The sequence below is a fragment of the Saccoglossus kowalevskii genome, chromosome 4, assembly GCF_978046115.1.
Source record: "Saccoglossus kowalevskii chromosome 4, keSacKowa6.1, whole genome shotgun sequence".
Classification (NCBI taxonomy): Eukaryota; Metazoa; Hemichordata; class Enteropneusta; family Harrimaniidae; genus Saccoglossus; species Saccoglossus kowalevskii.
Genome location: NC_140644.1, coordinates 9,618,547 through 9,756,779, shown reverse-complemented (window position 1 = coordinate 9,756,779; position 138,233 = coordinate 9,618,547). Strand labels below are relative to the sequence as shown.

Sequence of the window (138,233 nt, the reverse complement as noted above, 5' to 3'; positions counted from 1 at the left end):
AAATACGATAAGAGATATGCTGTGTGTATTTGGACCTCGCCCGTATAAATTCGAAAAACGTACGTCACACTGTATAAGGAGGTAGTAACGAAGATTGATAACGTTTATAAGTGAACTTATGTATGACTCATTGTGGCGCTATGTTATGTCCCTGCGTTCACTGACAACGACTTCAGTGTATGATTTATAGCGCACAAGATTCGTATGAACATACATACAATTTATCCATTGAAAATGTGCATAATTTTATTTTATTTCTGTAATTATAAGAATATTATTATTATACACATCAATGCATTAAATTCTCGGCTAAGTACTTGTGTTATTAAAACACCCTCTACCGGTAATTGTTCGCCAGTCAGATACGTTTGAACTAACACAGTCACTGATTACATGTATACTATCCACCAACAGGTTATAGTCTCTAGAAATATTTACCGGGTTATTTATAAGATAAGGTAACTATCTGATAAACGTGACTGCCCGTCACTTACAGTATGTTATATAGTTCTATTATTGAACAAGGTGATAAAATGTCTGATCGTGTGATTCGTTATACTAGTATGTCTGAAAAAAAAATAGTATAAAACAACCTTTGATCTGGTATAAGTTGAAATATTCAGTCTAATTGTGTTTGTGTATAGGCTTTCTTGGTTAATAGTTCAGTAGCCTCATTGCTCGAGCTCTCTGCGTTAGACGAATATACTCCTTTTGATGACCATCGACGCACCAATGTCTTACCTATGAGTCGTCATAAACTACGGTTAAATTGTTTGTACGGTACATACTCTGTATTTGCCGATTCCCTGTATTCTCGGGGGCGGACATCCGGGCATTTTCTACCGCCTTGCAACCCTCGCGGTGAAAACAAAGACCAAAAACTCGCAGAAAACGGTACTTTGCGATGGTTGTTGAGAGTCCCCTGAACAGTGTAACAAGATTAGCCCTACGTGTGCAACATATATGAATTTGGTTGTTTCAGGATTACTTCAAAGTTGAGTTTGTGTTGATTTCTCGAGTTTTCACCGGCTCCACCGCCATTCCACAGCAGCGCGCACAAAGCCCATAGAAATACGTGGTACAGTGGTGCGCGTCTTAGCAACGTAGAACGTCCGTGACGTAGCTCCGACCCCGAGGATATTCTATTGTTATTATAACCTTGTGGTTTGGTCTTTGTACACACCGTGACCGCTGTACCCACATGTACACACGCCTACGTCATGATACCGCCACGTTCTGTCTAATTGCGTTCCGTCTAATTATACTATATAAAAATAACATGTTGTTCTTTATTTTCAGGAATAATAACTATTAGTATTATCACCAGTAGTAATGACACTGTGTATAGCATAATTTCAATTTTCTAAACTGGATTGCTGTTGCTAAATACGACGAATATGCCGATATTTCCCAGAAGAAGTAGCCATCTTGAAATTCCTTTAAGGCCATAATAGAATACATGCTCTGAAACGCAAAATTAAGATTCCCGCAATACAATAACAAAAATCAGTGAGGTAACTTTAGTCCATCTAACAGGATAACGAAATCACGATTCAAATATACTCCATCTATTCCGGCATGTCATACACTTCATCGTCTGTAACGCCCAGGACCATGTATTGTTCATCGCTTACAGCGCCCATGTATTGGGAGTCTCTTTCTCCGGACTCCATTTCTGTATATTCCTCCTCATCCTGACCTAGGTCCATCCCCGTGTACTCAGTGTCGGTACTGACTGGCACTTCATACACCTCGTCTTGTGTTGTCCCTACTGCAGTCGATATTATCGGTGCGTCGTGGTTGAATGACTTCGTCGTGCCTGCTTTATCTTTCTCAGACTGTTGAACATCTAGGTTGTCCTGACCTAGAGATTGTCTCCATTCTTCCAGCGATGATGTTGGTTCGTTTGGTTCCACGTACACTTCGTCATCTGTGGCACCCTCAACCGCGTCTTCTTTGCAATTCGTCGATGGATGTGTTTTTTGTTGAAATTCAACGTTTTCGTAGGCTTCACTGGGTCCGTTTGACTCATTAAATCCGCTACTGGGAATCCTTTCCTTTTTCGTATTTCCATCGGCCACATCCACTTTAGATTTTTCTTTCTCAACCTTTCTCTTTGACTTTGGTTTAAACAACTTTGGTCCACGTTTATTCCAACCTCCTCCGGACTTGTCGTTTGTGTTCTTATTATTGTTTTGTCCGACACCTACAACCACATCGTCTTGGGTTTGCGACTTTCTCCAGTCTTCAACTGACAACTCAGATTCATTCGGGTTAACGTACTCGAGTTCTTGTTCTGTGGTGACTTGACCATGATCGCGATCAGGTTTGCGATTTGGCTGTTCAACTTGAAATTCCACGTTCTCATAGGCCCCATTGTCATCAGCAACGGTCACCGTACTCCCTGTCTGCGGTTTCATGACAGGCTCATCTGTATACTGGTTTTTGTTTGCAGGACGGATCCACTTCCACCAAGAATTACCGTGCCTTCGCTGCACTGTTGGAGACTCGACATCGTCGCTCGGTCGCATTTTCTCACGCAAGTAAAAGTAATACAACAAGAAGAAAAACAGACAGGTCAACAACAGCGTCACAAAAAAGGTAACTGCGATGGCTGGACCAAAGTTGCAATTGCTGCTACAGTCACATAGATCGTCTTCAGACCAATCATAAGTAGTTACCTCCATTACCATTTGCGTGTGAGGTGTTCTTCGGTGTCATCCGCTCACCGTGAGATGGAGTGGTGGAACTGAAATGATAAACGATGTCATAATGAATCACATATATATATATATATATATATATATATATTTATATACATACGTGGACAGAGAAATTAAGACACGACTACATGAGTAAAGTTCACTCTACAGTACTGTTTCGTAAGGTTACCACATTACTGTAGTTTAAATAAAAGAAATGAGCTTTTTTCTTCCTGTAGACACAGAGCCAAATCGTTGCTATGCAACAACTAGTTTTAATATCGTAAACACACTCTATTGTTATGCAAATCTGTAGCGCTTATAACGTAGTCTGTTTTGGTGGTTTATTTAATAAAGTCTTAACTCCTGATGAGTGAGGTACTCCATGTACCTTACGAAACAGTACTGTAGAGTGAACTTTACTCATGTAGTCGTGTCTTAATTTCTCTGTCCACGTATGTAAATCTGGAATAATCGACTACCTTCCTATATATATATATATATATATATATATATATATATATATATATATATATATATACCCATACAGTAAATAACGTACATTTATAATATCCACACTTCAATTTATATAAGTTATATGCTATATATACTATTTGGTGATATACAATATTAATTCATAATACGGATATTCGTATTCGTGATATATCGATAAAGACGATGATATAGATGGTGTGACGTGTGTACTAGTATATACATATATCACATATGGCGTAAGTAAGTTGAACGATCAACGAAGCAATCAGCGGTGTTGTTTCCCTGTGAAATCGTATGTTCGACAGCAAAAAAAAAAAAAAAAAAAAAAAAACGTGGACACGCAGACTGGACAAATTCCAAACGATATCGTCGTTCCTGTTTAGTCGAAAGCATCAGTGAGACCGCTCAGGCTGTCCCTCTATTATGAGGATAGATGAACTGTGGTGAGACAGACGGTGTTAAATTTTGTAGCAACACATTCCGACTATAATCGATTATCTGTTAATTATTTGCCGGTGTTGCACTGAAAGCAGGGAACTGAAACTCTGTTTTAAGACAGTTTGAGCTGAAGTCATATTTTGCGCTACTGAGCATCGTACTGGCAATGCAATGCATTATGGGATATAATATCCCATTGTACATATGAACATTTGTGCTTACAACTTTTTCTAGGGGATTTGGATTATAACACGATCTAAATCCAACGTAAACGTTCCATTATTTTTAGTGACAAATATTTCGTTGGTGTTTGTGAGCTCTTGCGTGATTGGTCAATACATGGATAGCTCTTCCACTTCTGTGTTTTACTCCCTATCAATTTGGGCCCTGTTTAACTCCGGGGTTACGTCCAAACGCCACCCTCTTGACTGGAGATCTGTGTTGAAAAGTAATCCTTTGTTGTTGAGGTGTACGCAAGACGATGAACAACTTATGTTTTTTAACATCACTTCACCTATTAACAATTCACCCCTAGACGTGATAATTTAATTTCAATAATAAAAATCCGTTCTCAAAAATCCAAATAATCACAACCTCATCGAAATCCTTTTTCTATTCTTACCCACAAGCCACATCCAAACCATTCATCAATAAAAATGGTCTGGGGTATACTAGTACTCTGACCCATGCCGAGGACTTCCTGTTTTTAATGCTATATGATACTAGAAAATCAGATTAACTATCACGTGAAACCAAATGAAAATCATTCTAAAATAACGTACTTACACCCAATCTTCAGCAGAACGTAGCCGTTAAAACTTGCAAAACGAGTCTGTTTCGATCGATCATCGCTTAAGCAGCATACAATTTTTGGTTTGTTTTGGCAGATTTAAAAAATGCGAACGGTGTCAATTTTCAAAACTGCATTTTTGTCTGTCTCTGGCGTGCTTCAGAATGATAAATCTTGGCCGATCGTATTTTTTTTTACAAAGAACCTGAATGTACAGCACTAATTTCACCCAACCTCCTGCTCGCATCTGCTTTTCGATATTTTTTTTTCCTCGCTTTTGCAAACGCTTGTTGAAAAAATTACGCTTTATTTTTCGACCGCGCGAACCCAGAAATATCGCCCGTCTGCTCGCTCGAATTTTAAATACATGGCCGTGCCATCTTTTTTTTTTTTTTTTGGAAAACACATCAATATGTTCCTGGTTTCTCTGCTCTCGCCCAGGGCGATTTTTCGGCAGTTTTTAAAGTTTTTTTCTAAATATTTTGGCGTATTTTTTCGGACATTTTTCCTGGCGCCTAAAATAGTCTATTAAGTTTTTATTCAAGAGTATGGTTATTGTGACTAGCGTGAATAGATTAGCTTCGTTTCGACAATGCCCTGTTATCACTGTAAACAATGTTAAATTATTCTTCTAATGCTCAGTTTATCTTTTGAAAACAACTATTTTTTGATTTGAAAAAAAAATCATGCCATTTTCCCATCAAAATCCAAGCCAAAAGATCGTACTACAACATTGGCAAATCTCTTCCGGTAATTTGAACACGTTGGCATCATCCAGCATTTTAATTGGTTGATCAGCGATTTGACCTTTTAGGTCAACTATGCGAGAGAAAGGACATGGCGGATACTTTACAGCATCGAGCGTATATATGCGACCGGAATCATTTCCTTACAATGAAACTAAGTTGAATTTTATTTGCATTTCATAACAATTCAACGAATTTATTTTTTTGTGCGTTATTATAATCACTACTGAGTAATAATCAACAATTGTGAAACGCATGACGGGATTGCGCAACTGTGATCGTTTGCTACTACGCATTGCAGTTAGTTTGTTCATGGATCTTTTTTTAGCTCCATGGTTGGTTTTCGTTTATATTTGAAACTTCGTTTAGAATATACTTTCGTTACCAATAAAATAAAAACAAATGTATTTGAAAAATGGCACTGGGTGACATTGTAATGAAATTTCAGGCGGTCTACTTTTAAATTCAGTAAGAATTATTAGTTATTTTTAATTCTGCAATGATTTCTTTCGTCTTGGGTGGCTCAACTGCCGGCGTTTAAAGTCACGTGGGTGGATTTTTTTAATGAAAATAGAAGTACCCAACAAATATTTGATGATTATTTTTTGAAATTTTGAACCTCAAATAAGGGCGATTTTCGGATGGTTGAATTTACGGCAGAATCCTGTACTAGTATACGCGGGGAGGGAGTCAAGAGAGGGAACAGCCAGCATCCCTTTCACGGGGAAAACGTGAAATCTCGACGGATTTGTTTCGTTCTCACATGCAATATTAAGTTTTGGGGGCTTCTGAGTTCAAAAAAGATGACTAAATCAATCAAATAGCAGGACAACAGCGTTTGGAAACATACATATGCAAAAGTTGGTTTGCCAGTACTTAATATATTTTAACACTTTGGCTACTCTATTGACATTGGCTGTTCATAACTATATATATCATATCTACATGATGATAGTTCGATTTCAATATGCGGGCGAATGTCACAAACTCAATTGATAGTGTAAATGTATTTGACTAATGCAATTGCTGTGTCATTTTTTTTTGAAAATTCGACCGCAAAAGGTTGTATCAACGGGGCTTGCCAACTTGTTAGGTTTGTCGTTTTTGTCGTGAATGTCGTCCTGAAAGGCGAATAGCAAGTTAACCCCAAAATAACCCGTAACCAAATCCGGGTAATTGTTTTTCAAAACTGAATGACAGCGGACACAGTCGCATTCTATCAAGTTTCTGTTTCATTTCTGTTAACTTCTAATGCACTTACCCGATGGAAATAACAACTTTAGTACATTTAAGGAAAAACGATCGTGGAGAATTATAAAAGAGAATATAAGGAGGAAATCATACAATTCTAGCTTAAAAGTAAGTGCAGGAAAACAATAATCAGCGAATAATCCAACCTGTGCATCTCAAAACATCTGACACTGATACGTGTCGTATTCAGTTCCCTATTACGTTTGTTACGTTTCATTTACGACGCCCTATGCTATTATGTCAAGCTATAGTTTGCTTTCATCGAGAGCCGTAAAATAGTAACCAGAAAAGTTACAATCACAATCGGCGGTAGCTCAGCATTATGAATAACGAGCAAAACAAGTTTCAATACACGAACTTAAGCACATTTTAATTAAAATGAACTTTTCATATAAGTATCTAACTAATCTAACTACAAATGTATTCTATGTAACATGTAGTTTAAATAATTAATATATCACACAGTCAAGTATGAAATAGTTGTAGCTCATCTTTAGATGTTTATCTATCATCTAAAATGTACTGTACTGGATGTCAAAAACATCAGTCACAGAAGATTTCATGACCGTTTTAACAAATAATGCAGCAACTCCAAAATTATAATTATTGTTTTAATTATTAACGATTAATCAAATGAGTATAAACACTCATCAGATCTTATCACTTTTTTCAGAGATTGTAGATGTAAGTATATATGAATCATATAAATTCACAGTTTCATTATTTGAATGTAAACTTTCTGGTAAAAATATAAATTTAAAAGAAAAAAGAAAGTTATTCAAAAACGACTGTGACTGTTATGTTTTTCATGTTTTATTCTACATTTTTCAATCCCTTTCAATTTCTTTAATTTCAAATTAATCATTTGAATCTCTAATAATGGATTTATTTACTTAGCAGTCACATGACAACATCAACTTTGCATTTAACGTAACCTCGATTTTTAATTAGTGTATAATATGAGCTTTTGCAAATGTATAGTTTGATATTGTTTAAAACAATTCTATGGAAATAGTTAGTCTGAATTTCACTTCCTAAAAACCTCTACTACGTCCTACATATTTAAAAAAATTATAATAATTGATCATCATTATTTTTGCGCGTTTTCACTGAAAATAATATAATCGAAACTACTATATTTTATGTGACGTGTTTTCAATTGTTCCTGCTGTCCAAATTATCACTTATAATGTGTTGCTAGAGTTTCCATATATCACAACAGATTCCATATATCACAACAGGTTCCATATATCACGACATTTTCCACAACAATTTTCATATATGACTACAGATTCTGTATATCACAACAGTTTTTACATATATCACAACAGTTTTTACATATATTACAACAGTTTTTACATATATCACAACAGTTTTTACATATATCACAACAGTTTTTACATATATCACAACAGTTTTTACATATATCACAACAGTTTTTACATATACCACAACAGTTTTTACATATATCACAACAGTTTTTACATATATCACAACAGTTTTTACATATATCACAACAGTTTTTACATATACCACAACAGTTTTTACATATATCACAACAGTTTTTACATATATCACAACAGTTTTTACATATACCACAACAGTTTTTACATATATCACAACAGTTTTTACATATATCACAACAGTTTTTACATATATCACAACAGTTTTTACATATATCACAACAGTTTTTACATATATCACAACAGTTTTTACATATACCACAACAGTTTTTACATATATCACAACAGTTTTTACATATACCACAACAGTTTTTACATATATCACAACAGTTTTTACATATACCACAACAGTTTTTACATATATCACAACAGTTTTTACATATACCACAACAGTTTTTACATATATCACAACAGTTTTTACATATTATAACCGATACATATCACAAAAGTTTTCTCATATGACTTAAATGTCCATATAACATGTTTCCATATAATACAGCACATTTACATGTATCACCAATTTTTTTGAAATAATACAACAGGTTCGATATATTGGGGTCTCGTTGAGCGTGAGATTCACGAGACTTGTACTAGTTCCAAGTCTCGCTCGTCTTCGCGTTCTCGAGTAGTCATGCATGGGCTCACGCACGCCTTTCCTTTTTGTTGAGTATGTACACGGACTCATGTCCATATAATGAACCGAGGACTGATATATTGGCGACTAATATTTTGACAATCAATCATGCATATAGTCACGACTGTATAAAAGACCTAAGGTCAAATAATTTACCTTCAACCACGCATGCTAGTTGTAGGTGTGTTGACCTGTGATGACCCAAATGTATAGTTTGATATTGTTTAAAACAATTCTATGGAAATAGTTAGTCTGAATTTCACTTCCTAAAAACCTCTACTACGTCCTACATATTTAAAAAAATTATAATAATTGATCATCATTATTTTTTGCGCGTTTTCACTGAAAATAATATAATCGAAACTACTATATTTTATGTGACGTGTTTTCAATTGTTCCTGCTGTCCAAATTATCACTTATAATGTGTTGCTAGAGTTTCCATATATCACAACAGGTTCCATATATCACAACAGGTTCCATATATCACGACATTTTCCACAACAATTTTCATATATGACTACAGATTCTGTATATCACAACAGTTTTTACATATATCACAACAGTTTTTACATATATCACAACAGTTTTTACATATATCACAACAGTTTTTACATATATCACAACAGTTTTTACATATACCACAACAGTTTTTACATATACCACAACAGTTTTTACATATATCACAACAGTTTTTACATATACCACAACAGTTTTTACATATATCACAACAGTTTTTACATATACCACAACAGTTTTTACATATATCACAACAGTTTTTACATATACCACAACAGTTTTTACATATATCACAACAGTTTTTACATATATCACAACAGTTTTTACATATTATAACCGATACATATCACAAAAGTTTTCTCATATGACTTAAATGTCCATATAACATGTTTCCATATAATACAGCACATTTACATGTATCACCAATTTTTTTGAAATAATACAACAGGTTCGATATATTGGGGTCTCGTTGAGCGTGAGATTCACGAGACTTGTACTAGTTCCAAGTCTCGCTCGTCTTCGCGTTCTCGAGTAGTCATGCATGGGCTCACGCACGCCTTTCCTTTTTGTTGAGTATGTACACGGACTCATGTCCATATAATGAACCGAGGACTGATATATTGGCGACTAATATTTTGACAATCAATCATGCATATAGTCACGACTGTATAAAAGACCTAAGGTCAAATAATTTACCTTCAACCACGCATGCTAGTTGTAGGTGTGTTGACCTGTGATGACCCAACTAGTTTTCAAACAAAAGAACTCAAAATTAATTTGAATATTTGTTTGTTTGCGTGAAAACTCTCGACGCGTGAAGAAATCAAGGAATATAAAACAATTACAAGAAACGAGTTGGTTTATTATATATTATCCGTCCACATAAACAAAGACCCGTAACAAATTTGTATGGGAAGGATGAATTACTCATGAACTAACAGGAAGGTAATCAGGCTAGCGCGCCCACAATAAACCGTACTGGCAGGAAGCGATACCGAAAAGAGGTGGACATTCAACTCCTTGCAATGGATCCTTATTCTTTCACCATCGATCAAATTGCAATTGGTTTCAGTGTTTGTCGACTCTTTTGTAAATAACCGAATTGAGTTTAGTCATTTTAAAATGTATTAGACAGTATCGTTGCAGGTGCTGCTCAAGGCTGCTAGTAAAATGTATCCTGGCGGAACTATGACAAACACTACAAATATGATATACTAGTATTATATACATGCCCGCATTACCACGTGGCTGCGTTGAAAATAAGCCATTGAAGGTAAGTAACCACTTACACTTGTTTTCGTAAAGTATTACAAATAGAATGTGGCTGATGTTTTAAAGCGGCGGATAAGTGGAAATGGAAGTGGAAAAGTAACACAGACTGTTTGTAGTCATTGAAATTAATTATACCCACCCCAACGTTGATTACAATCTGCTGTAAATATATATGAAATAGGAAGTGAAACATTTTACGATGAAATATAAAATAGTTTATATCATGAACATACGAGTTTTGTTGGACATTTTATTTATATTCTTAGTTTTGCATTTTATTCCGCGTATATTTCTTTTTGTGAAAGACAATGGCTGTTAGCATTAAACGTCGTGGTGAATTTCAGACGTTAATGAATCATATTTACTTTGCTTAGTAAGCTTCATATGCATCCTAATAAAAACTGGTTTTACTTCCACAATTCCGGTGTTCTTTACACATTACGTGTGCACGATAACGACTTCCACACCGGTCATGATTGTTTTATTTGTTCATCTACTCTCAGCGCAAAAGAAGAATTTTTTCTTTAGATCTTTAAAAGTGTTTATAAATTTCACAATTAAAATTGAAACGAGTGTGTTCTATTCGCCGATCGATCAACATTGGAATGTTTTTCCAAATATCGTCGTTGCGCACCGTGCTCGTTGATTGACTAGTTGAATTCAACAGTCATTAAAATTTATAAATATTTATGAATTTATTAGGAGGAAGTGAACTCCTTTATTGCGCTAGGAGTAGAATCAATCACACCTTCCTTGTTATCGCCAGTCAAGTATTTGTTGTTGTTATTAGAAAAACAACGACAACCACAATAAATTGATGCACAAAAACACTAGGAATGTTGCCATACAAACAAAACATTTTCACCTTAATATCACAGCCCAATGTTTTGAGATACTAAGGTGAGTGTGCCAGAAATCAACATTCAACGTGTAAGTAATTGGTCAATTCCTTAGTGAATTGTTATATTCCACCTCCCGTATTATCCACGTATATTTTGAAATTATGGGTCCCGTGTTCCGGGGCACCATTCCTGGTCTCCTGGAAAGGGTGCGTATGGGGTATCTAGGTCACTTTGGGCAATACCCTACAGCACAGTATTGTGCATGCCTACAATGTCTGGCAGACAGGGAAACAATGCTGTTCAAATCGTGACCCAATTCACTATACTGAATAGCGATTTTTTGTGTTTTATAATAAGACAAACAACATGAACTAACATTTACAATGAGGAAGGTTCAATTGTCGTATCCAAGAAAGTGTACTAGTATTCTGTGTGGTACGTCGTTGCTAAGTACGCCTGTATTGTGAAGTCCCACCACCGCACACGCACACACAATAAGTCGAGCGTTACACGACGCTGGTGAAACACATTATTGACAAATCAAAATCACGTTGGAAAACACGGTGGGTACATACAGTGAACAGTCCGCTATTATGGTGAAGGGCGGTTTGCTATTGAACTCAAATCAGGTCGTATACTTACCTGCTTTCTTTGTGCAGACAATGGTGTCACGAGTACAGCACAGCGATGGAATTGATCGAGCTCAAACGAGGAAGAAGGAAGTATCAAAGGTTGATTTACAATGCAACGATCAACTCGTTTTAACCTATTGTTTCGTAAGTTTACGTATCGTGTCACTTAATTTACATATCATGTCACAGTACTGCGGTCCATATATTATGCACTTCGTGTCAATACAATAAGAATTTGTAATTTTTGAAATGCACAATTGGCAATTATTAAGAGTACACAATTTTGTCTTTGTGAAATGTATGAAAGTTTCAAAATTGCTAAACGTGTATAAAAGTTTTCAAAAAATGCCCAACTTGCCTCTGACTGAAATTCCAAACGTGCAATTCACAGTCTAGTTTCAAAAATGCAAACGTTGAGCTTTTGAGGAACGTTGGACATTTTGAAAAACGCGTTTTCAAATAATCACAATTGTCCAGTCCTCCTCATTTCAAAGTTGTTTTTGAAAAGCAGGTTTAAATATTTTAAACCCCAATTTTTTCTAAAATGTAAACATCTCAAAAATGTTTTAAAAAATGTCAAGTGTGCATTACATCAATTTGAAAATTTCTAAAATGATTTTTTTTATTTTGAGATGTAGAGTTTGAATTTTTGAGTTAAGCAAGACTTTTTCAAGAAGAGTTACAAAACTGTACATTTCGAGAAAAAATAAATAAAAAAATGCATTTTCAAAAACTTATTTTTGAAATGCTCATTTGGCGTTTTGAAGCCCGACTTTGAGCCGAGAAAGCTTGCACATTTCGCATTTTAAACACGTTAGTCATTTTTGAAACTTGTACATTTTCTAGACACCTTTCCTTCTAAGAGTTGAGTTCCAGAAATGCTCCAGAAATTTTGTTTGTTTAGGAAATGCTCCAGAAATTTTGTTTATTTAGGAAATGCACGCCTCATGAACAAGACTGAAGTGTGTAAAGAATATAAAATTTTCAGAAATGTTTAACGTGCCTAAAATTCAAAATGTGCAAGCCACCTCAGCTTAAAGTTGGGTTTTAACCAATGAACTGAATGTGCTCCCGTGTGTTTATTAATTGAAAATCAATTGAGCAGATTGATTCAAAACTAATATAAGGACACTCCCAATGAAAGATTTTCCAGATCCAGTAATATTTATTGATACTATGAATTACTTTTTTTTCTATTATAAACTATTATTCAACTACTATTATTGCCAATCTACAAAAACAGCGAGTAGGAGAATGATTTGTTATTATGCAAATCAGGTAATTAATATGCATATAATGTTTGTATATACAAGCAGCAAACATGTTCAACGTCTCGACCTATTTGAAAAAAGAAACATGCTAAAAGCAATTAATTATGTCATTGGCTCTGTGTTCATACGTGTATACAGACTGAACTGAGCCGGCCATGTTTCTTCAAAATACTTGCAATGAAGGGAACTAAATCGGTGTGAAGTTGGCTTATCTTGTTCACAGGTGTTTCAACGTCGGCTTCACTATAAAGTTGGCCTTCAAACTGGCTTTTTGAGCACACGTGCGAGCACGGTATAAGTTTCAATCCATTTGAAGAAACTGTTAGAATATACACAAAGAACGTTTATAATTTATATGCAAATTAGCTAATTAATATGTAAAGATTAACAACTAAATATACAGTATGTGGGTACCAAGTTTCAAGTCACTAAAATAAACTACTGCTACGCTACAAGCTATACATAGCTAACTAGTTAGCTAATTAATATGCACAGCTTAATTTTAAAATATTTTAATATATTTGATATTATTCTACACAAACATGTACTTAGTTGCAATGCACTTGGGCAAAATGTTACAATACAAAAAATATAAATACAGTTAATTAGTATGTAAATTAGCAAATTAAACTGAACAGTCTGAATAGAACTTATTATCAGACAATAAGCTTTACAAGTTGTATGTAATTACCAAAATTCAACTCATATTTACCAAAATTCAACCCATAGGAGTAAAACGTTGTTATGATACAGATAAAATAGCTGAACACATTTAATCAGCATGCAAATTAGATGATTCATACGCACATATCAATTAGAAGTTGTTATTAGATACTAATCTACATAAAAAGCAATCTTGTACCACTAAACATGCTAAATTGATTAATCATTATGCAAATTAGATAATCAACATGCACACATTTGTACGAAAATCTAAACAGGCCTGGTTAAAAACGCAAACGTGCATTTCAAGAATGTCAAATATGTAAAAGTTGTCACACATTTTGGCTGTCAGTTAACGGGCGATGGTCGTTGAGACGATGATGGTCGTCATATATGGGATGGCGACTGGTAGGCAGACCAACGATTACAAACTGGGACTAGAGACTTCCTGCAACATCTCATCCAAATATGCAGTTTTCCTACAATAGCCTTCTCTGTACTGCATATGTCATAAGCCTTTACAGCAATATTCCACATAACGATGGTCTTAAAGACTGCTTTGACGCACTTGAAACAGGGCAGCCCCATCAACTGTAATATTTGATGTTATCGAGTTTTTACCAACTTGGATTTGTACCTGCTTCAAGCCAGTTTTAACAAACTGAGAAGGATTTATCGTGTTATCCAAGCTACCTATTTCTTGTATTCGTGGTTAGACGTATTTGCTCCACCCATTATTTTTCACTCCATGTCACCAAACACAATTTGTAGACTGATATAAAGAATTAATCTCACCTTAGGAACTAGTGCAAAAATGACAATTTTTACTATTTTCCATTTTTTTAATTTTCATACCTGGATCGTCTTTGCAGTCGGAGAAGCTCGCAGAGGAGTACACTAATTTTAATCTTATACTCTTGCAGTTTATCAGATTTATTTGTCTGTCGTGCAAGCCTTCTCAGCTGAAAGTCGGGTTAAACAATGCTAAAAGCGTGACATATTTCTAATATACGGCATTTCTATGTTACATTTCTAGTTTACGAGGCATCTCTCAGGCTACTCAACTTTCCTGTGCAATATTATTACTTTTGTCTTTATTTTCTTAAGACCTAGATTTAATATTCAAATGTAAATATACATGCCTAAACATATTCCTACTTTCAGGCACCCCTCGTCGAGTAACGCCGCGAAAGTCCAACCAAAGTTCGTATACAGTACACAGGAAACACATACCGACACTAGACTTGTAGTTGTACATCTGATGTATTCACTCGAATAAATAACCACATTTAATACCACCACGTGTCCGTTAGCCTTGTTCACTATAACACGTGAATTTCAAAAATGTAAAATAAAAAATGTTCGAATTACAAAAATGTCAAATGTGCTTAAAATGTCAAATGTGCAAAACTTTCAGATACCAAAGTCGGGTTTCAAATATGACAAAGTGCATTTAAAAAATGTATAAGTTAACAAAATGTCATTGTGTATACGTTTTCATACATTTTAGCAGCGGTAGCAGCTAATATTTCTTTCAAACCATATTAATTGGTTTTGCAATCAATGTTGAAATAAACACAATTCATTTATCTAATATTAAAGAACTACTTTCATGTCAGCTGCCGACTCTGTTTAGAATATTTCTTTGTCTTGTGCTCCGTTTGATGTGCTCGCCTGAGAACTACAAGTGCTTTATTCAGACTTCTCCTCAACATGGCGTTCTCCTCGTTCACTTTTTCGTGTGTTCTCAGCCAGCTCCTTCTCTCTTCTTCTAATTGGTGTAGTCTCATCATGCACTCGTTCACGTAATTGGCTATGCTAGTTTCTTCCAAGTCTATATCTCCACTGGTACAGTCCCGCTGCGCGTTTCTCCCGGATACACGGCTCAGAGACAGTGTATCCTTTAGTTGTGCGATAGTCTCATCTTTCTCGTATCCCATGACAACCAGCTTTCTTTCCCACTCCTGTAGTTGACTTATCCGAAGCGTCATTTCCGTCAATTCTCTACGAAGCTCAATGTTCATGGTTTTATATTTGTTATTTTCTTCTTCATCGACGAACTTGGCTGTCTGTTTCATCTCGCCAATGCTAATATTCCCGGCCATGACGCCACAGTTTGTTTGTTTACCTCGGACAAGTTTCTCCAGGCTTTTAACTCGATCTCTAAGTTGCACATTCGCTGTGTTCATCTTTGTTATACATGCTTCTGTCTGACTTTCCCTCTCATGCTCATCCAATCTGATGGATTTCGAATTTTTCAATCGTCGTCGCAAGGCTGAATTTTCTAGACATGTCTCTTGAAATAGTTTCTTTAGCTCACTGAGTTCCCTCTCCAAACTCTCGGCTCTGATTTGTGACGTCACTCTCGACTCTTCTATGTCATAAAAGACAGTTTCAAGTCTCCTTATGTAGCTTTCTGCTTCATGCATTCTACTTGAAACCATTACTAGTTTCTGTTCTGTTTCTGCGCAACACGTAAGTCGTGCAGCATCGCGGTGATGTACGCTCGATTGTTTCTTTTTGGTAAATGGCAGTTGCTGTAGCAGCACGTCAGCGTCGATGCCGGTAATGTGTTCACCCGACTCGTAGTTTTCTATCGACCCGATAGACCTATGAATGTAAAGATATGACTCAAGTTAGTACGCTCTGACATAACTGCATACATGTTCAAACATGTGCATGCGAAATAAATGAACAAACAAACAAATAACAGTAAATAAATAAATTATTTAATAAATAAATAAATAAATAAATAAATAAATAAATAAATAAATAAATAAATAAATAAATAAATAAATAAATAAATAAATAAATAAATAAATAAATAAATAAATAAATAAATAAATAAATAACGCGTCTTGTCTTACATGATAAGATTGTTTGTGAAACGGTCTTGACGCAACTCACACTTTTCATCACCAAAGAGAGCAGCATTTTCTTCGGAAATTACGTCAAGTTCTGTTTCCCGGGATTCCATGGAAGCCCGTGACTGTGAAATATACATTACCGGCCGTTCATTGATCGCGTTTAGATATTTGTTTCGTTCGTCGACGGCAGCGCAATGAGTATTAGTGCTTCTGACGTAGTTCGTATCACAATAGTTTTCCGTGACTGGCGTCGCACTCTTCGCTTCTTTTGTTTTTATTTGAAACATACCTGTCTTCCAACCATGGCTCTGAATTTGTCGTCCAATGTACACTGTGTTTTTGCTTGCTACTCTCGAACCGGATGACCCCATTTTTCTTTGAATTATTTGAGTGTAGTACGGACGCCTAGTGCCTGACATGCCACAGACGGATTATAATAATCAGTTTACCCATGATTCAACGCGATATCGCGTCGGTTGCGCACGCAACAGAGGGCGCACTGAAATGGAACACATTGGAGTAAGTACAATCGCTTGTTGATCTGGATATTTTACACTCATAGTTGCTGCTAACTTGGGAAGTAAAGTACAAAAATAACACTGAATACACGGAAGGATAAACTATTTTAAATAAAAGTAAACACAGGAATCGAACCATTTTTCACGTACACAGGCGCTCGAACCGTTGGTCCTGAATGTATCCAAACAAAATATACTACTCAATAAATAGAGTGTATTTTTGACAATCAGACCCAGTGACTCAAGTGTGGTAGTGTACACTTTTCTGAAACAGAACTTCAGAACCATAGAAGGCAACGTTTCAGACCACCCAGAACCAAGTGCGCCCTCTATCGCCGACAGTTGTTAAATGAGTTACATTTGTTTCGTTATCCAATTTTCTTCATCATTTTCAATAATTGTACATAAGTAACACTAACATTGCTAAAATAAATACGTATATATTATTCTTTTGTCGGTATGTCTTTATTCAAATTGTATAATCCTGAAGTGAAACGCCGGAATAAGACGACGAAATGATCCAGCGACCGTGATGCACTGTGAGGTTGCCCAAGTCCGCCATAATGATGATAAATTCTGACCCTGAACTTAAGGGATTTGATTAACCAATTAAAGTAAGTACCGGTTACAGAATAACAGAATGAGAATTCTGTCAATTCTATGAATGGATTAAAATACAAACAATTATATTTGTTCCGCAGAATGAACGGTTTGATTTTTGTATGCGCTTACTCCGTCAAAACATCGTTTAGTGTGATTAAATTAAATAATTATTGTTGAAAAATGGGTTCAAAAGCGTACAGTAGGTATGATGATTTTCTGAACAGCTTGTTCATGCTGGGACTGCGGGATCTGTGCGTTGCCAGATATTGTGGGAATCGAAATTACAGGATAAAGGAGACGATCGATTAAGTCAAGGAAAGAGACTTTATTATACGATATAGACTACACGAATACTATACAGCTACTGCCGAATAAAGCGTGTGTTGAAAGTATACATACAGTGTGGCCGGAAGTTTGGGCTTACGTAACTTGTTACTGAATAGCCAATCAACTAACTCAATAATAATTAACTTAAGTACATAACGTATCTCTTTGTGGTTTCCGCAGTTCGATTGTGGTTCCGACATTACTCCCGGCCCGCAAGTGATTAAATTCGAAGTAAATATAAACAGAAATACTAAAGTAAGTGTAAAAAAAACACACTGGGGTAAAGAATCGATCATAAACAAAATACGACATTATACTAATACAACGATGTAGCTACAATCATGTCAAGTTCTACGTAAAATATCTTCAAATACTAGCATGTAACAAATTCAACTAAAGATAAATATCCATTTACATAGGCAAATTGTCACACACACACACACAAAAAAACTAACACAATTTCATTTCGTTTAAGTCTGTTATTCTGCAACGAGCAACGGCGGCCGCATTTCTACGGGGTCTGGTTATTTCAATGCCGTTAGTGTCTGGTACCGTGTTCATACCGTTAATGTTAGGTAATTCGATGTCATCTGCAGCGTTTAACTCCAACGGATAGAGTTTACTGATCGGTCGATTGGTTCGTCCGTGTGGTGTTTTAATATCCACAGATCGGACTAGTCCATCTCTTCCGTAGTTTAATCTCTCAACTTTTGCCATATTCCAATGCAGTCGCTTCTGGTTGTCATGATGGACGAGAACAATGTCACCGATTTTGACGGTATTTGTTGATTTACCAGTGAGCATATGGCGTTCGCGGAGAGCGGGTAGATATTCGGAGATCCATCTACGCCAAAACTGCTGAATCAACTCAGACAGACGTAAATATCTTCGTTGAATTTCGGTTTGGTTATCACCAAAGGTGGGGTCCTGTAATTCGTCAGGGTCGACTGGTTGACTTGGTAACATCGTGATCGGACGTCCATTTATTAAATGCGATGGTGTGAGTGCTATCAAGTCGTCCGCGTTTCCAGAAACATAAGTAATCGGCCTATTGTTCAGGACGGCTTCTATTTCCGCTACAATTGTGCTAAGTTCATCACAGGTTACGAATGAACGTTGAAGTACCTTCTTAATAGCGGTTTTCGTAATACCAACCAGACGCTCCCAAAAACCGCCATACCATGGAGCGCGTTTGAGAATGAATTTCCACTGCATTCGCTTGTTGGTTAAATATCTGGTGACTTCAGGAGAATTGAACAGATCTTGTAGTTTATCGGCGGCTGACAGATACGTAGACGCATTGTCGGAGATCAACACGGATGGCAACGAGCGTCGTGCGGAGAATCGTCGAAATGCGCGTAAAAAAGTTGCAGCAGATAAATCAGACACGACTTCCAAATGTATTGCTCTGGTAACAGCACAAGAAAATAAACAAATGTAAACTTTCTGGTCCTTTCCGTCGTGTTGTCCCTTTACGTATAATGCACCGGTAAAATCGACACCAGTAACCGTGAACGGTGGCGCATCATTTACACGACAGTGTTGTAGTGGGGCTTGTATGGGCTGTTGATATGGTTTCCCGGTGATTTTTCTACAAGTCACGCATTGTCGTATAATTCTTTTCACGAGTTGGCGGATCTTTGGTATCCAGTATGTTTGTCGTAGATCTGTGACCGTGGATAATAATCCTGAGTGGAGCATGCGCGAGTGGGATTCCAACACAACGAGGATCGTATATCGATGTCCATATGGTAGGAGTATTGGAAATTTCGTGTTGTAGTCGAGAGGGGCATTATGTAACCTCCCCCCACAGCGGAGTAATGTATCATTGTCGAAGAATAAACCAAGTTGTCTGGTGAGGGTTGGCTTTCGGCGATGAGTGGTGACGTCAGCGCTAAACGCTTCACGTTGAATATCTCTTATCCACTTGGTTTCGGCTTTGCGTAATTCCTCAGCGGATACTGTACTAGATGTATGTTTGTCATTTCGAAGATTAGATACAAATCTTAGCACAAGAGCTGTTGTACGTAATAGCTTGTTTAAACTGCTAAATCTGTCGGCGTCTATGATGTGCTGTATCCCGACGTTAGTTGTCTCGTTCACAGTGGTAGTATCTTGAGCGGTATCGGTTTCCACAAAGGTATGCAGGACTGTACTATCAAATACAGGACATATTGGCCAATCGCCTTGCTTTAGCCAAGTAGGACCGCACCACCATAGTTCTGAGTGTTGTAGCCGGTGTGACGAGATCCCGCGTGTAACCAGATCTGCCGGATTGTCCTTTGTTGGACAATACTTCATTGTCATGGGGAAAGTCTTTATTTCGTTAACGCGGTTAGTGACGAACAAAGGCAACTTCTTGTCACTCTTTAGCCAATGAAGAACGATCTGGCTGTCCGACCATATTATGTGTTTCGTAATGTTCACCGTATCTTTTAGTGCGTCGGATACAAATTGAATCAGTCTGGTGCCAATAACTGCTCCCATGAGCTCCAGGCGTGGTAATGTCTGTTTCTTTAATGGTGCTGCTCTGGTTTTCGACATAACAAGAGATGTTTGTTCTGTGTTGTTATTACGTAAATAAACAGCGGCACCATATGCCCTCGTACTTGCGTCTACAAAGACATGTAATTCGTGGTCGTCTTTACGGTCATAAACGTCCGAGAAATATTCTCTATTCATTGTAATGTTCGTAGCCGTTTTCAAATCCGTCAATATGGCGTTCCATTCATTTGTCAAATCGGAAGGTAAAGGTTCATCCCAGTCGAGCTTTCGTTTCCATAATTCTTGTGTAAATATCTTCGCTTTAATAACCACTGGTGCTAAATAACCGAAAGGATCGTATACGCTAGACGTTGCACTACTTACTTCACGTTTAGTTGGCAATATGGTTTCGTCATTTGAAATATTATTTGCGTAGGTAAGCTTATCCGACAATGTTTTCCAACGTAATCCGAGTATGTGTACCTCAGTGTTTAGATCAGCTACATTGTCAGCTTTAGCGAGATCACGTAATTGTTCGCAGTTAGAAGCCCATGACCGAAGATTAAACCCTCCAGTTTTAAAAGATCCTTCGAGAATTCATAGTATTCTATCACGTCCTTGATTTCAGATGTTCCACTTATGATATTGTCTACATAGATATTGCGTTTCAGATCAGATGTAATTGCATTTGTTGCGTTTTTCTCTGTGTGTGTTTTCAAGACGGCGTTCAATATGAAAGGCGAAGAGGCTGCTCCGAACGGTACTGACTTGAATCGATAAGTCTTAAATGCGCTATCAGGATTAGTTGGGTCAGTTAGCCACAGGAATTTTGTGTAGTCGCGATCACTTTCGTGGAGACGTACATTCAGAAAAGCTTTTTCGATGTCGCTGCTAAACGCGTAACGATGTACTCGAAATCTAAGTAGAATTCCTGTCAAGTCATTCAATAACGGTGGCCCAACTTCCAAGCAGTCGTTGAGGCTGGGTATTATGGGTGATTGTTTACTGCTACAATCATAAACTACACGGATGGGTGTGGTCGGTGAATCCTTCTCAATGGCATGATGTGGTAAGTAATGTCTCCGTTCGTTGTCGTCATTAAGAACTTCTTCTACGAAGTCCCGAGATATTTGATCGTGAATGGTCTTATTGTAGTACTCCAAAATATCAGATGGTAAGCGGTGCACCAAATTTCGTGTTCGTTTCTCGCTTAACTGATAGTTCGTTGGTAGGGGCGGATGTTCTGGTTTCCATGGGAACTTCGCGGTGTATTTCCCTTCTTCAAACTGTAAATTAGAGTCACAATATTCTTTGAAGAAATCCGCTTTTGGTTCGTGTATTTCGTCCCTTATTCCGATAGATTCCAAGTTCCAGAAATCTTGGAGTTTAATTTGCTCATTCTGGTTACTAGCAGCTATATGTAACATAGTTGTGTTAGTCGGGATTCTCATTCTGGTTCCAGTTGGTCCGGATAGAAGATATCCAAATTCCGACATTACAGCTGTTGGTCCCGGTCCTCGGATTATGTCGTCTCCCACAAAGTTCCAATAGTAGTCGGCGCCGATCAGTAGGGAAACTTCAAAGGAATCCGATGATGATGCAGGGTGTGCCAGGCGTAGGCCTCGTAAATGCGGGAGATTTAAAACAGATTTCGATATCAGATTCTTCATTGGTGTTGATATTGTTGGAACAATCAGTGCCGACACACTACGGGATCCGTTTAATGTCTTGAGATTAACTGTCCCTTTGTTGAAGGACCGGACGTTGCCGCTATTGTCACCAAATGTCGCCAACTGTATTAACTCTGATCCAGATGGTTTAACATTCAGTTTTTGTGCCAAATCTTCAGTGATGAATGATCTTGTTGCTCCTTCATCAAACAACAGAACAGCGGTCAATGATTGAGTGTCAGTAGAAATCTCTGTTACGGCAGTTTTTAATAAAACTGGTTGATTATCGTAGTTGTTTTTTCTTTGAGCAGCTGCAGCGAAGTTAACACATGCCGGAGTCGATTTGTTGAGTGATGTTGACGTTGTGTCACGACTAGATTGGTCTGAGGAGGCGCGCATTTGTGGTTCTAATGTACAGAGTGATGTGTGATGTTTTCTCCCACAGCGAAGGCATTTATTGGTCGATCTGCACTCCGAAACTTGGTGTCTTCCCAGACAATTAAAGCACAGCCTGTCACGCTTCACGATATCATGTCGTTTATTTCTATCCGTTACGATGACACAATTACTATGAAAATGCTGTCCTTTACAGTAAGCGCAGGTTTTTCTCGGTTTTGGTGCGTTACGGGGTCGAAAATTGCGTGTCGGTGTCGATGTACGTGTTGCCGATGTCTTCGTACCAGTATAGAAAGCCGCAGTCATTTGTTGTGTTTCTTGTTCGTATTCACCTTCACTATCGTTGATCAATGAACTTACTTCGAGTGCCTGTATTTCTTTGTAAAGTGATTCACGTAGTTCCGATAATTTCCACTCACAGTCGCCGTGATCACGTGTTATCTGTTTCCGTATGCCTCTTGGTAACTTCTCGAATACGATCGGAACTAACAGATCACCATACGACGTTTCCTTTTTACCGAGAGCCTCGAGTCCGCGTACATTAGTTTCTATAGTGTCATAGAAATTTCGTAAACTGTTCATATCGCTAGTTGGCTTGGGCAAATCCCACAAAGATTTCATATAAGCATTGACGATTTTATGTGTTTGGCCATATCGTTTTTCCAGCAGTTGAATAGCATGTCGATAGTTCGTATTCGTCAATGGTAGACCATCAATAGTTCTCGCTGCTTCTCCGGAAAGTTGACCTCGGAGGTATTGAAATTTCTGAACTTCGCTGAAGCTTGGATCGTTATCCACAGCAGAAATAAAAACATCATAAAATGCTTTCCATTTTAGGGAGTCGCCACTGAATGTCGGAAGCTGTAGCTTCGGTAAGTGGACGGTATTACTAGTGGAAGTTGTAGATTGTCTAGTAGAAGAGGTGTTTGTTCTTACCGTCGATCCCGTTATCTCCCTTGTCGCAGCGTGTTGATTGATAAATTTACAGATTGTGAACTTTCTGGTGAAAACTTCATCCATGTAATTGTCGGCTTCTAGAATAACGTCGTTTAACTGGTCTTCGTTAGTTGACTGAATAATTTCAGCGTCGAGTTTCTCTAACAACTTAAACTTATCTTCGATGCGTTCTTTTGTGATCAAGAGATTGTCCCAATCCACGTCGTCTTCACTGTTGAATTTTACAATCGTATCTTCGGCTTTCTTGAGTAGCTGGGTCATCTTTCCTCGGTAGGCTGGGCGAGTTCCTCTGGCAGACATGATCGTTTCCTTAAATCCTGGTCTCGGCACCAAAAAATGTGGGAATCGAAATTACAGGATAAAGGAGACGATCGATTAAGTCAAGGAAAGAGACTTTATTATACGATATAGACTACACGAATACTATACAGCTACTGCCGAATAAAGCGTGTGTTGAAAGTATACATACAGTGTGGCCGGAAGTTTGGGCTTACGTAACTTGTTACTGAATAGCCAATCAACTAACTCAATAATAATTAACTTAAGTACATAACGTATCTCTTTGTGGTTTCCGCAGTTCGATTGTGGTTCCGACAGATATCGTTTTGACTTCACACTTCCAATATGAGCCTTGAAATACCCCCATTAAAAGCTTTTAGTTAAAAACAAAAATTATAAGAACACACTTTCCTATGCTGTTATATTTCATCATTTAATGTAAAAATTAATATTTCTTTTCACTCTACTTTCTGAATTAACGATCATGACTTTAGTTTGCTTTATATTTACATCAACACCCCATTGGCGTGCAATAACTCAATTAACCTAGATGACACAGGACTTAATAATAACATTTATGTTGAAGATCATTCTGCTGTATGTATTCAGATGCATGTGAATTGAAATGAAGCTACAGTGTGATACTATATGTGTGTAGTTTTGGACTTTTCGTTTTATTTCCTCGTTCGTTGTAATTTGTGCTATGACTTTTTTTAACCGAAGTTCCCGTACCAGCCTGAGTTACTGCAATTCCAGTGCCAGTTCTTACGTACACAGAGTGAGAAACACGTTGTGACGTGTAGTTAGGTGATGTGCATCGTCGTAGAAGCAGTGGCATGAAACCATAATAATTTAGTTACATAGATGGTGGTCACCGAGTTTGTGATTAACTTTCACCCGGTTATACAATACACAATTGAGTGACTAGAAATAACGTTACTATTACATGATATAATTCCTTCTAGGGTCGACGGCGATCGTATTTCTATCTCCATTTACCGATACACTAAACCCACCGATTATCAGTTATTCACAGCATGAATAATCTCATCCAACACGAAGCACAGTTTTAGTTACATAGATGGTGATTCATCGAGTAATCGTGCCTGATTACTAAATTCCCCATTCTGCCTTGTACGTATGCTTCGACTGACAGCTACCCCCCCCGCATGATTTGGAATTTTTCATCACGTTTTTCGTGATTTTGTTGGCACAGTGACAAACTTGAAAAATCACGAAGAAGATGAGGGGAAAAGCTCTAAATATAGCAGAAAAATATCCACAAATAACGAGAATGGGCACAAGTAGACACAGTCAGCTGGCGCATGAGTGTTAATAAAATAAATGCGATATTTACTACCAGTGCTTGTATATGGGGGCCGCCATCTCGAATACGGCATGAAACTACCGGTAAATAAAGAGTCTGTGGCGGCCCCCATATACATATAGTAAATACCGAATTTATTTTATTATCACTTGTGCGCAAGCTGACTGCAAGTAAGCTATAGATTTACACCTACAAATACTGTAAAAGTATTAAATTTCAAAGATTTTACTATTTTTTTGCATATTCTCTTGCTTTAAAATAAAGTTTTTAGACATTGACATAGATTTTACGCAAAGAAATCAATGATACTACAATCGTTCACAAAGCTGGTTAGCCTTCGAGTTTAACTTTGTGCAAATTGTGGGGGGAAAATATGTACAAAATGCAACATTTTCAGTGATTTTTTCAAAATCGCCGACTGTTCTTGCCTAATTTCATTGTTTAAATTTATTTACATTTTTAAATATTGTTGCATCGTGCATGTTTCAAGTTACAACAAGCGAATTAAATACTCCCCACATCAGGGTGAAGGTGGAGTGGTGGTGGTGAATTGAATTCGAAGCGACAATGACTGTGCACGCTAACAATGCAAAGGCTCATGGCTTGTTGATAAACAATGACTGTCCATTGCATGCACAAGTGACGACTCCCCCGTTTTAACATAATAAAGCCACAAACAATAACTAGTGTTACATTTTATTCTGAACAGAAATCTTATCGCAAATTGTACAACATGTATTTCTCAAAAAAGTTTGCATATATTTATCAACAAGCATACTCTGCTTTTTTTTTTAATAATTCAAGCATAAAGTAATAGAAGTGGAACTAAAGTTTACACCAATGTACTATCAACAAATGCTGTCGTTAATAATACCATGAACCAACGAGTAGAAAAGTAAATACAAGACTGGTTCAATGAATTCAGTGTGATAACAGTATTTGTTCTATTAGAAGCATTGGTGTGTCTGTAGGCAAAATAAGTAGCATTTTATTATTCCAGCGCTTTTAATAGTTCCACCAGACATCAATACTTTCCAAGCATTGAGTGTCATGTCTAACAAGGTGTAGGCAATGAAATCACTAGTTGCAACCATATAGCGACTCCGAGTGATATCCGCATATCGGCCGTGAAGAGCACACATGTTAATTAAACACTGGGTTTTGATTTATAATAAATAAATCCAAATAAACACAATATTGTAAAATTCAGGAATTTATACAACCAGCGAATATGCTTAAAATATCCCAAAACTTGATTCTAAAAGAAAGCTGTTGACACAGTGTTGACACAAATTGTCAAGGGTTCTATGAAATTATCGCTATATAAACAAAAGTGGAAATATGTGTTTTGATGTGCAGTACAATAGGTGATTTTCCGTACAATTGCGAGATGCATGAAAGACGCACGTCGGACGTCTGCCGCAAAAATGAAATGATTTTATTTTGAACTTTATTTCGTAGCTCAAATTGACCGACCGATCTTCGACGGAGGAATATTGCTTTTGAATACCCTCACTTAATCGAAATCGTCTATCATCAAATGTGTACAGCACATTATTAAGCACGGAAATGTCCCCCAAAATACTTTCGAGTTTGTTCATATCCCACGCGATGTTTGACGCCACTATGACCTTTGTTTGACCTGTTTTTATTTTCGACTTCACGAATAACGCGCGATTCTCGCAGTGAACGGAAAATGGTCTATTGGATAACACATTCATCAGATTAATATAAATTAATCAAAGACAATAATCTCCTGTCTGCATGCAGGACATGTTATTCCACAGCTGTGTGCATGTATGTGCGATAGGGAGCTGGGTACATCACCACCTTAAATAATTACCAAAAACATCGTTGAGCGAAAATTACCTTTTTTTTATGAGCTGACAAATTTTCTCCACTTTCAATTGATGTAAATTTATTTTGAAACAAATTCTTCATTTTATTTTGCATAAAAAAAAAAAAATGGCAGAGATTTGAAATATAGCTTATCAGAAACAAGGGGAGTTCAATAAATGTCTCTGAAAATATTATTACAGCAAACTACAAAAAATGAGCAAAAACAAAAACTACTTTGTAATACAAAATGCATTTCCACTTTCACATACAACACACTGATTACTGTAAAGTGATTCAATGTTGCGCAAGACACATTTTTGTGAATCAGTGAAAAATGGAAAAACTTTGGAGAAGCGAGTTTCCCTTAGGCCTTGGCAACACAAATTTCTCGTCAGTGACTTTTGCAAAATTTTTTCTTTACGAATTCGATAAAATCCTTTAATAGTGAACATTCCTAACAGTGAAAATTAAACATTTTACAGTGTATAATAACTATTCCGTCAATGTTTTAGTGCATGTTGGTGAGGAAAATTTAAACGGGTATCAGTTCATAATTTTTTTCAGATTTTATTTTTAAACCAATGAGCCAAAATCATCTTATTGTATCAAATGAGTAAGCGACCGATACGTCATACAATTATAACAGCATGCAAATATTTATGATATTCACAGCGTAATCTTTCCTGACATTCCCACCCCCTCACCGACCAACCCTTGTGAAAATAAACCACTCCTATTTAGACTTCCGTTTCATCACAATCTGAACACCTGAAATGCATCACTCGACTTAATAAAATAAAAATGTACAAACTATTCAGCAAAACATCCCTGAATACAAAAAGTAAAAAATTCCTGCCCCCTCCCCCTTAACCTCTTGCTACAGCAATATTACCAACGGAAACAGTAAATAAAACAACACAGTTTCAATTCTATACATAGATTGGATGCCAAAGGCAATCAGGGAAGAGAATCAGTGAGCTGCGTGCGTGTACATAGAATGAATAAACAAAATAGTATTTATGACACTCAGGATTAAATCATTATTAAATGATCGTGTGAAATCCACCAAAATAAGCATTTTATTTTAAATATCATTCTGTCCTATTGCCTAAACCAAGGTTAAATTAGCATTACCGGTATTAGCAACTGGTACTTTAATTAAACTAGGCATATATTATTTAGTAGAAACTGGTACCTAAACTAGCATTATTAGCAACTAGTATCTACCGGTAATTACTGATGCAGTGACGTTAATGATTGTCATTAAGTTTCCATAGCAACTAGTGTCAAATCGCTAATGCAATGGAGTCAACGATTGTCATTGAGTTTACAGAATGATGATGTCATCAATCAACATTATTGTAAGTAAAAGTGTGTGTCTGTTTGTCTGTCATCCGTCTGTCTGTCTGTTTTCCAAAATTGAAATGTAAACATTTGTGACCTGCAATGCACTTTACTCCCTGAATGCTGGAGGTAATTACTCCTCCGTAACACATGTATAGATGGATTTGTCGCCAACTTTGAAACTATGTTTTTATAGACCTGTTTTCTGTTATATTGCTGGATTTAATTAATCTATTCATAGGTTAATCTTTTCTTGACCGCCGCTTTCTTGTAGATCTGGAAAAAACAAAACAGAATATACAATGAAGAAAAAAAAAAAAAAAAAGATTGCTAACTGTGTACACATGAAACCTGACATTACATTGTCATGTTGGGTTCAAGTCATACAGGATTAATTTCAATCATTACACGCAATTTGCATCACCAGTATATGGTGTTATTAAATACATATAGGCTGCCCATAGACCCCCAACCCACTCCAACCCTGTCACACACAGTATGTTCCTGAGAAAATGCATACAATACCGGTCACTAGCAACCAGCGTGGGCAGATCCCTGCTTAACATATTCCTAGCTAAGCTTTCCATTGCAATGTATTAGAATCATTCACTGTTACCTTGGTGATGGTTCTTCAGGTTCTTCTACTACTTCATCTGCCTCCTCCTCTTTCACTTCTTCTTCTTCCTCTTCTTCTTCCCCTTCTTCTTTATCATCATTATCACTTGCCTCATTGTTACCAGCATTTTCTTTTTCTTCTTCTTCATCATCATCATCACCATCTTCTTTTTCCTCCTGGAGGGAATAAAAACAAGGTTTGTTGAAGATGCACGAAATGAGAAATTAATATCAGATAACTTCCTACTAAACTTTCTTCAGAACTTCGAAGTAACTTCACATCTTCAAAGTATATACATTAACTGTAAGGATCAACTGTCAAAAGATAAATAATTGTTACTATCTGTTGCAGCACAAAGTGTTACCACAAACCCGTGTTGCAGCACAAAGTGTTACCACTAACCTGTGTTGCTTCTAAATCAGATTTACTTGCTTTCTTACTGGCCTTTTCTTCTTCTTCTTCTTCTTCCTGTGGTTCATCATCTGGGGATGGAGCATCGGTTTTCTTAGGATGCTTCTTCTGAAAATTTAAACCAAACCACATCAATGATGGACAACAGATACATCAAAGGAGTGACCATAGAATGTTTTGCCTTCCACCGTCACATTAGAAACTTGTGTGCTCTGATGTTAAAACGTTTTGTCTGCGTATGGGGGGTTGATTTTGTCTTGTAAACGGTTGATAGCTCATCAGAATGCTGGGAACCAGAGAAACCAGCGAAATAAATCGCACAAGCTAGAAATCACACCTATTCTCATACAGAAATTAACTGATGGCACCATAACTAGAAACTCGCCTACTAAACGCATTCACGGTGCCCTACTACAAACACAAGGCTCAAACATTCATAGGTGAAATCCTTTTTATTTGTTTAGTGAGAAGACACACCCACATAATCAATCATACACAACGTATCTCAACTTTAAACAGGCAAAACAAAAAATGGAATCACAACTTAAAAAATCTTAGACAAAATTGTTGAAATAAATAATAATAAACTGATGCTGAAATTGTCATGGCATTTATATGCGAGAATGACAGTGTAGCAGAGGTCACGTACCTTTGGTATACAAAAGCTGAGAAACATGGCCACTGGTATTAGTACAATTAAAGCATAGACAGCCCACAGCCATGGCCGACCTTCAGTTGCATTGTAGAGTCCGCCAACAACGCTCTCCTGCAAAATAAAACAGAGTTAGGCTCGAACATGTACGTTTCTGGTCCTAAGGTGTGATGCGTATACCTTTCAAACTGATGCATCCACTTAACAGCAGGGTTCTCCTCAGGGCTTTTTAGCGCCGAGGTCCGCGGCGCTATACCTGTGAATCTCGGCGCTTCACTTGGGACCTCGGCGCTATGTGTTCCCACCTCGGCGCTTGATTTCATATTTGACATGCCAATATCAGATGTGAAAAAGCTTTGTTCGCCACGCCGGTCGGCCCCGACCGTCACTCAAAATTAGTGACCACCACGGAAATGCTTCCGACTAGGACTATTGTCTGATTGTTGGTATAATTAAGTACCGACCGACACGCATCCTGCCAGTCGTGGATTATAATTTATAAACAATAGACCTAGTCGCACGATACGTAGCGGCTAGTCAAATTTGTGGAATTAGCACCTCTTTGTTTGTAAGTAAATACTTTCTGCGATAGACACAGTCTTTAGATTTAAAGCTCAAATTATTTCAAAATCAATTCCACCTCGATATAACATGGTCAAATCGGAGTTCACGATCAGTTCACGCTACTCGAGAAAAAAACAACGTGTTTATTGCGTGATTTGGTAAAATACATTTGAACTGTTATCATTGCGAATCATGTAAAAACTATTCTTTCAAGACCTAATTTACCTTTTAAAAATTGCAAATCACCTCTTTTGAAAGCCGTCATGCAGTTTTCAATTGAAATCGATGCCAACACATCGTGCTACGACATCGCTTTACTTCCGCAATGTAATTTTTATGCTCACTACCATTCGGAAAACTTCAGGTTCTACCGGCATTACCATGCGGCATTTTGATTGGTTAATGGAATTCTTGACCCATCGGGTCAAAGGACACATGCTAATGTTTCACAAACATCATGGCGGGTCTGTTTTTTTTTTACCGAAGCGATCAGGTGATCAAAAATAATCGCTCCCGATAAAAATAAGTCTGATTTTACTTACATTTCATATAAAAAAAAAAAGTAAAATTTGTTGAGGAATTATTGCTATAACTGGTGTATAACATGGCCAAGTAAGTTATGTCACGTCGTAACTTTGATGATCGTTTTGAAGCTTTATTTGTTCGCTCATTACTGTAATTGTAAACGTTTTAGAAGTTGATGGTACGAATAATAAATTACAACAATACGTCAATTAATTACGTGATCGATTTTTTGAAGGAAAATGTTTTTGGAGTGAATAAAATTATGAGATTCGTGAACATAAATCTGGCTTAACGTTTTGAATGCGTTTCCTTCAACGTTTTACAAAACAATTAAATTGCAACAATAATGTATTTGTGTTTGTTTTTAGTCTGCAGCATTTGTATTTCGAGAATGTTTCAAACTCTTCTAAATTGTGAAACATAATGTGTTGATTCCATTAAAAAAAATATTTGCCTTGTGACTGAGCTCACTAATATTCATAATTGTAAATAAGTTCTGTTAATCAATGAAGGAAATATATGTAAATGATATGCAAATTATTATGCAAATTAGCCCCGGCGCTATGCATTTTTTCTGGGGAGAACCCTGGAACAGAAACAATTTTTTTGTTGGGAGTTGACAATTCTTCGGGCAAACAGAAATTGTTACAATAAAATTGCATACAGGTAACTACAGTGTAACCTGCTTATGTTCCTGAAACACAATAGGCAGTCACAGTTACCACATCTTCAGATGATGAAAGTTACAATTTACAAGTGATATCACATCATCGTTATGTGCTGAAATCAACATACGTTGTCCTGGAGAAATTGCTATTACTCACGGCTGATTCTTTATTTTCTTCTTGGTAGTTCTTTGGTACCCAGGTTTGTTCAACCCAGTCATCGGCTATGGCTTTATCATTTGTTATTATAAAATTATCAAATATGATACCATCAGACATGGACCACAGTTCAAGACCAACAGCACTCTGAGAAAAAAAAAATAATGAAGCAGATTTTAACTTGTATTCATGTGATACCATACTTTCAAAAGACAATACAGTAGAACGTTGATTATCCGAACTGTTGGGGGGACATGCTTTTTGTTCGGTTATGCAAACAGTTCGGATATGCGATCTTGTGTGGGCGTGCTCAAGTTTACAGGCTCACGACACACAAATTCTAACGCACATGACTGTAATGAAATCAAACAATAATACATGTAGAGTACGTCATTAAAAACATTTTTATTTAATCAGTAATACATTGTAATAAAAATGTTGCATGCTGGAATGTTAAAAAGTGTTTCAAAATGTCCGTAAAATGTAGCGATAATAAAGTTCTTGGGGAAAACCAAGTCCCGGAACCAAGTGAAGACGGATTTCTCTGAACGATCGTCATAGGCTGTTTTCGTTATCTTTCGTTTCAGTCCTGCACTTGAATCCATTTTACTGAAAAAATCCAGCAGCTTTTGTTTTGCCTTGATATCGGATATCATCGATTTACCAACACCATACTCGGTAGATAGATTGCTTGCGGTTTCGCCATGTTCTAGTCGATTTATAATTGACAACTTTGCGTCCAAATCAAGCACACCGCGTTTGCATTTCACTGGGGGTAGCCACACCAACGCTAGATAAAAAATGCTGATAAAGTAAACAGGTGAAAGGTCGCTTCGTATTCGCTGTGTATAGATCGGCTAGCGGCTCGATGTTACCAGATTGCTTGGGGATTTTCGAATGGTAAACTGCTATAAGATGTCCCGATTTTATTGGATTCAGCAAAGTTTTTAACACCTAGAACGATTGACATAATAAATTGTTGTAAAAATCCAGGTTGGCTACTGTGATCATCGGACGTAAACACTTCGACGCTGTGAACCATCAAACGGCCCGCCGACTGTGGTCGTTGGTTGCCGTTGTCTGCTGATAAACCATCAAAGAGGCACACCAAGGGGTTGTGGTTTCGTCTCTCTTTTTCACTGCACTATTAAACTGGTGTCGCTTCTGTGGTAAGACATCCCAGAAGTTATTTTCTTTCTTTTTTATTCCGAAGAGGATGTGACTTCTCATACTGAACATTAAAATTAAAAATCGGAAAAAACATGGGATCGGCTCATGGCCGCGTTTCTTTGACGGCAGTGGAACCCCGTACAATTTTCCCGGGAAACGTATCCGAACTGCGGTGACTTACAACTTGGTAAAGTCATAGAGGGTCTATGGTCTAAGAATCTGACTGTAAACAGTGGAGAAGACATTTGATGAAGTTTGTGTTTTTAGGACATTTTTTATTTACAGTGGAACACTGGTGTGGCGTAATAGGCTTGTCTGAATTTAGGAAATTATTGGATACTGTAATTCGTTTCATTGTTTGCACAGACACTGTAAACAATGAACGTACACGTGAAAGACGTCGGATTACATGTTGATAATAGCTTTATTGAAAGTGTTGCACCAGGAAATCACACAGTTGACTTTTGTATTATACGGAACACAGCCAGACATGCAACCAAACTTTGGGGGACACACAGTAGGTTCGGATAACTGAACATTTCGGATAATCGACGTTCGGATAATCGACGTTCTACTGTACATCAAACTCTTGAATGCAAAGTGCAATGCAAATTTCTTCTAAGTCCTATATTAGCTCCAAAAGCAGTGAATACAATTAGAGAGGTATTTCTACTGTCAAATTAGTTGTATTCTAATGATTCAGTATACTGTAAAATACTAATATTTCACTTGGAATTAATTTTCGCTATTTTCGCAGAAAGAATGATTCAGTGAAAATAAATCCAGCAAATATATTTCTTGCTATATTTTACATTTAACTCGTCAAAAATCAGTGAAAATCCAAAAAGTCTTTTCAGCGAAAATTGGTTCCAGCTAAAATAAAGCATTACACAGTATAACCAATGTGAATGTGTGTGTGTATATGTACTTCTATTGAAGATGTGTTTCTAAGAAAGCAAATACTATAGCAGGTTTTTAATGCATAGATTGGGCACCACAAAATGTTCACATCCTTATAATTACGAAATTAAAAACAAATATTTAATTGTTCTACGATACTCACAAATGGCGTCATTTTAAATGGATTAAGATCTTCAAAGTAATCCGGATTCGCAATTCTCCTTGCCGACCACTCCCCTTGGTAATTTTCATTCTCTATAAATGGAGCTTTCCATTTGCCTTTGTAGTTTGGATTGTTGATCATCGGTGGTTCCCATACACCACAACCAGGAACACATGCAGGATTCTCTGTTGAGAAAAAACATAATGTAGTGTATTAACATGAAAGTTATTCCTTATTAACAAAAGTTATACCTTATTAACCTAGGTAAACCTAGTGTGTAGTTAACTTGACCAGGAAATGTATTAAAGGTCATGTTATTGTGTACATAGCAACCATTTTGATGTGTTCAGTCTATTCGTTGAATATTAATCTGTAATCTTGTGACATCTATGTCTGTTTGAAGACAGAACTGTTACAGAACAAAGTAGATACAATGCATGTACAAAATGTTTGCTCCAACAGAAATCTGATACTGTAAAATACTTTATTTTCACTTGGAATTAATTTTCGCTGAAGGAATGATTGAGTGAAAATAAAATCCAGCGAATATACCTTTTTTCCTAAATTTTACATTCAACTCATCAAAAATCAGCAAAAATTAATTCCAGCTAAAATAAAGTATTTTACAGTAATCTGAGATACATAAATCGGGTTTCATAAATACAATAACTTACCAATCTGTGGAGGTTCCCATTCTCCATCAATGTCATCATCCCTAAAAATAAAATGAAAACAGTCATAATTTTAGCCTTTTCACCACTAGTTCCCTTTTTTCATTACAAAATAGTCCTGTTTATTATCTGAAGATTTGGGACAAAAATAGCCACATTTTTTGGGTAACAACTGAAAATTGACTCAAATGTTGTCTGTTGCCTCCGAATTTAGGTTCATTTTCAAAAATATTGAAGAATATAAGAAATAAGTGCAGACAAATTTTGGCGAAAAAGACTAGAGGTGAAAAGGTTGATAGGGGTAAAAATATGATATTTTCTAAAAGTGACTAAGCATGAAGGTTAATTTTCTTATTTTGCAATTTTGACCACGTGAATCACACAATACACAACAAATTATTTGACAACCTAACCCAAGACCACTGTTGTTTGCCCCCTTACAACATAAATAATAGTTGCCATGGTAATCAATGGATATTGACTGGTAGTAAATGTTCATTCTTACCAGTCTTCTGGTTTCTCTGCATCTGGGTCATCAATCAACTCTTCTTCATCATCTAACCAACCGTCTGGTTTCACTGCATCCGGATCAGCAATCTGCTTTGGTTCATCTTCATCCCAATCTTCTGGCTTCACAGCATCTGGATCCGGAATCCTGGAATACAAAACATATGTTAGAAATTTCAAACGATACTTGTAATTTTTATAGTCTAATGTCTCATGCACTTATAGTAGTGATACAGTAATTACAAATTAACACACACATAAACGGGACACCGCACTAAATTATGTTTATACTTAGATAAGTAAACAACTTACTGTTTTCTGTCGTCCCAATCAGATGGTTTCTTATCATTAGGATCATCAATCTCAGCGGGTGGGTTCACTGGAGGACTGTAACAACAAACAAAGAAATCAGTGTCAAAATAATGCCCATGATTTCAGCAACCAATTGTAGACATGTACAGATAATAAACTGATCGTTGTTGATTTTATGATAAAAAATATTAGAACTTGAAATTTTTTTTCAATAAATTATGAACTCTCAAGTGGCAAAGTGTTACAGCATGGTGTATGGGTGAAAGAAGAGCATTTGCATCATGGAAGCTATTTTAAGGAGATTTAGGAATCCACTGCAACAAATTTCAAATTTACTGTCACTCATCACCATTTTCACACCATAATGAGATCATTGCGTGAGTACGCCCCTCATTCCCACTACGGTTAACAGTGACACTTAAGGTAGAGATGCAGTGTATTTGTGAATTTCAATCAAAAATAGTTTTTTTCGTTTTTTATACAGATTTTTATCTAAAGAACATTCTGTGAAAATTTGACCAATGAATTCTTATTGGAACACCGTTAAAATTGCTGTTTATTTTCTGGTTAAAAATAAAAAAACACTCACACGTGGCAATGTTTATGTCCAATTGCCTAATTTGCATGAGTAACCAAATAACAGGACCTTTGATTGACAATATGCAAATCGAGATTGTACGGGTCATAGTTCATTCAATTCACGTGCATATGCAATTATTGTCAAATCAGTTCTCCCTCGCTAGCAAACCAAACATTATATTTCCTCAGCGTTTTTTCCTAATTTTTATCATTACATTATGCGTGGTGTGAAAAGAAAGAAGATTCAGATGATTTCTATGTTGGAAGAGGCAAAAGCTACACTGAAGGCATCAGCCCACTGAACGAAAAACAAAATCGATGTGAGCGTCCAAACATAACTTTCCCTGAAGGCATGAATCCGAGTTTCTGATTGACTGAGAGATTTTATTTTCAAATAATTGTTCTCAAAAAATAAACTGAGCATGTGAAGAATAATTTAACATCGTTTACAGTGATAACTGCTCATATTCGAAACGAAGCTTACCCATTCACGCTAGTCACAATAAACATCATACTAATGAATAGGCGTCAATGACTACGGTAAAACTTAGACTCTATTTTAGGCATCAGGAATGATTGAAATGTCTGAAAATGACGCCAAAATACACCTTAAAAGTCCCATTTTATTTTTTTTCTAAATCCCATCCCGAATTTACGGCAGAGTCTGGTCCCTCAAATAAGGGACACGTGAGCTTTGATTCTAACCGGATATATTGCACTGGGTCGGGGAGATACAAACTTTTGTGTATCTTTTGTCCAATGGGTACCTGTACTTCGATCATTCGCAAGTTTTGCTAGGTGGTACGAGACAGCTTTGTTTGCAACCGGACGAACTCCGTTTAATTCAATGAAGCAAACAACTGACAATGCTAAATTAAATTGCAGAGGTACGCTAAAATTAATTGAAAACAAGCAAATAATTTCAATGAAAAATAAATCACAGAGAGAGGTAACTTGATACATTAACAACTCTTTTGACGCGCTGACAGTTTCTCCGCGTCTGATGTTTTTGTTTTCCTTGTCATAATACTTACTGATTGATGATTTTGTTTTGATTTTTGAGTTTTTTAGCCTGCAACTCGGCCACGACCTTTGCTTTTTCCGTGAAAAATGGGGAAGTTTACGTCAATTTGACGGACATTCCATTTTTTTTAAACTAACGAAGCACACTGTTTAGCACTCCTATTTTTTTCATTTGCCGATTTCTATTCAGAAAAATTCGACCGCTCGAAAATGCATCTTAATTTTGCACTCTTAAAACATGTCAGATTTCCAACACTAATTATTTAAAACCGGTCGAAAGTTTAAAACTGTTACGTTAGGAACTGGAGCTCTCTCCTTGCAGGCGACCGTCGCCGGTAGTACAACAGCATGTTTTGTACGTACATCCGTGCGCTGATTGTCTGCGACCGTCTTAGAAAATCCCTGAATAAGGCGTTACCAAAACGGAAAAAATAAAAAATTGCCTCCTTAAAAAACGAACAGAATTCAAATATTTCTTTTAACAAATATGTTGCAGTGGGAAAAATGGGATTGGAAACGCTGAACAAAACTTCTGTGCCTCGCGTTTCGATTCTAGGATTACGCGATTATTCATTATTGTGCGTTCGCTTCCTGGAGTTGGTTCTCAATACTACATAAAAATCATCGAGGATAAATAATTTAATATCCAACTTTGTATACTTCACGGTAAACCACAGGCTCTAGATTTTTTATTGAAAATACATCGAAGAGAAGCCATGATGTTTTGATCGTGATAAAAGGTCACCTTCCTAGGACCGCCCCCTGTTTAATAATTCATGAGATGACGTAATGTTTACTGGGCATTGACACGTGTTTTTACCGACCCCACCAAAACACTAGTATGAATGACGTGTTTCTGATTTATATATTCAAGAGCAGTTGTTCTGGTCCAACGATTTTACATAAAATGTCTATGTCTATACGTTAACTTTCAATTTCAATAGTCTAGAAAGTATGACAAAGCAGTAATTCCCGGTTTAACGCGCAAATATGCAAATTAGCCTTTTTCTCGTCTTCTATTTTTGGTGAATTCTTGGGTTTTAAATTAAAATAGCTGATAGACGCTTTGGCCATTTGCCTCGAAAATTTCACACATTATTGACAAGGTGTTCCCCCTTCAAAATGCGTCCGGACAGTTTATTACGGCGAGTGGAACAAAAATAACAAGTCCGCAATTAACATGGATATTAAATTATGCAAAAATAGAAAAGAGTGAACTTTGAGGTCATGCTGTGCGACTTTGAAAGCCGTTAGAGAGATGAGTGGACGCATTTGAATTAGTAGTATACCAAGGTATCCAGTGATGTAATTTTACCCACAAACGGACTTGAAGATTTTAAGCTAATTTTTTTTAAACCACTTTTGTCCAAAAAAGCATATTTTTGACCCAAAATCAAAAACGCATTCTGGATATTTAAAATAAAGACAAGTTTTACAAAGTTTGTATAATAAGCTTTCAGAAAATATATAACATGTTGGATACATAATACCATCTTCATTGTCTAATTACTCAATTAAAAAGCAAGCCAAATAAACTGCATCTCTACCTTAAATGACACATGGCTGATAGTGAATACATACCTGACATCTTGCAGTAAATTACCAGAGTTAACACTAGCTTGGTCTACGAATACTTCATAAGAATTGTCCGGTCTTACAACTATAAAATAAACATTTTGCATAAAACATACAAGATACACTTGTGGAACAGAGACATGCTAGTGTCTTATCTGTTTAAGCAAAAAACCAAAATCACCGGTAGTTGATGATAGATACAGACTCAGTGAAATCTACAGATGTGAGCTACAGAAAAAATACATGCTGATGCTAAGTTTGTTTGAAATAATCTAACAGTAATTGGAGAAATATTCAAACAAAATATTGAGACTATTAGAAGGGAAGAACTTTTTGAGTAAGCATGGTTTTCTGTGTGTGTGAGTTTTTTGAGGCAATCTAGTTGCCTTTTGTATTTATTTTTAATATTCCAAAAATATAAAAGGATTAAAAGAAAGGAAAAGTGTCTAAGAGCGTTTTGTGTTGTCATCATTTTTCAATATAGTAATGTTAAGATGTCCTTTCGGACATGTTCATTGATGAGCACAACCACTATCATGTGACCATGTTCTATCCAATTTGTACTACAATTGTAAATATTTTTGATTGATTAAACATTACCTGAATAAAGTGGTCAAGAATTATCTCCTCTATTGTATACCATTTTATAACCAGGGTACGTGATATACCCGATAGCATTTGTAAATCTTAAACAAAGTATCCCAAACACCACCAGCTGATATGGCATACAACAGCGCACCATCGTTTTAGAGAGTGAGTGATATAAACCAGCACACTCCATGTTGTTTCAATTTGTGTTTGAGACACATTGTATTTTCCCATGCAAATTTCACCTACTGTAAAATCTGTATTAGAAGGTACGACTTTTATATTAAAATGGTACAGTCAAACCTGTCTATAAAGGACAGTCAGTGGACTGAGCCAAACTGTCCTTTATAGACAGGTGGTCTTTATATGGAGGTGGCCTAATTTATTCATTTAATCATGAATATTAATTAGGACCGGAATTTTAAGGGAGATCATAAGCAATACATAAAAACAAACCTACACATTGTACAATGAATATATCTTTTACAATAAAAGTCACTCATTTTCATCTGGATAATTACAGCTTTACTTTTTTACTACAAATTATATCATGTAAATTCACTGGAACCAAGTGATTCTGCCCATGGATTCATTGGTCTATTTAATGCATAAGAACAATTGTCAACGATCGGCCGCATTGGCATTTCAGCTCGGACTTTCACACTCTCGCCAAGCAGTCTTATTCCCCAGTCTCTTACACATACTGTGGAATACTTTATTTTCGCTGGAATTAATTTTCGCTGAAAAAGCTTTTTGGGCATTTTGCTTGGAATTTATTTTCACTGATTTTTGATGAGATTAATGTAAAATATAGGAAAAAATATATATTCACTGGATTTTATTTTCACTAAATCATCCCTTCAGCGAAAATAGCAATAATAAATTCCAAGCGAAAATAAAGTATTCTACAGTATTCCATCACAGGCGGTAATCAGTCCCATCGTTAGTATTGTCGATTGTACACTGACAAAATGCACAGGCAAAGTTGCCGTGATTGAAAAAACAAACAAGCATTAAAAAAGAAGAAGCATTGGTAATAAACAAAATTGACCAAACTCATAACGATTGCTACAACTCTCAGTGTTGAATCAGAAAGTCAAACGAACCGGAAATGAAACACGGTGATCGTACACGCAATTTTACAGTTATTTGTTGCAAGCATCGACGTGTCAAAACTGCCCAAACGAATTTTCTCGATTGCGAAATATTGATATTACCGTTTATAAAAAAAGAGAATCAAAATAGAAAACATCTTTCGTTGAGAATAACCCCGAGATGACCCCTCAGTAACAATACGTTTTGCCCTTGCGCTAGCTTCATTAGCATAATTTATAACGATCAACAACAAACAACATGGCGGCCAAAATAGGTCGGATTTTGCAATCCCGCGATGAAAACGAAATAAACGAATGTTTTATTATTTTGTTTGGATATTTCATGTCGACAAGGTAAATAAAACATCTCATTTAATAAAACTGGTTCATTTTTATTTTTCGAGACGGGGAGAATTTGCTCTTCATGTGCGAGACAGTCCACAGAAGTGTCGCTGGCCGGCTGGGAATCGATAGTATACCGGGGGTAGTACCGATCGGAAACAAGCTAGTTTTTCATTTCAAACTTTGAATGAAACTGTTTTAATTTGTTGTTAAAATCTTTCCAGTCTCTAGACGTTACATTCAGATGATATTCAACTTTTTTTTTTTTACTTTTTCGCAACTTCACAAAGTTGCGATGGTACCCCTGTCTATTAGCCCTAAAGATTGCGTACTCGGTAATCTGAACGTAACATATGACCACTTTCCTGTTAGCGATTCGCAAGTAGCTATTGTCTTTTTGCTGAGACAGTCTGATGGAAATGTTGGTGGTCGTTATACAAAGGTTAAAGTGTGAATAGGTCTACAATAGGGTGGTCGCTGGTCGCGTTGGACAGGTGGTCGCTATATCCAGTGTCTTTAACGTGTAAATTGCGAAGGGACTGTACTAAGGTGGTCGCTATGAGCAGGTGGCCGCTCTGCACAGGTGGTCGTTAACACAGGTTTGACTGTACAATGCAACAGAAGGGATGCGGTTTCTATTAGAGCATATACACATATGAGAAATGGTGAATTTTTGATTCTAAATTGTTCAAAAAGATTGAGTTTGACTTCTATTAGAGATGCGGCTTCTAATACAGATTTTACAGTAATACACTGACTGTTATAACTGCCATACATACCTAATGTATACAGATGTGTCTGCTTATCATTGAACATATTACTGATGTCACCACTAGGTTTCTGAGCATGTTTCTCCTACAAAATAATGAATGAAAACAGATTGATATCATATACACAGAGAACGTTTTACAATGCAAAGTATTATGTTACTACTGAAGATAGTTACAAATATCTTTAATATTAAAGCACATGTAGAGTTGTATGCCATATAATGTGAACTAAGAGTAAGACTCACCTCATATTCTCCTGTGATTGGATTTTTGTGTCTAAAGATGAAATGAAGCTTAAAAAAAAACAAAAATCACATAATTTATTAGATTAACAAAATAAATATGAACAAAACTATAAGTATCCAAAGTTGGTTATCAATAAAAACAATAGACCCAATTAGGGCTGGACTAATTACATGTAGTCAAAATGCAAAAAAAAAAAAAAAAAAACACATTTAAAAACATTACAAATTCTAGATATTTCACCAAACATGATGTTCTATCAAATGAATGACAAAGAGCAAATAAAAAAAAAAGGCTGCCGCTACCTGAACTTATTTTTATTGAAATGATTTGTGAGATCCATTGAGCTTAAACTCCTACTACGGTCACCATTTTTGAGTTGAAAATTGATCAAATTACAAAAACTAATCCAGGTACTCCAACTTTTTTTTCCTCAGACCACTAATTCAGCAATAGCAGTGTGGTTATGAAGGAGGAATGATGTACATACCTTAGCATCCTGGCCGCACTTATCGGGTCCAAACATGATAGTATAAGGAGTCTTGTCATGAAATTCCGACTACAATACAAGAACAAAATCAAATGACACGAACAATTAATATATTAATTGAAATGTGACAACTGCAATTTTATTTACATACACTGTGATGAACAAACAGCTACAAATAATCTTTATGAGTTGTCTCTATGTTTGAATTTCCCAAGTAATAGAAAACCATTCACTGCATTAAATATTCTAGGACAAAATTAACCTGTAGATGCTCATCTAATGTAATTCACCTACAATCAGTAAACCATTATAATTGGAGACATTGCTTTAAAAGCCAGTTTCGGAATTTCCTTACTGTTTTCAACTTGTACATTCCACGCTAAGCATGGATGTCAAAACCATAGGGTGTTAGCCAGCCACCAGTCAAGCCACCAAACGAACTAACAACTTTGATTTGGGACTGGCAACTTTTTTTCCTGTTTTTTTCTATTGTTCTTTTTACCAAAATATTTTCAAAACCATCTACATTTTTCATGAAGTTGAATTGTTTTGGCAATTGCAAATTCCTGGCTAATAGCCTGGTCAACCACCACATGACATAACTCTTAGCTTTGAGGGCATCAATATTTCTTACACTGCATTGGCTTTTCTAAGCACCATCTTTGAAACAAAATGCCAGCACATGACATAAAATGAAACACTTTTCAGATACACTCTTGTAATGTACTGTCATGGTGGCCACCAAGTTTCTAGATTGCCCTACTCTCAGAAACTATTCTGAACTCTACTCACCAGCTTCAACTTCTTGTCTCCAGAAAGTAACTTGATGTAAGCACCACCGCATTCTTGACCATTCTGGAACTTTACCTCGTACTGTACAATGAGTGGATCGTCTTCAAAAACAAATGGCTTGCTGAGAGGTGCACTGATGGCATGATGTTTGGCCCGTGACTAGAACATAAACATTATAATGCATTTTGAATCACCACCTCGGCTTTCAAATTTTGAATTTGAATTTTTAAAATGAATTCAATCACAAGTCTATTCAGATCAAAGTATTTGTGACAATGGTGTATAAAATATGTTAGCACATCCACCAACATTTGTATGCACGACAACTATGGGATAGACATTGAAATTACATCACCTATGACCCACTGGTGCAATCCTATGGATTACTGTGAAAGACTTTACTTTAGCTGGAATATATTTTTGCTGAAAAGACTTTTTGCATGTTTTGTATGGAGTTTATTTTCACTGATTTTTGATGAGTTGAAGGTAAAACAGGAAAAAATGTATATTCGCTGGAATTTATTTTCACTGAATAATCCCTTCAGCAAAAAATAGGCATAATTAATTCCAAGTGAAAAAAAAGTCCATAACAGTACAAAGCCACGTTTTAGCCCAGAAATTGAGTCACTTATATAATGAATCAACAATGCAAACACAGACAAAATACACACAAGAAGAAGTGACTAGAGAATGAAGATGGAGAACTCAGAGCTGCATGTACATGTATTGTTTTTACATTGAATGAAATGCATGAAATATTACGTACCTTCAATACTAATCCCAAGTCACCAACTAGTGGCTGTTTCTCTGGCTCCTCTAAAGCCCATTTACCATCATACTTGGCAATGTCTTCATCTACGCCATCTTTCTTGGCCTGAGAAACCACCCAGCTGAAAAGAAAGCAGGCAAGCAGGATATTACAAACAGGGAGCACCATGGAGGATCTTCCTTGCTAGTGAAACAATACTAGGTAACAAATATACTTAGACATCAGAGACACACTATACATACAGTAAAACGGTAGGATTCTATGTTCTCTTGTGAAATTAAAGCAGCTATTAGTAGAGGTACAATGTACATCCAATGAACACAAGAATTAAACACTTACGTTTTTTTGAAATCATCAACACTCAAAAAAGCATCATAGAAATGGGGACTTCCGCTTGGTTTAGGGGGTACGTAGATGGATTCTGTAGTTTCTGTTTTCGTGTCCTCTGTATCTATATCATCTTGGGCACCAGCAAACGCTGAAAACAGCACCAGTGCTAGTAAAGCTAGCAATCCGGATTTTACCATTGTTGATTTGTTTTTATCTGCAATATAACATAAACAGAAACAGACATATTACATGTACTACAAATGTATTAATTTAGCTGAACATGCTTTCCAAATGTAGAGCAATAGGCATCATTAAATATATAACTGTTCTTATATCCTCTTGCTAAGTTTATGTTTGGTTTCCCCTTTGAACATGTACTTGGCTTGACATTTAGTGTGGTTGATATAGACAAGGTTACAGGTGTGGCATTATATTTGCCTGGTAATTTGCATTTTTTTTTTTAAATTAATTGTCTAACTCTTTAACATTAAGCAAAAAAAAAAAACACTTCCCTGTATGGTAAGCTAATTAATATTTCACAAATATATATCTGGAAGGTACTGGTCAAGAGATAGTTTAAATGAGTCAACAATAACTAGCTTTGTTACATGTAGATTTTTTTTCTTTGCTGAGGCGTCAATATATTACATGCAATCATATTAAACCTATTTTTTTTTTAAATTCTGAACGAATGAATAATGGTATGCAAATTAGCCACAACACTGATAGACATTCTATATATAGATTTAAACAATTTTGGTTCCAGTGGAATAAAATGGTAATCGTACAGCCAGAAGTTCATTTAAATCAAGAGGACCCACGATACTGTTTAGTGGGTAGCCAATGACAAAATGTAAATACAAAATTGTAGAAATAAATCTATTACGGAACAGAATTAATATTGTAAAACATGGCTTTTCAAATGTACAATCAGAGAGAATAGATTGGTTGAAATGTAAGCAGGTTATTTTAACTACATGTAGTAATCCAGTCACTTTGCATTTCCAATATTTCAGCACAAAATCTGTTCTCATATAATGAGATCAATTCATACACTGAACAAAATACAATGGAATAACGCATTTTCCTTTTAATTAAACCGGCATACCTAAGATGTTGGATTAACATGTACAATGAAGTCCTGCCGACGGTGAGTAGTCTTGCACAAGACGAAGTTCGTTTTCAAATGTGTGAATATTGGTCTGAGTATTATAATGTAGTAAATCTCGAAGAAAAAAAGCCAGATAATCTCGTTTAGTTAGAAGTATACGTGAGGATCTGATCAAGCCGAAGCTTTAATGACGCGGCGAGCGGCTGAACACTGAAGTACACTGATCTTAAAAAAAATGCACCACAATTCCCGATCAACGCTTTGTAGATATTGTATTAGTAATGATATAAATAACACCGATCAGCAACAATTATACACAGTATGTAACTCACCGTTCCCACGACGATAATACAATAAATTCGGTCAGAGATCCGATCAGATGTATGACCAGCAAGCCGGGGATAGCAAACAACGTGGACGCTCCTTACTGGTGAACGGGACAATGAACATATTCAAGAATTTACAGCACGTACTTTCGATGACCTACTTTGCTGTTCATGAATAAACACAGCCTAACATTGGATATTAACTGCAGCGAATAAGGGTAATTATTAAACTCTAATATTGTAATTACGCCGTTGCATAATATGACATTCGATAAACTTTTCATGTGCAGGTTTTTGTCGAAAATATAATCTGTAAACATATGGATTGGTATAAGTATGAGGGCGCTTTTCTCAATGCGATCAATACAGGCGAGTCATGGTTTTAAATGATCGTGACAAGTCAACACATGCACATACATACATACATACCACCGGCATACGACTGAATTGAAGTTTTAATTGCCTCAACGAAATTCCAAAATACTAGAGTTCTGTCGTGAACGATATTCTCTTTGTCCACATACTGTTGTGATACAGTTCGATTATTAAATTGGTTGTATGATTTAAATTGAATGAATGATTTTGGAATTTACAGTCCAAATATAATGGTACGACATGTTTGATAAACATATATACAGCACAACTTAGTACATGTAACAGTTACAAGCAAACTAAATACACACTCAGTAAAGAAATCACACATTTCGAACAAAATGCACGTAACACTCCTGCAATGAATACAGAATTAAACGAGAATAAGGAGTTAAGTAATAATCCTGGTTCAACTGAAAACGAAACTAAAGGGGACGTAATCAGGCTCCGGTACAAAATCCTGAATGAGAACGATTCGCCAATATTTCTTTCTTTCAATTTTATGGAAATATGTAAATTTGCAATGTAAATTGCTTTTAAGGTAGCGAGAGGGGAAAAACTAGAAAAAAAAAAAACTTTTATCTAAAAATCACGGATTATGCAACCTTATATTGTGTACTTTCTTTATTTTTGGTCCGAATTTACAGTGCGCGATGCATTTCTTGAGTAATTTCAATTTATTCCCGGAAACTTAGTTGTAGGTGAACATGTCCTTCCTGCATTTACATATCATGTTGAGTGACGGACTGAAGACAAAGGATTTAATTTGCATACTGATTTGTTGACCATCCAGCTTTATTATATCTTGTGTAATCTATAAGAAGTGTCTGTTACGCGATTGAAGCACAGATAAACATTACGCTATCATATTCAAGCTTTTCTCGGTGTTTTAATAACCTAATATATCATGGGAAGGAGTTCTAAGATGAAAAAAACCTGACCGCCGACAAATGTCCGACACCGTTAAAAGATATCTAAATAAAAGTGACCTGGGCTCATATTATAGTCAGCCCGCAAAGTGGAATCAAAAATGTAACTCCGTGACTGACATTTTTCCTGCGTCAAAAAAGAATGGACATTCTTTTGATGTGAATCGTAAGCTGGTGATCGCGGCTCGTGGCATTGGAAAGGGTTGTCGCGCAATGCGTAAATTTAGTAGCTATATGGGATTACCGCCTCCTCTATTATATCTGGAACCACATTCAGAGAAAACACTCGGAAAGTTTTAGACGTTGCTAAAAGACTATTAGAACAAGAATTTCAAGATGCCGCCGATGAAATAAGAAAACTCAAAACAGAATTGGCGGAGATAGACGAGAGTGGTGACACCGATAAAAAAACAGTGGATAACGCGGTTTCTGTCGACGGGTCAAGCTGGGTGGTCCGAAGTATTTAAACTATTTTCTTGACTTTCCGTAGACACCTGACTGTTATCCTTTTTAATGATTTAAATAAAAAAATAAAATAAAACAGAAATGTATGTATGTCTGTTCCACTATTATCTAAAGGGTTTTGGGTAAACATATGTGCTTAATTAATAAGCACATAAATCCACAAAAATATGACTATGCAAGTCATATTTTTTATGGATTTTTCATCAATATCTCAAGTTCTAATCACATTTCAATGAAACTTGGTACATATATGCTCTATGACATTGAGCAGTTTTACATTAGTCAGTTTTCAGCTTTTCGATCAATATCGCAAGTACTCATAATCTTATTTCAATGAATCTTGTTAAATAATTTCTCCAAGACAATGCAACGATCTAATTATTTTTGGGTTTATATACACCCGTAATGATTTACTTTTCGGCTTTCCACCGTTTTTTTTTTTTAAGAATTAATCATCACATTATAATGAAACTTGGAACATATGAGCCCGGAACAAAGTACATACCTATTTAGTATTGGGTTGCAATCTGCATAATAATTGCCCAATTTGCATAATAATTTCTCAAAACAAAAAGCATTTATTGCATTTCAATAAGATTTTGCATTGGCCTGGGAACAACAAGCAAAGACCTGATTAGTTTTGGATTGAAATTCGTACATACTAAATGCCTAATTTGCATATTATGCATATTCATCACATTTCATTCATTTTCACGTTGTGCATCTCGAATAGCTGACAAATATTAGTTAAATTTTGAATATTTTTTTAATATACCTCAAATGCTTACGGGAATTCTCCCTCAGATTTCTTTGATTATATATTGTACCTAATATATCACCATAGTGACAGATACGTTGACAACGCACGCAAAACACACAAAGGCTCATGGGTAGACACGTATTTGTTTGTTTTATAGTCACCCTTCACCTTTACCTGTGGTATTATGGTAGCACACACATCCAGACTGTTTGCTTTAGCTGTTATACAGTTAATACATGATGTATTACAGCATTCCCAATCCACTATAATAACTGTATAAATACTACAGTAGATACAGTTATAAACATCGTCCGCCTGCACGGTGTTGCTCCGTTCGAACATTCCTCCCTCCACAACACCGTGCGGTAATTCTATTCATAACCGTGTATGTCACGTGGTTGCGCGATAGAAAGTTTACCGACCAAGAGAAAGCTTTGTTACAATGACTACCAAAAAGCGCTTAGGGCTTTCCATTTCTGATGTCTTCATCTTCGGCTTCATTTCTGCCAATATATGTTGCAGTGACACCATGAGCTTTGAGGTATAACACCTACTCTTCTACAATACTCAACAGTGGCTCAACACTATTACCACGCTCGATGGTCGCAAGGCTGGTAAAGCATAATAACATAATGATTTACCATTTCCAGTGCGACTAAAAACGAACACATCAGACTCGGAACTGAACGGCTTTTGTCCGAATATTGTATTTCCTCGACATCCACTGCAAGCCAACACAGCTTCCACTGTGCGAGCATTTTCACCGCCTGGCAACCATCATGGTGAAAACAAAAGCCAAAAACTCTCAGAAAACGGTACTTTGGGATGGTTGTTGACACCCCCTGAACCGTGTAACAAGATTACCCTGCATATGCAACATATTTAAATTTGGTTGTCTAGGATTTCTTTAAAGTTAAGTTTGTGCTGTTTTTTCGATTTTAGCTGTTTTCAACGGCTTTTCGACCGGCGTTCCACAGCAGCTCGCACAGAGCCCACAAAAATACATGGTAGAGTGCACAGTCAGCTGGCGCACACGTGATAATAAAATAAATACGATATTTACTATATGGGGGCCGCCATCTTGAATGACGCATAAAACTAAATAAGAGACAAGTTGTGAAACGCGTTTTTCAGATTCCTACAAATCAGGACAAAAATACCAATCTTTCACAAAAATACGGTCCGTTGGGGTTATATTAAGCCAACCGATAACAAAATTCGGCCGAATTCGTCGTTTTTGTGTGGAAAAATCCCTTGCATACGAACACCTAATTACGCTAAGAACCTAGAACACTAAGCCGGGGTATTTGAAACCGAAATTGTCATCTAAGCGTTAGGCCGTCGCTGATTGGCTGCTGTGCTGGAATGCCAATTTTTAGTTTCAAATACCCCGACTTAGTGTTCTATGTTCTTCGCGTAATTAGGTGTTCGTATGCAAGGGATTTTTCCACACAAAAACGACGAATTCGGCCGAATTTTGTTATCGGTTGGCTTAATATAACCCCAACGGACCGTATTTTTGTGAAAGATTGGTATTTTTGTCCTGATTTGTAGGAATCTGAAAAACGCGTTTCACAACTTGTCTCTTATTTAGTTTTATGCGTCATTCAAGATGGCGGCCCCCATATATTAATTATCGTATTTATTTTATTATCACGTGTGCGCCAGCTGACTGTGGTAGAGTGTTGCGCGTCTTTAATAGTCTTGTGACTTAGCTCCGCCCCGACAATGTTGATAGCTTGGCCAAACGCGTTGATGAAAGAAGCAATATGATTGGCTGTTGGTAAACTGATTCTAAACTGTGAGGGCATTGTTACATACACATATTCCTAATGAAATACTTCAAGGTGATAGTGGAGTGCTTCGCCGGAACATTCACCTTGAAAATTCAAGATGAGTTATAAAACAACATTGTTTGCTTTCTTTCTCATATATAACTCCATAGTACATTTAGACCAATGGACCAAACCAATCCTTGATCTTACAAGAGTAATCTATAATAATTTTTTCGTTGACATATAAAGGTTGTTTCCAGATGTTCTACGAATGAATCAAAGTGTGAAGTTGGCTTTCTTAATTTAATTGCCCGATTTGCATAATAATTATCCAATTTTCTACCTATTTCTCAAAACAAAAAAACAATTATTGCATTTCAATAAGATTGAACAACAAACCTGATTAGTTTTGAATTGAAAATAGAACATACTAATTGCCTAATTTGCATATTATGCATAGTCATCACATTTCATTCATTTTCACGTTGTGCATCTCAAATAGCTGACAAATATTATTTGCCAAACTTCTTGTTTGAATAGAAAATCTTAAATTTTGAATAAATTTTTTAATATACCTCAAATGCTTAGGGAACTTCTCCCTCAGATTTCTTTGATTTTATATTGTACCTAATATATCACCATAGTGACAGATACGTTGACTTACACCCAGTAACTAAAAATGTCAAGGTCTCTCTACCGCCAAATCCAATTGACGCAATTGCACGACGGAGTTGGCCGCAATGTCGCCTGCACAGCAGGGCGTTGCCAATCGTCAAATGAACTTGCATAAAATTTTGCCTATTTTGTCGATAATTTTGATCAAGACTAGTAACCAGATATTTGAGAACAACACGCTGTATCGCTTGTTCAAATAAAGGTCACGTGACTAATACCCGGAGATAGCACCGATTTTGAACTAATAGGTCATTATAAGTTGGACTTCGTCACTTGTGCCATATCAGTACACCCGCCTGTCAACTGAAGGACGACACGTTGAAAGCACTACGCAATCATATTCAAGTCCAATCGAGACGAAGGTAGGTTTAACAGGGTAAAGTAAAATGCATCGGTATATAACACACAATTATTTCGCCAGACGGGTGACGGTATTTGAAAGCAACGAATCAACAAAGATAACAGTAATGGCTGTAGGTTAGGCTCTGTATTTTTTCAGCTCAATGTTCAAGGTTTACACTGCGTTTATCGCATTTAAAACTATAACGTATAATTAGTAACCGACGTCTCTTTGTGTGAAGGGAGAAAATACATACTGCGCATCAACAATCATCAGAAAAAAAGAATGAAAACATGCTTTATATGCAAAGAAAAATACTTTACTGCGTCATGTCTTATTTCTTGTTAAAGTTAGATTAATAATTAACACAGTGCTTGGTACTGTGGGCGAATACCGCCAAAAACAACGAAGATTGACAAAATATTTATTTGGCAATTAGGATACATTATCAATATGGTGCTTAATTTAATTTAATCTGAAACAGCTAGGTTGAAAACAGAAAACAAAATCTATTTGAACAATCTTGTTAATAATTGCTAACAAATACAATGAGTCATGGTTTCTGATGAATTGCGTTTAAGGAAGTTTTTCAGAAAAATGTAATTTCATGGAATTTATGCAGCATATGAATTGAGAAAAGACCCCCCCCCCCAACCCCACCCCAAATATGTCTCATTTTATAATATGTATCTGATTTTATTGTTTAATTACCAGCTGATTATAATTTAGTAACCAATGTTTTTCTTCTGTTTATTATATCTAAAGTCGGTATTTATATGCTTGTATTTTCTGTGGGTAAACAATAACCAACATGAACCAGCTTATATTGTTTATGGACTTAATTTTAATACACAATACATAAATATTCCTTGTATACGCCGCTCTTTCAATTTTGTTCAGTTTACAAATGTTATGTATATGTTACCCCTTCAAACTGTGTATCGCTAAACACCCATTTTGTTCATAAACTAAAAATCCCATGAATTTCCACCGAAATGGGAGTTCAAGTGAAAACAGATGATACTCCCAGATGAAAATACACGGGAATTTAATTTTCAGCTTTGTATATTACTTTTCGTTCTGTACATATTCAGCTTTTCAAATAGTATACGTTGTCTATGTTTGCCCCCTTTTGCGATCAGCAGGTAACATATAATTTGTATAAGCCACTCTCATCGATGGATTGTATAAATTATACGACGAAATATGCATTTCGTGGAAAAATTTAGTTCTGTTGCCATGACAACTATTGTATATGTGCGACTAGCACCGGTATGCTACTTTGTTCTACTTTAGAAGTTATAGATAAAATAATTGTCAGTGGCTAGGGTGTCATACTTTACCCATAATACTTTGCTGGAGAATCAATATGATGGAAATATAAATTAATGAAATGTTGAATATCTAGTGAATGAAAAGTGATATAATAATAAACAAACTGTGAATTGCACTATCCTGCATTTGTGGAGCCATTTTATTTTGGAGCATCATAGTTTTAGCTTCCACTTTAACGATAAGCACGAGATGAAGGTTCACCTTAATGTATAATATAACACCTACTACTATTACTCCCAAGTTCTCTTGATTGGTAGGTGTATCTATACACACGACGAACAAAACAATCAATAGCGTTTACAGTGACATCATTGTTTAAAGCAGAGGGGTCGTCACCTGTGCATGCGCGAGAATTGAGTCCCAAGCGATGATAACAAAGCACGCAAAACACACAAAGGCTCATGGCTAGACGCGTGTTTGTTTGTTTTATAGTCACCTGTCACCCTTACTTGTTGTTTTATGCTGACCCCTGACTGCAGACATTGCTGCTAAAGTCATAAGGCAGCACACACATCCAGACTGTTTGCTTTAGCTGTCATACAGTTAATACATGATGTATTACAGCATTCCCAAAGCACTATAACTACTGTATAAATACTACTGTACCAGTAGATACAGTTATAAAACAACATTTCTTTCTTTCTCATATATAACTCCATAGTACATTTAGACCGATGGCCCACACCGAACCTTGATCTCAAAAGGCAAATTTATAATAACTTTTTCGTTGACATATTAATGTTGTTTTCAAATGTTCTACGAATGAATCAAAGTGTGAAGTTGACTTTCTTAATTTTCATCCTAATATAGTCAGTCCATGCTAGATTATTGGATATTCTGTTTCCTAAATTACTAAACGACTTTTCTTGTTATAGCTCCATATAATTTATAGTATAATTTCCCGTTAAAGGTGACAATGCTTTACTAATCATTGAATTTAATTCCACCACATCTTTTACTCCACTCCATAGCGGCAACCGAATCCTTTTGTAAAACAACGGAATCCGCCTGGGTTCGTTTGAATTTCAAAATGTTAGCATCATATGCGAACAAACCCATCTTATTGTTATTACTGATTACCGATGAAAAATCATTCATACGAGTAGAAAATAAAAATTGGCACGATATTTTTTAAATTAAAAGGTAATTGAAGAGGCTAATTCGCTGGCATGATTTTTCTAAAGTATTGAGAACAAGGCTAACGTCAGTAATTAAGACTCACGCTCGGTCAAGTTTGTCAGTAATATAATGATTGATATTTTGCAATATTTTCTCCTGAACTAAAAGCAGTCAATGGTGAAGCGTGATTTGTAATGATCATGATCATGCACTTCAAAATATTTGGCAATAGCATCTTACATTCAATTTTGAGCTCACAAAGATGCAGAATGGTTTATGAGCTATTGTACATAGTCGTTATATTTTTTATGAATTAAGCTTTGTAATTTATTGCGCAATACTTAGACCAATTGTTTTCTGAATTTGTTCGCCTAGCTTTCTTTCCCCTTGATTCCTTTGTATTTGACAAATGCACGTTGTTGAATAGTCATTACCCAATATGTCAACACAATCTGAAAAACGTCCTGGGAAGTTAGACAAAACTAAATAAAATGTGTTCCCGCTCGTGTGAGTAGGGTATGGACTTATCTGTAATTACACTTAATGACATATTGTGTCTAAACATTGTTTCACAAAATTAATTTGCTTACTATTCTTAATATTGCAGGTTTTTGCAGGAAGTGATTCGACCATGGACATGAAAAACTGGTTGGTTATTGCTGTCTTACTTGTGATCTACAAACCAATCGGCATATCAGCAGACTGCCCAACAGAGTGTCGCTGTAATTCCACTATATTTACAGTTGATTGCTCAAAGTCAAATCTCACTGAAGTCCCCAGTGATATTCCAATCGACACGGAAGTACTGGATTTACACGAGAATTTAATAGAGATTATAACCAATGATTCGTTTATTGGTTTAGCTAACCTGACTTTACTGCGATTAGATGACAATAAGATTCACACAGTGGAGCAAAGTGCATTTCTAGATTTGGAAAAGTTGGAAGATTTAGATTTATCACAAAATGATCTTACCTCGCTAAACTATGAGATGTTTGAAGGGTTAGATTCGCTGATGAACCTTATACTTTCCAAGAACAACATTGCTTCAATTGAAAATGAAACATTCAGCAGTTGCAACAAACTGATAGAACTTAGATTGGATAACAACCAGTTAACAACCTTTACCAACAAAATGTTCGATGGTTTAGTTAAACTAGAAGAGTTACGGTTATCAAACAACAAACTTTCCGGAAGTGTAAATGGAAACTCCTTCATTGATTTGAAGAGTCTTCAAAAGCTTTATTTAGATTTCAATAAGTTTAGTACCATCAAACCGGGTGCATTCAACGGATTGGAAGAATTGACTGATTTAGACTTAACGCTAAATGAACTAACACAGCTGACAGACGATTCCTTTAAAGGTCTATCTGCAATACAAAATATAATTCTAAGTAAGAATCGAATAGAAACCATCAACAGAAACACGTTCGTCCCATGCCAGGAGATGATAAAACTGGACATGGCGTCGAATAGAATATACACGACCGAACCTTTCCAAGAACTGGCAAAACTGGAAATTCTGGACCTTTCAAGTAATAGATTAAACGAATTATCAGTAGATTCATTCAAGGGGTTGAACAAATTGAAAATTCTTCAACTCAGATTGAACCAAATTGGTGTTGTTGAGGAGGGAGCTTTCAACGATCTGCAAAATGTTCAGCATCTGACGTTATCCTCCAATAAGCTGATGTTCATTGATGAAAACACGCTCACGGGACTTAAAAATGTCGAATCTGCTCATTTTGGGAATAACCAGATTGATCGAATTGGTAAAAATGTCTTTCGTGAATGCTGTTCAAATACTACAAATCTTGACCTGTACAATAACATTATTGGAGTAATTGATCCCGAATCTTACAACAACCTGACGAAATTAGTGAACTTGGATTTTCACGGCAACCAGATCAAAACAATTCCAGGAGAACTGTTCCACGTCTTACCTTCCCTGAATTACCTTGTGGTTACCGAGAACCCCCTTCACTGTGATTGTGATATGATTGCGTTTCGTGCTTGGACGGAATGCCACAACCCAAACCTAGAACATTATTGTAGCACCCCAGAAGAATACAACAAGACGGCAATCAACTCGATTCCTCTATACGAGTTCGGCGACATTTGTGAATCAAGTTGCCAGGTTGAATCAGATTCGTTATCTACTGGAGTCTGGATTTGGATCTGTGTCGGCACTTTTGTTGCTGGTGTACTGGTCACTATCATGATAGGATTGTTCGCACGGAGAAGGCGCACCAAAGGTTACGAAAGAAATTATTCAACATGAGCCTATATAAGCACAAGTAATATTGTCCACATTATATTTCTTTAATAGTTTAGATTCGATGTTTTATTTAAATGTTAACATATATTATTAATTCCTTATGTAGAAACTTTAATTTTTTAAAATGAAGTTACAATTGTAACGATTCTAAACGTATTACCTTAACTGTTTATTATTATCTCACGTATTGTGGAATAGCCAGCTTGATATATGTATTATGTCTTTTATCTAGTATTAATGTTTTTCTAGTATTATTTAAAAACTATCTCTGCCTGTCAATAATAAACAAACTATAAACTATGAAATACAAGAAACAAAACTCATATCCATATAATATAATTAATGATGAAATGCAATTTGAGTCAAAGTCACGTCTAAGTAAAACGTGTTGTCACGTGTACATTGAAGCATGTGAGTATGTGCAGTAAATTCCATTCCATCCATTACTCTCATTAGAGTTAATATAAAATGATAATTGAGTAATTATATAAGGTCGCCGTGTTTCCACTTTAATGTGTGTGTTTGTATTATTATTATTAGGTTTAGTTAATCATATCATCTCTCATTTATCTGCCAGAAGTTTATTATATTAGACAAAATAATTGGGTGTTTTGAACATTAATGAATAAAATTCATTTTAGATAATGTCAGTATTAGTTTCATCCTGATTATTATTATTATTATTATTATTATTATTATTATTATTATTGTCATTATTTGCCATTGTTTTCTCCTCTATGTGACGTAAGCATATTGTTGATGGGAGTTTGTGCACCTGGGCTATCTTGAGTAAACTACAGAAGTGTGTAAGGTTCAATCTTCTCCAGAATCACAATGTCCTTCTCCCTGAAGGCCAGGTACACTAAGATTCTTGAATAATTGACTTGATTATTTGCGTTCGATATTACGGTTCAATTTGTTAATCCTCATATCTTGAGAAAACGTGTTTCTTGCTCGTATTTGGTCAACAAGTACTAGTAATTGTCATTTTGATATTATATTCCCCCAAAGAAATGTGAACTGGAAAGGTATACGGTATCATGTTAGTCAGAATAAACGATGCAGTTGACATAATACACTAAATACTGCCTTGTTAATGGATGCGTTATAACCAAACTAACATTGACACCATAAAATCCGACATTAATCCATAATACAATATATATAATGTTTAAATCATTCGATCTAAATGTTTGAATTACGAGAAAAGAGAGACATTGTGCCTCATTAACTAACATGAACTTAATTATATTGACAAGATTAACCTTGGATTTATGAAACGCAATATTTTCTACTGATCATAATGATATTATAATAGCTTGGACATTCAATAACAAGATTTGTTTAATTTGGAGCAAGATTTAGCAGTGGTCTACATGTTTATGCTTGCAGCGGTATCAAATTGTCCATTTGGGCTCCTCTTAACTGTAATCAACAAAGACAGCAAAATCCTGATATAACAAGGCGATTTGCCGTGGTCTTGAATTCGAATCCCGAATACGAGATTCGTGTTTATGTATTCGTGATGACATTCGTACTACACATACTGTATTCTGTCATCCGAATTGAGTCCCAAGCAACGATAACAACACACGCTAAAACCGCAAAGGCTCATGGGTAGAAGCTAGTTTGTAAACAATGACACACAACGGCCATCTGACTCATGCGTGACGTCTCCCCCGCTTTAACATAAGTTTATAAGTAAAATAAGCAAGTAAAGTAAATCCACTTTATGAATTAATAGAAAAAAACAACAACAAATGCTTTATAAATATTTTCTTGGATAGATATAGATTTATCCTGCTAAACACATTTCTGGGTGATTGTGAAATAAAAAATGGTATTTTGTATTGACGAGGGAACTTTTGCCCTTTGACACACCTCTAGGTCACGTGACTTATGTCCGTGATAACCTGTGCTAGCGTTCGAACTAATACGTAACCAATTGATTTTAAAACCTGCATGTGAACAGAAGGGCGACACGTCGAACACACACCAGTCTGTTTTACAAAACTACTAGAAGTCAGATCCAGGTAAGGATGGATTCGAATGATTTGATATGCACCATCATGATAGCAACGGTTGGATATATGTTTATATATGTATATGTACAATATTGTATGCACAGACAACAAGATACCAGGAAGACATGCCAATCACTTATATCATATTGAAGATGGTTGTAGTTTTATTACTAAACGACTGTGTAGCTACACAACTACACGGCGTAATCACCATGAATGTTGGTTACAGTGAGTGTAAAGTAAAAATATTATAATTGTTTCCCAGATAAGCGCTTGGTGATATTTCTATTTGTATAAAAAACTAGTGCTCGATCGTAACGACTATTGACGCCATCATTACCTGAAGCTAACAAAGTAATTTCATGCAGAATCAATGCAAACCAAAATTCAATCGTAGAAATTCAAGAGAACCCTCTTGGGAGAGAATATCGTTCTAGTAAATGCAGTCAGTCAGTGAGGACTTTGGCTCTGACTTTGGTTCTGACTGGCACTGATCACCTCCGATAAATTTGAGTTTTCTAGGTGCAGCGTAAACAAATTTGCGACCGTTATGTTGAAAACGGTAGTCCAAATGTGCTCATTCAAAACGCCCGCGACGTCTGGATCGCGTTCAGTGTGAAAATATACTATGCGACCTTTGGGAGCGTGGATGCAAATAGAGTATGCATGAACAAGTTCAGATAAATGTGTAAAAATTCACACTGTTTTTTTTTTTTTTTTTTTTTATAAACCAAAGCTGTAAGTGTATACCAAACCTCAGACCGCATGGCGGGAGTATCACGACAATTTTAGAATGAAACTGCAAAAGTTGTTCAACTATTGTAAACACCGCACAGCGCTTGTCGGGGCAACAATCATAATATTTACACTACACTGCAACGGCCATTGGTGAATACGCCGAGCATTCGTCTCGCTTTGCCCAGGTGTTACTGGTAGTACTGATATAACCACTTGAAATAACGCAAATATTACCCGTTATAGTCGGTTCTCTAAGCTGAAACAAATTAATTTCACCACATTTCGATATGTATTTTTGAAAATGAGTTATAACATGGCTTACATATATGGTGGTCCTCGCGCAGCGCGTGTTCGAATTTCAGGTAAATAAACAATGTATTTTACACGCGTTGTATACGTCGCTATGAGTCCCACATCGAACAGAACGCGGCACGACGACTGCCGCTCTTTAAGGTAAACACATGGTAACTGGTAACAAGACAGGAAGTGTTGTAAGGTAATGATAAATTAGATAAGTAGTATGATAAATTACAGTCTGTAAAGTAACTAAGTAATTAGTGCGTGGGTAGTTGGCTACTACCAAAAATAGATGATCCTATTTTCTTGACTTAAAAAACAAGTTTTTATTCAATTTTTGTGTTCAGATATATACTAACTCTGGAACGGAGTGAAACGACCACCCGGCCAAGTCACGTAGTTATACATAATTTATGGTCAACTAAACATAACACCAGCACATATATACTAATTCAAAATTATGGTAAAAGGAGCCCCTTGGATGTCTTGCACATCCGTTGGTGAATTTCTACTCGAGAAGCCCACACCCCACACCACCCCAAGACCAGTAAAATGGAAGATGATGACAAGTCCAGTAGTTATATTACTAGAAGAGTGGTACATGGCACCGACATATTGCAACAACATATTATTATATTATTAATTAATATTATTATTATGTTTATTTTCATCTAGTTATCCTCTGGAACTCATGTTATAGTCAGTTTCATTAAACCGAGAAACAGAAAAACAATGAAAGAACCCCTCCCTCCCGAAAGAAACGACAATTTTAGATGGGCTGATAGTAATTTTACCTTGAACCATTACATCAGGTGCTGAACGCTTTAACCTGATCAGTATGTTTATATCAGCAAAGCTGTAACAGTCTTGTAACAGTGACGCATATAGTATATATATATATATAGTGAAATGCATTACATTTTTCTTGGGATGGGAAGTATTTTTCGTTGTTACTTTGTCTTTATTTCTTAACTCCCCTTATACTGATATAGTAATTAATGATATTAATAAACAAATTGCTGTTTGCTTCTGTGTGGCTTTAAGAAAGAAAAGACATTAAATCACCTGACCCATAAATCATACAACAAGCTGACTAGATCAGACGGATTTTAAGAAAATTATTCCAGATGTCGCCTTCTGTGTAGTACAGGCAATCCTCACCATTGCGACTGTGAGCTTTGTCACAATCCAATACACGAAAAATATACCCCTCCAGAAGAATAAAACACGAGAGCGATCAACTCGATTTCTCCTCGAGTTTGCTGATATCTGTATCTGGTATTACACTGCCAGTTGTATCTGATTCTATTATGCTCGTAACATATAACGCCTGAATATGGATTTAAAAGAGTTGCAAATCAGTTTCAATCATAGTACATTCATCTAAGTGAAATTGGAAATGTATTGCATTTGTGAATAAAGCGGCTATATTGTCTTTATAATTTTGCAGGAACCGAGTCGACCATGGACATGAAAAACTGGTTGGTCATTGCTGCCTTACTTGTGATCTACAAACCAATCAGCATATCAGCAACCTGCCCAACAGAGTGTCGCTGTAATTCCACTATATTTGCAGTTGACTGCTCAAAGTCAAATCTCACTGAAGTCCCCACTGATATTCCAATCGACACGGAAGTACTGGATTTACACGAAAATTTAATAGAGATTATAGCCAATGATTCGTTTATTGGTTTAGCTAACTTGACTTTACTGCGATTAGATGACAATAAGATTCACACAGTGGAGCAAAATGCATTCCTAGATTTGGAAAAGTTGGAAGATTTAGATTTATCACAAAATGATCTTACCTCGCTATACTATGAGATGTTTGAAGGGTTAGATTCTCTTACTTACCTTAGGCTTTCCAAAAATAACATTAGTTCAATTGAAAATGAAACATTCAACAGTTGCAACGAAATGATAGAACTTAGATTGGATTATAATCAGTTAACAACCTTTACCATCAAAATGTTCGATGGTTTGGTTAAACTAGAAGAGTTACGTTTGTCATACAACAAACTTTCCGGAAGTGTAAATGGAAACTCCTTCATTGATTTAAAGAATCTTCAAAAGCTTTATGTAGATTCCAATAAGTTCAGTTCCATCGAACCGAGTGCATTCAACGGATTGGAAAAATTGATTGTTTTAGACTTAACGCTAAATGAACTAACACAGCTGACAGATGATTCCTTCGAAGGGCTATTTTCATTACAACGTCTAATTCTAAGTAAGAATAGAATAGAGATCATCGACAAAAACACGTTCCTCTCATGCCAGGAGTTGATAAAACTGGATCTGGCGTCAAATCGAATAAACACGACTGAGCCATTCAAAGGATTGGGAAAACTGGAAGATCTAGACCTCAATAATAACCAATTGAAAGAATTACCAGCAAACTCATTCCAAGGATTGAACAAATTAATATCACTCAGACTCAATCGTAATGAAATAAGTATTATTCAGCATGGAGCTTTCAATGACCTGCAAAAAGTGAGAGGTCTGACATTATCATTCAATAAGCTGATGTCCATATCTGAGAACATGCTAATCGGACTTGAAGAAGTTGATGTCGCCCATTTTGGGAGTAACCAAATTGATCAAATTAGCAAAAATGCTTTTCGTGGTTGTTGCTCAAAAGCTACAAATCTCGAACTGTACAATAACATTATTGAAGTAATTGATCCTGAATCTTACTACAACCTGACTGAATTAGTAAACATGGATTTTCACGGCAACTTGATCAAAACAATTCCAGGAGAACTGTTCCACGTCTTACCTTCCCTGAGTTACCTCGTGGTTACCAAGAACCCTCTCCACTGTGACTGTGACATGATCGAGTTCCGTGCTTGGACTGGATGTCATAACCCAAACCTAGAACATTATTGTAGCACCCCAGAAGAATACAACAAGAGAGCAATCAACTCGATTCCACTTGACGAGTTCGGCGACATCTGTGAATCAAGTTGCCAGGTTGATTCGGATTCTATATCTACGGTTGTATGGATCTGGATCGGTGTCGGCACTTTTGTTCTGGGTGTGCTGGTCACTATCATAATAGGAATGTTCGCGCGAAGAAAGCGTACCAAAGGATACGTGAGAAATTACGCAACATGAGCTTAGTATTGGCAATATAATATATTAGAAATCATTTCCAATGCATTGCGAGATCTCGCGTGACGGGCAATACAGTATGTGAAAACTTCAATGGATTATATTTTATTCTTTGATTCATGTTAATTAATTGTTTTTGTTGCATTTAATTGTAACAAGTAAAATTGTTTATGTAGTAAATTGCGCTATTGTTATTTCGTTCTTATTTCTAGCGTTGTATCTTGCCACCTGAAGTTTTACTATAATTCTCGAAAATGTTACTACAGCACAGGACAGCGCATAATAACTTTTCGAAAGAGGTAACTATCTAGTGATATAGCGCCACCAATGACAGTTTAGAGAAATATGCAAAAAAATAGCCTAGCGACTGGTAAATCGTTATTTTTTTACTGAGATGGTGCATCCAGGATTCACGAATATTCGAAAGTGTCGTCATCAGTTAGTGAAATTGGAATCGCTCGAATTTGACCTTGAAGTTCGTTTACTTATAGCCCAGGCTTGTTCTCGAGAAAACCTACACAAATACTGTAGCATCTGTAACATCTGGGTTTTTGTATTTCAATTTCCCGGGAGCAGGGGTAGTATGGCAGCTTAGTGCACACCTACATTCTCCTACATTCCCGGGTCATGGGGTGCATATGACTCGTGCATAAGATAACGATGTTGTCTTTACATCCAAAACACATGATAGAGATCCAAATAATCACAAAGGCCTGTAATTCGATTATTCTGCTTGAATATGTTTTTTTTGTTATATTTTTCTACAGATTAAATAATGCTTAATGAATTTAAGTTCGTTTTACTTTCCCAATTATCTGCTCATTTGATTACAGCCGCGTGAGTCCCAGTTTTGATATGTCAATTTCACTACCGTTCTTTCCACTGGTACTACTACAGAGAATCAGAGCGTTAACAAATTACGACAGGACAAAAATGAATGTTAGCAATCACACCATGAAAATGTTGATCTTCTATCAGATTTATCAACTTTAAATAACTGTTTATTTAAAAAAAATGTTTGACAATTTTGGGTGGAATAACATAGAACCGAATGTATCGCTTGATTTGACATGCAATCGTTGCTTGTGACAATATATATCTCCAAATACCCATGTCATAATATTTACTTTTGCGAGTTGCTGTCGATGTGATTACCAAATGCTATTAGTCTTTGTTTGTATCAAATGTAACATGAAATCGCAAAACCAAGAGAATAATTTAAGTGGCCGTGTGGGTTATGTACTCAAGTGATATTTGACAGTAATACAACATAGAGACGGGAGCTGGCGTCTCGGTCATTTTACATTACCGCAAGCAATAAACTAATCCATAACTTAACAAATATAATTGTATTACCGTCACACGTGACATATGTATAGAATTTCTAAAAAAAACATAACATCCTTAATTTTGTCAGACATTGATTTCAGTGGATGTATTACCATCTCATTTACTTGGTAAATTGAGTGATCAATTCACAAATTTGAAACCCACATATTCCGTGTTTGAAGACATACAAAGCGGATGAAATCAGGGGGGGGGGAAGTCTGAAATCAAACTGCGGCTACAGACAAGTTTCTCAGTATAATTATGCCAGTTTGTGTTAAAGTCCACTGCCAGACAAACAAATATTATTAGCATGTTCATTCACTGAAAAAAATATTTATTAAGAGAATAATAGTTTGATGTTGAGATATAAATTTTATTTTTCAAAAAAAAAAAACGTTAAAAGGTACAACATATTAATATCGTAACTAATGATGTAGCATTTCTTTCTATTTTCATGATATCTTTTATCGTTTTCGCTTCACGTATACGTCTGGCGGCAGCCAACTGATAAAGTGCATCAAGTATATCGATTCCTTGTTGGCCAATTTCCTGTAGTTTCGTGCCATGAAGGACATTGATGACGAACCATATAGAAACACTTCGGACCCTGTAATAACCAAACATCCACAAGTAAAACGGTAGTGTATGTTTATATGCTATGGTATATTCATACTTGTCCAATGATAAAGCAGTATTTATGCTATATTGTAATTCAGAAAAGTTAAGTAACTTACGTATCCATATTTCTTGTTCGAGGAGAGCGGTGTAATAGTTGTCGAATCGGACTTCGTCGGGAATTTTAACTGGATACGATGCGTCAGTTATGTCGGCTACTGTGACCACATTAGGAATATTAACTTCTTCTAAAACCGTCGTCATATACTTTACAATTGAAGATACAAATGATAATACATTAGTGTTATACTCTGACGTCATTCATAAAGCTATAATTGAGATATATTTGATGGTCTGAATATGCTCGAAATTAAATACGTCACGAATTTGTCACTATAATCGATGAAGTGTTATGAATTATCCCATGTTGCAACTTGAATATATGACGATATGTTCACAGTAAATATAGATGGCATGTGTTCTCACTACATGTATGCCGATGAATTTGTTCACATTCTGCGAAGTTTATTGCCATCGAAAATTTTCTGGAAAATCAATATATTTACAGTTTCAGTAACACAGCCGGTATAATGGGAAGACGAATACCGTCGAGATTTGGAAAATGTTAATTTTTGAAGTTTGTTTATGTAGTTCACATAACTACTGATGATGGCTGCAAACAACTATAACTTTACATGAAACATGTCTTCGTACTATACATAATCTATAAGTGATTTAGATACTGATATAATTCAATAAGATATATGCTAGAAACGTTTGGAAAGAGTAGATGACAACTATTGCGCAAAGAGTACAGTTATGAAAAAAAATAGCTCTTTTTATTTCTTGGCACTGAACCTTTTTGCTTTCTAATGTTTTATTTTTCTGAAACGCATTTTCTGGTATCAGATGTTTTAAGTGTAGTTTGTACGCTCAAAATCAGAATGCTACTAAGCCTTTAAATTTTACAAATAACAAACATTAATCAATTTTTGATAAGCAGCCATATTCATATCTGAATATCTATCAACATGTTATATCCTATATGCCATCTACATCATCTATTATCACCTCATCTGGAAAGCTCGGTAACGCATGCGCACATCGCATCCTCAAAACCAAAACATAGCCTAATGAAATTTGTATACGTCCTCAAGCCCAAAACATATTGTAATGACATTTGTACACGTGTTGTATACGTCATATGTCGAACACGACACGGATTGACCAATGTGGTTTTTAATACGTCTCACACACTAAAATGGCCGTTATTACCCAAACAATCTATCATTAGTGTATATGCAGACTGGTCAAGCGAAGTAGTGTAATAGACAGAATAAAATAAAATATATACATACCTTACTAAATGGGGGAAACGATACATACAGACACGACACGTTTCTCGCTACCATAAATTTTTTAACATCACCGGCAAGAACAGCAGCTGTTTTGGCTACGTTCTCGATTGTCGAGCTATTTCGGTAGTGCCTGTGAATGAATATGACATCTTCATTGCAGAAAAGTATTATTACAAATTAAAGTAGGGACACGTCGATCTAGTGGCAATGAGACATAGCGGAGCTACTTATTTGTGAAATGGTGTTGAAGACGAGGATGTGTACTGTACTCGCATTTCGTTTGTTTCCAGTGTTTACTCTTATTTGTAGCAAAAGTAAAACTGTATGATTGTTATTAGTAAATAACAAAATACAGCTCTACTATGTATCATTATTATCTCATAGGGCCGAAGATCGACAAAATGGAACCACACTCTGCGTGCACCAAAATTTGTATTTCAATTATTCAATTCCAGTGATAATGTTTTTTTGTTATGATATGCATAACTATTAGTAATTCGTCGACAGCTGTGTAAATTAGCACTACAAAATATAAAAAAAAACGTTGATGCATACCACGTTGTTCATATTATTGAAACACAAACACATAGGAATATATTATCATGAACAAACTGACATTAAATAGAAATCGTGTTTCGAAAGGCGAAGGACTCAATAATAATATTAGGTTACTAAGTCATGGTTTACACAAATCAAGTGACAGTAATCACTTTGCAAGGTTATTTAGTTTAGTGTAGTAGATTTCTGTCTCATATCACTAGTTACCAATAATGACGGAAATGGCCCTTGACATATGTGTCTTATCATGAATTTATCAGCAATTTCGCATTAAAATCATGAAGAGGTCCTGAATTTCGTGTGATATCAATGTAATCGTACGAGGGTGAAACAATAACGTCCCACTCCACGTAATTCAAACTTGTACATTAAAATATATTACTCTGTTGTAGAGGTTGTGTCGGAAAATCCAGTAGCCATATGGTACACGGACAACCCGACAACAAATTTATTTCATTAAATATATAAACTAATCTTGTGAGTTGGAGCCCAAATACAATAATTCCGAAATCTATTTTTAATCAAAATATAGTATTTTAATAAAAAAAAACATTTTAGATTACGTCAGAGAGACATTTTTTTTATTATGATGAGAGAGAACACTGCGATATCGCTTTCTAAAATTGGTTGACGGGTATTGGTATTGGACAACAAATATGTGGGGAACATATCTTTATGAATAGTTTTGTACATTTTACACGCCAAAATACATTTTTAAAATGTCAATATTCACACGAGAGACGAGCGTAAATGTATGTGCACGACGTTTCGAAATATTAATATGATACTACATATATCACGTATTTTTATAACGATTGGTGGTCAATATTCGTAATACTGGCAGGCTGACATACAAGGAAACCGAGATAGTTTATGTCCAAATTCATACAAGACAATATAATCTGGAATTCGCTCATTTCAAGACAGAAAGTTTTTTTATCAAATTTACACGAACTTGTTTTAACTTAAAGGTAACATCACAAAGAAATTGGCTACTACGCGACATAACTATATGATTAAAGCCGAGATACAAGATTTATTCTAATACATTTGATCAAAATTTATGATAGCAAAAAGTTCGATCAGGAGCAAGAGGTTTCGTTATTTAATTTTGGCTTCCGGATATCTCTTTCCAACAATCGCCACTCTAGATGCTTCTAAAATAGTAACGCGATGCAATGACTGCCCCAGGTCTTGATGATCGAAACTGACTGTTAATGTTCATGGACAGGTGATCACAGACATGAAATACGCACGTTACTTACGTTTCCCCCGACTTGTTCCTCCAATGCATTGCAATGTAAGGGTCGCCATTGCAGATACTGTGGGAGACCAGATCGGCTAGATGTCTCATTTGAGGGGTTCTTACCAGGTGTCTCTCAACAAGACTGATGACGTCCCTCGGAGCGCGTATTCTCGTCATTCGCTCAGGTTCAAAGAGCGCCAAACAACGTACGTGTCTAGCAGTTTGGTTACGTTCTTCCACTGCTTCGGGAGTTTGTGGAATCGCCTCAATACCAGGAAGTGTTATACCATATCGAGATGAGAATCTAGAAGTTCGTAGCCTGTATTGTTTAATGAAGTCATCTTTTGACAATTTCGGTGTTTCCTTCGGATAATTCATTATAATTGTATCAACCGTACTATTACATTTAAAGCGAAACTCTTCCACTGAAATAATTGGCACCACTTCTTTTATTTTATCAACATCAAAGGTAGTATTGAGAAATTTTGTTTGACGCGCGTATTCTTTACCAGACGACCCGTGACTTACGAACCACATCTCCACCACAGTTCTGTTTTCCATGATAGCGTACTTAATAAGTCCCTTGAAAGCATCGTATTGACAGTTTGGGCCATTTGGGTCGTCGTGAATGGCAATTACCCAACGTTGTCGTGAGTCTAACATCTCTGGCATTGAATCCTACAGAAATAGAAAAGTGTGCATTACAAAAAAACCTTATTTGCAAATGGCCACCCAAATCTCACTGGCAGCGAGAGAGCCACGAGACTTGTGATTAACCATCGGATAATGGTTACGCAAATAGTGGGCACGATAATGATAGGAATAGAACACGTTTTGAAGGGCAAAATTAAATCTCGTCTCTCTCGATTACCTCATGGATGGTTGAACTTTCAGATGAGTGGTTTGCTTTCAATTTGATAGGCTGCGTCATCTTGGTGGTCATTGCTGCAGTGGTGATATGATGATCTTGGTAAGCATCTTCTTCCACGGAGTTTTCAGGAACTTCACGTAACGTTTCAAGTGTAGTATCGATTCCTTTTGCTAGCATATTCGATGGTCCAGTCCTTCGCTGCTGTGGTTTGGGCGACAGCAGCTGGGGTTTTGAGATGTCGTACATAACCTTGTAAAATAGACAGAATAACACTGGCACCACACACAAGACGTATCTATTCACCCACTGTAGCATACTTTAGAAAGGTATATAAAATAAATTAAAAATATATAGTATGACTAAAACTTATTATAAGCACAGTGATTTAGCAATGATGCTTTTGTCAATGGCTTCTGATGATGCCTTTGTCTTGCTTTATGTGCGTGTAATTAAAATATATGTTTTTTTCTTCAAAATTTACGACGGCATTTCGTAAACTTTCAATGCCCGGATATCTACATACAACGTCTGTAACATGTTCGGAGTCAAGCAAGCGGGAAGTCAAAAACTCGGCATTTCGTTATGGAAAATGTTATCTATATGAGTACTATGACAGACAGATCACGAAGTCGGGATGTCGGATGATTGAATTACGGTTCCGAACTGAAATGCAAAGTCTTCGATGAACGTAGTACAAGGCGAACCTGGTGTTTATAGAAAGTGTATTGACTGAATAAAGTCAGACGGATAGATCAGATACGTTATTTTAAATACCAAGACAACTTACCTCAAATATTTAGTTAAAATATGGTCCGAGTTATGAACCACAGCTAGTATAGACAATATTTCCGTTATCCGGTATGGTCACGTGATATCTAATCCATTTCTGTATAACAGCGGGGTTTCAATTATGAAAAATATATTGGATGGGATTGCTATATGATCTTTGCATACAATAGGCGTAATCGTGACACTGTTATTTTGGAAACTTTTAATATTTATTATTGACAGCAATTTTTAAGATGTGTTTTTACGTTATACTGTAGTTCAAAATATAACAGACTAAAATAGTCACTGATTGAAATAGTCATTCGAACAAAAAAAGGGTCTTAAACATTCAATATTATATTGTTTCAATATAACACAACTGCTGCGATATTGTTTTAGTCATTAATGGAGTTGCGCCCTCTATGTTATCGTATATTTCTGTCTGGGCTACATGAATGACGTCGCTGGAAGTAATAGGAAAAAAATAACGTCATTTAAACGAATTCGGGCGGGAATTTAGGTCTTGCATATAGATAAATGATAAGCAAATATTATTACTGATATTTATACCCTGAAGTTATACCTTTTTGGACAGGAAATAGGAATCATATTTATAACACGACAATCATGAAAAATAACTCATTTCAATGGCACGCCCCAATAGGTAATTTGTACGCAGTGTCCCCGGGTAAATATCACGCGTTCGATGTGGTACACACGACGGCGGACGTTAATGTTTATTTGGGGGGGGGGGGGGAAATAAGTCCACTTGTCTCTCTGAGAGGAAGATTATGTTAAATCAAAGCTAATTTCAGTTAAAGTAATCCGTAATCGCTGATTGACTCCTCACGTTTCACAAAAACCGGGAAAGTGTTCGAGGTTCTTCGTGTCTTCCTATGCAAAGGGGTTTTCACACACAAACGACAAGCACGGTTGAATTTTATTAGCGGATGGCTTAACGAAAATTTTGTTATTTTTACCCCAGATTTGTAGGAAACGGATTTGTAGTTTTTCAACTTGTCTCTTTATTTATATTTTAAGACGTATTCAAAATGGCTGTCCGCGTATAGTAAATAATCGCATTTATATTATTATTATTATTATCATCTGCTCGCTAGCTGTGGATATCACGTTTGATATGTGTGTAACCTCACACGAATTATTAGGAAATAGAACCAATTAGCAAAAAATGAATATACCCAATATTGTGTCATGGAAAATAACATATTTATTTATAACTCAAAGTACGCGTCAAAACAAATTATATAACGTTTAAAATTCATGATTTTTAGCAGACATGTATGTGACCGTGACATTGACAAAACCTAGTGCCTCTAACGACAAAACACTTTTGTGACGTAAATAGATGACAAGATGGCCGACCACAATGTCGATAATTATTCGTGTATCACCAACCAATGAAATTTACCGCATTCTGGACGGATGCATAACAAAGGCAGTCGCCGTTTTGAACTACATTAATTGATATCTTTGGTACAATTTTAGGTGAGCCATATACGCATATCAATATACACTGTCTTCCCATCATTGGTCGATTACCGCCTTCACATGACACGAGTCGTGGAAATCTTCTCAATCTCTTTAAATACTGTTTTCACTGACGGAGTCAAATTGTTTATGTTTTTCCCAACGAACCAAATTAGAAATTTACGCCCGAGAAGAGATTCAGCAAATGCTAATCTGTCCTTTATTTTTAGCATTTAATGCGTTCATTTAATCGACACGCCATCTGCCTTCCATGTGACAAATTCCTCTAATTGTATAACCTCTTGGTCAGTATGAATTCCATAACGAACAGCAGACACAGACCAAGACGAGTGTTGTGTTGCCAGGAACACCTTAGCTCCTGTGAATAAATAACATATAAACGTTAAAATAATACTCCTCACATATTATAATAATACTTTCTCAGTTAGTTTTCAACATACTTCATTCAAGCCTATGTATAAGTCACATTTAGTGACCCTATAACTGATTGCACTGTCATAACGTCACCGACATAATATGTTAATCACTTACTAGAACAAATTTCTTGCTCCAAGATAGAAACCATATATCCATCATCATGGACCTTGACTATGTCTGGATAATTCTTGTCTGAAATGTCAGATAGGGTTTTCACTCTTGAAATACCGGCCTTTCTCAAAATGGCCACCATCCTCTGAAAAACAACAACAATCAATTGCTGGTAGCTTCAATTGATTTGTAATCTAGTGACGTCAATATATAATCAAGCTGATTTTTGCGACAATCAATACAGATAGATCAGTAATCATGGTCATTAGGAACAGTATAATGTTGACATATGTTGTTATCCATAGTTTGAGCCTGTATATATGACGATGCGCGACTATTTATTGGTTTATACCTGAAACTTTCAGAAATAATCATATGTATTTATTAGTCTTCACAAAATACGCAGATGATATTTGATAGCGGTCAAGTGATACATATTCCGCCCAACAGACTGGTTTGGCCACATAAATGCCAGAAAGTTGATGGATGACAACACCATTATGTAAAAACGGATGGAATTTATATGATTCTGACTGAAGAAAAACTGATTGATAGATTGTTGGAAGGGAACTTTGAAGATTTCTATCTTACCCGAGCAAATGGCGGCATTGCTACATAAATACAACTAATACTACGGTTTTCCATAAAATTGCGTATATCTATGGCCAGACTTTGTGCCGTGCGATTGACAGCATCTATTCTGTCTATGTTGTCACAGGGTTTATTATCACGTCCACATCTAGAAAAAAACAAACTTACGTTTGTATATTATTTACATAAACTATGTACTACGATGAACATAAAAGTATATAAGATGTTCTGTAACACGACGTTTATTTTTGATTTTTTTTAGATTATTAAAGCGGGAGGGTCGTCACCTGCGCACGCGCGGGAGTTGAGTCCCAAGCGAAGATAACAACCACGTTGTTTGTAAACAATGACACGATATGGCCATCTGATGCATGCGCAGGTGACGACTCCCCTGTTTTAAGTATTTTGTACGCAGCTACATTCCGAGTTTTGAACTAAGTGAATTTGAATTAGATGGTCCGCAAAAGAAACACTAGAGAGTTTCAGGTTTATTATATTGTGATGATAGGTTATACTTAAGAAGGACTCTGTGAAGCAAAGTGGTAATAACTATAATTGGTTCGAATGATATTTCAAAGGGAAAGAAACTGCTCCTGATCGAATTCCATTATTTACCGTGTGTAATTTGTTACTTAAGTATTATAATTTCTTTTACTATTTTCAATGCATTCAGCGCGTTTAAAAAAAAAACCGGGTCATGCCTATGAGTACTTTTATGTAGTTTTCTCAAGAATTAAACTGTTGCCTTGTTTATTTGTTTAGAACTTTTCCTCGTCAACTAGAAACACGTTTGTTCAATTACAACACGACCCGAAATTTAAACCTTGCATCTTCAAAACAAACAATTGCTGGTGTCATCCTTTTTGCATTGTGTTACTTAACAACACATAGTGAAAAAAACACACATCTACTATGGATGGTAAAATTGGGATAAGTTTCTTTTTCATATTTGAATAATTAAATCAATCACATTTAAATCATGACAATAAAAACAAAAACAATGGGGTAATCATGAAGTGGTAGGTTTTAATTATATAAGGGGTGTCTGTATTCCTACGGAAACAGATGGTTCCGATTTATGTTAAGAATTGACTGGTGGAATGTAAAATTGGCGTAACATATCCAGCTACGAACAGGAATTTAACACCCATACCACACTGTATGTAGTGATGCAGTGGTGCAACAAGTCAGATGTCCACATATAATATAATAACTGAACGAAGATGAGCCATGCAGTTGAATATGTGTAAATAATTGTAGCAGTGATGTATGTAATAATATCATAATCCTAATACGATTCCTGCCAAAGTATATGTGTTGCATTGTTCTGGCAAATTGTGGTGGCATGGTCTCCTAGTTGACTTACTTAAATAATTATAGTAATATAAACTAAATATATAGTATACAATAAAAGTACAGTGTAATTACAAAAATGTACAAGTTTCTTCTGCTTGCAAGCTTGCATCACTTTCGATTCTATGTCTCAGTAATTGCATTTCATTACATGTACGTGATACCTAGTTTCAGCCGAATTTGAATTTTTACGTATTTTTGGTTACTTCTGCGTGGGTTTCATGTAAATCTTCTTTATTGCGCGAGAAATCAAACTTTAAATAATATTTTTTTTTATCAATTTGTACACAGCGTCGCATACAAATTTAAAGTAAAACATGAAAAATACTTCTCAACGCTTTACATTTTCTTCCACGCCGCCATGTGTTCAATTCCCAATAGTCGAGGTTTTTTGTTTGCTTTGTCGTTTAGATATTCTCATCCTCATATCCTCATGTAATTGATAACCATTTCGAGCTTCGAGGTAATAAGTAGCAAACCACCATTTTCATGATAGATAAAAGATCGTTTGTGATTGGCTGACATGCGTACATTAAAGACCGAACCGAGTTTATATATTCACTGACATCCTGTAACATTGAATTAATTAAAAACTTACATTTCCCCTGATCTATTTCTCCAATGCAGTGCCACAAATGGATCACCATCACAAATTTTCTTTTCTACATCATCAGCAATTTTCTTAATAAGAGCAGGTCTTTCAAGATGACTATCAACCTTCCTGAATAGCTTGAGTACTCGAGGTGGTTCCCATCTCGTACTTAGAAATCCCAAACATCGCGTCTTAGGCGGGTTTGTAAATAATGCATTTGCTGATTGTTTACTTTGAGGAATCGCCGAGAAATCTGGCAAAATAATCTTGTATCTTTTTTCTAGTTTCTCTTTCACCTTTGCATATTTACTGACAAACAGTTCCAGGTTTGTTCGTATGAAAGGATGCATCAATAAAACGTCAATGGTACTGTTGCAATCTCTTTTGAATTCTGCTACCGTTGCCACGTCGACTATTTCATTTAGCTTCTCTATGTCAAACGTTTCATTCAAAAACCGTGTTGACCTGGCTGCCGGCGATGACCAGTGAGTTCTGAACCAGTTTTCTACCACAGTTCGGTTATAATAAAGCGCGAAGAACACGCCTCTACGGAAAGTACTGTAGTATACATTAGGGCCATTATAATCAAAACGTAATGGAAAAATGTAATATCTCTGAGTGTGTTTAGCCTTGGGTGAAGTACCACGTACCTACAGAGTTAACAGTTAATAGTTAATAGAAACCGCGAACACCATTTATTGAACATACAAGTATTATGTGTCGAGACAATATTATAATTCGGTTTGTGCATTTTTTAATTAGTCACTGTTAGGCCGTGATTGTATTTCGGGCATTTATAAATAATAATTAAATGTTTTTGTATCATTAGATCATTAAAAGAGCTCGTTTACATTATACGCAAATTTACACAGGTGTGTCGCTGAACACCGAGACAATTCAACACCAAGGCTTTACTAATAAATAAGAGCTATGAAGACGACGAGCCCATTGGTTTGGTCATGGGAAATGGACACCTGTCTAGAAATGTGTATTTCAGTTTACTATTGATAACAACACCGTAAATGTTGCTACTGTCCCTGAATTTATGACAGGTATATGGCATTTTTTAGGTTGAAACATTACCAGGTTGAGAGTAGTACATAAATTAAATAATTTGGTAGATGGGATGGTATTGATATGCTGTTGACTGATTAAATATTTGAATTTGGTAAAATCAAAAAACATAAAATTATATTCTGAATAAAGTGATGCGATGTCATGTCAGATTATGCATTTAATGACGTCACCTTCGAGGGTCGGCTAGTTCGACAAATTGCATATATACCGTAATGTTTACAAACGAGTTATTAGTTCGATATTCACTTTAATGAAACATGTATCACCGTAAAACGTTAAGTGATATGTTTTTTGTTGTGTTTACAGTGTTCTTAATTGTCACCATATTTTCAAAAACATTAATACACTACTATTTTGATTGAAATCAAGTTTGTGGATGTTTTGAAATATAAAACTTGTATTTGAGAAGCGTGGTAAATATATACACTTCATCGCCGTCAGAAAATGGACCGTTTGTCCTTCTACGTTCCAATTTGTTAAATTATTTTTTTCCGTGAGTGTAATGGAAGACAAGGATGAGTTGTACAATAACCTATTGTCCGAAATGTCCGAACTTTTATATTAAGTGTATGTGATCACTTATTGCTTATGCTGTTCATATCCATACCCGCATTTCAAATTCTTCTCGAACTAATCGCTCTTTTGTGTATGGATAGTTGACAAACATTAATTAAAACCTGTCCAAAACTTCTCAGCCAATCAGTATGCTTCATTTTCAGGCTTTAACAACAGTAAATGCCTGGTTTTAGACTATGACTTGCAAATCAAGTCAAGTTCCCGGGTTTGTATCTAGATCTGTTTTATTAACATCTATGATGTGCACATCCCGGGGTATTTATATAGGTCATGTGACTTTGATATTTCGTCAAAGACTCAGAGTTTATCTTCGAATTCGAAACACTGAAAGCGTATTTGAGTACGCATCTAGATCTTTGGGCTATCCCGAATTTAATCATAAGTTGATCATTATGCGAAAATGGTCATAGTCATAGCAAGTTATTAATATGCAAATTTAATAATTTAATTTGTTGCAAGCAACATACTCCGGTATACAGATTATAGATGGATTACAGAACAAACTATGCATTGTACTAAATGACTCGGATAATTAATCAATCCGAAGGTATGTGTTCGTAAATAGCAATTATAATCACCACGACAATATTCAAAATGGCTGCAAAACCACAGGGAGCCCAGGAACTATAATCAACTGTACGCAGTCCCTATGAGCGGAGGGGGGGGGGGGTTCGGCTGATATATTGTGTAAGAAATAGACAAGGGATGAAGGCTCCGGCGAGATCATATTTTTAAACTGGAAAAAGCAGACGAACTGAATGAAAAATAAAATCTATAAAAAATACCAGGTTGAAGAATATTAGTTGCTCTTTCAAATTTCGCCAAAGCCTTGCCTATATTTTACCGATTACTGCAGAATAAATCAGGAAAACTACACAAATATACTCCATTTATGAATAATTAACGGTTTGCCCAAACGCACGGCACAGTTGGAGGCGTGGCCTGTTCAGAATTTGTCAAGAACCAATCCCAAGACTGGTTACGAACGATACCGAGTTTACGACTCGATTTATAGCGTCGCTCAACTGGTTCCATACAGAACAAGGAAAGGTTTATAGCTTTGCTACCAGACACACTTTCAATAGCCCACGTGTTCCCTATAAATAGTCCTAGATAGGATGATATACTCATCGTTATTTGGACGGCAATGTGTTGAGGAAACTGAGATTATATGGGTAGCCTTGCGTCAGGTTATCCCACTGCGTTATTACGTGTTCTCACCTGAGAAATGTCTTCGTATTTTGACGATCTGGATACCGAGTCTTGGTTGGACTCGTTGTGCTTTCCATTGTCCTTCTCCGTTCTATTAACATAAACCAAATGCCAATCTCTCTCACCCACGTTGGCACCGGTCATATTGGCGTGGGCTGCTGTATTTGACAGATCGTTTGTTGTGCCACGGATGGTGGCACCGCTAATGTTCGTCTGTCTGTTGCCTTCGTTGTTTTGGTAATTAGTAATGCTATACGCCGGTTTCAATGCAAAATAACTCAGAAACGGCTGCAGTATATCCATGACAACACGTATCTCAAGTATTGAGAAACACACAAAAAACAGGAGTGTTAGCTGTAGAACCCGTGTCATTGCTCAGCGATTCTGTTCGGTAACTAATATAATACAATCCGCAAATTATTCGCTCCAATAATCACACTAGCTGTTAGCGGCAGTCTGCATCAACATCAACATCGTTTATATTTAAGCCAGCAGCAGCAACTAAATTTAGTTTTAACAAAATATACTAACTCTCGTCAATACTGATGGCAACTAAATTACATATTTTGTATGTGTATTTAAATAAACACAACGTGCATTAAAAGGCACGAGCGGTGTATCAACAGGTATGTTTTTGTTAAGACAATTTATATTAGAATACGACTATCACGTTGGTCGCGACGCAATTTCACTATTGAACTAACTCATTAATACACATTTATTCTCATTGATTCAAAACGTTTTTTTTTTTTGTGATTTCAGTTTTTAAAATATATTAAACACGTTATGGCTCTAGTTTATGCCATACCAAAACAATTACTGCAAACACATATACTAGCATTATCCAACTGAATATCCCATAACTGACATTGCTTACAAAGATCAAGTTAACGGCAACAATAATTCTGAACATTTGCAGTTTGCCCACGAACCGAGCATGTTGCCGAGCTCTGATACGCGTGTATTTCGACGTGTATTGTGTTAACACAAATATAGTACTGTTGAATAGCACGTCCCGTGTTCACGTGACAGGAAGAACCCAATAATTAGCATAACAAATGATTAACATATTATACGTACAAAAGTAAATTGGGATATACCGCAAATTCTAATTGTGTCGATCATGTGTCGTTATAATAGTAGTTTTGTTATTACAAACGAATTACGTTGATATTGGGTTGAGGAATTACAGTTTATTATTTTGAGGGAAGCAGCTGTAACAGAACATGCGCACATATGACAGAAATGCACACGGATAAACAGAAACCGATTTTATACTGTACATTCAGTTATTTTTAACATAATATATTAATGTAATATATATATTTTAATATAACTGAATATGTTTATAAATCGATTTAATTATTTTTACACAGATCTCTATTTCGGTTTGGGTAGGCGTGGGACCTTAATGATCTTTATCTTGGTCGCTATGACAATGTGTCAGATCGCGTGGTAAAGGTCGTACATCTGCTACACCTTGCAGGCGGCAGGGCAATCCCACGTACAGGCCTGTAAACATCGCTGGTGGAATGGACGTGCTCTGCGAGCATATCCTAAAGATATACGCTATCACAAGTTCATAACTATTTATTTAGAGACTGACGTCGTTATTATCGCTACCGTGACCGTTAATTTTAGTTCGCTACACCCCAGTGTCAGAAAGACCGTAGAATTCACTACAGGGGTAATTATGCACAGTCTTCATAAAATGCCGACCTTTGAGTTGTTTCCTATTACAAAGGCACGGTCTTCTGATTTCAACCTCGGTCACTTTTTTCGTATTTCACTGCCCATTATTGTGAGTTATAAATCACCACTGTCAGAATTGGAGGTTTTCATGACGTCATAGCTTTATCTTATTACACGATAATATACCGTAAACCTCTATTCGAAAAATCATTTCAATAAAAGATCTCTTATTTAACGAAATTTGCATAATTCTAGATGTCTTGGTGCAGATTTATAACAATTGAAAACCACTTAGTGTCTATATAGACCAATCTACATTAAATATCATGTTTCAAGTCAAATTTCTATGTTCTTATAAAGTGTTCTATGTGCATACGACCTTGTTCTCATGAACTTCTGAGATTTGAATGTAGATCACTGATATGTACGATGAAACAATGATAAAGTTTTACTGTGTTACTGTTCGAACTCTGGCTCACATAACGGCAGTCTGACAGACACGCTGCCCATTGTGCTAACTAAAATAAAATTCAGAGAAGGGATTAGATGCAGTAGGATATTCGGCTTCCTCTCATACATTATTTTCACATTCCCCTCATCCAAGATAAGGATTTTCAACACAATAGGTGATTTTCCGTACAATTGCGAGATCTCGCGAGATGCATGAAAGACGCGCGTCGAACGTCTGCCGCAAAAATCGAACGATTTGATTTTGAACTAGAATTTCTTTATTTCGTAGCTTACATTGACCGGCCGATCTTCGACAGAGGAATATTGCTTCCGAATACCCTTACTTAATCGAAATTGCCTACCATCAAATGTGGACAGCACATCATTAAGCATGGAAATGTCCCCGAATCCCACGCGATGTTGACGCCACTACGACGCTATGACCTTTGTTTGTCCTGTTTTTACGTTCGATTTCACGCATAATGCGTGATTCTCGCAGTGAACGGAAAATGGTCTATTGTTAAACCGGTACTGCTGTATGGGGCTGAAACATGGCGAACCACCGTAAAACACTTTCTAGAAAGATCCAGATGTTCATAAATGTTTTCATAGGAAGAATACTGAAAATACGGTATCCAGATATGATTGATCAGCAACCAGGAGTTGTGGGAAAGAATGAGTCAACAGCCCATATTTCAAAGACGTTGACGTTGGCTGGGACATACCCTACGAAAACCAATTCAAAACATCGCAAGGGCAGCACTGACATGGAACCCACAGGTAAAAAAAGAAAACGGGACCTTCCAAAAAAAAAAACACCTAGCAACGGAACCTAGAGGATGATGTCCGGAAGCTGGGCTATACCTGGGAAGAAGCGGAAAAACTGGCACAGGACCGGCCTGGTTGGAGGAATCTTGTTGGTGGCCTATGTCCCAAGAGGGATGATAGGCATAACTAACTAACTCATCCAAGATGGCGCTGTGAATGATCGAATTAATTATTGTTTAAATATCAATTTAAGCAAGGAAGGGAATGCACGCAATAATTATATTTAAGTCAGTATCTCTGTCCGAGCATTGTTATCACGCTATATGGGCAGTGCGGAGTCTTTTAATTATACCATGAACTGTCATGGAAATTAAATACACGTGTAGTGAACGCGTATATTTCAGTCACGCGTAGACTTCTCATTTCAAGTTCAGCTTGATACATCATTTGAATATAATTACTAAATTTCGATCGATCTTATGAGTTTATCAAATATTATATAAAACAAATAAACGAATACACTTGGCTATCCAAGCGTTAGATGATCAGAGAAAGATACGAATAACATTATCTGAGAACTTAAATTAAAAATATGTTAAGCTTGTTTAGCGTTGCGGTTTCCCGATTGAGCTAGCTATTATACACGCACCAATTTTTATATAGTAAAAGCTAAACTACAACCTGTGTAAAAAGTTGCACATTGGAAGAAGATTTCTAGGTTTGTTATGATCGATTGTTATTTTGAGGTTCACTAAATCATAGTGAATTACCTAAATACCTAGATTATTTAAACTAATTCAAAAATGCTTCTCAGTGCATTCGCATTGAGAAAATATATCCCGTTTTGAATGTGCAAATTTAAAAGAAATCACCGAGATAGTATTGCAATGTAGTCTGTAGGAAAGACGGTGAAACTCAAACTGCAACTTTTCGAACAATGCCGCCAAATGTTGTGTCCCAAGCAAGAAACAATTTAAAAATCGTCTTTTGTACAAAGAAATTCGCGCTAATCAAATATTTAAAAAGACAGTTAAATTTAACCAAAAGTTAAATTCTGCCTAATAGTGCAGTGCAAACAAAACAGCTTGACTGACAAATATGCAAATAAATTTATTATACCTTTGAAGTGAAGATTACACAGAGTGTATATAAACAAAAGTAATTTAGCACATGTAGCTTGAACTAGTCCTTGACTGTCAACACAAAACTTATTAACAATATCTAAATATCTGATGTTAAAGCGGGAGTCACCTACGCATGCGTCAGGTGGGCATAGCGTGTGATTGTTTACAAACAAGCGTCTACCCATGAGCCTTTGCGTTTTAGCCTGTGTTGTTATCGTCGCTTGGGACTCAATTCCCGCGCTTGCGCAGGTGACGACCCCCTCGCTTTAAAATCAACGACAAATGTTATTCAAACTTTTTGTCAACGAGATACGAACTCATATACCACATACCAAGCAGATCTTGCATGTATTCAAGTAACAACATTTTTACGTGTGTAAGGCATATTCATTTTTGCCCTGTGACTGTTTGGCAGAGGTGGTAGCCGAGAAGTAGTGGCGGACTTGTCTAATCATATTTTTGGCAATATATTTTATAATATTGTTCGGTACCTGTAGACCTATAGTCGAATTATGGTTTATCATAAAGTGAATATGCTAAGTTTGCAGGACACATGTACACAGCAGTATTTGTTTTATGAAAGATCAAAACCACTAATACGCATGCATAGTGATTGTCATTGTACGTACTAAAACAACCATTGCACATGCGTATTTGATAGTTTTGTTTGTTTCAACGAATGAGTTGAGTGTTGCTCAGTGATCCGGTTTTTGTATTTGAAAGGACGCACACCAAAGGAGACTTTTGATGAAATGAAAGAAACTTATGGTGATGATGCCCCGTCATATGATCTTGTAAAACGCTGGCATCGTGAATTCAAACATGGCCGGAAGTCTGTGGAAACAGCTTCCAGACCTCGTCGTCCCCTTCTGCCATTGATGAGGCATCTGTCCGTCAAGTTGAGGCAGCCATATTGGAAGATCGACGCATTACTGTTCGCCAATTAGCCTAAGAGGTCAAAATTAGTACATGGTCTGTGGAAACTATCATTCATGACCATTTGCATATGCATGAGGTGTCATGTTGCTCACACCTTTCCAGAAGCAAGAACGCGTCGAGTGCCCGAGGATGAATTTGGAGATGTGCCAAGAAGATGCTTCAAAGTTTTTCAAAAGACTGATTACACAGGATGAAACTTGGGTCCATCACTATGATCCAGAGACCAAAGCCCAGTCAATGCAGTGGAAACACTTGGACTCACCACCTCCTAAGAAGGCAAGGGTGCAGTCCTCCGCTGGCAAGGTCATGCTCACAGTCTTCTGGAACCAGGACGGAGTAGTGATAATAGATTTCTTGGAATAGGGTACCACAATTACAGGAGCCTATTACACTTCACTTTTGATGAAATTAAGAGAAGATATTAAAATCAAGGTGCGGGGCAAGATCAGCAAAGGTATTCTCCTCCTGCAGGACAACGCTCCGGTCCACAACTCGCATGTCGCCAGATCAGAAGCACGGGCGTGTGGCTATGAAATCCTCCCCATCCCCTTACTCTCCTGACCTTGCACTCTCTGATTTTCATTTCTTCCTAGCCATGAAGTTGTTTTTGAAAGGAAAGTGTTTCCCAGATGAAGCAGCCTTGATTTCCGAAGTTACGACGTGGTTGGAAGACCAACTAGGGTGTTCTACAAGAACGGTGTCCAGAGCTGCATCAATCGATGGGAGAAATGCATAACTCTGGGTGGTTCCTATGTAGAGAAAGACTAATAACTGTGCCAAGTTTCATTAATCTCCTGCTATGGGAAATGGGTCGGGGGCATTACTTATTGAACGCCCCTCGTAGAGAGAAGTTATTGTACTGCGTACCACATAGAGAGAAGTGATCGCATCGACCACAACAGACAGGGAGTGATTACATCGTCATCGGTCACATCAGACAGGGAGTGATTGCACTACTTAGTTCAGACATGAAGTGATTACATTATGGTCCAAGAAAGAAAATAAGTGCAATCACTTTCTAAGATAGGAAATGATGACACCTATTAATATTACACCTATTACGTATTATAAGATTGAATCGCACAAGTTTTTATTTCACATGGTGTTATTTTCGTTTCAGACTCACACCAGGTGCCTTCCACCTGACGAAATTGTGTAATATTTGGGTTTCCAGTCCAAGTGAATCTCGAAGACGATAAGCAAAACGTGACCAAGATGAGAAAAGTGTAGCCATAAACACTTTGGATCCTGTAAAAAAGAAATAACTATTACTAGTCCTGTCTACATTATATAACACATTATTATACATCTGTCACCATAACGCCATGAGTTACAGCGTGCGTATTTTACAGGGTATTTTCATCCTACCATATAAGGAAATGCGAATTCCATATGTGGAATGATTACGGGCGTAAGCGTCCTCTAATAATAAAAACAAACATGGCTGCCACCAGGGTTTAACCGGACTCCATATAAAGAAGTTCGCTGGTTCTGTTCTAAACTTTTTGGATTTCGGCATTCCCATGATGTATCACTCGGAGAGAGGATGTATAATAATAAAGTTATTACGAGGATAGCGCAAAGTATGCTCTTAGACAGTACGCCGTTGCATCGACCTCCGCTGCGCGCCGGTCGCCGCTGTACTGTCTTCGTGCATACGTTTCGGTATCCTCGTAATAACCTCATAATATTCACGAGTTTTGTTTAATGTAGTTGTAAGTTAAGTACTGTTCAATGAGTAATCGGAAATACAAGCTATTATAGGTTATTTTAGTGTGTCGAGTATATCTTATCATTAATTATTTCTCCATAATCAGTTAATGGAATTTGTCAATACTGTAACATGGTTCCATAAAATACTTTATTTTAGCTGGAATTAATTTTCGCTGAAAATATACAGTAGTATATTCTCAATTACAATTACAGTAACAGGCATGGCATCGTGTTCTACTTCGAAGCAGGGGGCGCAATTCATACATTGCATGCTGTACATTTGAATTCGCTTCGAATTTAATGTTCAAATCAGCTCATACACAATACCACTACACTAAATTTGATAAATCTGACAATTCACATTATACTCACGGGAACATATTTCTTGTTCCAAACGAGATATTAGATAACCATCATGGCTAATTTTCATTATGTCAGGATACTCATCGGTGGTGATATCAACAAGACTCTTCACACGAGCAATATTAGCATCTTTCAGTATTTTTAAAATGGACTGCATGAAAAAAATCAACATTTCCAAAATATATGTGAGGAAATAAAAGCAGTACTATATGTGTTGGTGGATTATGTAATGTGCCATACGCTTCCCTAAAGTGCTGTGTTGATGTACACGTACACAAGCTGGCTTGCAGTAATGGGGCATGGAACACGCTTTATGGGGGAGCGTGGGAATACCAATAAAACTATAAAAAATATTGTGAAATAGATCTTTGACGGGATGGCCACCAAGATCCTATTGACAACAAGAGCACAATACGGCTTTTTCTGCTATCGTCGATTGCGTCCATCATTCCTCCTATGTAACCAAGGAGTGTAGAACAGTTAACGCGCTCGTTGAAGAAAATTAAACACTATTTGAGCTGGGCTATCTCGCTACCAGATTGATCTTGGCAGTAATTTGCATGTACGATATATTTGTCAGTAAAACATGAACACGATTATGACATGTGATTGATATGTTTCTCGAAGTGTTTTAAGCTTACGTTTTAGGTCATTAATATTTCACTACCATGTATTGATTATTCAACAAATGCAACATATAAAACCCAAATAACGCGATATAATGTATTTGTAACCCCCACAAACTTACCCCAGAGAAGGATGGCAGTGCTACATAGATACACGAAATATTACGCTTTTTCATCAACTCGTGAATGTCTATGGCAGCGCTCTCCGCTGTCAGATTCACAGCTACAACTTTTGGAATATCGGCACACTTCCAACCCCATGCAGCATGCCCACATCTGAAACGACATGAATATTCATAATCAGCATAAAATGAGTCAACGATACATCAAACCCCGATATCGAGTGAGATATAATGAAGGCTATCCACTTGTTCTTGTTTTTTGATCCGTTCCGTAGTATTGATCCTCTATTTTGGTTACTAACGATTCGACGACTTTTCGTCATAAACAAGTATTATGAATGATTCAATAAACTGACAAAACAAAACAAAAAACACACAGCTGACATCACACAAGTGGAATGAACGTATGTGCCTTGTAGATCATCGAACATGCTGAATCATATTCAACATGCAATGTGTGTTATCATGTGCTGCACCAAATCTGATTAGGCGCATTGCATACAGGCGCGTTCATACAGATTGTTCTATGCCATCGAGGTCAAAAGCTTCTCGCGGTAACATCGCGGATTTGCGCATGCGAGGGAATACGTTGACATCGAGTTCGCGGAACCGTGTGATGCGGATGACGTTAATACGTAATCGCATTTATAATTAATTAATTCGTAAATAAATAAATAAATAAATAAATAAATAAATAAATAAATAAATAAATAAATAAATAAATAAATAAATAAATAAATAAATAAATAAATAAATAAATAAATAAATAAATAAATAAATAAATAAATAAATAAATATATAAATAAATAAATAAATAAATAAATAAATAAGTCATGTGAATAAACCGTTCTACCTAAATGGATACAAGTATCACTTCCAGCCAGAATCAATCCGCGAATGCCGCGCACACCAATACTCGGGATATATCTTTACATTAATCCGTGGGAAGTATAAGAAAAGGGCATTTGAACGGTGATATGCGATGAAGACCTTGCGTCAGCCGAACGTTTCCTAAACAACAGCGTCACCGAACACCGTGACCAGATTATTACTGTATTCAACAATTTAAAATGCACAGAACACAAGTACACGGACGGACAAACAGCTCACAGCATATCATTTCTTATTAGCTCCACGATATCACTTACATGATCAACTCCGTAATTACATAAACATACCTAGAGATTGAACAAATCCCGGGGAACAAATAACTCGGGATTAACACCTTACATTTGCATAAACCCATGACTGACAGCCAGTTTGAGCAGTCAAAACGACTGTTTGAATCATGCTTTTCTGTCGCTTTTACGCGGAAATCGCACTGACATCGCACCGAACTCATAAATTAACATCACAGTTGTATCGCGGACATATTCATGTTTGTGTACGACATGAAAATAAAGCACCACAGGCGTTAAGATTGCCGAAAAGAGTGATTTTGCGGAGCACCCCGAAGAGACGTTTCACGCTTGAATGTCATTTGCGTACTGAAAAGTGGCGGCCATCTTTCCTTTTATACACCCAGACCCGCGGTTTAAGTAATTACTCCGATATAGCTGCCTGAGACCATGAGGCTAATGTTGAGACGAACACTACTTTAAAATATTTGTTTGCATGGAAAATGTTTTCGCTGGCTGAAGGGGTGGTTCAGTCAAAATAAAATCCAGCTACTAGTATTATACCTTTTTGCGTATTAGCAAGAGAAGAAAAATGCATGTATGGAAATGAGGTTTAGAAATTAGAGACCACATGCACCATGACAGCAGTGGGTAATTTAGATAAGTCTAATTCCTTTTGTTTTGTGTCTAACACGCGATAAAGCATGGCGCTGACGTATCTATGTGACGGGGCTTTACTGTTGCGGTTGCCTGATACCATGGAGGTATCTACCTCCATGCTGATACTGACCCTGACACAAATCAGCCGCACTTCGACAGATCACAGATCACATAAGAAGGCCGTTTTTATGGCTTTCAACTAAAGCAAAACTGTGTAAGCGTTTATGCAGTGAGGCACACTCCACTGTGGCAGTCTTACATTATCATTTAAATGTGCATTCTGAATTTAAATAAGACCTATTTTGCTGATTTATCTGAGCAACCGGCCCAACAACCTAAAATCAAAATCGTTGAAATAAAACACTTATTCAATAAGGCGCGTCATCTAGCGACGAAGCGATTCCGTGACGTAAGCAATGTGCTTCAAGTACACAAATATATTATGTTTTGTAGTCGTTTGACGATTCGAATATAGCAAATCTCTGGCTAGTTTTTTTTTCTCATTTACGAACGACCACAGTGATGTGAACGGCGCCCTCTACCATCAATTACGTCACGGTTATCTGTCGCTGGAGGACGCTGTATTTTAGCACTCACGTCTCTCCTGATCTATTTCTCCAATGTAATGCCATATATGGGTCGCCATCACATACTCTCTGTCCGACGTCTTTGGCCATTTTCATTATGTTTGGCGGGTTTTGAAGATGCTGATCAACAGTTCGTAAATATTTATCTTGCCCAGGAAACTCCCACTTTGTGTCTAGACCTGGTCCAAAAATCCCAAGACACCTAGTGTCTGGGGGATTACTCATGAGAGCATCTGCTTCTTCTCGAGTCTGTGGTATTTGGAAAGGCATCTTGACGCCGTAACGCGTTTGGAGGCAGCCTCGTTTTCTACTGTAGATGGCGCTGTATTCATCTAGACTGGGCTTTTTGATAAAAGGGTGCATGAGTACATTGTCGATTACACCATTACATTCCCTTTGATACTCTTCCACGGTCGCAACGTCGACTAACTTTTGAATCTTCGGAAGATCAAATGTTTCATTGACAAAGCGCCTTCTGGTAACTACTTCTGCTCCGGCCTGGGCCGATGTCCAGTGTCCGCCGAACGTGTTCTCTACCACGGTGCGGTTGTAATACATGGCGAAAGCAATACCCATTCTGAATACACCATACTGAACGTTCGGTCCATTATTATCGCAATGCAAGGGAAACAGATAACGTTTTCCTGATGGTTGGTTGGGGTTGGTGTCAGTCTCTAGTCCCGATCCTATACTCTATGAATATACAAAGAGAAAAATCCAAATTGCCGCAGACAGACTCAATTACAAGCAATTGTATGTGCATTTATAGATTTAGATATATATTTAATGTTTAATAATGATTTATTATAACCGTTCTACTGGATAAAATGCGATGATCATCACGACGCTTCGTGATGTATTTGTCCCATGACCATGTCTGCAGCGCGTGTAAAATACGTTGTTTAGAACCAAGTCGAAAGCCCTCTTCACGAATGAAAATACTCAATAGCAGTAAATTTGCAGTTTCTCCTGATTGGAAATAAATTCCAAAGTTACCAAAAAAAAAAAAAAAAAAAAAAATGGTCTACATGCTGATATGTTAAGATAAGGCTTGATTTCCGACTTCTAGTTTCTCTGTAATCGAACACCGTGACGACGCGGGACTGTGGCGCCTCAACATGTCATCGAATAATCGTTGAGCGCCCTCTGAAGGTTCCAGTCTATCGCTAATACGTCAGCACGGTGAGAATAGTTGATTGTTTTATTAGATATCGTTAAATATACATTCAGATAAAATTTTAGACATTTGGCGACTTAATTCATCGAAGCGTTGGTAATAGAAATCTCAATCTCTATGGCAACCATGCATATAGTGCCCTCAGTGTATTGTGTGACTCGACAACAAGTATTGTGTGCGGATTATTGGTGCCAGTCCCGCTGTTCTGAATGGGGGTAGATATGTAGCCGAGATGTGTCCAATTTGTGCTCATTAATGGACGCCCGGTGACAATATATACTTTCATACGTTTAACTAACGGCTCTCCTTTACCCCTCATGCAAATACTAGGAACCGCGCTAACTGCCATCATGGTAGCATATGAATCGAACCATAATGACAGTATCGTAACAACGACGTTAGCTAACCTTATTGCGTAATCGGAGATTATTTAAAACAAATTAAACCATCAATAAAATATTACAAACACATCCAGAGAGTACTTACCTTAGGTGTAACATTGACAAGAGTTGTTTTTTTAACCGAACTGTTTAACTTCTTCACTGAAACGTTGTCTATCGTCGTATTCAAATTGGATTTTTCTATCACGCGATTTTCCAGAATGGTGGTAGCCGTTACGTTATTTTTTGTGACGTTGAGTATGGCGACTTGTTTGTCTTTGGCTGTGTTATTATAAAAAACATCCTTGGATATGGTACTATGAGTGGAGTTATTGTCAACTGTTTTGTTGTTGATTGTACTAACGTGGGTTGTACTGACTGCTTTTTGTCGTATTGGCTTCACTGAAACAAGCACAGTGGCTAAGGCGTGCAGAACCGAATGTATCTCCCAAAACGCAATGACCAGACAACATAGAATCCCAATTTGAAATACACGCCTCATAATATCTTTCTGTCCACAGAGATTGTTAGATTTATCTTGAATTCACTGTACAGTTGAGTATAATACAACTATCGCACGCGACTTCCCGGAAGAGTCAGAGGTTAGAGGTCAGTTTTGATATTGTACGTTGAATATTATTGCCATTCATTCATATGATATGTGAACCTTGTGTCATGTTGATGTCATTGTCCGAAGACGTTTCAATTTGATACCTTGGCGTGGCACCATGGAGGCTGTGAGTCCGATTCCTTTGCTGTCGATCAGTCCCAATACAATGTTCCTGTCTTCATAGCGCACGAACAAATCGTAGTACTATACACGTATTATTTATTCGCTGCGTTTTATTTATTTTTTTACTGACAAGAAAATGTGCTAAATTATAAACCAGGCAATATACAATGTAGTCGCATAATGTATTGCTGCTTTCACAGACAAGAGAATTTAAAACCTAGTGAATACCAAACCCGCTGAAATTAAAACCAGTGAATATTTTTCCCTCTAAATTATTTTTGTTGGAGAGGTGAGATAGCTATTGTGTTACGAGTAATTAAAAATATGACAACCAAGAAAAGCCGGGAATTAGCATGTTTGTGTTTGCCGCTTCATCCATGTTTTAATTAATATTATAAATAAAACTTGACATTTATTCGAAAATGACTTTAAATTAGTATTACTAATTTTCATATATAATATATTCACAAATTCAGTTTATATTTCAAAATAAATTTGCTTTCCTTTTTTGTTTGCATTATATTTTTATGCCCGTACAACCGTGATCTGTGACACATGATTCCCCAAATCAGCTGACGAGTTATAGGAATGCCGCGTAGAATCTAGCTGTACCCCACGCCTTGGTCAATATACTGTATAGTATATATAAAATTGAGTCTTTTAGCTTTACTACATGTTATATGTAGCTGCACAGCACCAGCTTGTGACCGGTGTACATGCATCAAAGACAGTTTAGACTTTTTCCCGTTATTCGTGTTGTCAAAATCCTTGTGATAAATTCCTTGATGCATAAACAGTGCAGTTTCACGTTGTGTGTATTATTTTATGAATTCCTTATAGTTCTATTACGATCATCGTCCCGTTATTTTCAAAAACGACATCAACGAACGCGAGTATTACAGTGTCTGTTTACATTTCAAACATGTATGTAGGAAGGACCGTTTTCGATAAAAAAAAATGAGGCCTTTCTCTCCTTGAAAGCAAAAGTTGGGGCTAAACGTACTTATCATTGTTTATAAAGAATTTATTATGTTTTTAGCAAGGTATCGAATAAACAGGCAATGTGGAATGGATAGTATCATTGGTTGGAGGGTGAGAAGTCATTTTGAGTTATTCTTAATGATTAGGGTTAGAGCTTTTTAGTTGAAATAATTTCATCAAGCTATGTGTCAGTTAAAATGTTTTTACTATTTTTTTTAACAAATAACACTTAATATTAATCACCTAGATTGATTGGAGGTAATTCCCAACTTCATGGACACTAATCACACACCTATGCAAACGACTATTCCATCACCTAACGTATATTATGTATACATAGTTCAATAATACGACAACATAAACAGAGTAATGCGATCTCAATATTACATGACATTTTACAGAACTGACGTATATTTGATTTTTTTTTTCGAGTTTGGAGTTGAAAAGTAACAGACAATCAACACATGTTGCGCTATGATAGTAAACATGTGAAAGGATGCGTTGAGAACAACCCATATATTGAGTATTGAGCATTCTTTGTAATTTAAAAAAGTAATACTTTTAACCATATTTCTTCATAAAAGTAAGTAAACGGTGTGAGAATCAGACAAGAATGGCTACTAATTAGACTATAAGTTGACTTGTATCTTCCTCATAATGGAGAGTGCAGCAATTATTAAATGTGCTCGCCCGGGAGATTTTTTGCGTCACAAATTCCAAATAAATGTAATAATATTCACTACTGAAAAAAATAAATAAAACATAAATAAAATAAATGCAAATAAAGCCATTGGGAATAATTATAGGAGATTATACTGTCATGAATTTGTTTTTGCGTATCTGTTAACCGACTTAATTAACTGATTATTAGCGAATTGCTGTGTTATGTCTGTCATCGTTTAGGTTTATTTGAAGTTTTGGACGGAACTTGGCTCAGTGATTTGGAACTAATTACAAGATACCGTCGCTATTCTGACATCCGTAGTTATTAATGTAGTGAACGATTAATCAAAAGATATGACGTATTCAGTACTTAGTGTGATTGGCTTTATGATTGAAGGTTACGCCCTAGAGTCTTTTTACTGCTTTGTAATTGGTTAGGGTTTTGAAAATGAATAAAGAGAGTTTGAGTTGGTCTTGGCGAGTACAGCACGATAGACGCAGAAGAGAGAGAGAGTGCAGTCCTGGAGAGTCCGAGAGAGTCTAGGGGGCGAGCCTTGAGGCAGTCCAGTCTTGGGCGAGTCTTGGTTCAGCCTTGCGAGAGTCTTGGGGACTTTTCCCCAGGGCGCTGTGTCTGGTAGAGTGCTCGATTGACCGACTAAGACGAGAGCTGAAACGTATTTCGTTGTGTGTGCCTTATTTGACTGTAAAGTTAAAGTGACTTTCCCGATCCCGTACCTCAAGGGGACGAGATAGAGAGACGAGACGAGATTCCCCCCTGACAAGTGTGGAGAACCCTGTGGAGAAGAATTTACCCCTGATAATACTATAGGAGATTATAAGGCAAATACACTCCTTGTACCTGTACACAAATGAAGTAGCAGTTGATAAAAGATTATGCCAGATTAACATGAAGAGAGAAATAAAAAATGTAGTTTTACTATTTTTGTGGAAACGTTATAGCATGGAATTTCAAGGAAACAACGCTAGCTAGGATTGAACAGTGACAGTGATTCTGAGACAGGATATTATGCCGACAACGAGCATTACATTGCTTGCCAAACAATTACGTCTGAAGCAGTTAACGCGAAATGTTTGAAATAAACCTATTTTGTACTCACATGTCGAAATATACCGATTGAAAATGCTGTGTGTATATCAATATGTTAATTATACAAACTGAATTTCTAATGATTGGCTATGTTTAATTTATAGTGGTTGGTGATTTGTCCACTGATTTGTTGGTGACTTCACTTACTGGTTATTATTATGTTGAAAATGAATGGTGAATTGTGATTGGACTATTCAAATTGTGGTGAGTGATGATTGCTGTTCCGGCCACTACGTATAAAATGGGGTAGCGGATTGAAGAAAAAGCAAAAATGTCTTTTATTATGTTTATTATTCCCAAACTTTTTATCTTTCTCAATTTAATTTGTCTCATTTGAGAAATAAGAATAAAAAAAAGCGTTTTTTTTACTGAAGCTGTCATGTCACTCGTATTCGTCCTATGAGTTGGGACATGTAAATGTCACATGTCGGTTATCGGTCATTTTGAATATTTAAAATTAAATATTGCTTGTCTGGTGTTTGCTTAGTTTGAGCATCTTCTACCTCGACATTCAAATCGTAAAGCAAAGTCGAATTGTAACTGTAAATATTTCTTGATTCCTTTCAGTAGTAGTTGTGTAGTAACATGATGCGATAGACGTGGATCACCTTGAATGAAATAATAAAAACATATGCGACCATATTATGTACGGCATCCTCGTATTGTGTGTTTGCGTATATGTACAATACATTAGGATTATTATGCCAGTGCCGTGCATTATAATAGAATGATACTGTACACGTTTTCTAGGTATTTTAAACAAAAACGGTTGTTTAGTTATTTCAATCCGTACAAATTTCAGACCTCTATTACTATAATGAATTTTATGGCCATTTAAATTGAAACAAACCGCTATGCAAATTAGTTCTAATCATGCTATGAAATACCATCTTTAAATGAATTTAATATAAAGAACCGCTTACTTAATAAGCTTCGAATTTGGATCCATAATGTGTCCAACATGTATCTCATCAAATCTGCCCTGTTCTCATTTTATAGTTCAATTGTATCGCTTTTTAAGGTGACCAAAAGGAAAAAAAAACAAGAATTAGTATAATTGTAATTGGGGCATTCTCCGGAATTTACTAAGCATGTAATTATGGCAATTACACAATTAAAAAAAGTTTTGATACAGAAGAATGTGATCACAAATATTTAGTAAACCTTTGTAGACTATAGGCCAAATACGAGGGGCGTTCAATAAGTAATGTCACTGACCCACTTCCAGTTGTCTGATCTAGATGAATTTTTGGATGTGTAATCATTTACATCTATATGGGTTATGTTGCAAAAACAGCTCTGAACTAATTGTGGTTTCTGATTTACAGGTGTTTGAACTGAGTCAGGTGTGAAATTGGAGCCAGTTGAGTGTCGCGCAGTGACCCAGTTTTTGTATTTGAAAGGACGCACACCAAAGGAGACTTTTGATGAAATGAAAGAAACTTATGGTGATGATGACCCATCATATGACCTTGAAAACGTGAATTCAAACAATGGCCGGCAGTCTGTGAAAACAGCTCCTGGTCGTCCCTCTTCTGCCATTGATGAGGCATCTGTCCGTCAAGTTCAAACAGCCATTTTAGAAGATAGACGCATTACTGTTCCCCAAATAGCCCAAAAGTCACGATTAGTACAGGGTTTGTGGAAACTATCATTCATGATCATTTGCATATGCATGAGGTGTCAGGTTACCCACAACTTTCCAGAAGCAAGAACGCGTCGAGTGCTCGAGGATGAATTTGGAGATGTGCCAAGAAGATGCGTCAACGTTTTTCAAAAGACTGATTACACAGGATGAAACTTGGGTCCATCACTATGATCCAGAGACCAAAGCCCAGTCAATGCAGTGGAAGCACTTGGACTCACCTCCAAAGAAGGCAAGGGTGCAGCCCTCCGCTGGCAAGGTCATGCTCACAGTCTTTTGGGACCAGGACGGAGTAGTGATGACAGATTTCCTGGAATAGGGTACCACAATTACAGGAGCCTATTACACTTCACTTTTGATGAAATTAAGATAAGCTATAAAAAACAAGAGGCGGGGCAAGATCAGCAAAGTTATCCTCGTCCTGCAGGACAACGCTCAGGCCCACAACTCGCATGTCACCAGATCAGAAGCACGAGCGCGTGGCTATGAAATCCTCCCTTATCCCCCTTACTCTTCTGACCTTGCACCCCCTGACTTTCATCTCTTCCCAGCCATGAAGTTGTTTTTGAAAGGAAAGCGTTTTCTAAATGATGCAGCCTTGATTTCTGAAGTTACAACGTGGTTGTAAGACCAACCTGGGGTGTTCTACAAAAACGGTGTCCAACGCTGCATCAAACGATGGGAGAAACGCATGACTCTGGGTGGTTCCTATGTAAAGAAAGACTAATAACTGTGCCAAGTTTCATTAATCTCCTGCTACGGGAAATGGGTCAGGGGCATTACTTATTAACGCCCCTCGTACCTACTGATTTATGTACATTTCATAGTGAACTATGTTGCATTGAACCACAAACCACCTGCTTAGCTCATTCATTTGAGTTTATTCGTCGATCTGGGAATCGTTGGGCCGATTCCAGCATGTTGCTTATCAAGAAGGCAACACATTTTTAAATAGTAAAGGGAAAATTGTACTCTACTCTAAAAACACTCCATTCCTATTAATGGGTTATTGTTGAGAAGAAGGAAACAAGTAAAACGGCAACTGTATGGGACACAGGAAGCTAATTTCCGAGTAAACATGCATTATTCAGAACAAAACGGGCACTGTTTAAAAAAAGGAAGAGATTTTCCTAGTAATATCTGAACAAAAACTGTTCTCTATATGAAAGTATATATTGCCCGCTACAATTTAAATGAAAGAAAGTGTTTCTAATGACAAAAATCAGTAATTTATTCAAACATTTCAGAAACAGATACAATAATTATGGCTGCAAAATGAAGACAAATACAACAATTCTGAGACATAAATATACTTTTCATAAACAACGCGCAAGTGATAACTCATCCAAGTGAAAAGTCTATTGTGTTAGAATATTCCAAACGTCCATTTTTCGGGACAAAAGCGCGAACAGAAAATGTATGGCATACAGAAGATCATTGTCGTTATGGCAACATATCAGGTATGAAGTATTCAGGTTCCCGGTGAAGAAAGTATTGAAGACTTACCACAGAGAAAAATGGCACAGCGACATAGAGGCATGTCAAATCTTGATAACATCAATTGTAATCTTCAATGAGAATTTCAAGTTCAAATACACATAAATTCATATGAACTAAATTATTTCTATCTAAACGAATGCTTGTACGGACAATTTAACATGAACTATTTTTTTCATTCCATTGATTTTGTAAGGTTCATACTGTGCATAAATAAAGCTGTGATGAAAATATCAGTGCAAATAAAAGCATTTCGGTTATTTATTTCAGAGTTACGCCTGGTGCAATCCAGGAAACAATTGTCTCTAAACCAAGACTTTCCTTTCCTTGAATTACACGCCACCGATCCGCAAAAGCTGACCAGGACGAATGGGACGTTCTAACAAATGTGGACGACCCTGCAAATAAGTGACATATATAGAGCATGTTAATGCACATGTTATGAAGACATCATTATACATGCAGTCATAGTGACCGAGCATCAGATGTGATAACACACTTGTGATACGTACGGGCACAGATTTCCTGCTCCAAACGTGATACCATGTAACCATCGTATTTTATTTGTCCAATATCTGGATAATCTTGAGTTGTTATATCACTAAAACTTTTTACTCGAGGAATCTTGGCGTTTTTCAGTATTGTGATCATTGTCTGCAGGAAATAAAAAAAGGAAAGATATGCATTGAGACGATAGTAGAAACAAGTGGAAAACGTGTCGCAATGTGACGGTTTTGACGAAAATGGCCGCCACTATCTCGTTGTAAGCGAGAGTGCCTCGAAACTTGTTTTCGTCCAACAAATATGGTTTTATTCTAGATCTCTTCCTTTGATAATTTCCAGTGTTCCATAGATCTATGTGATTTTGTCGCTCACAACGAGATGTCAGCGGTCATTTGTGTGCTCATTTCACAGGATTTATTGCCGAGAAACTACACTCTCTTGATGTATTCGATGAAAACAATTCCACAATATATAATAGTATGATGTCACGTCGCCTCCATCACATGCTCCTTAAATGAAACAGTAGTCGATAAATGAGTGACAAAAACTTGTAACCCGCGTTTCATCTATATCAATATCCTGTCAATATTTATAGTCAAGTGGACTATGAATATTTTTGTTATGGCAACATATCAGTTACGAAGACTATAGGTTCCCATCATACAATTATTGAAGACCTACCACAGAGAAAAATGGCACAGCGACATAGAGGCATGTCAAATTTCGAGCTTGCATCAATTTAAGTATATCGTTTGCGGCCACCTCGGCGGTTTTATTGACAGCAGCAATTCGTGGAATATTTCCACATTCTCTCGTAAGATGACCACATCTAGGCAAAATCAAACAGCAATGACAGTTAAGGTAGAATCCCAATCATGTTTTTTGAGAAAGTTGGTCATAGCAGTTATGTTAAATCATTGAGCTATTGTCCCATGGTAACTTGAAATAGCATTCATGGAGTTACAGTGATGCATTTTGAGAATCTTGCCCTATTCTCTTGTAAATCGCTATATATAAAATAATTCCATAAAACAGAATGTTAAACAACAATCCATTACTGGGATTGATGACATTTTCATGAATGATATTTTAATAACATGGACACAAAGTAATAAAGCGTAGGAAAGTTCCACCAAAAGTTCCATCCTACTATCCATTACGCACTACACTATTTTACCATGGAATACTCCGAAAAAGAGGTAAGCGTCTTTGGTACATTGGTAAATAACGAAAAATTACAAACAACCCTATACAAAGAAAGTATTGCGGCGGTTATTTCCACTCATTCAGCTTCCATTCTGGCATTACGGGTGTATCCATAGTTGACAATTAAGCATTACCGGAACACTGTAATAATCTGCACAAAACATTTACAGATCTTCAATACACACTACGTAAACTTAGCGAACAGATTGAATAACCGTGCTAGAAGAGTTCCTAGGGATAGTTTTCTTTAATTCAGATAAACTAAGAATGATGCAGAAAATACCGCTAGACATTAAATGCAGATCCCCCATATCGTATTATCAATGAAATCATGGCACATTCCAATGTGACAATACACTGCGGCAACTTTATAAGGACAAACCTATTCTGGCAAACGAACAACCACAACAAGATCACAAAGATCTTAAGCATAATCGTAAACAAGGTATTTGTACAATGCCAAGTGGGTAGCAAGAAATACAAACTTTTCCCATATATGAACTCCTAATACTAATACTACTAGTGGACAGTCACACTTCAACACGCGTATGTTTCAATGTTATCTATGCAATTACTTGTAACCTACTAATTACTCATTTCTTGTCATTACCCATCTACCTTGGCAGCGTATGAAAAAATATACATTTCACACAAGAAGAAATAACGAATATGGATCTAGTAGCAAACATTTTTCTCGGATAGAATCATAATTTGGTTGAACAGAAGGCAATTATTATACTACGCACTTACACTTCGCCTGTTCTATTTCTCCAATGTAATGCCATGAAAGGATCGCCATCGCATAATTTCTTTTCCACATCATCAGCAATTTTGTTTATAATTGGCGGTGATACAAAATGGGTGTCTACTTTATAATACTGTTGCCTGAGAGCAGGAAATTCCCATCGGGTGTCTATGTTTGGATCTAATACTCCCAAACATCGCGTCGTTGGTGGATTTAACAACAGCTCCTCCGCCTGGGCACTAGTCTCGGGAATATGTGAATTATCGGGCAATTTTATTCCATAATATTTTTCAAGACCTTCTTTCTTGAACGCGTAGCGTTGCAGATAGTCATTTTTCGTTTTGGTGCTTCCCATTCGATAATACGGATGCATTAATAATCTTTCAACTGTACTGTTGCAATCGCGTTTAAAATCATGCACAGTTGCCACATCAACTAATTGTTTGAGCTTTCCTAAGTCGAAGGTTTCATTCACATATTTCATCAGCTTTCTTCCCGACGTCCAATGTGTGTGGAACCAATTTTCTACAACCGTTCTCTTATATGCCAGTGCAAACGCCACTCCTCGCATAAACGAACCGTATTGCACATTTGGGCCATTGTAATCGTAATGTAATGGGAATAGATATAATCGATCTTTTGAATTTACTTTTATTTCTTCATTGTTCTTCGGTATTGTGGTCGCCCTATTTCTTTGATCATTTGGGTGATCGTTCGATTCAATGTTTGTTTCATCTGACTTTGATGACTGCACATGTGATGTCATCTGCTCGGAGGAATTAAAAAAAAAACATTAGTAAAGAAATTTTAAACATTAATTATTCAATCAAATATATAAATGTTTAGTCAAAGTCGCAATATGACCTTCAGTATAAAGAACAAATATGCTAACCAGTGGAGCAAACTGGGATACATATGGGAATACTATGTTGAATTTTGTATGTTTTTCAGGTAGGGTTACAATCTCATTAAAATAAGGTTCTACTTTATTTCAGTCAAATATTTGGTGTTCTATTAAACTTGTGTTTATCACGAGAGTCAACGAGATGAAAGTTAAATAACATGCAGAGGTATGTAAAATGAGTGACAAAAAAAATATAAAATATAAACAAAATTGTATAAATAAATAAATATTAGCTGTATAATTTATTTGTATGTGGTGATTTTATTATTGAGGATGAGAGAGAACATATAGATGGACGTCATCTGGAAAACAACGCTGTCCAATTTAATATTATTATGAGTAACAGCTTTATTGTGTGTACTTGGTGTCACTGAACGATAGGTATTTACCGATTAGCATTTTAACAATTCTCAGTGGACGCCAAACCACAGAATTGTTTTCTTGTTTGTAAAAAGTAGGAATACTCGGTGTGTTTTATTATACAAATGTTCACCTCAACAGATGGACATACAGTTTTAGCGACCCGAAGAGCTCATTGTCAACCAAAGCGAAGCTTTTACGATTCCCAATTCGACTATTTTTTTTTATTTTCGCCTTTTTGTTGACGACTATTTCATATTGGCATACTCAATTTACATGATATAACCGCCCATTTAAATGATTGCCTGCTATGGTGTGCTGCCAACAAACTTTCAATAAAGAAAAGGAATTATATCGTTTTTAGTACAAGCAAAAAAATCACCTAATGTGGCGGGCCAAATTAGCATTCATTCAACACTCGGCCCGATTATTCAAAAAAATAAACATCCTTGATATCTATAAAATGCACAAATTAGTCATCTGTACTTTCATTCATGACTTAATCCACCATAACTCTGTCCATAATATTTATGACTATTTCAAACCTAGTCATCATTCATATTAAACCAGACAACTCCACAATCAAAATATACCCGTACAGCTTTTGGCCAGTTTTCGATGACATGCATAAAATATGGAATGATATCCCGGCTACAATTAGGTCAATTATTATTATTATCAATGTGTGTTGGTGTGAAGTTTGAATTAAATTGTCCCAGGCATGTTGGAGACACAAGTGCGGACGGACACAGGCACACATGGACGCACGAACAAGAGGTGAATTTATAAGTCCTCGTTTCCGAACAATCTTTTTTCAAGTTGCTTATCGGATTATTGAATGAATTTTACCATCAATGTTTAATTGTCTTCAGTACTTTAGCTGTGCTTCTGAATCATTTGTGTTATTGTTCGTCTGCTAAGTCGGCTCTCATGATTGCGTGGTCTACAATGCGATGTATGGGATTATCATACGATATGCTCGGGATCACGCCTCATACGCATTCAAATGTGTTATGTACGAGGGTTAGGGCATGTGTTATATATTCGTGTATTTATAAATAATGTAAATTTCACTAATATAAGGGCGTCAACTGCGAGATTTCGCGTGATGCGTGAATGACGCACGCCAAACGTCTGCCGCCACAATCGAACAATTTGATTTTGAGTTTGAATTTTTTTGTTTCGTAACTCACATCGAAAGACCGATCTTTGACAGGGGAATACTGCGTTTGAATACCCTTATATAATACTTCATCGAAATTGGCCATCATCAAATGTGTACAGCAGATTATTAAGCATGGAAATATCCCCCAAATATTTTCGGGTTTGTCAAATCTCACGCGATGATTGTCGTCACTACGACGCTATGACCTTTGTTTGTCCTGTTTTTACGTTCAATTTTACTCATAGTTAGCCACGATGAAGAATTAGGATTTTTAATTATCAGTCCATGGTTTATGTTAAAGCCCAGTACGTTGTCCGGGTTTTACTTCTGAGCGCAGGCCGACATAAAGCGGATAGGACGAATTGAGACGAATGAAAAACGCTTCAACGTCGTGTGGATCACATTGTGTCATATAAGAGCCAAGTATGTAACATCGTGTTGATCACATTGTGTCATATAAGAGCCAAATATGTCACATCTTGTGGATCACATTGTGTCGTATAAGAGCCAAATCTGTCACATCGTGTTGATCACATTGTGTCGTATAAGAGCCAAATATGTCACATCGTGTTGATCACACTGTGTCGTATAAGAACCAAATATGTCACATCGTGTCGACCACATTGTGTCGTATAAGAGTCAAATGTGTCACATCGTGTTGATCATGATGTGTCATATAAGAGCCAAATATGCCACGTTGTGTAGAAAACATTGTGTTATATAAGGGCCAAATATGTCACATCGTGTAAACCAGATTGAATCATATAAGAGCCAAATATGTCACGTCATGTAGAACACATTGTGTCATATAAGAACCAAATATGTCACGTCATGTAGAACACATTGTGTCATATAAGAGCCAAATATGTCACGTCGTATAGAACACATTGTGTCATTTTATGAACCAATTATGTCACATCGTGTTGATCACATTGTGTCATATAAGAGCCAAATATGCTACTGATATCCGCTACTTTTTGCGATGATGATATATGTATTTTAATTGTCGAATAAAACGTCATTCATCGGGACTAAGCACCGCGTGTTTGATGGTCCCGGCAGAATATCGCCCGGATCTCGTGCTGAAAGATTTATAACTCTATACTGTCCCATGTGATGGCAGAAGCATATCTCGGAATATTACATTTTGCAATGAATCGTCAGATTGTTTGATCGGTCACGCTGCATTTGGCGAGTACGAATAATGTACTGATAATTAAGTGGATTGATGGTGACGGCAACTCAGTCCAAACTAATAATTTATACTATTGCCAGTTGACTGTGTTTAGACCCATATTCTTAGAGTTCGTTCCACGATTTGATCAACCTGGAATATTATCTCGCCAAGACTTTTACAAAGCTTATTTAGTATTCACAATGGTTGCTTAGGTAACACAGTTTATAAGTATACATATACCACAGATTGATTATATTAAAAAGGCGTAAACGTACTATGGTTCATGCTACGATGGGCTTGCTATTACATGACGACGTCATGGATGTTTAGCTATTCTTATGTTACGGTCGTTAAACTTATGTTGTATAATGAAAAACAACCATCTGACTTTTTGAATAATGCGAAATATCGTATAGGGTAAAATATTTATGATAAATGCAACAAAATAAGTTCAAAAGGAGGTCGCGACTTAAATTGAACGATCCTTTGTCTATCCTGTTCCTCTTTTAGTTTACGCGTGCAGAGTTGTTATCACTTATTGCGATAAATCAATCAAGACACATTCGATAGTTTTAATTTACGATCTTTATTTCATGTGTCACCTTTTTCCTATTAACAGACAACATGGAATATATTATAATATATAGTATATACTAGGACAGACCTTAGAATGAGGGAATACGGGCAACTGGCTTATAATTCAAAGGATTACGCGACATCCGGCGAGCAACGTGACCTATTATCGCTATAAACAAAAATACCAAGCTAAGGACCCGCAATACTCGCGTCACTCGCAACAAACCGGTTTACTGATAGAAGTTTATCAGATTTTTGACCTTTGACTAGCTGGCTTAATTTAAACTTTAAGTTCATTTTTCGTCAGTATAAATTTATTATTCGTCAGATATATCTGTTCTCATTGGGCTTCAATTGTCATATTTTTGCTCTTTTTCAAAACATGAACCGGCTGTTGTCTGGACTATCGCATTGCTAACCTAAACCATACCATTTTCTGGAAGGCTGGCATGTTTAACTTTTTTATTTTGTATTTCTAAAATAGTCGAACAGTCTGAAATATGTGAAAAGCTTGTGTAAGTTGTGCTGTGTTGCATTAGAACGATATTTTTTGCAAGTGTTTGAGAGACTGGAAATACATTCGAAACTGTTGAATTGTCACGTTTGAGGCGTCAAATGTTTCGTTCGGTTCCTAAAATCTATAAAATCTGTCAATTTATTGTTTTTACGTGAATTAACCATTACATTCAATTTCGGCGGAATATCAACACAGAACTATTATCACTGTTAAGGACACCCAATACAACCAATTTACTTCACAGAAGTGCCTTGACACCAGAGGGCGTTATTGTTATGATAATACAGTGCATTTTTCGATAGTGACTCGTATTTTACTTACCCTATCAGAGTCCGTGGCATTTGCCAGCGTCTCATTCAACTTCTGTTCATTTGGGTTCTGGTCACGAACCCGAGACATCACTACCAATCCCTTTGGGTCACGAGCATCCTTTATACCAGACTTGTTTGTGGTAATATTCCCTATTGATTCAGTCACGATGACTGTGCGCCGGTTCTCACCAGCTTGATACCCATTAGCAGCAACTGGTTTGACTGAGTCAAGAACTGACGATAATGAATCCCTGAATACATATAACTCCCATGCTGCTATAGTAACACAACACAAAAGTAACCCTTTGAAAACGGTTCTCATGGTGATAGACATAATGGGAAGTGATGATACAACTTTATGGGGAATGGTCAAAGCTCGCTCGCTCTGCTGAATATAAAACAACGCTGACGATTTCCATATGGGCTGTGCATCACAGCTATTGTGTTGACTGTTGGATTTAGGCGTCACATGACATACACGACACGGGTGGTGACATCGAGGGACCATGTAGTGTTCCCATTGTTAAGGTAGTTGTTACAACTCGGACCAGGCATACATATAGCGCGCATATGTAGCGAGAGTGTTAGCTTTTCCCGAACACGTTCAATATAATTGAAATTTGAACAAAATATTTCAAGAACTATAATATTTTAATTGACCTCTAATTATTGGAATATTCATAGAAAACAGATAATGTCACACAATGAATAAATCTGATTGAGGGATATGATAAAGAGCCTACACACTATATATCGAAGAATTTATGTTAACAACAGTTTTCAAAGAGTGGTCGAAATAGATGTTCCAAACTACACATCAAATATGAAAGCAAAATTAAGATTTAATGATTTAATGATCTTAGTTACATTAGGCGTTATCGCAAAAGCAGAAATGCAGAGAAGCAGTCAAAAATACCAGTTTTTCATAATTGAACTAGACTATTTTCGACACATCAGCAATAGTGTCATAATATATCTAAAACAACTCAGAATATCTTCACAACAAATATCAACATGTAATGTCAAAGAAGTTTTTTTTTTTAAATAAATAAGCTTATCCATTGAAAGAAATCCCATGAATTTGTCCAAATTAAATTATGTTGTGCCCGGAGCCAAACAAGTTGAGAGTATCCAAGAGAAATGTTGAATATGGATATAGTCAGGCGGCCATTTGTAAGTTCAGCAACTTCTATTTCTTTTTCATTTTCTCGTATGTTACAGAAATAGTTTTACGTTATTAAATATGTGTACAAAATAATAGTATTGGTGATATTTAACTTTTAAAAACCCATATTGTTTTTCTGTGCAATGCAATGGAATCGACATGAACTATAGAATTGTGTATCAAATCGAATGCAAACAGGCAGGAACAACTAAAACTAAATGAAATATAAATTTAACTATAAAGGACGACATGTTAAAAAAAATGATGTTTTATTCTGTGGCTACCGTAACCATACATTTCAAACATATATAACTAATATATATAAAACGTATTATTTGATTTTAATTTAATAATGGAGAGAAACAATATCTGTAAGAACTGGAAAAAAAATCATGTTCCGTCCGTTTTGGGTTTGGGTCAGTCAGCGATTTGACTTTATCACGTGACATAAATAAATATAAGTTTGATAAAAGTATTATTCAAATGTGCCTGTAATTGGTCTACATAAACTAATTTGCATATACGTTCTGAAGTAACGATTTCTCTAGTTGGGATAAAACAAAGGCATACCGGTCGAATATTGTCGATACACAGTCTGCAACTCAGAATATGCTTTTTGATAAAATATGCTATATAGAAAAAAACAATGAATTTCTCAACAACAATCTAAATTTTGTGCAAACAAAATATATATAAATAAGCTGCGTGTATATTAAAATACAATTTTGATTGTGAAATAAGATTTGAAAAATACTGGTGTGGGCGAATCGCGATATTTTATATTACGAAATGAAATGTAAAAATCACAATTACATTTACACGACAATGCTCTGTAACTACGAAAAGTATTGATTTGTCAAAAAGAGAGAGGGCATGACCTCGTCGCTCCCTCTAAACCTAGCCGGACCGCCCGGGCATTTCCTCAACTTAGCGACTGCTTTGTATTAAGCACCATTACAACATAAACGTATTAAGCACATTTACTTCGGGCAACGACTTATGAGCATAAACTTCAGTTCACATGATCGTTGAGCGTTGAACAATACTGTATTAATTCAAGTGTCAGGAAATAATTGTTATATATATATGTAGGATCACTTCTTAAATAATTGAGAAAAAAGAAATTTTTACGAAGATAAAAAAATACTGTTCTTTCACTTTTGAAACTTTGTGTTGAATATACAGTAAATAATTATGCTATTCAGTGATATAATGCCAAATCTCAAGGTAGTAATTTAATGGAATCATATTTGAACAATAAGTACCTAGCAGCTGGCCATAATGTGACGGTCAAAAATCGTCTCACTATACACTTGGGAAAGGATTCTCCATCTTGCCAATACTGGGGATATGTTTTCGGGTATAACGCTCATTCATTCCCATAAATACACATAACACGAGAGTTTCAGTCTAATGTCTTTTACGAGTAGAGCTGTGACCAAAGCCACCGTCCAACCAACGCAAGCTCTTTATTCAACTACCAGCAAAAGCATATAACGTTGTACATTTGGAAGTCTCTGACATAAACCTCGTCCTCTAAAAAGTTGCACTCATTCAAATGCTAATGATTTCTCAACATTAAGCCAATCATAGACACTTCCGTTGACAGTACGAATGGCAAATGATGTCATCTCTCGAGTTGTAATTCTAAATCATCTATGAACTTGTTATTGTAATGTACCACTATTCGCTTACTCATGATCTGTAATAACCCTGGGTATCCAAACATTCCACTCATCTCTTAGTACCGAATCGAACAATAAAATGAGTACACCGGGGTCAACACGTGATCAAACCGTTTAGATCAAATTTGATGACAGCGCACATGTCAACTTACGCTATTGTCTATGACAGGACAGTCAAACATCCCAAAATGTAACAATTAGAAAATAACAATTAGAAAAGCCGTATTTAGCATCTTGCTCGGATAAAAATAAAAATAATATTGTTCAGCTGTTAATTATATACATAATAGACGTATTCAATATTTACTTGTATTGCATTACTATGATCTACGAAGTCAAGCGTAAGCCGCAACTTTTTATTTAAGAGTCACACCCGGTGCAATCCAACTAACAACTTGTTCTAATTCCAAAGTTTCTTTTCCCATCCGTTCCCGACTGGCGAACGATGACCAAGATGAGTGTGACGTTTTAACAAATGTCTTTGACCCTGTAAAGAAAACGAAAGATAACTTTTGTTATAAAGATATTTATGTACGACGATATGCGATGAGAATGTCGCGAGACGTCATGATCTCGCGAGTTCCACGCACGTCGATCGAACGTATTTTGACCAATGACTCGTGTGCGCACAATCTAATACTCACGAGAACAAATTTCCTGCTCCAAGCGAGATACAATATAGCCATCGTCTTTTATTTTTAGAACTTCTGGATATGCATCGGTTGATATATCTGGAAAACTGAAAACGTGAGGGATCTTGGCGTTCTTCAGGATCTTAATCATAGCCTATAAACAATAACAGTGTGATTTATTGGCGTTGAACACCTGTCTAATATTCGTTTTTAAGATTGAAACCCGATCCAGTTTTTATTTGTAGGCTTTAGAGTGCAGTAGTAAAATAAATATGCACAATAAAATCGGTGTAACCATCGCACAGATCGAAGCGTACTGCAGGAGAGCATACTTGCATATATTATTATTTCTTTATTCCGCACTATATGGCCACCGGCCTAAAGTACTGTTACATTTCAAAACTTAAATTACACACGGTCGCTTTAAAATTACAAGATACATGTACTTCAAATCATACTTCCATTTCAGTTTCTCTGTAATGAAAACTCTTAAACAAATATTTACCCAAACTTAGTAAAATATACGAGTTAGTACTCTGTAGCAATGCAATGAATTTCATCTTGGTTGGTGGTGAAAAATAATATTTTGGTACGAATTTTTGTCTAAGTGCTTCATATTTTGGACAAACCATAGTAAAATGATATTCGTCCTCTGTGACCCTGCAACCAAATGGACATAATCTTTGATCACGTGGAATACCCAATGTTCTACCATTTTCAATTTCTAGGGGATGACAGGAAATTCTAAGTCTAGTTATAGCACATGAATAGATAGGAGTAGCCAACGAAATAGCAGCAAGATATCTTTCATATATTAAATCTTGTTTAAACATGCAATATGTTTGAAGCTTTACATTTTTATTAATTTCTGCACACCAATTCTGTCTAGATATATCAAAACATCTTCTTTTAAATTCTCTGAAGAACATCTCGCTGTTATCAATTCTTTGTTCATACCATATCAGATGTACATAAAATATTTTTTACCTCTAAAGCCCAACACCTAGACCCCCCTTCTGCTCTATGGTATAGATAATTATAACATTCCTTTAAAATAGTTGAGCCGCCCTCTTGAATCAGTTTCAGCCAAAATCTGATCATTTCAATATTAACATAAACTCTAACTGAGTGTCTCCCTAATTCACCCCTTACTGCAGCATTCAATAGAAATTTACAAAACTTATTTTGTACTTTTTCTATGTCAGCTATTACACCCCGCATTCCCCACACACAACTACCGTATAACAAAATTGGCAGTATTTTACAGTCAAATACTTTGCATGCAAGATCAGGCTGCAGTCCCCCAACCCCATAATGTTTTTTTCCAAACAAAATAGTGCTTTTCTAGCTCGCTCCGAGATATCTTTCTGTGTTTGAAACCATTTTCCCGAACTCGAAAAAACTATGCCTAAATAAGTATATTTTGCTACAATTTCAATTTCTTTACCCCTCAGAAACCATTTTTCATATTTTTTTCAGACGACCCCGTTTTCGGAAAACAAGTATTTTTAATTTTTTCAGATTAATATTCAGTCTCCATTTTAGACAATAATCCACTAAGTTATTAAGTAATCTTTGTAATCCAACAGGTGTGCTGCTGAACAACACCAAATCATCCGCATATAACAAATAAAAAAGTTTTAAATTATTTATATACACAACTGATTCCTGTCCTTGTTGGAGGGCACTCTTACGGTCATTTATGTAAAAGCAAAACAGTAAAGGTGATATAACAGAACCTTGCTGCAGCCCAACATTAATATGGAAAAATTCAGTAACTCCCTTTGGGTTTTTCACAGCAGCCTTAATATTTTGATACATGGAATAAAGTGATTTAAACAGTTTCCCCTTAATCCCAATTTTTGACAACTTATAAAATAATGAACAATGGTGTACTCTATCAAATACTTTTTCATAATCAATAAAGACACAATAGAAGCTAACCCCAAGAGTACAAATATTTTTCTACAAGGGTATAGAGAACAAAAATATTATTCAAAGTTGATTTACCTATTTGAAATCCACTTTGTTCCTCAATTATTTTATTATATCGATTCAACCAATAACTTAACCTATCACTGAGAATACTTGTGTATACTTTACTTATAGTATTCAAAAGCATTATACTTTGATAGTTTGCTGGGTCATCCCTGCAATCCTCATTGTACACTGGGGAAATTAATCCCATGCTCCATTCTATAGGAAACACCCCTTGATCAAAAACTTTGTTATATAGACTGTACTACAGAACACAGATGTCTAAAGGTGCAAATTTCCAAAACTCAGAAGGAATTCCATCTGGGCCAGGTGATTTATTAGCCTTCAGTATATCCACATTTTTCTTCACCTCTGTCATAGTAATTAGTTGGTTAAATTCTACTAATTCCAAATCTACATCAGGTATACCAATATTCTCTATATCTAAATCAGTCATATAATCTTTGATTGAAGCATAAACATCATTGTAATTTTCATTTTCCACAAGAACCGGGGTAAACAAATTAGTGAAATAATGTGACCATTCCTCCATAGTAATATTTTCTGAAACATTAATTTTATGTTGCTTAACTTTCTGCCAAAATTTATGAGAGTTTTTCTGAGCTTTTGAAATTCTGCTTTTTTCTCTTTAATGAGTTTTTGATAGGATTGTTTAGATAGAAGGTAATAATATTCAAGACTGTTCTGACTTTTTGTATGTCTATAATGATTAAGCGCTTTACTGACTGCACGTTTGGTGACTAAACATCTTTATGAAACCAAAAATTTCGAAAACACTCATTTAACTGTTTTGACTTGCACACCATATCTTTTCCACAAGTATAAATAATATTAGTTAAATTAGTAGCTGGGTCATCTGTATTTCCTTCAATCACATTCTCGTAAAACTCATGACTTAGATTTCTAATGCCCTCTGAATTAAAAATATTTCTATAAACATTTGCTTTTTTAGTATCCCATTTTAGTTTGTTCAGATTCTCAGTATTATGATGGACAGTATCAATAGTACTATTTTCATGATTGGAAGACAGCATCATGGTAAGTTCAAGTGATAGATGGTCTGATTCAATTCTATTACCAATGGAAAAACCCGTAAAATTTGAGAGATTATTTGGGCTTGTTAAAATAAAATCAACTACACTAGTGCCTATACCTGAAACATAAGTAAAATTTCCACTCCCTGTTTGTTTAAAGAGTCTTCCATTCACAATTTTAAAGTTGGTACTTTTACAAAATTCCAATAACTCTAAACCATATATATTACACTCATTATCCATAGATTCCCTTTGTGGAATATCATTAATAGTAGTAAACCCATCACCCATAGGTAAGTGGTTCACATTACAATCAAAACTATCACTTTTATTACCCGTACGACCATTAAAATCTCCCCCAATTATTACCTTACAATCATATTTAGTGTAAAAAGTAACCAAATTATTTTCTAACTGATCAAAGAAGTATGGGTTTATAAAGTTAGAACCTTCAGGAGGCCTATATACACTTGCCACTATTAACACTGGGCTTTCCTTATGTTTAATTAGAGACCATACTGAATAACTATCCTTATATATATATTCAATATCAAATTGAGCAATATTATTTTGATTAAATAGAAGGGATATCCCCCCCGAGGCCCTCCCGAATTTCTTTTTCTTTACACCAGCGTTATGTATGGTTTTAAACCCTTCAATTTGAAAATTGTGTTTCGAGAAGACACACAAAATCAAAAGACTTAACATAGTTCAAAAAATCAGAGTCTAATAGTTTTCCGTATAAACCATTGATATTCTAAAATACAAATTTGAAATCTGTGGTTTCACACCTAGCAACTGCATTGTCAAAACTCGGGCTTTGACCTCCTTCCTATGGTAGCAATGGCGACGAATAATTCAGGCTACGCAGTGGTTTAATGTTCTTCATTACCTCGTCATAAATATACACAGTGTCATCGATTTTAATTTTATCGTACAAAACCTTAACTGTTTTACCTTCTGCTCTTGCATCCACCACAAATTTACCTAATTTTCGGCGTAGATCTCTGATTTTAGGAGTGAAGTCCTCGCGAATACGGAATTCTGTTCCTTTTAATTTCACAGCAGCACGTAGAACTTCATCCCTCTGTTTATACCTAAGAAACTTGCCTATTATTGGTTGTGGTCGGCTACGGGCATAAGTTAAACGGTGAACAATCTGAAATTCTGTGAACCGTGAACTGTGAACCGTCAATATTCAGTTTATCAGTAATAAGTCCACGTAGTAACTCTTCCGCCTGTTCCTATGTTTCCAAACCACTCTGTGGAATGCCGTGGAAAATTAAATAAAATTGTTCCGTAACATGTGCGCCTTAGTTTTATCACCTGCATTTTCCATTGTGTCAATGTTATCACTCAATTGTTTATTTTGCTCAATCAGTTCATTTATTTTCTGTCGGTTGTTATCAACGCCAGATTTCAAGGCTCTCATTTCATCAGCAAGCTTACGAACCACATCATCTAGTGCTGAAATTTGTACTTTCAGTTCCTTTTTAAACCCACGCAATTCCATCATTATATCGGCAAGCGTAAGACTGGACTCACCTTCATCCTCGCTGAGTCTTGCATATACTTGCATATAACCAGACGACATTTTTTTTCTTCTTAGTTTGACCAATCAGTCTTGGTTGATTACCAAAGTTTTGTATAAATTCAAGCCTTAATTTATATTATTATTAGTCGTGGGTTACTGATGCTACTGTTGTGGTTAATCACGGATGACTATATACTGACGTTTGTAGAGAATATATCGTGGGACTATTTATCACTTCTCAGATATTCTGTGTGGTTTATCAGACCGCATAGAACTCTGGAACTCCTGGAAGTAAGTTCGGTAATACGTAGAACCATACTCCCGGGGGGTACTAATATTGAAGTGCTATATGTATATGTGCCGCCAAAAAAGGTCCCAAATTCACCATTTCTGTCTGAAAAGGGGTATGTTATTTTACTCTGTCTGTCTGAAAAGGGGTATTTTTTTCATTATTTCTGTCTAAAAAAGGTTCCATATTTTCCAACAACCAGGGCAATGAAGCTGATTTTTTTTTTCTTTCTGTAACTTCATTTCGATCGTCAAAGTCCATCTCCGGGAGTCTACCTGCTTTTCCCTTGGTACCATTTATGCTTACTGTCTGGAAAGGGGTGTCAAATAACCACAGTGTGTCTGAAAAGGGGTAGGCAATTTGAGTGTATTTCTGTCTGATAAGGGGTAGGGGTTACAAACAACCAGCTACACACCCCTGTCAGTATTTTTTGCAAGTACCCCCCCGGGACTAAACTCCTAGTGATATTCATTTTCAGTATATTCTGTATGACGTCACGTTATGTATGTGATCCTTAGAGGTTAATAATTAGAGGTTTACATGAATAACCTCTTTATAATACATGCAAAGACCGAAAACGTTAAAAACAACGTATTCATGTTGTGTGATCGCCACCGTAAACGACAGATACGTAATTTGACCCCTTGCGTAATAATATGTTGATTTCGTCATCGTTTACATACATTCAAAATTCAACATAATGTTGATGTTTCACCAACAATATTTTCATATACAGTGGTCAATAATAAAGATATTAGCCAGTAGTAAAATGCGCCTAAATGCATTAATTTTTCGCAATTTATTTATAAGTAGGACACTGTGATGGCAATGAAAGCTCGTTTAACTATATGGTTATTATCAGGAATATTACACTAGATAACTTTTCAGGAAGTAGCAAAACTGGGGTGCAAAAATACTCCTGCTTTGTCATGGCGGAAAATAGAAACGTGTCAGTTTGCTGATATTCGATAGAAGGGCATTTATTTTTGTGACGTCGAAGGGGATTGGCAAGAGAGGATGCCGTCCGATCAGGATGAAACGTATCGAAGTCAGTCAGTCAGCCAGTCAGTCAGTCTGTAGCCCATCGTTGAAGTAACAACAATAATTTTACGAACATATGAAATAATTTCAGCGATTTCTTTACAGAATAATTCTTAACGAAATATAGGAACATCACATAGAAATATACAGTTTCTAAAATTATGTCTATTGAAAACAATTCAACCGACAACAAATTGGACGTCATTAATTTCTTGCTGGAGTGAGTTCTATGCGTGAATTTATTGCGTTCAAAATTGCTCCATTTTAAATAGTGATTTCTCGAAATGCATACTTGTCACTGGTAAAAATTATTGAAAACATTTTGAGACATTTTTGAGCAATAGTACTACGGGAAATATCAACGTGCTTCAGCATTCTCTATGAATTCCGTAACTTGCTATGAACTGTGGTTACTTTCAACAGATTGCTGGAGTCTGATCAAAAATGTGTCTCAAAAACACTTTGACATCAGTTTTTCCTCGATTATTTTGTCAGCTTGTGATGATGAGTCAATTTATAACTATCATGTTGGCTACAGGAAAGCATTTTTGGTACAGTTTTACTGAAAAGAATTTTTCCTTGCTCATGAATATTAATTTATGTAAATGAGACTCTTTTTTCAGCAAATCGTGTCATGCACGTCAGACTGAAGTGTTTTCGTCATCGTCTGCGTTCACTGAAATGATTCTATAAAATTCTAACAGTACATTGTTTGCTATAAGCACGGAATGTGCTCAATCCGAACATTGAATTGAACGCAAAAACATAACAAGTATCAAGCAATTACGACGCTTACCACTGAAAAAGAAGGCACAGCAACGTATAAACACGAAATACTACGATCTTTCATCAATTTAAATATATCTTTGGCAGCAACTTCAGCAGTGCGAGTGATATTATGTATACGATCCATGATCCCACATGGTTTGTTATTTCGACCACATCTGCAATAAAGTCAAACATTTAGTATCTACAATTGAAACTGTTACAGTATATCCACGCGATCAAAAAGACGAAAGTGATCTAATGTGCATTATCAAATTCTCACTAATTTATTAAATAATTATTTCCGAAGATAAAAAAAATGTTCTGTTAAACCGATCAAAACATTAGTATTTGTGTATCTAATGTTTATTAAAAGTGTGTTAATACCTAATGTGGATAAAATGAAGATAATTGTATGTTATCATGATTTCCAAATATTTGACTGCATCTAAAAGTACATCTAGAATGTTAGACTGTCAATAATTGGGTGAATATAACAAATGTGGACTTGCGAAGGAATTACAAAGATACATGATTATCACACGCTTGGTGCAGACCTACCCCTTTTCACTCGGACCAAGGATTAGTTTTATGTGTTTCGAGATAAAATGTTCTTACTTCGCAGTTAGTGAAGTGTTTCATTCACTGAAAAAGTCGTTCCATTAGTAAATGCCACTGAAACCACTCAGTGTAAATATGATGTTGTTGAGCGCATGTGAGTGAGCCCGTGATGAGTTGCGCTGATGGATGTAATGGCCACGTGTGTTTAAAATGCAATGGTCGTCGCGTCAGGTATGCACGAGATATGGGTCACATAAAAATTGTTAATGGGTGCCAAAGCCAGTGTCATCATATGGTAAACTTGTCAGTGGGTTAACAGTGCCCAGACTGCAAAATAAAGTTTAGCTAAAGGACACTTACGCCTCTCCTGATCTGTTCCTCCAATGCAATGCCATGAAAGGATCACCGTCACAGAGTTTACCAGCCACATCATCGGCCATTTTCATTATATACTTCGGTGCCCTGAGATGAGAATGCACTTTGTAATACTGTTTTGTAAGAGCAGGGAATTCCCACCTCGTGTCTATACCCGGATCTAATACTCCAAGACATTTTGTATCAGGCGGATTCAACAGCAGCTCTTCCGCCTGTTGGCTGTTTTCCGGAATATGGGAGGAATCTGGTAACTTGATTCCATACCGTTTTTCTAGTCCATCACGTTTAAATTTAAAGCGCTCGAGGTATTCTGGTTTTGTTTTGACACTACCCATTCTGTAATAGGGATGCATTAGTAACCTCTCAACAGTACTGTTACAGTCTTTTCTAAATTCGTCGACTAATGCTACATCAACTATTTCACCGAGTGTCTGCATGTCGAATGTCTCGTTGAGAAACCGTATACTCTTTGCGCCAGATGTCCAGTGAGTTCCAAACCAGTTTTCGACCACAGTGCGTCCATATGCCAGAGCAAATGCGACTCCTTTAGCGAAAGAACCATATTGTACATTGGGCCCGTTGTAATCCCAATGTAACGGAAACAGATATCTTCGTGTTTTTTTGGCCGGTGCGTCTATTTTATTATTTTTGTCACTTCCCGGCTGGGATTGTGTATTGTGCTTGTCGTTGTTTCCGACAATTTGTTTGTCAGGTTTACCATTTTCAATCTTTTGTCCAACAGAATGACTCTCATTTGCTTTAGAGCTTATGTCCTTGGGAGTCTTTATTGCATCACCTGGCTTATTTTTTGAGTTTTCTTGTTTACTCGTAGTTTGTTGTTTTATCTGGAAATAATAGTTAGTATGTCAGTACAAATTACTTTTAAATCCTGAAAACATTTTGCATCATACGAATTTAATTTTCCTTTCCCACTTATTTCATTGAATTCATAAGAGGGTCTACCAACTACTCTATAAGACCTTTTACTAAGCTGCCAACCATTTGTATAGACATTTATTTTTACGCACAGACGAGGTACACCTGCGCATGTATATGTTATGCAATAATTAGTTATATAATTCACCGTCATATAAACGATTGAATAAATGGAAAAACCGACAGTGCTTCGTACCAACAACATTAAGAATAGATTTATCTACATATGCCATTATCGAGTCACCCCAACAATAAAACTATCGCATTTTATTACAATTGGTTTGAGATGAACAAACTCAAACAAACTGTTTTATGTGGGATGAGTTCAATAACAGTCACGGGATTGATCAAACCTATTCCAATGAACATATCACAATTTGTGTAATACAGCAGTATAAAATTGTTGATATCTCTTTACTACGTAAGAGAAATCGTAGGTTCATGTAAGCAAATGAGCTTCTGACATCACGCCAAAATACGTCAGCATCTCAATATGTGATTTTGTGTTATATATTTTGAAGGTTTGTTAGGAATGGTAATAACTCGAACATTTTTGGTGGTTTAGAATGGTTTAGGTATTTGTACCTTTGAGGATTGTGTAAAACACAGATTGAACATTAGAAAAGCTTCTCAGAAACCGTAAATGTATTGGTCTGAAACTAGAGCAATTACTTTACACATCACATAGGATTACGTGTTCATGAATTGTGACCATTTACGCAAATGTGACAAGTCGTTCTACAATCTTTTGAATACGCGTTCAAAAGTTGCGATTCTTATACAAGCTGTTTTGTGGATTGTAAGCTGCAACGGGGATATTTGTGATAAATGGGTCAACAAACGAAAATAATTACACGAGCTCAATGAGATTGATATATATTTGCATGAGATATAGTTGTTCTAGTTTCAGGCATTCGTTTATGCTATTCAGAATGCTATACAATATGAAATCACGAACACGGATGTAGTTCCAGCTGATCACGATGTATAAACAATGTTATGGACACGCAGTTGTTCCTATCAATGCCAAACAGCATCTGATATAGAAAGCATCATTACAGCGTTGTAGATTGACAAAACACACAATATGACATAACGTCAAGGTTCAAATCAAAACCTACATTAAATGATTCAACATGTGCAGTGCTGTCATTGCCCGTCTTATTGAATGTCTTGTTCAGCTGTCGATCTGCAACTCCTTGCTTCTTGTCAGGTTTATTATTTTCAATCTTTTGCCCAACTGAATGACTTTCGTTTGCTTTAATGGTTATGTTCTGTGAATCCTTTATTGATTCTTTATCACTTTTTGAGGTTTCTTGTTTACTCGTCGTTTGTTGTTTTATCTGGAAATAAAAGTCAGTAAGTCAGTAAAAATTTCATTTGAATCTGGAAAATATTCCGCATCATGTGTTTCTCATTTGTGAGATCGTTATTATCGCATATTGATCACAGTTTATAATCGTCTACCATCCATTTATAATGGCATTGCTCTTTATGCAGGTACGAGATACAGCTGCTAATATAGTAGTTTATGTTTTATAATCTGTGACGTAAATATTTGGAATGAGCAGGATAAAACACGAAAATAAGTACACGAGTTCAATGAATGCGATATAATTGTGCATGAGATATATTTGACATTAGTTGTCCTAGTGCTCTAAAACGGATTCTGAAATGTACGATTGCATTCATTTATCACAAAATATTCACGGTACTATGAGATAATAAATTTACGATGGCTGTCACACATCCGGGACTGGACGTATATGCTATTCAGAACACTAAACAAAACAAAACACGAGCATGGATTTCAAGCTGATCACGGTGTATGGACAAGGACTGTGTCAGCTAATGAACGTTCAATTGTTTCTGTGAATACCAAACAGTTCACCATCTGAGCGACTGATACAAAAAGCATCAACAATGCGTTGTACAGCGACAAAACACACAATATATGACATAACGTCCATCTATTCACCCTACTATAACATGTAATCAAAACCTACAATAGATGGTCCAACATGTGCAGTGGTGTCATTGTCCGTCTTATCGAATGTCTTGTTCAGCTGTCGATCTACAACTCCTTGTTTCTTTTGCCCAACTGGACGGCTCTCGTTTGCTTTATGAGATATTTTCTGTGGATCCTTTATTGCCTGACCTGGCTTACTTTGTGAGTTTTCTTGTATATTCGTCTTTTGTTGTTTTACCTGAACATGATAGTCAGTATGTCAGTACAAATATATTTTAAATACTAAACACACTTTGGGTCGTGTGAATATAATTTGTACTTATTTATTATTCATATCAATTTAAAATGACATATTGTTTTATTATGCATAATGATCTCAAAAATTAAAAACTAGTCCTTTCATGTTTTAACCCATGTGTTCATATCTCGAGTAACATTTATAAAGGTCTACCATTTACTCTATAAGTTAAATAGTTCTTATTGCAGTTTGTACTACTCTGCCATTCATTTCTATTAACATGTCTTTGTACGTAGAGACGGGATACACCGGTCAATAATGTTGTTCTGATACCATGTAAATAATAATCACTTTCAAATGTATTCGAAATGATCATATGTGTATATGTCACCAATAACAATCGATTCATATATATATATTGTGCTGTAATTATTCATATAATTAACAGCTTTGTGAATAATTAAATTAATAGGTCCGACACTAATTTGAACCAACAATGTATAAGGAATACATTTAACAACATACACAATTTTATGTTGATACAAGTAATGCTAAACAATAGACCTGTCATATCTCATTAAAATTGGTTTGGCATGGACAAACTAAAACAGTCTGTTTTATGTGGGATAGTTCATATAACAGTCGTGGATTTTTAAAACTCATTTCGATAGACGTATCACGATCTACCCCTTATACATTAGTTGTTCCATGCAAAATAGCAGTGTCATATTTATTGGAATCTCTATACTGTGTAGGAAAAATCCTAGCAATATCAATGGAAGCGAATACACTTTTGACATCATGCCAAAATATCGCAATGGGTTGCTGATTTGATGATATATCTTTTGAAGAATGTTTAGGAATAATACTAATTCGAATATTTATGGTAGTATGTGATGTCAGCTACGGTATTTGTGGTAAACTAAAATGAAAGAAACTTCCCTGCAACCGATGGTCTCAAAAATAGAACAATTACTTAATCGCATGGTACGTGTTCATAAATCATGACCAATTATGTAAATATTATAGGGCGCTGAACGAGTTGTGAACACACGTTCACGCGTTATCATTAGTTTGTTGCGTATAAGCTGTGATAGCATTTATCACTGAACATTTACGTTACTGAGACACCATCGAATTGCAGCCGAGACTAAATTTATAAGATTTTCAGAACAGGAGCAGATTGCGAGCACGGATGTGTGGCAAGCTGATCACGGTGTATTGTTATTTGCTTCTGTCTGAACGACTGATATAGGAAGCATCAGCACTGCGGTGTACACCGACAAAAAATACACGATGTGGCATAACGTCCATCTATTCACCCTGCATGTTCTCATCAAAACCTACAATAGATGATCCTTTATGCGAAGTGCTGCCCTTGACCGTCTTATCTAATGTCCTGTTCAGCTGTTGATCGACGACTTCTTATTTCTTGTTAGGACCAGTTATATTCTCAGCCACATCTGTAATTCCATCCTTCTGGTTACTATGATTAACGCCGAGAATCCTTTCAGCAGTCTGCCTCGCTACTGGTTTCACTCTTTCAACAAACGTTTTCACCGAATCGTGCATCATATACAGTTCTAAGCCGACAATGGCGACACACATCCACGTGAATAAGTACAAAGTTACTCTCATAGCAACAGCATTTGTCGTTGTCTCTTCTTCACTTTACGGTGCAATATGATGTACGGCTTACCGACCACCAATTCGATAAATGAACGTTTGTACTATGAATGCTAGCACAAGCTGTCACGTGATTAGGAATGACAGGTGTCCAATATTGGTAATGAGACCAATTGTTCAAATATATGACCATGGGGAATTCATCGTAAGGGCGCGACATTGTGACCCGATGATCCGTGGAGCAAGTAAATGACTAATTAATTAAAAGTTGGAATAATCTCACCAATAAAATCCCCAACCCGGCCCACTACCTCACTCCCGCCTGCCCAAGCAAATATACCACAATGAATTGCACAATTCACGGCATACATGCATGGTGAATGCATATATCAAGTACATTGTGTCATGTCAAATACATGAGTCCATGATAAAAAAAACTAACAATGGGCACTGAAACTAGCAGTTTGTCATTTGTGTTGCAGCGTACATTCTAACATTCTGTAGTCTCATTAATGTTATTTTTGAATTGGGTTTTCCACACAGTCAAGACAAATTTGTTCTGATGGCTCGTGATACTCGCTAGAGCGAACTGGTGGTTATATGATTGATATATAATGTCAACATTTGGGTTTGGGTTTGATTTGAGGACACTGCTTTTAGGAATCAACGATCGGTTGAAGTAAGTTGACATGGGATTTGGAACTTTGCGAAAATCAGTCCAAAATGCAGCATACGAGTGTGACCCAATGGAAAAATGGTTATAATAAACAATCAACTGAAGGAGTTTTACATGTCAACGCACTACATATCACTAATATGGCTTAAATTGTGTACAATTTTAAAAAAGAAAATTGACACAAGTTTTATTCGAAATTCACAGAATATTTCTTTACTTCTAGATGGCTTGTTAATAAACCGTCAAACACACATATCCAAGACCACGTTCAAACCAACGCACACGGCAACTCCGTATGGCTGTCGGCGTTTTTTCTCCACGCTACCCACTCGTCCACCCGGTAATAACTATCAATCGGCTGGGGTTCGGAATAAAGATTAAACAAAGATATATTGAAAGAACATTAACACATGTTTTTGGGGGAACGCTGCATGAACGTCTTCTTAATACTTGTTGCTCCCACTGGAACATAAGGTTAACACAATATCTCTCCACTCAACACGGTTTTTAGCCTTGGTTTCTGCCTCTCCCCATGTTAAACCCATTTCCCTGAGTACTTGCTCAATGGTTCTCCGCCAGGTGTTCTTCGGCCTGCCCTTCGGTCGTTTTCCTTGTGGCGTCCAGCGGAGAGCTATCTTGGTGTTGTATGAATCGAGCATTCTGAGAACATGCCCAAGCCATCTGAGTCTTCTAAGCCTTATTTGTGCAATGATGAAGGTGGCTCCAGTGATTTTGAGTAGGTCAGAGGTGGATATTCGACAGGGCCAGAAAACTTTGCAGTTTTGGTGAAAACTTGATAGCTTTTTTATGTAAACCTTGGTGACCCTCCAGCTTTCGCTCCCATACAGTTAAATTGCATTATAACATTGCTGTTATAAATTTTGACTTTAGTGCTGATGTTATACTGGCTAGATTTCCATATGGGCCACAACCTTTGAAATGCAGACCTTGCTTTGGCTAGTCTGCTTTTAATGTCCTTTTGTGTGGGGTCCTCATTGCTCGCGACTGCACCTAAGTAGGTAAATTGGACAACCTGCTCAATTTCTGCTCCATCAATAACCAGTCTACTGTTGCATGTGGTGTTGCGCCTCATTTCCTGGGTCTTCGTTGTGTTAATTTGGAGTCCAATTTGTTTGGTCTTCTCCTGCATTTGATCTTGCTTAAATGACAGGAGCGTAATGTCATCTGCAAAGTCCAGATCTTCTATTACTGAGAACATAGACAAGGTGATCCATCTCCTAAGATCGCTGGTGGTCTTATTCATCACCCAGTCAATGACTACTAAAAATAAGACAGCCTTGTCTTACACCAGAATAAACTGTTAGTTGCTTTGATGTTTAGTAGAACTACACACTCAAATTCTGTGTAGAAGCATTTGATGGGGGAAACCATCCTGTCTGGTACTCCATATGATCCAAGGATTGCCCAGAGGGTGTCTCGATGAATGCTATCAAAAGCTTTTTTGAAATCTATATGTTTATGTATAGAGATGATTTCCACTCTATACACTGCTCAATGATGTTTCTGAGAGCAAATAACTGGTCTGCGCATCCTCTTCCTTTCCGGAATCCCGCCTGTTCTTGCCTCAAAGTCAGGTCAAGTGTTTTGTTGATTCATTGTGGATTCTTCAGAAAACTTTGCTTGGGATTGAGAGTAAGGTAATCCCACTCCAGTTATCACAGTTCCCAAGATCATTTTTCTTAGGTAATTTTACAATCAAGACTTTTGCCCAGTCACTTGGGATCTTGGTGTTTTTTCCCCAGATGTGATTGAACAGGGTCTATAATTCATTGCTAGCTGTTTCAATATCTACTTTCAAGAGCTCGGCTGAAATTCCATCTATGCCTGTCGATTTGCCTGTTTTCATGGCTTTTATTGCTGCAACTACTTCATCTTTAGATGGAGGATCTGTGTTTATTTCAAGGGCATCATATTGTGGACAGCCTTCAATGCAACTAGTGGCTCTGGCCTGTTCAATACCTCTTTAAAGTGTTCTACCCAGCGTGCTTCCTGCTCCTTCTCAATTGTGATAGTGTTCGATATGGGACTCATAGCGACGTACATAACTCGTGTGAAATACAATATTTGTTTACAAGAAATTCAAACACGCGCTGCGCAACGACCACCATGCTTTGCGAAGAAATAACATTTTGTATGAATTCACTGCTATGCACGGTGTGTAGACGTTTAATTCAATCATATACTGTCGTCGTGTGATGCACATGTTATCGCATATACGACATGGAAAGCAGCATAAAATCCGCGTTGCCATTGGTAAAGCACACTTTTTGTATTGTCGGAATGAAAATACAGAAAATGGCATATGCTTCAGCATATTATATCGCCGATTTACATCTATGTAGTTGCAATTGATTCAAATCGGCCGTACAGAATAATGCAAACAGCTCGTTACAACAACAACTTGTGTCTGCTAGACCGTGTTGGGGGTGTGAGGGGGGGGGTTGTGTTTATGTGTCGTGAGTTGTCTGGATTTAAAATGGATCTGTGAAAATATTGAACTTAAAAAAACAACCAATAAAATAATTATTATCTTATTATTATCTTTTTATTAATACAAGTGCAATTGTTTGAGTTTACAATTGGCCACACAGTGAAAGTACACAGATATTTTGTGTATACGTTGTCACAATGATGACACCTTTTCACAATAACACCCTACCGTAGTCAATATATAGTGTATATGTTTGTTTTTTTGGAAAACAAACTAATTTTTGAGGAGTGTACATTATAGTGACAGCAAGGCTCCACGGAATATTACAACGTAATTGACCATTGGTGAATATTGCCTCTTTTCAGTGTACGTTTCACCAATCGAGAAATACTCTACAACTGCTCATTGAACAATATATTTATTTACACTAACGCATGGCATTATAATGTATAAACGAGCGGGAGCTGTTTCTTTAGAGGGCGTAGCATTGAACTCGTTCAGACTACGTGTACATTAGACGAATGTTCTGTTCGTTTATCCCTTTCTATATAGTATTATTTGTCCAGGTGAGTTTCTGGTCGCTGGGTGCCACTGTTGATTGCCCGCGCTATCGTCACAAATTTTAAAATTCAAACAGAACGTCAATTTACGTGAACATGATCTCAGAAAGTGAATATATAAAAAAAGAAAGGAAATTTATTATCTCCCAATTGTTCTTACTTTGAACACATCGGAGAAAGGGTTCACACACTAATCTGTAGATTTAAATCGAATGGCTGGCCATTTTTTTGTATTGGGGTAATCGGGTTGCAAACACATAAAATATTGCTACATTACATTACATATGTCGTTAAAATTAGTGAAATATAATTCAAATAACCACAGTTAACGATTGTTAAAGATACTGCCAACCTCAACTTCAGTGCAAATATGATATGAATAAATCAGATTGTAAACAAAAACAAAACAAAAAAAATGTGTTCCTCCAATGCAATGCCATGAAAGGATCACCGTCACAGAGTTTACCACCCGCATCTTCGGCCATTTTCATCACAGACGTCCGGGTGCCCTGCGATGAGAAACCACTTCGTAATACTGTTTTGTAAGAGCTGAAAATTCCGACTTCGTTTTATATGCCCGGATCTAATACTCCAGGACATCTTGTATCTAGTGGATTTGAAAGCAGCTTTTACTGCCTGCTGATAATGATTCCATACCAATTTTCTAGTCCATCGCGTTTTCATTTAAAATATTTAAAGTGGTTAGATCTTGTTTTGAAATTCCCCAATATGTAATAGGAATGCACAAGTAAAGTTTCAATAGTACTGCCAGGGGGAAAACTTGTCTGTCTCTATGACGTCTGCTTGCGGTACCGGACCGGGAAAGTCACTTAAGCTTTACAGTCAAATAGACGCACACAACGTCCAGGACCTCGACACGACCTGATGACAGATATAACACAGCCATTCACTAGTAATCAGCTAAATAAGTCGGTCAACAGATACGCAAAAACTAATTCATGACAGTACTGTTACAGTCCCTTCCATATCTTGCTGTGATATTCTATTTGTTGCTGTAATATAAATGTATTTTGATAATGCCCAGTTAGCTAGCGAGGCTTGCCTAGCTGCGGAATCAGAATAGACAGCATGTATTGTCATTGCTAATTAATATTCTTTTGTTTGTGCTTGTGAACGTGCTTGTGACGAACGTGAACACAAGTTGGTCAGTTGTCACCCACCTCCCGGCTATTGCAGTGTAGTTCCGCTCCGGTGCAGTGACGACGGGCAATCAGCGTATATTTTAAGATAATGGCTGTCCAATGCTACATCAATTATTTCTCCAGATTTCCAGTGAGTACCAAATCAATTTTCGATCACAGTGAAAACGAAAGCGTCATATTGTACATTGGGCCCGTTGTAATCCCAATGTATCAGGCATAGATATCTCCTGGTTGATTTTGCCGACTTCTCTGTTTTTTCTCGGTTGGACTTGTATATTGTTCTCGTTCTCAACAATATGTTTGTCGGATTTACAATTTTCAATATTTTGCACAATTAAATTACTTGTGTTTGTCTTAGTTGTGGTCTGGAACCTTCATTTGTATGACCTGGTTTTCTTTTTAAGTTTCCTTGTATATTCGTTGTTTTACATGGATGTTTCTATAACAGTGGGGCTTTTCCCACGCACAATTCATTGAACATATCATGGCTTCCCCCATTATACAAATAAAAAGTGTGTGATAATTGTCGATGCCTACATAAGGTGTGATTTGCATTAATTCGAATATTTCTGGTAATTTCAAATGTCGGCTAAGTCGCGCCTGTTAAAAAGTTGATTTCACGCGATGCACCATTGCAACTCTTATCAATCTCTCACTCCACCAAGCACTGTTTGTTTGGTCCACACACTCATATCTACTGGCCTATGTTCCTCACGGAATGTATAAAAAACAACGGATTGTATTGACTTCAAAATTAGTAATCATGTTCCCACTACATTTCGAAACTGTGAATAAAAATATACGAATCCTGTGTTAGAAATGTTGCCATGGTGTGTTGTCGATTAATATATCATGTCAGCTGCTTCACAAGCAATTGTTTGTGACATGACCAGATAGCTCATTGCCTGCACGATTGACAGAGAAAATAAATCTACATGGACAAAGAGAAGCATTTAGAGATGGGATATAACTTAAATTTATACATTTATATCTACTAAGGCTTAAATCAAAACCAAACCTATGGTCAGTTTATCCAATAAGTGCGAGTTGTTGTGAGTGTATCATAAGTCTTCGAGTTTTGAAATGCTAATAGAGTGGAATATTATATTAAATGTTTAACCATGCAGGAATTGGTCAATCTTACAATTGGGCACACATTGCAAGGACCTCGTTTTTTTGTGAACACACTGTTACGCATTAATGACACTACTGTGAAAAAAAACTTTCTTTTACCTGGAATTAGTTTCTCGCTGAAAATAAGATTCGTTTTGGATAAAGTCTATTTCCACTAATTTTTGGTGATTTTATTTTTAGTTGATTCATCCCTTCATCAAAAACAATGAATTCCATGTGAAAATAAAGCAGTTTACAGTACTCAATAACAGTCCACCGTTGCCGACATCTTTTGTATATGTTTTTCTTTTTTCCAAAACAAAGAAGTATATATTACAGTAAAAGCAAAAGTCCGTGCAATATCTCTCTACAAGTATGTTTAGTATGTGGTTATCCAATGGTGATTATCGCCCTAGCTTAATGCACGTTTTACACGTTGAGAAATACTGGTTCAGCTGTACGTGTACAGATTGAAAACTACGACCTTGGATCCGAAACAGTAATTTTTAAATCAAGCGTTCTCAGGAAAAATTGTTTCTATATATTTTTCTCATGCATAATATCATTCGTCGAGGCAAAGTTCTTGGTAGTACGTGTCACTGTGTTACTGTACGGTCTAGTCTCTGGTCTACGCAGACTGCATATATAAAGTTCCCATCGTCCGCTGCTCTATCCTTGACTATGTCCACTGGTAGTTATTGAGAGAATGACATTTTAAAATAGATCAATAAACAAAAGATTGAAATAATAATGATCAATACTTTTTTTCATTTTATTAAAGTGCGTTTGAGAATTGTACATACCGGTATAATAGTTATGACAATGAAATTATAAGAAATATTAACATAGATTATGACAAAATGTCTCATGATCTACTTACTTATATTGCTCACATACAAAGTATCTTTTACTACAATATGTAATGTTCTATCTACAGCCAGCCCAAGTATGACGCATCGGAAGCTCATTTACATAGAACTGAACTGTGAAAGATGCTGACATTCTTTGCCGACATTGCTTTGCTTTCTTTTAATGCTAACCGAGACTTAGTTATCTATTTTCGGTTTCATAAACATTTCCGGTTAAAAGTCTGAGTGAAATTTTTGAAATGTATTTGAAAGTTTGATGTTTGTGATATGAGTTGCATTCAATCCGTAAATAATTTGGCAGCCGCCATCTTTGATTTCGCTCAAAAAGAGTACCGTGATTTTCTTTTTGAGCTGGTACGCGAAATCTCTCTGCTAATTACCTCACAAACTTATGAATATCCAGGTTACACATAACAGTCACAAGTCCCAAAGAGAGTGTTTAATTAGTGATATTGTACTTTGGGAATTGCATGGCAGTGTACCGTGTATTTCATTTGAGAATAACACCCGGAGCTATCCAACTCGCAACCTCCTCTAAATAGAGTGTTTCTTTTGAACGTTGACGAGCGACAAACCCCGACCACGATGAATGTGACGTCCCTAGGAAGGTCTTTGAGCCTAAAATACAAGTTAAAAAAAACAAAAGTAGTAAAATTATCAAATAAATTCAAATCTTGCCAACACGTACAAGAGTCGATTCAAATTGTACACTACTGAGCACGTTATATGTATAGTGTATCATAATTGGAGAGGAATTCTCAATGAAATATGGTGGACGACTACTATCAGATCGGATAGTCGGTGAATTTATTGTTGATTTTTGGAAATACTTTTACAATAATAGAATTAACAGCCATAATTACGTAAGACGTTTTTAATTTATTTGATTATGTAAATTAGGTGTGCGCATGAATAATTAGAGTGCGTGCTGCTAATAAAATATTTTATTACTTTTCACATTTTCAATTTCAGTGACAATTCTCTTGCAGCGCAGAGAAAACAATGAGAATAACAATTTTGATTTTTTTTAAATTAGAATACAGAAAAAAAAAACGAGTTCAAATTTCAAATTTAATCGATGAAAGTTAGTTTAATACCATATACTTACGAACACAAATTTCTTGTTCCAGTAGAGACGTTATATATCCATCATTTTTTATCTTCACAATTTTTGGATAAACGTCTGTTGTTATGTCAGAGAAACTCATGACTCGGGGGATTTTCGCGTTCTTCAATATTGTTATCATGTTCTGCAAGAATTTTAAAATTCACCAACAAATTTAAAAAAACAAAACAAAACATGATCTAATTATGACGACGTTTTTTTTTTATTTTAGCACGTGGTGTACAATGTAAATACGTGTAATGTACAAACAGCCGTACGAGACGCAGTGACAACTATATTTAGGTAGAATGGAAACGGTGTATTGCTACAAGCTTTAGATTAGAAGGGATAACTAAGCATCGTCGATATATAACACGTATAACAATAAATGTAGTCTAGGACTACCTACCTTTGAAAAAGAAGGCACTGCTACATATAAACACGAGAGGTTCCGCTTTTGCATAATTTGGAAAATATCTTTTGCGACAACTTCTGCCGTCTGATTCACGTCAATGATTCTGCTCATATTACCACATGGTGCATTGTTACGACCACAGCTGGACAGAGAAAGACACATTATACGTGGATTACAGAGAGATTGGAAAATATAATACGGTATTATATATTGTGTATCTTCTGTGAGGGTTATTATATCAATCAAATGACGAAACCTTTAGAAACACGAATAATAATGGGTGAAGCTGTAATGGAAATAGCTACATTGAAAACATATCTAGATATTAATTTTAAAAAATACGAGAACAATCCAAACACGCTGCTACTTTCATTAATGAGGCCTCGCACAATTATTTACAACGTACTGCTAATCTAACTATGTTTAAGACAGTAGGCGGTTGCACAATAATACATGCATATAAATCATTGCTCTATGCGGTTTAATGTATCATTATTGTTTAAATTCTATTTGTGAATGATGTAAGCGTACATATTTCAGTTATAATGCTGGTTTTGTATGAATGAATATTGAATCACTTTAAGCGGGAGGGTCATCACCTGCGCACGCGCGGGAATTTAGACCCAAGCGACGATAACAACACACGCTAAACACGCAAAGGCTCATGGGTAGATGCTTGTTTGTAAACATTCAATTAAGCTGCGCGGAAACGCAAAATGTAGTCCCCCGCTTTGTATGTTCAACTTGTTTGAAATGTTTCCGTAAAATTGTTCATTTCAAATCATTTGTATGAAAATTCAGTGGACTTGGTGACGTTCTAAAATGAGGAAAAATTCATTTTAAATTTCAGATGTAGTAAAGCCAGCCATATTTATTGCGTCACATTTTTGCACAAAACTGAAATACATGATCAATAAATCAGAAACGATATTCCAAATTTGTCAATTTTTACAACATGAATTATATACAATAGTGCAATTGTAATTACGTATATTACATTGTAGTCACGGAAACATAATTAAAATGATGTTTTAAGTCGCATGATAATTTTGAATGTGTTTAATCAGACAGTTCATCTATAGTTAACTCATCAAGAGTATTTTTCAAGGTGTTTACAAAATTCTGCCAAAACAGAATATCATAATATTTTGCAATACGGCTGCCTTTAATTTGCTGTGCATCACGGTGGCTGATTTGCATACTGTGAACAACATCTTGCGGACCACATATTGTATGAATAATATGCAAGCGTATTTGTGTTTGTGAACGTTTGTATAATTTAAATTCAGATATCCAAATTAAAAGCCACAGTGTCAAGACGATTTGTTTCACACGCCTTGTAAAAGTCGCAAGGGACCCATATCGAACACTAAGCATCACATGCAGTGCGTTTCATTTTATATTAGTATTTTCAATTATTATTTTTTCTGATGACAACATCACACTTTTATGAAATAAATTAAATATTCATTACTTACAACTCTCCTGATCGATTTCTCCAATGCAGTGCCATAAACGGGTCGCCGCCACACAATTTTTTCTCCACATCATCAGCCATTTGCAATATATTTGGTGCTGATCGCAGACGAGATTCTATATTCTTGCGATGTTTTACTAAACCAGGAATTTCCCACCTCGTGTCTATACCCGGATCTAATATCCCCAAACACCTTGTCCTCGGAGGATTTAACAACAATTTCTCCGCTCTCTGACTGTTTTCGGGGATGAAAGAAGTATCGGGTAGTTTAATTTTATATCTTTTTTCTAAACCTGCGCGTTTCCATTCGTAACGCTTAAAGTAATCCTCTTTTTTTTTGATATCCCCCATGCGAAAATATGGATGCATCAACAGTCGCCTGACTGTACTGTTGCATTCTTTTTTGAATTCTTCCACAGATGCTACATCAACTAAATTTTTGAGGTACGCCATATCGAATGTCTCATTGAGGAATCGGGTCTCTTTGCCTCCTGACGTCCAATGTGTTGAAAACCAAATCTCGACAAGAGTACGGTTATACGCAACTGCAAAAGCGGCTCCATTCACAAATGCGCCGTATTGTACATTGGGGCCGTTGTAGTCATAGTGCAGTGCAAATAGATAGTATTTCTTTCCTACATTTTCTGTTTCGTTTTTTTCACCGTCATCTAGTGCATAATCATTATTTGATGGGTTTTGACTACCTGTCAATTTCAGTTGTTCATCCTGGAAAAAATATAATGTTAATCTTAGTTAGTTAGTACGCGATGTATCACCAATTGGAACGCTAATGACAACGGACCAGGTTAACCTTGTGTTTTGAGTGAAGCGTTATGTTCAATCCAGCGTAAATGAACAGTTTTCGGCAGCGTACGACTAGTTTACGTATATCTCATAACATTTCCCCTGACTCAATATTATTAAATATTTATTTTAAAATTTATTAAAAATTCATGCTTTTATGTTTATATTTGCTGTTATGTTTCTTCAGAACACCTTTGTAACGGCGGTATTGTCAGTATATTATGTTGTGTATGACTGCTGTTGGAGCAGGAACTCTGCCAGCTCAAATCGCCGTTTGGGAAATGTTAGGAAGAAAACCACCTCGAATGGTCGAATTTTATATTACCACACATTGAACCATTTTTGCCTCATGAATGCTTTGAATGTAGCATGTATGACCAAATCATCTTCTAGGAATATATTATATTAGTGAGTACATATTAAAGTATATTTTACTGTCAGCCATCAAACTTGGACGTGACAAAAAAGCTACTATGTTCCTTTATTTTTTTGTAAATAATGCTGGATCTTTGCGAGTGTGCACACGAATAACCAACGTTGTTAGTATCTGTAATTCCCCATACAATCACAATTAATGTATAATCATTTAGTACTGAAATAAAACGTTAGAAATAAAAAGGTTTCATGCAAGAAAACATATGTAGAATAGATAATCTCAATAACTGACTACGTAGTAAGCTGTTTTGTCGCAGCGCTAATATTATATTTCCGGAAATATCAAGAAATTTGTCATTTTGTAGATTGAAAACAACATCATAAAAACTAAACTAAAATGCAAATTATTGTTTATATGTATCACACATACTAATTGGTTTCAAAAACAATAACAAATAATAACAAATAATAACAAATAATAACAAATCAGAGAGGCGGCTACGCGACGTATTGACTCCACCGTTGAAAACACACTCAACTGCGTATAACCGTACGCATCAGCTGTCCCAATTGGTACACCCCCTCCCTTTCAGTGTACTGGCAATTGTCACATTCTGTTCACGCCATCAGGGGGGTTATATCTGCAGCAGCTTGTTTTGACTGGGCACGATTATGGGCGGGTTATGTTTCAGCCTTCTAAATATATAATATATAAAAAGAACTGTAGTCAATGTTCACAGATTTAAAAAGATCACACACCAAGTCATGATATTCGCCTGCTGAATACTTCTTATTTAACCATATTTAAAGCGCGGTGGTCCTCGCGCAGCGCGTGTTCGAATTTCATGTAAATAAACAATGTATTTTACACGCGTTGTATACGTCGCTATGAGTCCAATATCGAACAGGGCGCGGCGCGGCGCGACAACTGCCGCCCTTTAAGTTCAAGTTATACGCGACGCACTGTGGTATGGTAGAACAAGGTATATTTCAACCATTTTGTTACGTAGGAATACTTTCACGGTAAAGGAGGGAAATTTATTAAAACACAGAACACCTGATTGCATTCATATATCATTTGTATTCAATATTTCTAATAATATGCTTCCATTCCTGGGATAAAATAATCTATGGCAGCAAAAAAGCTTAAATTTAAGCAGCGAAACTGTTGGTCCAAACTGCGTCCTTCATTTGATTAATTGGCTAAATCTAAGCTCTGAAAATAAATCATACGGTCGACTTTGCTCAAATTTAAGTTTTGAAACAAAAGAAAATGCTATGAGGAGATTGTCTTGTAAAACGTTTCCAAGAAAAGTTGACGAATCTGTAGCAATCGACAATAACTCTTCAAATAGATATCAACACTGCAGTTGATTAGCATTATCATTGTTTATAAATCCAAATATAAAAGAAGGCAGCACCTTTGTTAATATTATACTCACAGAAGCCCCTCCTATACCAACAAAATGGTGGCCCACAATGTTGTGCCTTCAATGAAAGTCATGACAAATAATGGAAGTTCTAGGATAGTATTTTGTGATAATCACGTGATTTGGTCGACATATTGGAAGGAGTTTTTTATACTACTGCTTAAGATATCAAATTTCTTCGAAATTTTTCATGTCTCAACTGAACTCATTTGCACAGTGAAACATTAATTATGTTAGTCATGTGGTTTGGTCGTCATCTTGGATTTTCAGCAAAAATTATCAAAATTTGGAGTATGTTATTTCGCATCAACTTGATTATCATGAGAAAAATGGACCAGTCACATGGTTTGGCTGTCATCTTGGATTTGTGGCAAAAATGGCAACAATTTGTAGCATTCGTGTGTGTATCAAGGAATAACCTACAATTACAAGATTATACTAGTGTATAATCATTTAGTACTGAATAAATATGATAGTGTGCAATTTGGTATGCAGATAGTATCGCTGGAAATAAAACTATTTCATGCGAGAACACATATGCAGGATAGATATTCGGAATAACTGATTATATACAACTAAGATGATTTGTATTAGCACTAATATTATAATGCGACAATACCAAGCATGTTGTCATTTCGTAGATGACAAATTACATCATAAAAGCATTTTAGTGCCAATGTAAGAATATTATATAACTAAAACGTCGCCGAAGATAGCAATCTCCTCTTGAAGAGATATTGACTTCGAAATAGTTATTATAATACAACTACGCTTATGATATTATTGAATATCATGCATAGTTTAATTTAAGTATCAATCTGTAATTTTATGAAAAAGGATTATCATAATGTTAAAATGCAGACTAATTACAATACAACCACATTTATATAGTCGAAAAATGTATTCTGATTCCAAATATTCAACTATTATACGAATAGAAGCATATGCTAGAATCATGTAAACTTAATGATATTCGGTTTCGATACTCGGTTATGTCAGGTTAAATAATAACATAACAGATTTTTTACAATTGCTTAAACTCAGTGTTTTAATTGACGAATACACCAATAATGTTTTGATTCCAAACCAAACTGTTAAGTACTATGTGTACTGTCAATGAAATGACGTTGACATGCCACATACTATTAGAAATACGAAGCTAGTTACAAAATCTTTAATATCACACCATACATCTTTTCATACATGCGACGTAATATCGGTATCTCAATGGTAAACTAACTGTCCAAATGTTACTCACCTCATTAGTGTTAGTCGTCTGTATGTCTCCATCCGCATCCGTCACCTCAACACTATTCAGACCCGTCCCATTGCCTGCTTTCGTCACTCTAGCGACCGGTTTCACGGAGTCAAGAACTGTCTGTAAAGAATCCCACGTGACAAAGAACTCAAAAAAGGCAACAAAAACACAACACGTGATAAATAGTTTCAAAAAACAATTCATAGTAACAAATCGAAAACGCGGCTACGCGACGTATTGACTCCACCGTTAAAAACACTGAACTGTGTATAACTACGCATCAGCTGTGCAAATTGGTACACCCCCTCCCTTTCAGTGTACTGGCAATTGTTACATTCCGTTCACGCCATCAGGGGGTTATATGTGCAGCAGCTTGTTTTGACTGGGCACGATTATGCGCGGGTTATGTTTCAGCCTCCTTAATGTATAATATATGTAAAGATCTGTTGTCCATGTTCACAGATTTGAAAGATTACACATCTTACACAGCAGTCAAGTCAAACAATATATCGCATACTATGTGCCAGTTAAATATGTCTTATTTAACCATATATACGTTCAAATTACACGCGACCTACTGTGGTATGTCAGTTAACTTGTTCGATACAATTTAAATTTCTAGTTTGTTAAGAAATATTTATAAATATCGCCATCAATTGTACAACAATAATTTGGCCAAAAACAAACGTTTCTAATTCAAACGCTGCACAAAATGATCTTTGCTTACTCGCAAATTGACCTTACACATGAACACCCGTAACCCCAGCTTTCGCTCGACAAAATTGTATTTCAATATAGCGCCCTCTATATAACTTGGCCCAGCCTCGCGGCCATTTTTAAACTTTACTTTACACATCTCGGCAGTGGCCGTTACAAACTAACACCGATAACACAGGGAATGTTTTATTAAAAACATAAATTGGCGAAAACAAGATCGATAAATAAAGCTGTTGTCACTTAAAATCGATTGTACATGCACGATACGTAATGTGTAAGTGCCGAGACTGTAAATGAGGCTGTGGTTTTGATCATCGTAGACATATTTGTAAGAATGTGTTTAAGAGTACATACTGCCCAAACCATTGAACACGTTGTATTAGGTTAGGAGTTACTTAAGGTAGAGAGAAGGGAAATTGTAATTGTTTACTATGACTCATTATTATGACTCGTTATTAAATGTCACATGTGCGACATTTGTATTGATAAACATTGATTTCTCCATAATCCAATGCGCTTTTAATGACATCACGAGTATGAGTATTGACCTGGACGTCACTTGCACTAATTACGTATACCAGCAGTGACCTCTTCGATACCTTCCAATCACCAAAGAAATTCCTAATTAAAGCTCGGTAAACGCTCATTTTGTACTTATAAGTGTGCGCAATAGTCAAAGTCGCCATCTTTGTTTATACGAGACCCATATCTCGCGCATGCGTGGCGCAACGATTCCCACCCTTTAAGCATGCACCTGCAGCAATGTACATGTTTTCCAAAAACTGAGATATATAGTGGAATACGATCTTAAAACAAACATTCCCACGAACCTCCTAAAAATAGGGCGTTTGTGTTTGATTTTGTCACTGTTGCTTTGAAACTGAGTTACGAAATAGATCGTATGACCAAACTCAAAATCAACGGCGACAGGAACGTCTCCAATTTTTGCATTGTAAGAAAGTGTTGAAAGATGACATTTCTTAAAACTTCGATAGATAAACAGATAACTAATTGCCAAATATCTATTATTTCGATCAGACTTTATAAACATACAAGTATTCGATCTATCAAAGACTGTTATATCGTGAAAAATTAGTTGACACGACTGTCTCCCAGAAAGATACAACACTTAGTATTTATAACGAAAGTAGATGCTAACTTGAACAAGATGGCGTATCACACAACTAATTTATTCAAGTTCTTTTGTTATGTTAAACTACTTCAACTCGACACAGGGCGGATTGTCATGACAGCATATGTATGCATGCCTTCAAATACAAATAAAATATACGATGTAATGTTTAACAATTCGATTTTTTGGAAAATGTTTATCTTACACGTTTTTTCCACTCTCTCTACCTTAAGTTCATGTCAACATGAGACTCTACGTGTGGATATTATGTTTCTTGGGAGTAAATACAAACATAATGTGTTTATTTGGGCTGGTTGTAACAAGAAGCCAGTCAACTCGTGAACATGGGATTAAGTACTAGTACCTCGAGGTAAGTTTGACAATACTGGTAAACATTGTAGCCATTGTTTTTTCAGACCATTGCATGCCAACAGCCAGAAAATCCCCTGAAATATCTTATTTGTATAGCCTACACACACATTTTGTTTTGCCACAAAGTTTTATTGTTTCTGCTGTAAAAGTGATTGTTTTAGCTAAAAAACATAGTAAAATTTGTAATCCACAAAGCATTCTTGGGGATTCTACTGTCTCTGCCGTAAAAGTGATTGTTTTAGCTAAAAAACATAGTAAAATCTGTAATCCGCAAAGCATTCTTGGGGATTCTACTGTCTCTGCTGTAAAAGTGATTGTTTTAGCTAAAAAAACATAGTAAAATCTGTAATCCACAAAGCATTCTTGGGGATTCTACTGTCTCTGCTGTAAAAGTGATTGTTTTAGCTAAAAAAACATAGTAAAATCTGTAATCCGCAAAGCATTCTTGGGGATTCTACTGTCTCTGCTGTAAACGTGAGTGTTTTAGCACAAAAAAACACAGAATAAAGCGTGTAATCTGCAAAGCATGCTGGAGAATTCCATTGACTCTGCTCTGAAAGTGATTGTTTTACCACAAAAAACAGAGTAAACAATATGAATGCAAAGCATGCCGAGGAATCATATCAGCATTTCCACAAAAAGCAATCTTCTTCAATCCAACCCATATATGACAAAATACAAATATGATTATATGCCAATGCCATCCTTATTTTTCTGTCAAGAAATCACTCTCTTATTTATAGTTTTCTTTGCTTTTGAGAAGTATTTATTTCCAGTGTTTTGTTCTTTTATATTAGATACGTGTTGTTTATATTTGTATATTCTAAAGTGATAATTGATACCGATTGGCAACTTTGGTGAAATGCCGAGACAACTACTAACCCTGATTTACAACTACGAGGTGAGAGAACCACATATTAGTATATTGTTTAAATCAAATGAAATAAAATCGTGCACTCGACCCCATCCACATTATGGCGACGAACAGCGTCAGAGTGAATCTGCCGATGAGGGCGCAATAGCAATGCCAGACTATAAATATATTTGTGTGGGTTGACACGAAGGTCAATATAGATTTGAACAAATTAAATACTGGTATGAAAACGTGGTATTACAATGGTCAAAACTTAAACCAAAATGATAGACTGATACATTTATCTGTTTGGTTCAACACAAACGTCAATATTGAATAATGATTTCCAGTGTTCCCTTATATGTGTGTAAACTAGCACGTTTGTTATGCCATAAATAATAATATAATTATTTATTGAAATAAATTGCAAATGTTAAAATACGTGGATGTCAGAACGACGAGATTGATGGTATATGTGTTTCCGGGGTTGATACTATTGATACTGGAGGTGTTGTAGGAGGCTGCATCCGTGTAACGTGTGCAAACTTTGGTTGTAAGGAATCTGACGAATTTCTATTTGTGAATGTCACATGTCAGATAAACTATTTTACCGACTTGTAGTTTATTGTTGATTGAAAACTAAGATGGAAAATGAAATTGCTGTAATCTGGTTCATTTTAATAACTTTATATAACAACGATAATACAAGCTCCATTAATTAACATCACAGTACCTGTATACATATTTCCACGTGTTTTCTTCTAATTTGTTTTGTTATTTGCTTTTTACTGTAAAAGTGGAAATCATCATGAGTAAATATGTTTTGAAATGATTTGGGTGGTCATTATATGCTATACAAGTATCACCGTAGATAGAGCGTATTCTCCAGCTACATGGAAACCAGGTGTCTTTTGGCCATTTTTTACATTTTCTAATAGTTTAATTTCAGAAAATCGTGTTACCCTTTTCATCTGTGCATTTCCTTGTTTTTATAATTTTCTGTAGACGACTTGTTCACCGGTTTAGATGAAGATTTTAATGTGATCATAGACAACGGGTGACGGGTACACATTACATCGAGCGTTACTGCACCCTCTCCGATAATGGTATTTGTTCAGGAGAACAACAAACTGATTTGATTCATTTCACACGCCGTTGCTGTAGCAAAATGTTTTACTCATTAAGTACATTAAAAAAAAACACAAAAATACACTTTTCAAATTAAAACACTGCGTGTTTTACTGGAACATAAATGCGTCATTAAAGTGTTTATTGATAGGACATTTATATTATTGGGCAACCAATGTTATGCCAGTAGTACAACAACAATGACTCGAACGGGGGACTCGCAAGTATGGTATATATGCCATAATATTACATTATTTAGAGAATAGTTTTATGAGTTATGATGTCACGACTTTAATAAATTCAAATACAGCATCAGTTATCAACATTTCAGTAACAAGGCATGATGCTGTCAAAGAAATAATCACATCTGAACTTTCACATATGTGATTTAAACATTTTTCTCTAAACCAAATGTTTCAGAAAGTGCTAATGTAATAAAATATTGGTGTCCATGAGACACTTTTTCTCCAAACTGTTTTATTTTGAAGCACTTCATAAAACAAATACAAATGCAATGTCTCAACCTAGAACGCCCGACTATACATGTTTCACAAGTGTTTATGAGAATAACTAAAACATTTTTCTTCCAAAAAGTTTTATTTTGAAGCACTTCAGAAAACAAACACGCATGTTCCATAACCCGACAATCAATAAATATACGTGATATGGAAGGGAATCTGGCCCGTTGCCTTCCGACCACAGGAGTTATAATTATATAGTATATCATGAGTGACCGTACAATGTCATATGACAAGGGCGCTTATTATTCACAGTTGTGAAGTTTCGTGTGAAATATCACTAGTTGATATGGTACGGCAAACGTGCACGTCACCAATGTATGCCTATCAGAATAGAACGCAAACAACAGACCGTGCCGCAGTACCGTTTTGAATGCAACAAATATAAGAATTTCAGATTGAATAACAACAAATAGTCGCATTATGCAATGCCAATAAACTGATATTAATTACATTTTCTATCATCTTTTGGCTTTGAATTTGGCCAGGTGATAAAACAACTACTACAGCTGATGGTTATTGGGGCGTCATAGGCTGTTTCACCAGAAATGTAAACTCGCAAGTCGTCTATCTAGTATAAATGATCACCGTTCTTCAACACTTGTTACCTTCGAGCCATTAAAATGATAACAGTTTTGGATAATCATAGATACATTTTTACTGGTTCGAATGTAAATTTAATCTTTAGATATTCTGTGAGAATGGGGGGGTGAGTTGGGTTAGGAGAATTAACAATTAGATTTAGAATTAGTGCCATGCTCACACACATTTTATCAGATATATGAAACTGAATTGATATTTGGAATAAATTAAAATAATGTAATTATAATGGGTATATGCAACGTAATTCTTACCATATGGGTTGAATTATGAACTGTTGTCATTTGCGACAGATTCAATAAATTGTTGGCGTCACTGTTGACACTGACGTTGGAATACTGTGCCCGATGTGTTACACTGACGACGGGTCCATCAGCTTGGTTCACATCTACAATCTTATTCTGTCTTGGCCGCAAATGACCAGCTACATCCTGCACTGTTTCCTTGACTGATTGTATCTGGAAAACACAGACAATTATGCTAAAAACTACTAGAGCCTGGAACGCTTGTTTCATTGTTGAGTGCGTTTGTGCGTGTACGCGTTAATAATTAGCAGGTATGTAGTTTCATATACATAAATTATGTATCGGTAATACGATTGTGTGACACATGTTTTTTCTACATATATAGAGGCAGCTGTTAGAAGCAATGCCGAATCTGTTCAAACTCAATGCAAAATGCGATGTAGCTGTTAATCCACAATATATGTTCAGACTTGTATACAAATATAAACTATTATATCCGTGATGACAGTCGTGATATAATAAAACACGCGACTAATAATGCTTTCTTCAGAATTACATAGATCACAATATAACTGTGTCATCTTTTCATCAAGACATTTGAATTACTATTTACATTTTTATGCATGTTCTCACAGTCAATTGAAGTGTGAAAAACCAAATAATGCGATTAGAAATATTTTAATATTATAATTTTTTTCCCGATTTGTCAACGCTATCTGGTGACAAGCTAATTGTACATGCTTTAATGATTTATGCTTTATAAATTAACAATCAACAGAAAATACATGTCGACAAAGCGATAGTCCCACGCTTGGAGTGAAAGTTCAAACTAGGTCCTTAAAAACATATCTTTAAAATAATCGAATTTTAATTTCGATTTACAAACTTAAAACAAGGGTGAATCTGTACACATTAGGATATGCTCACAATCAAACAATTAATGATTGATTTTTTCAGTTTATTATTTTAGAAGGTAATTTATCATGAAGTGCAATGCAATACTGTGTATTTGTATTTATGGCATGTTGTTTGCAGTTACTCTGTGTTTTTGTAAATCTGTTCCACGGATATATCTGGTGGTCAGATTTTAATGTAATTGTATACACAGATGTTCAACATCAATGTACAGATGTGGCCATTTTCCAGTTTTTTCGTCGATATCTCAAGTACTTAGCATCTCATTTCAATAAAACTTAGCACATATATGCTGTGACATTGTGCGGAGCTGATTAGATTA

General features: G+C 36.2%; 10 protein-coding genes and 2 long non-coding RNA genes across 12 annotated transcripts; 2 read left to right on the top strand and 10 right to left on the bottom strand.

The window, feature by feature from the left end:
- Positions 1-220: 220 nt before the first annotated feature.
- LOC144350471 (uncharacterized) lies at positions 221-11,893 on the bottom strand. Its single transcript, XM_078008654.2, has 2 exons — positions 11,793-11,893; positions 221-2,749 (listed from the first exon to the last, which is right to left on the bottom strand). Exon 2 carries the CDS (start codon positions 2,691-2,693, stop codon positions 1,569-1,571), a length of 1,125 nt encoding a protein of 374 aa, XP_077864780.1. The 5' UTR covers positions 2,694-2,749; positions 11,793-11,893; the 3' UTR covers positions 221-1,568.
- Positions 11,894-18,481: 6,588 nt separating this feature from the next.
- On the bottom strand, positions 18,482-20,713 carry LOC146746608 (uncharacterized). Its single transcript, XM_085498230.1, has one exon. The coding sequence runs from the start codon at positions 20,711-20,713 to the stop codon at positions 18,482-18,484; it is 2,232 nt and encodes a 743-aa protein (XP_085354356.1).
- A 302-nt stretch (positions 20,714-21,015) lies between these two features.
- On the bottom strand, positions 21,016-23,838 carry LOC146746607 (uncharacterized). The gene has a single exon (XM_085498228.1). The coding sequence runs from the start codon at positions 23,836-23,838 to the stop codon at positions 21,016-21,018; it is 2,823 nt and encodes a 940-aa protein (XP_085354354.1).
- A 1,990-nt stretch (positions 23,839-25,828) lies between these two features.
- LOC100377423 (calnexin-like) lies at positions 25,829-45,801 on the bottom strand. Its single transcript, XM_085497734.1, has 17 exons — positions 45,681-45,801; positions 44,247-44,451; positions 43,905-44,028; positions 43,139-43,297; positions 42,347-42,415; positions 41,859-41,906; positions 41,623-41,698; positions 38,826-38,904; positions 35,643-35,717; positions 35,329-35,478; positions 34,827-34,867; positions 34,153-34,337; positions 31,920-32,066; positions 30,004-30,120; positions 29,346-29,462; positions 28,944-29,119; positions 25,829-28,603 (listed from the first exon to the last, which is right to left on the bottom strand). Exons 2-17 carry the CDS (start codon positions 44,432-44,434, stop codon positions 28,570-28,572), a joined length of 1,785 nt encoding a protein of 594 aa, XP_085353860.1. The 5' UTR covers positions 44,435-44,451; positions 45,681-45,801; the 3' UTR covers positions 25,829-28,569.
- A 14,444-nt stretch (positions 45,802-60,245) lies between these two features.
- Positions 60,246-62,097, top strand: LOC100377571 (uncharacterized). Its single transcript, XM_006816789.3, has one exon. The coding sequence runs from the start codon at positions 60,246-60,248 to the stop codon at positions 61,893-61,895; it is 1,650 nt and encodes a 549-aa protein (XP_006816852.3). The 3' UTR covers positions 61,896-62,097.
- A 1,476-nt stretch (positions 62,098-63,573) lies between these two features.
- On the bottom strand, positions 63,574-68,768 carry LOC146746606 (uncharacterized). Its single transcript, XM_085498476.1, has 6 exons — positions 68,657-68,768; positions 67,870-68,185; positions 67,018-67,676; positions 65,195-65,324; positions 63,956-64,103; positions 63,574-63,828 (listed from the first exon to the last, which is right to left on the bottom strand). The coding sequence occupies exons 2-6, from the start codon at positions 68,182-68,184 to the stop codon at positions 63,686-63,688; spliced, it is 1,395 nt and encodes a 464-aa protein (XP_085354602.1). The 5' UTR covers position 68,185; positions 68,657-68,768; the 3' UTR covers positions 63,574-63,685.
- Positions 68,769-69,842: 1,074 nt separating this feature from the next.
- LOC100377725 (uncharacterized) lies at positions 69,843-76,450 on the bottom strand. The gene is made up of 5 exons (XM_002734989.4): positions 76,085-76,450; positions 73,217-73,860; positions 71,266-71,413; positions 70,678-70,819; positions 69,843-70,504 (listed from the first exon to the last, which is right to left on the bottom strand). Exons 1-5 carry the CDS (start codon positions 76,445-76,447, stop codon positions 70,368-70,370), a joined length of 1,434 nt encoding a protein of 477 aa, XP_002735035.3. The 5' UTR covers positions 76,448-76,450; the 3' UTR covers positions 69,843-70,367.
- Positions 76,451-82,113: 5,663 nt separating this feature from the next.
- On the bottom strand, positions 82,114-88,381 carry LOC102804210 (uncharacterized). Its single transcript, XM_078009471.2, has 5 exons — positions 87,901-88,381; positions 86,248-86,930; positions 83,873-84,026; positions 83,134-83,275; positions 82,114-82,296 (listed from the first exon to the last, which is right to left on the bottom strand). The coding sequence occupies exons 1-5, from the start codon at positions 88,294-88,296 to the stop codon at positions 82,154-82,156; spliced, it is 1,518 nt and encodes a 505-aa protein (XP_077865597.1). The 5' UTR covers positions 88,297-88,381; the 3' UTR covers positions 82,114-82,153.
- A 3,008-nt stretch (positions 88,382-91,389) lies between these two features.
- On the top strand, positions 91,390-91,921 carry LOC144352393 (uncharacterized). The gene is made up of 2 exons (XR_013420603.1): positions 91,390-91,483; positions 91,847-91,921. It is a non-coding gene; the product is annotated as an uncharacterized LOC144352393 (long non-coding RNA).
- A 2,209-nt stretch (positions 91,922-94,130) lies between these two features.
- On the bottom strand, positions 94,131-102,313 carry LOC144352390 (uncharacterized). Its single transcript, XM_078009472.2, has 5 exons — positions 101,897-102,313; positions 96,882-97,642; positions 95,607-95,754; positions 94,934-95,075; positions 94,131-94,819 (listed from the first exon to the last, which is right to left on the bottom strand). Exons 1-5 carry the CDS (start codon positions 102,218-102,220, stop codon positions 94,683-94,685), a joined length of 1,512 nt encoding a protein of 503 aa, XP_077865598.2. The 5' UTR covers positions 102,221-102,313; the 3' UTR covers positions 94,131-94,682.
- Positions 102,314-104,454: 2,141 nt separating this feature from the next.
- On the bottom strand, positions 104,455-131,759 carry LOC102804333 (uncharacterized). Its single transcript, XM_085497728.1, has 7 exons — positions 131,432-131,759; positions 115,908-116,108; positions 115,023-115,244; positions 112,951-113,810; positions 112,061-112,208; positions 105,381-105,522; positions 104,455-105,223 (listed from the first exon to the last, which is right to left on the bottom strand). The coding sequence occupies exons 1-7, from the start codon at positions 131,633-131,635 to the stop codon at positions 105,093-105,095; spliced, it is 1,908 nt and encodes a 635-aa protein (XP_085353854.1). The 5' UTR covers positions 131,636-131,759; the 3' UTR covers positions 104,455-105,092.
- On the bottom strand, positions 128,205-129,346 carry LOC146746605 (uncharacterized). Its single transcript, XR_014929082.1, has 2 exons — positions 129,227-129,346; positions 128,205-128,290 (listed from the first exon to the last, which is right to left on the bottom strand). It is a non-coding gene; the product is annotated as an uncharacterized LOC146746605 (long non-coding RNA).
- Positions 131,760-138,233: the final 6,474 nt, after the last annotated feature.

Coding starts and splice junctions, on each gene's coding strand:
- LOC144350471 (XM_078008654.2), bottom strand. CDS start 2,693: ATGGTAATGGAGGTAACTACTTATGATTGGTCTGAAGACGATCTATGT.
- LOC100377571 (XM_006816789.3), top strand. CDS start 60,246: ATGGACATGAAAAACTGGTTGGTCATTGCTGCCTTACTTGTGATCTAC.
- LOC102804333 (XM_085497728.1), bottom strand. CDS start 131,635: ATGAATTGTTTTTTGAAACTATTTATCACGTGTTGTGTTTTTGTTGCC. Junction 113,811..115,022: donor CACATGTTGAATCATTTAAT/GTAGGTTTTGAT, acceptor TATTATTTCCAG/ATAAAACAACAAACTACGAG. Junction 105,224..105,380: donor GGAGCAGGAAATTTGTTCTC/GTGAGTATTAGA, acceptor TTTTCTTTACAG/GGTCAAAGACATTTGTTAAA.
- LOC102804210 (XM_078009471.2), bottom strand. CDS start 88,296: ATGAGGCGTGTATTTCAAATTGGGATTCTATGTTGTCTGGTCATTGCG. Junction 86,931..87,900: donor TTGTCAATGTTACACCTAAG/GTAAGTACTCTC, acceptor GTATATTCATAG/AGTATAGGATCGGGACTAGA. Junction 83,276..83,872: donor CACTGCCATCCTTCTCTGGG/GTAAGTTTGTGG, acceptor TTTTTCATGCAG/TCCATTTTAAAAATACTGAA.
- LOC146746608 (XM_085498230.1), bottom strand. CDS start 20,713: ATGAATAGAGAATATTTCTCGGACGTTTATGACCGTAAAGACGACCAC.
- LOC144352390 (XM_078009472.2), bottom strand. CDS start 102,220: ATGTCTATCACCATGAGAACCGTTTTCAAAGGGTTACTTTTGTGTTGT. Junction 97,643..101,896: donor ATGCCACGGACTCTGATAGG/GTAAGTAAAATA, acceptor TCCTCCGAGCAG/ATGACATCACATGTGCAGTC. Junction 94,820..94,933: donor GGAGCAGGAAATCTGTGCCC/GTACGTATCACA, acceptor ACTTATTTGCAG/GGTCGTCCACATTTGTTAGA.
- LOC100377725 (XM_002734989.4), bottom strand. CDS start 76,447: ATGACACGGGTTCTACAGCTAACACTCCTGTTTTTTGTGTGTTTCTCA. Junction 70,820..71,265: donor CAATGCCGCCATTTGCTCGG/GTAAGATAGAAA, acceptor GTTGTTTTTCAG/AGGATGGTGGCCATTTTGAG. Junction 70,505..70,677: donor GGAGCAAGAAATTTGTTCTA/GTAAGTGATTAA, acceptor ATTTATTCACAG/GAGCTAAGGTGTTCCTGGCA.
- LOC100377423 (XM_085497734.1), bottom strand. CDS start 44,434: ATGGTAAAATCCGGATTGCTAGCTTTACTAGCACTGGTGCTGTTTTCA. Junction 41,907..42,346: donor AGTGCGGCCAGGATGCTAAG/GTATGTACATCA, acceptor TTTTTTTTTAAG/CTTCATTTCATCTTTAGACA. Junction 30,121..31,919: donor AAGAAAATAAAGAATCAGCC/GTGAGTAATAGC, acceptor TTTATTTTGCAG/GAGAGCGTTGTTGGCGGACT.
- LOC146746607 (XM_085498228.1), bottom strand. CDS start 23,838: ATGTCTGCCAGAGGAACTCGCCCAGCCTACCGAGGAAAGATGACCCAG.
- LOC146746606 (XM_085498476.1), bottom strand. CDS start 68,184: ATGCTACAGTGGGTGAATAGATACGTCTTGTGTGTGGTGCCAGTGTTA. Junction 65,325..67,017: donor AGGAACAAGTCGGGGGAAAC/GTAAGTAACGTG, acceptor ATTCATTCACAG/GCACTACCGAAATAGCTCGA. Junction 64,104..65,194: donor CGTTTCCCCCATTTAGTAAG/GTATGTATATAT, acceptor TCAATTGTAAAG/TATATGACGACGGTTTTAGA.